General features: G+C 45.8%; 5 protein-coding genes and 1 long non-coding RNA gene across 13 annotated transcripts in view; 2 read left to right on the top strand and 4 right to left on the bottom strand.

Annotated features, from left to right (window-relative positions):
* Nucleotides 1-24,052: 24,052 nt before the first annotated feature.
* LOC144106493 (uncharacterized) lies at nt 24,053-28,317 on the bottom strand. Its single transcript, XR_013309027.1, has 2 exons — nt 27,765-28,317; nt 24,053-26,994 (listed from the first exon to the last, which is right to left on the bottom strand). It is a non-coding gene; the product is annotated as an uncharacterized LOC144106493 (long non-coding RNA).
* Nucleotides 28,318-42,158: 13,841 nt separating this feature from the next.
* Nucleotides 42,159-59,880, bottom strand: LOC144108355 (uncharacterized). Its single transcript, XM_077641610.1, has 5 exons — nt 59,786-59,880; nt 58,777-58,908; nt 52,608-52,733; nt 50,199-50,732; nt 42,159-43,008 (listed from the first exon to the last, which is right to left on the bottom strand). The coding sequence occupies exons 4-5, from the start codon at nt 50,591-50,593 to the stop codon at nt 42,519-42,521; spliced, it is 885 nt and encodes a 294-aa protein (XP_077497736.1). The 5' UTR covers nt 50,594-50,732; nt 52,608-52,733; nt 58,777-58,908; nt 59,786-59,880; the 3' UTR covers nt 42,159-42,518.
* A 5,759-nt stretch (nt 59,881-65,639) lies between these two features.
* LOC144107211 (E3 ubiquitin-protein ligase makorin-1-like) lies at nt 65,640-103,415 on the top strand. 2 transcript variants are annotated; one of them, XM_077640218.1, is made up of 9 exons: nt 65,640-65,940; nt 71,353-71,481; nt 72,971-73,155; nt 79,875-79,991; nt 85,575-85,807; nt 89,687-89,901; nt 91,323-91,433; nt 100,457-100,616; nt 101,899-103,415. In XM_077640218.1, exons 1-9 carry the CDS (start codon nt 65,906-65,908, stop codon nt 102,037-102,039), a joined length of 1,326 nt encoding a protein of 441 aa, XP_077496344.1. In that variant the 5' UTR covers nt 65,640-65,905; the 3' UTR covers nt 102,040-103,415. The 2 variants fall into 2 exon arrangements, with proteins under 2 accessions (XP_077496344.1, XP_077496345.1); XM_077640219.1 differs by lacking the exon at nt 79,875-79,991 and having other exon boundaries at nt 65,773-65,940.
* On the bottom strand, nt 103,409-105,006 carry LOC144107213 (CCA tRNA nucleotidyltransferase 1, mitochondrial). The gene has a single exon (XM_077640220.1). The coding sequence runs from the start codon at nt 104,833-104,835 to the stop codon at nt 103,465-103,467; it is 1,371 nt and encodes a 456-aa protein (XP_077496346.1). The 5' UTR covers nt 104,836-105,006; the 3' UTR covers nt 103,409-103,464.
* A 198-nt stretch (nt 105,007-105,204) lies between these two features.
* Nucleotides 105,205-116,066, top strand: Dcps (Decapping enzyme, scavenger). Its single transcript, XM_077639111.1, has 4 exons — nt 105,205-105,580; nt 105,684-105,829; nt 114,202-114,426; nt 115,706-116,066. Exons 1-4 carry the CDS (start codon nt 105,232-105,234, stop codon nt 115,973-115,975), a joined length of 990 nt encoding a protein of 329 aa, XP_077495237.1. The 5' UTR covers nt 105,205-105,231; the 3' UTR covers nt 115,976-116,066.
* Nucleotides 116,067-117,319: 1,253 nt separating this feature from the next.
* Nucleotides 117,320-134,757, bottom strand: part of LOC144107866 (CMP-sialic acid transporter-like) — a 112,146-nt gene continuing 94,708 nt past the window's right edge. For 4 of the 7 annotated variants that reach the window (XM_077641085.1, XM_077641083.1, XM_077641081.1 and 1 more), the window contains exons 2-6: nt 129,137-129,284; nt 127,754-128,000; nt 124,480-124,663; nt 122,780-122,897; nt 117,734-119,313 (exon numbers count right to left, since the gene is read on the bottom strand). In XM_077641085.1, the coding sequence (XP_077497211.1) occupies nt 118,925-119,313; nt 122,780-122,897; nt 124,480-124,663; nt 127,754-128,000; nt 129,137-129,284 (1,086 nt within the window). In that variant the 3' untranslated portion in view covers nt 117,734-118,924. Of the gene's footprint in view, nt 119,314-122,779; nt 122,898-124,479; nt 124,664-127,753; nt 128,001-129,136; nt 129,285-134,236; nt 134,353-134,757 lie in introns of those variants that run through there. The other 3 variants (XM_077641084.1, XM_077641080.1, XM_077641079.1) reach the window with 2 other exon arrangements.

Below are 134,757 nucleotides of genomic sequence, written 5' to 3'. Positions count from 1 at the left end.
GGTACGCGCCCTTATGTAATCGCGTCATTCGACCATGGCACTAAGCCGCAGAAACATGACTAAATATCATGCCACCTTGGACACACTGCGTATGGGCGTATAGCAATAGACACGATCAAAGAACTGAAAATGGGCACTGGATCTCAGTGGAAGTCATTGCAAGCAGTAGTCCTAATTGCAACAACGGCTGTCCTTCGCCTTCAAGAAGTGCTTCTTGGCAGTTAAAGGTATGAATTCCTTCTGACAAGCATACTGTTGCAAGAATGCCTAGACAACCTTTTTTCTGTGGTGCAGCTCATGAAGCCAGTGCCCACTGCGTGCGACTTAAAAGAGCACTTGCTCATCAGCGTCAGCCACTTTCTTCATACTCCCACGTCGACAAGTTATGAACTTGATGACCGTGAATACCTTGTCGATCTGCTTGCACATGCCAAGAAGGAAGGTACAGAAAACAAAGTAGATGAAATCAATTATTCGGAAATCTTGTTCATTGAAGAGTTCACATCAACCGAGTGCTGTATCTTGTTTTACCTTGGCGGTTTTATTTTGAAAGGAACTCTCAAATTCATTACTTGTGTGCAGTGCAAGGCTGCTCTCCTTGGCAACCCTGATGATGAGTATGCTTCCCTCACTGCACTCAAGGAATAAGACAATACCTCATATATTCCAGGAGGTATATACTGAAAACACTGAAAAACTACGAAGAGCATTTTACAGCCTTCAATTCATTGTGTACTGGCACATTTTTCATCATGAAGTCGCCACTTCGTTCTTTGGTAGTATATCTTGAAGGGATAGACAAGCCCTCTGTTAAGACTTGCATGGCTCGCAAAGAGCGAATAAGAAAAATGTTGACTGCTGCGTATGCCAGAGTGAGGCTCTGAATTCATCTTCGCCAAATTCTGAGCCCTCATTCTAGTGGCCACGGAAGCAAAACTTGTGCTGTCAGCCTTGTGCAACCGAGCCAGAATATGAAGTTCCATAAAAGTTTAGCTTCGAAGCCTGAATTTTGCATCTGTATATATGCAGGCACAACTGTTTTGTCAATTACAGTCATCTATTTAACACAGATGTCTAGTTTGAAAAAGGCCAATAATGTTCACGTTCCCATTAACAGAAATATTGGTAACTTTAATGTGTTTTCATAACCACTGATTAAATGATTTCATGTTTGCTTGGGTAACAGTTTGTGTTCATCTAGATATACCGAGATGAACAGGCAAGTGCTTATATTTTATTACCGTTGCTGATAATCGTTGTGTCTTCAAAACGTGCGAAACCGAGGCGCTGTGTCATTGACCGTGTCTGCTCAGTTTCTTACCCATCCATTGCACTCACTTGTATTGGGACATGAATAGCTAAAATTTTAAAAAAGAATGCCACACAAGCTTGGACAGAACTCACCCGTTGCATTTCAGCAATCTATTAAACTTGTTAGTTTGAAATTAACTACGAAAGAAGTTAGCAGAAATAAATAATTTTAATTGAGAGAGGTGTGCTCTAAGATAAATTTTCAAACTCCCCTCCACGCAGCGGTTTGTGTCATTTTTCGAGTGTTCTGTTCGCCCGGAGATTAAACATGCGTAGGAAGAACAGCACCAATGGGTCTGCCAATACCCGCGGTGGTATGCAGAATATGCCTTGACATAACCGTCATCGAAATTTAACTCATCTCAAAAGTGGCTCAGCATGCTCCTCTTTTTAGTAACGGTTCCCTTCATCCTAATCTATCGCACAACTCTGGAAATAAAAGTTTTCAGGAATTTTTCCTCTCGTTTTCTAGGAGGATGGTAGCTTGACGCGAGTAAGCTAGCTGACAACGCAAATTTATGTTGGTTTTGAGTGCTGTTTAGATGCACCAGCATGGTCAGTGCATGATTAGAGATAGGTTTTGAACTATAGCGATAGATTCGAGAGAAGCTTCACTGGCAAAATTGGCGCATATCTTGCATACCCACTTTTCTTGTTACCGTCGACGCCTTGATGTTGGCTGCTTGTCCCATTTTTAAAAGCAGAAGGCTCTCCAACAAAATTTGGTATTTTATTCTCATGTAAAACAGAAGCGCACTGCAAGATTCCTTATTTTTCTTATTTTAAGCGCCCGTGGCAAGCGAGAAGCGAGCAGCCCTGCCCCCACGAGAACGAAACCTGCATGCCGTGGGAGCGAGAATAGGGGCCGCAGTAGCAGACGACGCAGATGTCACCCTGAGTGGGGGCGCTTGCAACTAGGCACCCTATTTTAAGTAATTCCTTGTTTCAGCAATAATATAGTGCTTAGTTGTTGCAATATGAGACAAGGTCTTTTCATTTCCACCCTACTTTCATCACATGTCTTGCTCGATTGTCGGTGCCGTTAAAGTAGCTGTTTTGTTATTGTGTTCACAGACATTCTTGGACGCACTTAGAAACCGCTTTGTAGCACAATTTTCATGCTTTATCGGTTCGGTGTGATGCTGTATTGGTGGGCGATTACTTAGTGCACTCTTACTGTATTGGATTGGTCTTGAATATCCCGCAATATTGCACCGACTGCAAAGCATATCTGTTCGTGCACTGCAATGACCTTTCACTGGTAGTGCTTCCACAATTGTTGTCATGGCATGAAGAACATAATTTTATGAGAGTTGAGCAGGCACATTTTCTTGGGAAAGAAGCAGTGATTGGTGATATATATAATAACAGTGAAAACTGGCTTGTTGCTTTACATTGGTGATTAGAATATAGCGAGAATATAGTCATACTTGGTGACCCCTGCAAAGGGTGATCCACGGCAGGCGACAGGAAGATGGGATTCTTGACAATACAAAAGAAAATCAGGGTTGAGGAGGAACCTCAGGTTCAAGGCTCAAAGACAAATCGTCATGTTGAAATGTTGGATAGCAGGCTGTGAGTCCTTTTTGAGCCTTTTCATATTTTTGTGTTTCCACGTGTGATAGGTTGGGAGGAGGAGTTCTGTCACATACTTGACGTCTCTTGTGACTGCAGGGTGTACATAGCAGAAAATAAAATGCAGGGTTAATTTCAATGTTTAAGCAGTCCTCAGTGTTTTAAATTTTGAAAGGAATTATTTCCAGCATGTAAGCTGTCTTATAGCATTCCAAATTTGATTAGTATTCCTGAAAACAGTGGTTTTGGTAAACTAATTAATGTTGCAGAATTAATTTACTGCTAGAAGAAATTTTATGTCATGACAGGTTGTGTAGGTATATCTGATGGTCTCTTTTATGAGTGATGCCGATTTCAGATTGTCATTCATTGATGTTTCTGCTCATGCTTTTGGTTTCAAAATGTGGATAATAAAAAATGTTATGAAAAAAGATTTTTGTCAGATCACATTGTCAGTGCCCCTTCATAATGGTTTGAAATCATTATAGTCATATTTTTTTTCTGGAGAAGTCGGAACTGTGATGCCATATTACAATATTATCTCCTCCTAATCAGAGCTTCACAAAAAATACTGCTGTGGTCTCATAGAAGTTTCACAATCTAGCGAAAAGCTACGGTCACTGCCTTGCATATAAGTGTAGATCTACTGGAATGAAAAATATGTTTGACATGATCATGTTTTGGCAAATTGGTGGTAGTGAACTGTTTGCTCCTTGGTGTAGTTTTGTACATTGTTTATACCAAGCTGGTTGCTGTACTCCATGCTACCCAAGTTCATGGGAACTTTGCACTGGGTGGATGCTGATATACACTCTTCCAAAATGCCTTATCTTTGTTGCTGCCAACAAATTAATGGCTGTTGAACTTGGACTCTTTTTCTCTGATGCATAGACCAAGTCTCTGCCATGCAAATTAATTATATTGGATGAGAACTTTGTAAACTATATGCTTTTACTGTAGGAAGGAGAGGTAAATTATTTTTAATTCAAGATGTTTTATTGCAGAAACATTGAGAACTAGCAACAAAATTCTTGTATGTTTGACGAAAGTGGTGCCAAAAAAAAATATTTCTGTGCTTATAGGGTAACCTTTTTCTGCAGCTAGCTCAGTGTGTGTGAACATGCAATAAATGCATGCTTCTTTTCTGGAAACAGTTCATGCAAGACACTGATAAGTCATGCGGTGGCTCCTAACATTTCTAATATTTTGTTGAGCTGCAATGTCAGGGCTATTTTTTTTATGCCTTGTGGCCTTGCAAGTGATCACCTTGTGATAGACCATCCGCCTTGCATTCGGGAGGTGCTGGGTTCAATCCCCAGTGCTGCAGGGTACCCACCGGTTTTTTAATGGGTACACGATTTACCCACCTGGTCCTCGGATCTTCTGCACTGAGATGCTTGCGGAAAGGGTCTTGGACCAAACCGTTGTGTTGACAGACCAATGATTTAATCCACCATCTGCCAACCCTAAATCCACCTCATGTGGTATAAGCTCACAAAAAGAACACCATAAATTTTTGGACTGCATTATCTTAAAATTGTTTAGTTTATTGTGACATATATCAACCTGAGCAAGAACAACCTTGCCATTCATTTACTTATCTTGAGATCTGGGCCACTTATTATTAATGTATACACGTTCCATATTTAAAAGGTACGTGCTTTATTGCAGCCATGGATGCAGCTCATAACAGCTGCGGTGCATCGCCTCAACTAAACAGGCAGGCAGGAATTAAGGCAGCACAAGCTGTGCCGCATGTGTTGCTGTGCCATAACTTTTCCCAGAAACTTGAGGAACCACCCGAGGTCAGACACTGGAGAGCGTCCCTTAAATTTAGGTGCAACTATTGCAGTAAATTCTTCGCACAGAGCACCAACCTTGCAAAACACATTCGCATGCACACAGGTGAGAAGCAATACCAGTGCAACCATTGAAGCAAAACCTTCACGGAGAAGAGCACCCCGACACGCCAGATTCGTATCCACAAGGGAGGGAAGCGAATTCATCCCTAGATCATCATGTACAAGTTCACATCAGGGCAACACTTTATAACTCTTATAACAAGAGTTATAACTTTAAGATATCATAAAATTGAAGCATGAATGAAACTAAACAGACTTGGTTTCCTGAAAGTGAACAGTGAGCAACAGCATCCAAGAAGCCCTTTGGCCATGAATACACGTGTTTTCTATGTATAAACTTAAAGGCTTTGTTTTCTTTCAGAATATCTTTTAGAAGGACGCTGTATAAGTCTTGTATACTGGTGTGAGCATAAGTGTTGAAAAAGTCTGCTTTGGAAAATCAGACAGGCCATACATAAGACATGCTCTGATTACTTACTTCTTGCACAAGTTGTTTACTTTCTTGAAATCAGATGGGAGTATTCTTCCTACAAGAAATGTAGATCTTGCACGTTTTTCTGTACTGGTGCCACATGAATGAGAAGTGTGGTCTCTCCATTCAAATAATGCTACATATTTTTTAGTCATTGAAAAATGAATCCATTGTTTGTTGGGTTCATTTTGTCTGCTTTGCTTCATGCCTTGTTATATGCATGAAATGTCCTGTTTGTCATGGTTGCTTGTGTTCGCTGCTTGTCTTTTTCTGGTTAATGTGAATTAGATACGTGTTTAATTGGCGCACTTCCACTTGATGGCCGTGGCCGGAGTTTAATAACTTCATTTTCAAATTTGGTACAGAAATAGCTACACAGTTCTAAACTGGGTGTTCCTTTTTACACTGCCTCTTCCTGTGCATGAATCACATTATTGAACAAGTGGTCAGAGGAACAAAATACAAAAAGTGGACACAGTAACTCCTAACTTATATAACTTATTCATCAATAAATCAGTTAGTAGACATCAGTATCATTTAAATGACACAAAATTGGATTTTCTAGTATGTCTCGAGTTTTTTTATTTAAAGCGGACAACTAGGCTAGTTGGTGATCTTTAGAGTCAATGCACATGGTAACTAGCACTAAAAACAAGGACAAAAGAAAGACGGACACAATGAACGCTAGACATCAACTGGTTTTGTTCCAGGCAGACACATTCACTATATAGGCAAACATGTACAAGGAATCACACCCTAAAGCGCATGTGCAATGGCACCTTCTAGTTCAGGAAATGTAATTCTTTAGATGACAAAGATAACGTTGGGTTGCTTATGTATGACTGTCGTTCCAAGTGAATGAGGATTGCTTCCAGTATTTTGTGCTCCTTCTGGTCTAAACTTGCAAAATTGACCCTACTCTGATTATAAATCGGAGCACATTTATCCTTGCAGCGTTTGCAATGTGCTGCCAAGTGTCACGGACCTGATAATGCCTCGACAGCCAGCTTGTGCTCACTGAGCCAAACATTGATACAACCGCCAGTTTGCTGATATAGCAATTCCAGCATGACAAGGGAATTCTGTACACCACATTAATCCTGCAAGCCACATACAGCATATGATAATTTATCGGCCACTGGGGATTCTTCTTTTTTGAGGCAACATCAACAGCTTTACACATTTTTCTGACACCAATAGCGTTCGTGGTGTCCGTATTTCTTTCTTCTGTCCTTCTCTTTAGCGCTAGTTACCATGTGCATTGAATCGAGTGATTTCACGTGGTAATAGCCATAAAGAAAGTGAAAGAAGGTGCTGACTTTTTTTTTCTGAGACAGAGGCAAACTCTGCTTTGTCAAATTATGTTTGAACCTGTTCGTTCAGAATCAGCCTTGTATCTGCTTGTCTTGGATGTTGCTTCATCCACAGTAGATGCAAAATTTTTTATGCACGCGCCAGTAGTGGGATAAATAAAAGTAGGCAATAAGATGTGCCATATTGTGTTGATGCTCTTGATAAACTGTCATCTGGGTTCATAACTCGCATTAACCACTCTCATTAACCATGGAGAGAGGTAGGTGGAGAGCCTTCATTTCTCCAACTGACAGCTCGCTCCCATTTGCATGTGTCCCTCCGAGAATGCACAAGGTCCGGCATGAATCAGAGACTTGCCCCAGCCACCAGTCTTGTTTGGATGTGTCTTTTCACTAGACAGAGTTTGTTTATTTTTGGGTTGATTTTGTACACTATTTTCATGTTGTACAAGCTTTTCTTAATTGCATGCCACAATGCTTTTACAGTCGAGTTTTGCTTCGTGTTTTACAGTCGAGTTTTGAAGTCACGTGTGCCCAGTGCATTTTTTTGTTTCAATATGCCTCTAAGTGCAGCAGTGTTCTTCACTAACCAGCTTTTTATGAAAGCCTTGCATCCTTTTTAAGCCTGGAAATTTGTCTGCCTGGCACACTCACCCATCACAGATGCAGGGCTTTCTTCTTCCTTAATGCTGGCCTGTTCATGCAGCAGCAGATGTAAAATGCCTTCAAATGCCTTTTGTTCTTGGGAACAAGAATAAACGATGATAAATGACTCATTCCACACATACAGTCTGCTACTGGCATACGTTCCGCATCTGTCATGTTAGAAGAAAAATCGCAGGCAACATGGGAGGTCATGTGAACCTTGTTAAGTGACCTTTTGCAAACAGCTCTGTACTGTGTTCAAGTGCCTAAAGTGCAGAGCTACAATACATGCAATATTGCTACTAACTTCTAGACAATAGTGGTTCCTAATTTCATACCGTATGATTGAAGCCAGCTGGTAGCACTCATAACGACTGTGGTAGCTCTTTTTTCTGACAATGTCTGAAATGAAATAGCTGAAGAGGAATGTATGCTGGCCGTAAGTGACATATGAATTAGGATCTGAATAAACTGTACCTCAAACCATAAATTAGTCATTACAATCAGGATGCGCTGAAGAAGTGAGGAAAATCTCTCTTGCACATCTCTAGAGGACATGCACCTGTTGTCCAGAGAAAGATATATGAAAAACAAGGTATGGCTAAAAGGGAATTTTAGGAAATACAATATGGTGTAATTATCAGGCTCGATGTATATTCGTCTTCAATAAAAAATTAGCCGCAGTTTAACCAGTGCTGAACCTGGTTAGAGAGGGAAAGTTGTGGTGTATCGGGGCAAGTAGACACGGCTTGGCGTCTGCAACATTGAGTGCATTCCGCACACTGGATAGGCAGCGTGCCCACTCTGCCACCCTGGCAGGTAGAAGTTAATTGTTGATTGGGAGAGGTTGGTCACCAAATGAACGCTGCGGCCAAAGGTCAAGTAGTGTGACATCATGGTGGACCACATATGGTAATGCCTATAGCCACACCTTACCTCTGGCTCACTTGAAGGTCAACATGCAACACACGGCAAGATCAGCTTTACCTAGCGTAATGAAGTTTTCGCTTCAAAATGCGTGCCTAGAAAACTAGAAAATTGGTTATTTGAGAGAGTGCATTGAATTTTGGAGCAATATGCTAACAAAGTAGTGTGTTTGAATTTGCAATGCTGTGCACCAGCCTTATCAATAAAATGATAGGCTGTTTCTACCTAACTCACCTATTTACCCTTTCACACTGAATTCCTTGCCACACAAAGCTGGACTGCTGACAGAGGAATGGTGAAAGTGTTGTGACTGGTGCATTTTTAAACCTTGCAATATGCCTCAGCAGGAAGACAACCTTTTCTGAATCTCAAAGTGTGTGACGGATTGTCTGCTGGATGTGGTGGCAGTTAGTGTGCGAGAGTTCTTTTGCAATCAACGACACCCATTGGGTACCTGTGGCATGCAGGCCACTGTACATGTTCATGGTTTTGAGCACAAAAGCTAACTGTGGAGCATATGCCAGTTCACTCAGTTCTGCACATATCTGTTGGTGTTATTTGAGGCTGTAACCATATAGCCACACAAGTAATTCACTAAGGTGGCAGTGTTCCTTGTGTCCTTGTCTGTATTTGCGCTGTACATTTCCATTATGAATCACCAACATGCTCAGTCTGCCACCTTAGCACACAAGTAAATTGGTACATATAGATTGAAGGCACAAACAAGATAACTTACATATTGCATTATAACCACAGCAACTTTATTAGGTGGAACAAAATAAGCTGGGCTGCTTTCGACTAGCATCAGATGCTAACACCGGGTTACTAATGCAAGGTACTAACACTGACATCAAGACATGTCATAGAGGGGAAAAAAAAATTTCATATCGAAGAGCTCGCATTCCCGATAGCCTGGAATAGCATGCGATAGTTTTTGAGACACGTGCAGACATTGGGGAGAAGGAATGCTGTACGATCATGCTTGCGACTAAGTGTGGCGATTCCAGCATTCTGAGTGGAGCGCCAGTAAAGCAGCAGTCGAGAAATCCGTTCCGTGAACATTGTTTAGCACCAAGATTTGCTGTGGTGGCCATGGATCTCGGCGTGGCTGACCCTGACATCTGAGAATGAATTCACTACAAACTCTGCAACACCTCAGATGAATTTTAACATCTGAAACAGCATTGTAGAAAACGATAAACATCGCAACACGATTGCTTACAATCTCCCATTCGGTTGCTAGTAATCACCCAGAAGATACCCATATAGGTAACTCTCTCATTGCGTCAGGAATTTATTCATCAGAGAAGCAACCATCCAGCAGGCCGAAACATGATAGAACGTGACATCCGAATGCTGGAGGTCGTGGACAGGTTGCACAAAATATGCGCATTAGGTGATAGATGCGGTGGTAGAAACAGATTGTAACGCGTGCGCCACTTTACAGACCTCAGCCGGTTGTGATCGCGGACAGCTATAGCTGGTAGTGAAATTGGTGATGTCACAATGTGCTCCACCTAAAGGTCATGGCGTCACGATCCATGGGGTTGCATAGCTCAATCACTAACTGAAACCAAAACATGCACTCCAAAAAAGATAACTATTCTTGTGAGTGAAAGAATGTATCACTTAATTCTTTTCAGAGAGTCGGGGAATTTGTCAACACCGCAGGAAATGTAAAAAAAATTTTCCCGTTGCGTCCCGACTGAGGCACCAGTCATGGTGGCACAGTAGCAGCAGTCAACGCAGCAGGATGCGTAGGCTTAGAGAGGCCTCTGAGTGTGTGCATGTGACCATATGCACAGTCCCAGAAGTCCAGAGGCAGGCTAGGGAAACGAAAATGAGGGTCGTTGAGGCTAACCGTGTAACTAAGGTTAATGAGTCGACGACTAAGATACGGGGTAATAGAAGTTAACAGGGAAAGGTACGAGGTCAGGCCCCACCCTTTTGCACAGAATGGCATTCACTACGGTGGTGCCATGGGCAAGAGGGTGGTTAGTAGGATAGGTCGCCAGGCAACAGCTTTTTTGGGGGGGACCCAGAGCTCTGAGGGAACCAGTGTGGAGAAGGAAGAACCAAGATCAAAGGGACGATGGAACCATAGAAGAAATAGACACAAGTGCCAGGGCCAAGTTAATTCAGATATAGGTTTCATTAACATGCAAGGTGGCAGGAATAAACTGAAATGAGACAAAAATAGAAGAACAGTGAAGCCAGGAGGAATTAACGGTACATGGTTTAGTGGAAACGCATCTTAGAGACATATGGAGCAACCACCCTGTAAACCCAGACTACACATAGGAATATTGCAATAGAACAGTGGGCAGCAGAAAGGAGGGGGGTGAAATTGGGGCATTCATTCATAAAAGTATGAATTTTCAAAGGGTTAAACTGGGATGCAGGGAAAATTTATGGCTAAAAGGAAAAGTGGCAGGGAAGCAAACACTCCTTGGCTTTGTATACCTATGGACAGGAGCTAATGTCAAAGAGGAAAACATTAAAATGTTAGAATGTATTGCAAGCGACATTGATGAGGTAGGAGGACAGGGCGAAATAATTATATTAGGCTACATGAACGCACATGTAGAAGACCTGGATGGGTACACAGATACAACAGGAAGCATGCTGCAGGAAATGTGTGGCAGGCATGATTTAGTTGTATGCAACACTACCACAAAGTGCGAAGGGCTTATAACATGGGAGGCAGGGAGTCTGCACTCGATGATAGATTATGCACTAATGTCACAGAGGGTATTTTTAATAGATTAGGGGTAATGAGCATATATGAACATGCAGAGACTCCGGAACTTTTTTGGGAGTGGGGGGGCAAGCCTGGTCGTGTTTCTATGTCGTATTTACTTATGTATTTATTTTTGTGTCAATATTTTATAATTATAATATTCTATTGTTATTTATTTATTTATGTTACATTTCATTAATGATAATGTTAATATTAACATTAATTAATAATATTATTAATTTAATGAGTAATTTCAACGGTATTAGATTTTAGATATTTGCATTCTTGCTTATTCTGCATTATCATGCACTTTAAAAATGGTTTGAAATTTCTGAAGTTCCCAAACCATGCGCAGACTAAGCAAATGACGCGTTCGAAACGAAAAACGAACGGGTGCGAAAGCTGAAAAAAGTCTTTTATTTGTTTCTGCATTCGCTCCCACAGTAAGGTAAAGCTTAGGCACTAGGTACAAGAATATTCCCACGTATTGATGAGCTTCGTGGCTGGTATGACAAGGGGGTGTCGGGCAGGAGAGGATATCAAAGGAGGCCAAAAGTTGCTGTTCGTTCTGCCGTTCTGGACACGAACTCTTTCATAATGACATCCAGTTGCAGGTCCGCAGCTCTCCTCTTGTGCACGTGCAGCAGGAGAAGCTGCGTCAGCCTCCTCTGCGTCATTCGATTGCGCAAAAATGTTTTTACTCGCCTCAGGGCACTAAAAGAGCGCTCTCCTGAAGCAGCTGACGCAGGTACAGAGAACACGAGTTGCAGGTACCGTACAACTTGATCCATCATTTCACGCATGTCTGCAGACTTCCCCTGTAGAATTTGCAAAATGCGTTCGCTTGCGGCCGGGCCCTGGTCACGCAGGAGCGTTGGGAGAAGCACGAGTTGCGCTGAAAGTCTACTGGTGTCAAAATCTGCAGCGTGTGCTCCTAAAAGCTCATTTAAGTCGTGTGCCGCGAAGTTTCGACCTCCAGCAGCGTCAGTCAGAATGCGCTCCAGACTAATCAGCTGCTCCATGCCAGGCTGTTCGAATCGCCTTCGGATCTCGCTGGTAATCCGATCGATAGCGGCAAAAAACTCTTTTCTATGTAATGACTTGCAGTCAAGCGCTGCAGGCTCCTGAGGCTTGTCTGTGGATTGAATCCTTCTCGGCGGCTGCGAGAATGGTTCCTTGCTGGACTAGTGAGGCCAGATTGCAAACAATATTGAGGGCTAAAGATTGTAGGATATGTAACAGCTGTCCAAATGGCTTCCAGAGATTGTGTTTACCATGTATTTTTCCTGCTTATTAAGGTGCTCATCCAGAATTATCTCTGTAATAACTCCATTTCCTTGAGAAGCTGAATAGTGATCATGTTCAAAAGTGAGCATAGAAACCTTGTGAGGGAAAGTTTGTTGCTTGTCCAATGTATATTGCGGAAACCTCCAAGATGAGATAAATTGTAATTCAATGACAAATTACTCGCCAAATAAAGAGATTAAAAGGGTTTTTGAATTCGAGCTTATATGGGTCGAATGTGTTGAACTTACAGATGAAGCATGAGAAGTCTTTCTGTGCTAGCATTTGAAATAGTGGCGTAATCACCAAATAATGCCGCTTGAGCATTGAGGCTTCTCCGCAGTGTAAAACGCCAGCCAGGGGCTGCACTGATGACGTCATGTACGGCGGCGCTACATTTCCAGTGAAGCTTGAAGGAAGAACACTGAACATCACTGAAGTTAAAGCTCATGGCGTGTTGTATGATGACAGACATCGTACAACACACCGCAGTATGTGGGCAGAGGCAGCGAAAATCTGAAATGTTGGTGACAACGACATCACGAGTTTCTCTGCATTTCTTTTATGCAGTGAGGAGAAGCCTGAACATAACTGCTACTTTACGGGTGATTACATCACCATTTTAATTGGTACACAAAAACTGATTGGCATGTTTTAAATGAGAAGCTTTATACATTTGAATCCTTGAATTTTGAGTTCAAACAATTTCATCTTCTCTTTATTTTGTTGCCACATCCTGCTGGGCCCCACCTGTGTGTATTTGGTTACACTTAACTCCCATTGGCAACACAATATTCCACAATGCTCCCAATAATATTAACATCACCAGATTCGAGCAGATATGAACAAAAGTGCTTTAGTAAGGCTTTGCTGCGGGGCAGATTGGCTAGCAGACACTTTCATGTGTTGTAGCTGTCGTAGCATAGAACAATGGATTTACACACAGCTGCTTAGAATTTTGGCATCGTGAAATACATAGTTTTTAGTCGTGTCAAAAATGCCAATATTTAAAAATACATCTTGCACCTATGAAATTTTTTTTCTCTGATATTTTTCACTGTTTTTCAGCATTGGTGAGAAGGTGATGTGACAGATAATATAAAGTATGCTCCTAACTGCATATTTTTCCTGAACAGCATGGATGAAAACTTGTGCAGTTGCCTTGAATATTTGTAGCTTCTTTTACTTGCTGCTAAGTCTGTTTTTTTCTCTGCTCCCCTCGGTGCAGTGCAGCTGGTTGAAACGTGTGTCAGCTGTTACTGCCATGTACGCTTCATATTCATTGATTGTTGCAACAGACTGTGGTCTTGTATTTTATGAAATCATCCTTTATAATTTGCCTTGTTAATATGGCTATATGTCATGTGTTAATCACTCCTGTTGAAAGAGGCACTTTAAACTGGCATGCTGTACCGTTTGTGTGAAAATCAAACTGCACCTCGATGTTTTCCTGCGGTGCAATGGTAGGCATTTTATTGAAGCTGTCTATTTTTTTCTTTGATAAGGAAAAAGGTGTTCCTAATAAGTTTCGTGCGTGTGACCCCAGATTGTGGAGTGTGTGACATTTGGCCAAATTACACTAAAGCATCACCGAGTGGCTGCATACATTGCTGTATTGAGACCACTTTTGGCACCTATATTTCGTGCCTGTGAGGGTACTCTTCCAACACTGTTTGCATGATTGACTCTATTTACATGGCATGTGGTAAAGTGACAGTCAGAATCAATTCAAGAACCCTCACAACTTGTGCCCGTGTCCAGTCACTGCTCATGGGTGAATGCAAAATTACTGTTCTGCATATGAAAAGAAAGTGGTGGCAGTCCTAACAGCCGTGTGCCTCGAGTGGTGAAGCATCGGTGCACTTTCAACTGTTCATTCATATTTTGCAGCCTTTTGTCACTCATAGTATGTACACACTATAAAACTGATCATAGTTGCTGCATTTATGGTTTTTAAGCACTTGCAGTCATATTTAAAACATGAGTAGAATGCATTGTCATGCTGCTTGGTACATTCATTTTCCTGGCTTGTGTTTATTTCATTTGTGAAACCTTTTTCATTGTCTTCTTTATTCACGCTTCCTTCTACAGTCCTAGAATAGTTAGTTTGATCAGTTGTGAATTGGAGTCGCGCGCACATTGAACCCATATATGCATAAACTTCAGAAATATGAAAAAGTTTGAAAGATCTTTCGATATGAAATATTTATTGCACTTCACATTTCATAATCAACCTTTTATTTGTGGATATATTTTTCCCAACACAAAATTTTGAGCCGTAATACAATGTAGGGTACTAAGCAAGTTTGCTACCTGATACATGTGGTAAAACTTCAAAGATCTGTCAATGTTAAAATCACATTTCTAATCACATATGATGACTTTCTGATGACAATGTGCAAAATTATTTGTTCTTGCACAGTTAGTTACTGTGTAAGTTTGACTGTGCAAAAAAGTGGTGCCCTACATGTTGGACGCTAGGCATATATGGATTAAAATGAACGGATAAAGTGCAGTTATAACAGAGGCAGAATGTTTGTCATCTTCTGTAACCTTCCACAGTGCACAGAAGAGCAGCAAGCGAGGTTGATTACATTGTACTGTCAGTCTCCATCTGGCATATGTAGAAACAAAACTTTTTCTTGATAAGGCAGTAGTTGCTCCCTTACTACAAATCTAATCCAACTTGCGGGATTCACCCTAAACATTTGGCCAGTACTTTTCCCACTTCGATTTATTGATCACTTCACTCTCGCACTGCCACAAGCTTGCCATCCTGGTTAGCTCAGTTAGTACAGTGACTACTGCGGTGAAGCCTTGGTCTTCGGTTCGAACCCCGGACTGGGACGAATTTTTCTTTAACTGCAAAGTTTCTGAGAAAGCTGCATAGTTTTTCTTTGCTGCCTTTCAGCTGTACTTGGGTAAATGCCATTGAGTAATTACTGCCTTATTACAAATCTACTTCATTGTGGAGGATTCCTCTAAAACATTTGACCAGCTTCTTTATTTCCTTCCATTTCCATGTTTTTCAATGTTGCACACATGGTGTCATGTGCATTGTTCTGCTTTTGAGTTTTATGCAAAAATGGCATAAAGAAACTTGCATGCGAAGAATGATCATTAGTGCCATATTAGGTGTCCTTGTTAAAGTTCTTATTTACTCCTATGGCTTTACCTGATATTTTTCTGTAAAACTGAACGCATTATAGTTACTCAAGTGTGACTGCTAAGCTGCTTATTCTTTAAACATCCATTTGTGGCTACCTCACATTGTTCCAAAAGATGTGGTGAAGCATATATGTAAATTTTAGCTGAGTCTTTGTTTTGTAGAAAATAACTATTCTTTTATGGCTCAGTCTGCTCCTAGGTTGATCGCCATTTTTAGACATGGCTACTGGAAATACAAGTAACACAGAATAAGTGTGATGCACTAAGAATGGCTCAAAAAGTTGGGTTGCAAGTTCATGTCTGTGATTAATTTTGTTACACGTTTTTGGTTTGGTTCTTTTTTTTACAAATCTGGTAAGATAACGAAAATGTGACAGGCTGTACGGAATATATACTGCTTCATGTGCCCTTTTTTTGCTAACACTTATCAGAAGTTATATTGGGACCATGTATATTTGGTGATTTTAGTTCAATAGGAGTTTAAGCTGTCTTTCAAAAATAGGTTGTCTGTAGCCTGTCATGATTGTGTACAATGCATGCAAACACAAAAAATAGAATTGATTTTAGCTCCAGCTTGAGTTTTCTTTAATACTTACTCTCCATGACACCATTCGTGCCACCAGCATAACAAGACCGACCCCAGTAAGAGTATCCTTAGCATCGATTCACTGTTCTTGAAAGGTCGGCTAGCTCTGATAATTGCATTAAGATAACTGTGCACCTGACTTATACTTTGCTTCATTTTGCAGGCCCAATTGGAGTTAACAGCAGCTGTAGCTCATCTGAACAACAATTGCAAGCAGGAGAGAAGGGACACCTGTGCCTTGAGTGTGGCTATGCCACAGATGTACACGAAGCCTACATGGACCACCAGAGAGGACACATAAGAAAGCGCCCCTTTCGGTGCAGCCATTGCAGCAAGGACTTCAGATTGCCCGCCAATTTAAAAAAACTCCTTTTTTTTTCATACGGGCAAGAGGCTGCACCAATGAATTCGTTGCAGGAAAAAAAAAAGAGAGAGAGAATGAAAAGGAAACGCAGGGAGGTTAACCAGATTCATTGCAGGAAGAGTTTCATGGAGGGGAGCAATCTAAACTTGCAAGACTCTCTTGCACCTACAAGAGTGAGAGGCTACACCAGTGCTGTCATTGCACCAAGACCACATTCGCATCCACACATCCGAGAGGCCGTACCATTGCCATCCGTGTTCCATGGCTTTTGCAGCGAAGTCATACCTGGATTGTCATTTGCAATCCCACATTAAGGGAACACTGTCCCTGCATAAAAGTATTTTACATGGTGCAGTGGTATTACAGTGATCATGTTTACTTTGTGTGTTGCATGGCATAATATTTTTAAAGAGGTAAAAGATGCCATATATTTGATGGGTGATTCTATACTGTACTTGTTTCCAAAAATGAACTGTGAGAAGTGGCATCCAAGGCACCTGCTGTACTTGAATGGATGTGTTTTCTGTGTATTAAGGCTTTATTTTATCTTAAAATATTTTTTGCAAGCATGCTGACATGAGCATCAGTGTTGAAGAAATCTGTTTCGGAAAATCAGACAGACCACGCAGGGGATATGCTTTGAATACCTATTTCTGGCATGAGGTGCTTATCTTTTTATAATGAAATAGGAGAAAGATTTCTTTTACAGGAAATGCAGCTCTTGAATAAGTTCTTTGTTCGCACCATGAGAATGGGATATGTGGCCTGTGCATTGAAACAATGCACATATTTTTTAGATATTGCGAAATGAACCCAGTCTTTGCTGGCTTCTTTTAATTGTTTTCTCTGCTTCATGCCTGGCTACATGAAGTGTCTGTTTTGTTGGGATTGTTCGTGTTTGCTGCCCATCGTTTTGTGTTTACTATGAAATAAATGCATGTTTTGCTGACGCACTTCCACTCAATGGTTGCGGCATGAGTTTAATAAACTTAATTTTCAATTTCAGTGCAGAAATATCACCCATGTGTGATATGTTCTGTAAATGTACATAATGCACTAGGGTCTTCAAAGCTTCTATGGTACCTGAAACACACTGCACAATACAACTCCAGATGTATGGTGCTTCACATATAAAATGCTTATTAGAGTGTAATTGAATATGCCAAAATAGTATAAGATCCTTACACCACAACCAATTGTTCCAAACTTGATAGGATACAGCTGCTTGCTGCAGGGTTTATAATTTCGCCACAAATGTTCAAGTAGCGACGCTAGAAGCCAGAGCCATGGCTGAAAGATTGAAAGCCCTTTACATTATTATTAGCAACTTTCTCAAAATATGCAAATCAAATTGCTTTGAAATCAAAACCAATAAAACATCATAGTATCGCCATAGTAAGTTCATTCCATTACCAACCATACAAAAAGATTTTTTTAAGTTTGGTTACTTTTCGCCAAGCTGCAGACGAACTCTTTTCCAGACTTGTTTTGTCCACATCATGAAATGAATACCTACATCATTTAGATAAGTTTGCATATGGCACTAACTTAAATTTTGTGGTTATCGAAGCGATCTGCTGTCCTGGTTCCTGATGTGATGCATTTTGATTGTTTATGTGTGCATTTAGAGGCTATTTTCTGTTAGCTGTTGTATAGCTATGTTTTTGAACACATCTGTTCTTGCAGTGCCAATTTTACTGTTGATATTTGATTCTGCTTATCCACTCTTGTTAAGCCCCATTTGGGGATGCCAGTATTATAAATGAAAAAAAAAATGGACAGAGTAGCAAGCATTGGTGGTCACATTCTTCTCGCAATGTCCTTTAAAAATGGGGCTTGAAACCGGAGAAAATATGATTCTGTTTCTTGCTTGTGAATGCCTGGCTCTATGCTAGTTTACAGTGTTGTTTTATTCTTAAAACTCCGAAAAAGTGCTATGTCCTTAGACATTACATTTTCACCAACCAATCAGCAGGTGTGTTCTGTGTTCATGCAGATTCCTCAGGTGTCAAGGTGTTGAATGTTTTTGTGCCTAATGCTGTTTCACACAGTACTAGGTTTCATAAGAACTGCCTTTTCATTAAAAATCAATGTGCAGTGTTCATGTATAGGAAGTGTTCTTCATTTTGGTTGCTGTACTTGTTCTGGGTGTGGTGAAATGAAGCTACACTTGCATTTTTCTCGTTTACGTCTTAACAGGAGTTTTTTCTTATATCATTTCACATTATACCGAATTCTGTGTGATATTCTTTCATCAGTTTTATCATCTGCCCTTTGATCCACGCAGTAATTTCTTGCAAGATACTGTGTGAGAGCACTGTGATGGTTAGAAGAATAATGACAGTTTTTACTCGACGTGAATACTAAAGAAACATGCTCGTCGATTACATGCTTTTACTTTTGGACAACCCATTAGTTAGGGCAGGTATTGACCACAGATCTAGATCATTAGTGAATTAACTAGAATAAGAGGAAATAGAGTTCAGAGCATTTGGCAGGTTCTCTCAGATCATGAACGTCAGTTTACCAATATCTTTCAAGAGAAAAATAGATGGCAGCTGTATCTTGCCAGTTTTTCTTTATTGGGCAGAAACGTGAAGGCTATCTAGGCAGCAAGCTGTGGAAAGAAAAATGATAGCTGTAACTTTAAGAGACAGGAAGGCTGAGTGGGTCAGCTAACCAAACACAGGTTAATGACATCCTAGTCGAAATCAAGAACAAATGGGTTCGGCCAGGGCATGCAATGTGAAGGCAAGCTAATTGATGGAAATTATAGGTAACAATCTGGATTTCATGGAAAGGAAAGCATAGCTGGAACAGATGAGATTAAATTAGGTGGTGAAAAGTTAGATGGCAGATGAGATTAAGTTTGAGGGGATAGAGTGGCTGCAGCTGGCAAAGTACAGGTTTAGTTGGAAAGATGTGGGAGAGGCCTTTTTCTTGCAGTAGCCATAGTTAAGCTGGCGGTGATGATGAACCTGTGCTCAGTGCTCTGATTATGCCTCACAGCTATTTTACAACTTTTTTGATGTTTAGGAAAGCTTCAATACTGTGTGCCATTAACAACTGGTTTCAAGCCTGATGCTTCTCAAATTCATGTTTGTTTTGTGTTTGAAGGGAAGTGATACAAAAAAGAGCTCTGTGCTTGTAAAGCGTTAGCTTACACTTGCTCATGGCATAGTGCCTGCTAATTCTCCACTATAAGAACATGCCCTTTTTCTAATAAGCACTGGAAGGCATTAAAAATTTTCATGCATCATCATCAGCCGGACTACATCCATTGCAGGGCAAAGCCTCTGCCATGTCTCTCCAATTAACCCTCTCCTTTGCCAGCTGCACCCAACCTATGCCTGCAAATTTCTTAATCTCATCTGCCCACCTTACCTTCTGCCACGCTTGCCTTCTGTTGGATGCACTCCGTTACCCTTAAGGACCAGCGGTTATCTTGCCTTCGTATTACTTGCCCTGCCCAAGCCCATTACTTTTTCTTGATTTTGACTAGGATGTCATTAACCCCCATTTGTTCCCTCATCCACTCTGCCTGCTTCCGATCTCTTAACGTTACACCTATAATTTTTCTTTCCATGGCTCGCTGCATTGTCTTAAACTTGAGCTGAACCCTTTTCATTAGCTTCACATTTCTGACTCGTAGGTGAGCACTGGTAAGATACAGCTGTTGTACACTTTTTTCTTGAGGGATATTGGTAAACTGCCAGACATGATCTGAGAGAAGCTGCCATATGCGTTGCACATACGCAGTCACTCTTAACATATTTAGATACAATTTCCATGATGTTTTTGCTGTAATATGCTGTTATTTGCTTCTGTGCTGACCAAGAATAGGTGTCATGTTGGGAATACCTTTTATTTAAACACTGTGTTGTCTAAATTGCTCTTTAGTTTGTTAATTTTGATACCACTGTGCTATCTTAAGAGAGCGTCTGAACACTTATCTCTTCTTGAGAGGGTGTCAGATACTAGCAGTGCAGTGAAGCATACCTCTCACATTTTGCTAAATACTGTACATGCATTGTTTTATCATGCAGGCTCCGTCAACACACCTGGTGGCTGCAGCTCGTCTCCTCAACAAATATCACAAGCAGGAAGGAAGGGGTATCTGTGCCCTGAGTGTGACTACTCCACACTGAAACACTCAAACTTCAAGAGCCACCAGAGGACACATACTGGAGAGCGCCCCTTTCGGTGCAGCTATTGCAACAAGGGATTCAAACAGGCACCTGCCCTGACGCATCACCTTCGCATGCACACAGGCGAGAAGCCATACCAGTGCAAGCATTGTGGCAAAGGCTTTGCAAGGAGTGACAGCCTTACTGTGCACCTTCGCTTGCACACAGGAGAAAAGCCGTACCAGTGCCATTTGTGTCCCATGGTGTTTGCTACAAATTCACACCGAAGATATCATGTGTGATCCCACAAGAAGAAGTAGGTTTGCTTGCTGGTGGCATCTTGTGTACCTTCAGAATATTTGCCCTTAAAGCCTTCTGCTGTTTATTAATTATGGTGAGCATCCTGTCGGAATTTTGTGATGCAGTGTTAAGCAGCCACTCTGCATTTTAGGAATCTACCAGTTTGGCTAACAGGTCTTTGTTAAAGGGATACAGGCAGATTATTTCACAAGCACCATCTTGGCAATACCTCTTACTGTTCCGATATTTCGGCAAAGTTGTGAGATGTAATAAACTTGGGTTATTGCCCAAATTGATTAATTCCGACTCAGGCATTAAAGGGTAAATGACTATGAACAGTATAGTGTCCCACAAATTAAATGTGAGCAATGGAGTCAAAGCACATTAGCCATAGACATGTTGGCTGTGTATGACTGTTTCTTAGCTTTTACTTTAAAGTACAACAGTTTGTACAGGAAATGTCGCTGTGACATTTTTTTTGTGTTAGCATCAAGTATATGAGAATGGTAATTCCATTTTTGAAATGATGCATCACAGTTTTATTTTCTAGAACGTGTGGGGAAATTCAGCGTTGTTTTTAGTCCATTATTGTGCGAATGTATCACTTGTTTTAAAAATCTGCTGGGCCTTGTGGTGTTTCTGCAAGCAGATGTTTGCATTGTAGGAATTTTCCATTATTTCTGTGAAGGCCTTATTATTATTTCTTGTATCTAAAGGGTAGCAGATGGATTTTCTGGCAAAAATTATGTTGCAATAATGATTGTTCTGCCATATTCCCAAGGAAGAGCTGTGAGGTGCGGCAAAGTTTTACGGTGAATGATGGTGAAAGATGTTGATTTTCCAGCATGAACTGTGGAGGACACCATGACGGCAGCTGACTGGCAGCAATCAATATGCTTACTGTACTCTAGGAAAGATGAAATAAAAATTGGTTTTAGACTGAAGGGAATGGGTGAGTAGCTGTCTCACATATCTCGGCGAACACCCAAATTGTTCTGCAAGGAAGAGATAAAGGAGGAAGTGAAACAAGAAAGGAAGATGTGTTAGTGGAGGGCTTCTGAATAATTTTGACCACCTGGGGGCCTATTCTCGACAATTCGCCATTTTGTTCAAATTGTGACGTAGGCGTGACGTAACCATCAAGGCGGTGCCAGGTTACGTACCCACAGAATCTGATTACGTGAAGAGAAAAAAAGAAGTAAAAACTGATCTAGAAATAAATACCGTCGTCTGCTACTATTGGCGCCGAGTACGGAACAGAACGCCGCTCCGGGAGCTTGCGCTGAGCCTCTGCGTTACAATCTTGGGTGCATACGCGTCGAGGGGCAGTGCGAAGAAGTGAAATATGTTGCGGCCTCTTGCGTATCTTGTCGGATGTCCGGCAGCAGCTAAGGGCAGACCGACTTAGGCTACTCAGTGCGAAAGACTCGCACGTCGGTTGTCAAAGGATTCATCGAGTTCGATGCGGCAGTGCAAGCGAGGGCGCAGCCTAGACGACTTTTCAGTCGAGGTGAGCTGATGGCGTACCCGCGAGTCACGAGCGACGTCACACGCGTGCGTACTGTTGCGCAGAGAAGCTGGCGAACATCAGGAATGGGGCCAAAGTATTTGTAATGGCGTACGTGCGTGCCGAATGGGAGCGGAAAGTGAAAGCTGTGGCCGGCATGATGCCTCTGTGGCATCGCTCCTCATAACGATCGACGACAGCTTCGCACATTCGCTTACCAGCCGCAGTTGAATGCAGGAACTGAGACTAAGGCAGTTTTCTGAGGGAAAGGTCATCTTGTCCGGGACAGGAAAGGAAGCAACGAGAGCTATATTTTTAGAGTGGTGCCGCCACTGCTGAAAACGCGCCTAAATCCGCACAGGCCAGCAGTCCCTGCCCGAGGACAACGCTCACATACTTCTTAGCATTGTAAACTCTGCGGAAACCCACTGTTTCCTAGGTGCCGCGTCAGCTACTGTCAGGTCAGCAAGGATGCTAAAGGTTATAATCGCTACGTATCGGCTTTAAGAGAGAGCGGTGTGCAGCGGAGTTGTATCTGTGTGCGCTTGGAAGGCCTCCAAGATGTGTTTAGTGCTGAAATGCATGCTTGGCAAGGCAAGCCGATGTGCACATTTTAGGTAACGCATTGCACCAGACTCTGTTGTAAATCATGTTTGCATGCACCCGTGCACGAAACGAAACTGCAAAGCGCGGAATATCGGAGTAAATCTCGTCAAGGAGAACGCACGGAGTGCGCATCCCTTATTATCAACTTAAATGTGCAAAGCCGGGGGAGAAAAAAAAATTCTTTTCTGGCATTAATAAAAAAACAAAAAGCGAAAACTCCACCCCCCCAAACACACACAACATAATTTGAATAGAGCGTACCCTCACAAAATTCAGTGATGTACTCGTATTTTGCTTCGTAAGCCTGCACACATGTACTTTTGTGGTGTAAGTGGCACATATATTACTTCATAAAAATTAAGTGCTGTCAGCAATTTTGCTTGTTTTTCCCTTCCTAGAAAGGCAAAAATTTTTTCAGCTTGTTCAAGTGAATGCGTAACACTTACGACCACCACACAGAAGCAGCTACACTATATGTGCGATGCAAGTAAGCACAACATTCTGTGAGGTGGGGAAAAATTATTTTCTTGAGCACTTGCAGGCCGCCTCACCTCCATTGCTGTCCACACAAGCAACATGAGTCAGGCAGCATCTTGAAGTTTCTTCGTTGTAGAATAACAGTTATACACCTACCATAAAATCAAGCAGCTCCTTTAGATGGATGATCAAGTACAGTACAGCAAGCACCTGTGTAAGAGAGAAAGATATATGCCAGAAAAGGTGGAGAGGTTGGATAAGGAAAAGTTCCTTCACCTGTTATTCCACAAAGGGGCAGGGGAGGAACATATAGTAAATATCTGTGGTGACACCATATTACAGTAAGACACATGCAATGTGCAAGATACTTGCTTTATTTGCTTTGTTTTATGGGGTTTATGATCCCAAAGCGAGTCAAGCTATGAGAGATGCTGTAGTAGAGAGCTCTCGATAATTTCGACTCCCTCGGATTGTTTGCCGTGAACTGGCATCGCACAGTGCACGGGCCTTTTACCGCTGCGGCTAGGACTGAACCTGCGTCTTTTGGGTGAGCAGGAAACCACAATAACCAGTGACCCAACGCGGAAGCCTTATTTGTGTGATACAAAAAACTTTTAATGTTCATGTCTGCAAACTCATTACCTAGTACATGTCACACAAAACCTAACGTGTTTTGGGGCCAAGCATTCCAGCTGGTCTTGCACGCAGTGTTTGAAGAGACAACAAAGTGGCACCATGAGCCACAGAGCTGAAAACAAAAACATGACAATATATTTACGGGCACTACAGACAAGGAGGAAATTAATTTATTTCCATACTCAATGCCTGGAGGCATACAAAGGAAGTGGGGGATCATATGAAATTGATAACTGCCTTTTCGAATTTAATACAGCCAGATATTTCAGCAATTGAGGCAAATCATAGCAGGAAAAGCACAAGCATAAGATTAGACGGCAATTAGGCAAGACATTCAAGGTTGATGTGGCCCACAGGACAATATATGGGAGGCACCAATCCATTCTGGTTAGGAATGTGTTCTGGTTAGGATACTATTAAGATAAAAGTCTCCAGGATGCACAAAAAGCAATTTAGCCAGCGAGAGTAGCCACTGGCTTTCAACGCTTTCGGTAGATTTTTAATGTATCCACCTCCTAGGATGTATTCAGGATAACTAAAAAAGCGAAAGAGAATGTTCCTAATGTAATAAAATATCCTCACAGCACCATACAATACACAGCTAAAAGGACAGACCAGCAGTAGAAATTGCAACGATACAGTGCATATACACCCCGACGTGAAGACTTCATGCCACAGGGTTCACTTTTCAGCTGTGTAGTGCATTCAAGGCACCCATCATGCTGTAAACTTCTGCAAGGTGAGGAAAACCCTTGTATTAGCCTTTCAAACCACTTTAAACTTCAAAGACACTGAGTGCTGCACTTCGGGGATCAAAAGCACAAAATGAGGCCTTAAGACTTTTGACTACAACCCTAAAATTTATTAAAATTGAGGTCAGCTGGCTCAACATTAAAAACCAAGAAATAGGTGCCAAATGCAAAGCAAGCATTCCAATTTTTATATAGGTAATGCTTACAAACATACATACTAGAGCAGTTGCTATGCTGTTGTATTCTGTCAGAGAAGAGTGTGCTGCAACTAAAAAAAGCACCCTATATAGAGGTCGATGGATGCTAAATTGGACTGAAATGAATAAATCAGTGACAACTAAAGCAAACTCTGAGACAAATGAGTTCGCAATGTATGCAGTTGTGTACAAAGTGCCCTAATGGGTTGAATGCATATTTCACGTGCATTTAGTGGTTTGCATCGCTTTTTGCCGAACATCACTATAGCCACGCATCCACGGATAATTTCACCTGGAGGTGGAATTAAAGATTGGTGATACTGACACTGTTAATCGCAAGGGAAGGTTCGAGTACTGAGTAAAGTAGAGGATAAACTAGTGATCAGGATAGATGTAAGTGAAACTGGTGTGTTTTATTGACTAAACAAATCAGCTGTAATGCAGCAGCAGAGACAACTGCAATATGTTAGTGGAAATTAAGTGCACTGGAAGTTATATCTCACAAATATTAAGCCCTCTGAAATATTAGCTTGTTCTAAAAAAATATTTGCTTTGCTGCCAATTTTCTTTTCAAGCTGAAGCAAAATTTCGGAGCAAGTCAGCTGTAGAACAAACTTCCTTTCTGCAAAGTATCACAGCAAACATTTTGTTTTTGATACACAAGAAAATTTCATGACTGCTGCAGGACATGTGATGGCAATGACAGTAAAGAGCCGATTGCTGCTGCCACACAGCAAAAGTGGTAAAATCCCGCACACACCAGGGTCACAGAGGCAGATTTCTCCGGTAACAAGACAAGTTGCAATGTGTGAAAGAAGTGTGATGCGGTATATGTGCGCATTGATAATGCCTATTTCACGAAGTGCCAAGTCCAGTAGATTCCTGTGTTAAATCAAAAAACAGCAATGCGTCCATTGATGCCCCAGTGATACCAAAGAAACATAGGTTGAACAGATTGTCTGGAATTTTTGTCAAATTCGCCTAACGGCATTAGCAGCAGCCAAGAAGCGAAGTGCCAGCAACAAGGTTGGTAAAAGCAGGGCCTTACACAGCGAAACTGGTCGAACTAGCAGACAGCTGCCTTGTCTTTCATTCATAGAAGCTTGGCAGATGACAAACATGAAAGAGTTGCCTCACTTTTTGCTCAGAGGAAAACTAGTGGATTGCTGTATCACTACACATAGCATACAAAAGAAACAGTAGAAAACAGGCACAGAGGCAAAGAAATGTCAGGGGACAAAGCTTGCTTTGCTCTGTGAGCACACACAGATGACACATTAGGGACCTCCTATCGGACGAACAGTTGCCTACAAAATCAGACTGCGCCCTGAGCAAGATGTGATAAATGACTGCATACACATCCCTATGTTTTGTGCATGTCAAGAAATTTCAGTGAAGCAGTAATCACGTCATGGAGCACAAACTTTTAACAGAAATCAAAGAGAAGTACTGGTTCAAAGCTCTGCTGGCAGGAGAAAAACATTTTGGTGACTTCCTCTGTTTCACTGCACTAAAGCACTAACATGCACATTCTGCATAAAGAGAGCACACAGCATTACAGTACATTAAGAATTAGCAACTGTTCAGTAGCGTTAAAGCATGTGTTTAAGCACACAACCGGCCAATTTGCAGATGGTAGGTGAAAAATTTCTTCTATGCTTCCTGTCACGTGAAGAACTGCAGCATTAGAGAAAAGTCTACACATCAAACACACCTGTCATTACACACTCTAGTGACAAACTGAAAGTAAAATTTGGTCCTGTTTAAAGAGCAGCACAAAAATCACAGACTTGAACAGCTTTCTTGCTGTGTGCAATGAAACTTGAAACATAAAAAATGTTTACATAGACTGATCACAGCATGACTACAGGTGAAAACTATGGCAGTGAGTCCTGCAGCTAAGTGCGGATGCATGCAATGTGTCGCACAGTGCAAGTTGTGATCGCTTTTGAAAATAATCCTGTTCCATATGTACAGCACTTGACACCTGTGAAGACATCCAATGCAACCCTTCCAAGGAATGATTCTTTGCTTGAGAAGCACTCTAGATGAGAGGTGAACGATGTTGAACCTTGCAGCAGCATTCCTCAGCACGACTTCCTAGGATAGCAGTGATGCATCGAAGAGGCACAATATACACGTCACCTGGAAGGCAATCAACACTGTCTTTAGTGCGTGAGCTTGAGGCAATGCAAGTTTCATACACACAAGAGAAAAGACTTTCAAATACGAGACATCACAGGGCTGTAATTATCAAACTAAAGTTTCACGTATGACTGTAACTACTCAAATAAACCACTTTTGTAACAGTTATATTTTACTGGTCATCTCTATCAAAATGATGGAGGAAGTAAAACAGAACTGTGAAAACAGCTTGACTACAGCCAGACTGATGGGTATAAAAAATTATTACATATTTATTTTTATTGTGCTGCAGTGAAGGCAACTGCTACAAGGCACATTGTAGAGGAAGTCCAAGGTTAACTTTACCTCAGAATATTTAACTGCACTAAAATCTTACTACACGAATGCTTTTGCAACTGCATTTATCAAAATGCAGATGCCAAGCCATTGTGTTTGGTTGCAACGAAAGAAAACCATAAACATGCAGACGCCCTACGAATCACCCACATCTGTTATATTGTAGTAATCTGAAAACTCGTTGTGTGTTTTACTTTACAGACAAGACTATTTTGAAATGTTGCTTTTATTTGCACAAGGCTTCCTCGCTTAATAGGCTACAAATAAATGTGCCATGAGATTCATAGCTGTTTGCATGTGACCAAAAAAGGGTAGGAACATAAGGGACTTGTTATTACACACCCGAAGAAAGCCACCAGCCATCAATATGAATAACCTTGCATGCAGCCATCTGAAGAAAGTCAATAGCAATTTTTCGTTGCTGTTTCCCTTACCTCATCGATGCTCGAGACGATGTACCCGGCACATGTACGCTGCCTTGCTGACACCGCTGTCTTCAGAAACTGCCCTTATGCACACAGACACTGATGCACACAAATTAAGCACACAGATGATGCACTGATGAGCACAGTCCCGCCGACAAGCCGAACACATTCTGGAAGCATGTTGCTCAGCCGGCAGACAACCTTTTGTGCCACCCTCTCATCACTCACGCAGTTGAATATCAGGTCAGCGACAGCGTGTAAATAGAGGCAAACACTGAACTAATTGGTGTCCAGACGTTCACAGCTACCGATCGCGCCTTGAAACACAGGATCAGAGGAACGGCCGGAGCACCTACAATCCCATGTTTAAGGCAGACCAAGGTGCTCACGCGCTGCCTCTTGCCGCAAAGCTTCTCGCACAGCCACCACAATATCACTGGCCAGGCCGTCAAACTCACGAACCGTGCAGTCCTTCGAAAACACTGAGGCGCACTCACGAATGCCTCGCTTCTCGCAGCCCGTGACAACAAACGGCAGCTAGGGACGCCGCCATATCCGCGCTGTAGCAACCACGACCGCGCGGACCGATAATTCCTTAGCATGAGAGAAGCGTTTGAAACGGGAGCGCGGCTAGTGTCCTCACGCGGGTGTAAAATTACGCTCTGATAATTATGGCTCTAAAAGGCTGCTTAATTAAGAAGTACCATTATAACGCCGTTTCAATGCTTCTACATTCAAAACAACCATGTTTCTGAACAGTTAATTACTTGAAATAAGCGCCTACCAAACTACGGTGAGCTAACAGCCGTATAAATCAGTGTGGTCATAATTCGACTATGTCCACCATAATTCGACCATCTTGCGGCCGTCTCAAATTACGGCGGCCAAATGGGGCATTTTTCAGCAATGGCAGCATTTCATTTGCGTCACGAAACGTCATTTTGACTTCACTGAATTACGTTTGCGTATCACGTGATTCACGTGACATTCCCCCAGCCAGTCACATTCTAGGAAGCAACCCTTCACAGTACGAACTTTTTTTCTCAAAATTGCTAAAACGAGCCAAGTTCTTTCTTTCCTGAAAGCTGTAGCTTCGTTTCCCCTCCACAGACACTTAAATTTACCAACCTGGCACCGAGTATAACTGTGCTAAAAATCAGTTTTCAAGGACAGAGAGACGACCCGCCGCGGTGGCTCAGTGGTTAGGCGCTCGACTACTGATCCGGAGTTCCCGGGTTCGAACCCGACCAAGGCGGCTGCGTTTTTATGGAGGAAAAACGCTAAGGCGCCCGTGTGCTGTGCGATGTCAGTGCACGTTAAAGATCCCCAGGTGGTCGAAATTATTCCGGAGCCCTCCACTACGGCACCTCTCTTCCTTTCTTCTTTCACTCCCTCCTTTACCCTTCCCTTACGGCGCGGTTCAGGTGTCCAACGATATACGAGACAGATACTGCGCCATTTCCTAGCTTTCCCTCCAAAAGCAATTATTCAAGGACAGAGAGACAGACAGAAAACTTTCTTGAGCAAGTGAGTTTTAGGCCCAGCTGGGTCCCTGGGCCACTGTGCGGTCCCTCACTGCATCAAGTAGGTCATGCTTGGACATGACGTCGGCAGCCCGAGTCACCGCAGCAAGCTGCGATGTCAGGTCTGCAGACATAAGCAGGACCTCCCAGTCCTCCCAGCTCGAGATGGCGTGCTGTCCCTGCAGGGGAGGGTCAGCAGGGCAGCCGAAAAGGATATGGGAGAGTGTGGCGTGGGTGTCACCGCATAGGGAGCATGCAGGGGATGTGCCGCAATAGTGGGATAAAAGCTGAGGGGATGGCAGAGAGCGGGTCTGGAGGCGTCTGAAGAGGATCTGTTGGGAGTGCGTAAGAGAGGGGTGGGGAGGAGGGTAAGCCCGACGGTCCAAACGGGGTATTTGCGCGAGCTCCGCAAAGGTGTGCGCCCGCTCCCTCGAGAATGCTGGATCGAGACTGTCGTGAGTCCGGCAAATCAAACCTCGGGCCAATTTATCGGCAGCCTCTTTTCCAGGGTTCCCAGAGTGAGCCGGCACCCACTGAAGCTCTACCCTGCGCGGTAAATTTTATGTAGGGGTGTTCAACAATTGCCAGGCAGGGGCGTGAATCCTGCCCCTGGCAAAGTTGGACAGAGCCGTTTTGGAGTCACTGAAGATGTATTGGGCGTCCGAATGTGCAAGGGCTAGGGCGATGGCGGTCTCCTCTGCCTCCTCAGGCATAGAGCCCGAGGGAAGACGGTGAGTTAGGGGCTGAGGTAGGGTTGGATTGTAGGCAACTGCTACCGCTTCATGCGCTGTACATGCGGTGTCTACCTAATCGGCATCGTGGGCTTGCCCATAATACTTATGGAGGGCATTAGAGCGAGCTACGCGGCGAGGGATGTGATATTGGGGATGGACGTTTCGAGGAAGGGGTTTCACAACGAGAGGTGTATGGATGTGTCGAGGGATGGCTATAAGGGTTGGCTGGTTAGCGGGTATGTTGATGCGAAGGGAGGAGAGTATATGGCGGCCAGTGGCGCTCGTGGCAAGTATAAAGTACTGTGTCTGAAGGTGCGCGTCAACTAGTTCCTGAATCACCGTGTTATGCATGCCTAGTGCAAGAAGTTTGGCTGTGCTAGTGCTACGAGGTAGGTTTAGGGCTGCCTTAGTCGCAAGGCGGATCATTGCGTTCACGCGTTCGGTTTCCGTGCGGTTCAATTTGAGATATGGGGTTGCGTATAGAATGCGGCTAAGCGTAAATGCGTGCACTACTTTCATGTTGTCCGCTTCGTCTAAACCCTTGTTAAGGGAGGACACTCGGCGTAGCAGGTGCAACATGGATTGCGTGGAGGCCTTGAGTCTTCTAAGGGTGTGTTCATTTCGTCCAGAATCCTGCAAGTGGAGGCCAAGAATGCGGAGGGCGGGTGTGATGGGGATAGGGGATCCTTTTAAATTGATTTGGATGGGCGAGTTAGCGCCAGATTTTGGCCTAATTAGGAATAGCGCGGACTTAGATGGGGAACATTCGAGCCCGATGGATGACGCGTGAGAGGAGATAGTGTCTGCTGCTAACTGAAGATTTTCTTCAATTTCCCCGTCAGAGCCATGAGTGGTCCATGTGGTAATATCATCAGCGTACAGGGTATGCTTTAGGTGTGGGATTAGAGCCAGTTTGAGAGCTAGGGGGATGAGAGCAACGTTAAAGAAAAGGGGAGAAAGGACCGCCCCTTGAGGGGTTCCGAGCTCTCCGAATGTATAAGGGGGTGTGGTAATCTGATCTATGTGCAGGGAGGCAGTGCGGCCCGAGAGAAACGCGCGAGCGTAGTTGTAGGTTTTAGAGCCTACCTGTAGAGCCTGCAGTTCCCGTAAGATGGCATCGTGTCGAATTCTGTCAAATGCCTTGGTGAGGTCAACTGCCAGGATAGCTTTAGTGCGGTGGGGGATGGTATCATCAAGCACGTCATGCGTAATTTGAAGTAGGGCGTCCTGCGCAGATAGATGCGCACGAAAGCCGAGCATACTGTGGGGGGAAAAGTGGTTGTCTTCCATGTAGGTTGTTAGCCGAGCAAGAATTATGTGCTCGAAGACCTTGCCTAGACAGGATGTAAGAGAAATGGGGCGGATGTTATCTATGGTGATAGGCTTGTGGGGTTTTGGAATAAAAATAATTTTTCCATGCTTCCACAAGGCAGGGAGAGTACCTGCCTCCCGACATTCTTTAATGTAGTTGACTAAGTCGGAGATGGAAGCATCAAGATTTCTGATAGCTGCCTTGGTAATTTGATCATCTCCTGGAGCGGTATTCCGTAATTTCAATAGGGCGGCGCGAAATTCTGATTCTGTAATAAGGGCGTCAAGCTCGGGCAGGGGTGGGCCTGCATAATCAGGATACTTGCAAGGGAGACCGGGAGTTGTATAGGTGCATTTCACCTGGGCACCAAGCGTAAGGTCTGGGCTAGTATCGGCAGTAATTAACACTGTTACCAATCCGCGTAGGTAAGCTGAAATCATTAAAGATGGTCAGGTGGAGCGCCAGCGTCTCATTGTATAAAACTGTGCCTCTGTGGTTGGTGCGCCGATAGCCCCAGTCCACGTGAGCGCAATTCAAATCTCCGGACACGTTCCCGGGTTCGAATCCGACCTCGGCGGCTGCGTTTTTATGGAGGAAAAACGCTAAGGCGCCCGTGTGCTGTGCGATGTCAGTGCACGTTAAAGATCCCCAGGTGGTCGAAATTATTCCGGAGCCCTCCACTACGGCACCTCTTCTTCCTTTCTTCTTTCACTCCCTCCTTTATCCCTTCCCTTACGGTGCGGTTCAGGTGTCCAACGATATATGAGGCAGATACTGCGCCATTTCCTTTCCCCCAAAAAACCAATTATTATTATTATTATTATTATTATTATTATTATTATTATTATTATTCGCGCCACAAATTTTAAACTCGTGACTTGCACGTGATCGCCCTATGAGCCAATCAGAGAGACAATATGGCGCCGAACGGCGGCCATGCGTGTCGAGAATAGGCCCCCTGGAGATGTTTAACGTGCTCTGACATTGTACAGCACATGGGTGCCTTTTGCGTTTCGTCTTCACCGAAACGCGGCCGCAGCAGTCGTGTTCGAACCCGGGTGCTCCGGCTGAGTAGTCGAGTGCCCTCACCACTCAGCCACCGTGGCAGGTATGTGTTGTAAGGTCAGTAACGCATTCTCACTCGAGAATTCACTGGAAAGCATTCTGCTTGCATCCATCCCCAGCTATACTGCCCCAGTCGATATTGCACAACAGGTTTTCTCTGTATACTTCATCATTGCAGGTTGACAACTATACTGGCCCAGCATGGCATGGGTCTCACAGCAGTGTTAATGTGATATCATATTAGCGGTCCTATTCATGAGAAAAGCCAGCGTCTGTCCATTAATCTATCTGTGCCGCGGAAAGGCAGGTAACCCACCTGTTACAACGGTCTAGAGGCTTGTGTAAATTGGGCTGGTAAAAAGTCGCGATGGGCATCAATAATTTTCGCAAACGATGTACTCGCCGGTTAGCAGGACGACTGTCAAGATGGTGTGCGGGAATCTGATCGAGAGAGGTGACGAATGTGTGCTCTCAAGGCTTCGATTGTTACATAGGCATTCATTGGAATCTCCTGAGCGATGAGTACCGTTGCGGCTGTAGACGCGCATTTTGGTAGTCCTAGGCACGTTCGGAGAGCTTGAACACTTCGTACACACCGCATGTTCGTTTTCCTCAAGTTTCCAAGTGCAGGGATACTGTACCGAAAGAATCCCATGAATAATGCGGTGTACAGCTGAAGCATCCACTACACTGATGCTCCCCGCGACTTCCCTCCGAGAAAAGAGAGGACGTGAACGATCGATGTCAGTCACCTTTTCATGTACGAGACATGAGGGCTCCATGTTAGATTGCGATCGATGATTACTCCAAGAAAGCGATATAGCTTGTTTCGTAGGGCATTGTTGAGCCATTTATGCGTACGAGGTAATGGGACATGCTCTTGCATGTAAAGGCAACAAGGAAAAATTTTCTGTTGAAATCTCCTGGCCTTCCAGGTGGAGGTAGGCCGTAAAAATGCTTGCCACCTTTTGAAGCCTTGCTTGAACTTATGGTACCTTCGGCTGGTCCACGAACGTCTCCTACAAACCACGAACGTATCCCTACCGTCGACAGCTTCCCAGTATGGACACCCCGACGACCGCTGCGCAGCAGCTGTTATTTTCTCTTTACGACGGTAAGTTTGCAATACGAAGAGTGTGCACAGTGCGTTGTGGCGTTGAAGCCCACAACTGGCTCTTTCCCGCGCTCAGGCTTTGTGTCGCTTGGTCAGCTTGGTGTCGTGTGTGCGCCTCACTTTCGAAGTACACATTATTAAAGCAGTTTCACATGCTATGACAGCGAATTCTACAAGTGGCGCGACGTAGTGAAAAATTCTCTACTTTTCCGTTGGAACCTTGTCGCTCTGGCCGCGCGAAACGTGCGTGCACCGCGGCAGTAGAAATTGCGAGCTTTGCCGTTTCGCATCTGAAACAACCTTTATTTGTTAGGTGCATTTACGAATTGCGTTGTGGCCTGTCCTGGACTTGTGCGCTTGATAGCGAATGAATGCGCCTGTGCTCAGCACCAAGTATGCGGGCACGCTGCTCGTCAGGTGTGTAGTAGACTTGCAGTACGTTCAGGACTTAGCAGCAGTGCCGGGCTCTCTTTGCCCCGTAGCATGTGCTCGATACCATCTGATACCTGTTGCAAGTCGTACTGCGTGCGATGGTACATATGTGTCAGAGGAAGTAACGACGGCTAGTGGCGGCTTTTGCGTGCACAACTAGGCATGGGCACCGAGGCTGCACGGCGGTTTGAGCCGCCAAAATTGATCGTTGCACGATTACGCGGAGTGTCGACCAGTATAAAACGTACGCTTCAGCCCGATTCAACAATGGCCCAGGTGGTTTTTTTGGGCAGCGTGGAGCGGTATGTGTACATAGCGAAACTTCATAATATAATATGCAGTGGAATCGTCAGCAAGAGCGAAACACCGAAATGTAATGTGTTCCCACATGAAATTTAGTACCGGGTTCATAATAAACTGCGGCCTCCGCGGTGGCTCAGTGGCTATGGCACGTGCTGTCCCGAAAGACGCGGGTTCGATCTCGGCCGCGGTGGTAGAATTTTGATGGAGGCGAAATTCTAGAGGCCCGTGTACTGTGCGATGTCAGCGCTCGTTAAAGAACCCCAGGTGGTTGAAATTTCCGGAGCCCTCCACTACAGCGTCCCTCACAGCCCGAGTCGCTTTGGATGTTAAACTACCATAAACCAGAAACAAAACCATAATAAACTGCATCGGTTATGTCAGCTCATCAGGAAAGTATATGCATTGAAAAGTTGTTTACAGGGCTGAGGACGTGGGTTATTTTGTTCTTGATAGCTATTGGATTTAACACGCTTTACATACTGTGAATATTTTTTTGTCGGTTTCTGTGGCAGACTCAGCAGGTATAAATTACCTTCTGTCCATCATCCATGCGTGAGGAATTAATTTAAATGTTTCCCAATTTTTGTTCCTGAACAGAGCCAAGGAAGCAAAAATCAAGTATAGCTGCACACAGTGCCTGAAAATGAGCAGTCGAGCAGCAGCATGACCTCGCCATATGGTATGTATACATACCGGCAGGTGCAATCTCACGTCTTCGATTTGAAATCATTTACCTTCTTGCAAAGCCTTGCATGTCTGTAATAGCATTTATCATGCAGTAGTATTAGTGCATGTGTATTTTGCATCTATAGTAGAGCACGCTAACTGCAAGCATCAAATGTTACGAATGCGCTAATTTTTTTAATTCATATCGTGTGACAGGACCGTGGACTACAGGTGAAACAAAGCTGCTTCTGAACTGTTATGTACGCTACACACCACAGGTGGGGCCTCAAAGGAGGTTCCGCAGCAAGAAGATGATGTATGAGCAGATTGCTCAAGACATACAGAGAGTTCTTGGAGTCATTCGCACAGGAGTCCAGTGTGAGACAAGGTTCAAGACGCTGGCCAAACGAAAATGCAATGAGGATAGAAATAAAGAAACTTCTGGACAGTCTCGCTGTGTAGTGTCGTATGAAGAAGAATTTGCAGCTATCAGAGCAATTGATGACACCATTGAGCCTGAAGTTCTGCGAGGTGTGGGAAAAGTTTCATACAAAAAGATCATCTCAAACACTGCTAGTGCAGCTCCTTCGAGTGTCAGCTGCTCTGATGGCATCAAGGAAAGCGTCAATGATATATCATCTCATGACCCTACGGTAGATTCTGGTTCATCATTTGAGGAGAAAGAAAATAAAAGGTACCGCACACACAGAAAGATGCGCCCGAGCACTTTTAGGATGCAGGAAATGGCATTATTTTTTGAGGAAATGCGAAAGATCAACAATGAAATAGAAGCTCGGCGCGAAGAAAGAGAACAGAGAAAAGTAGACAGGCACCAGGCACTACTCAAAGGTCATGCGGAGCAAATGACAGTGCTGAAAGATATTTTGAACTCAAAATAAGAAACTGTTCTTGATTGAAAGAGCATATTTATTCAAGAATATTCCTTGTCAAACAGCACTGCAGTCAAGAATTCTTTGTTCATACAGGTTGAAAGTAACAACATGTGTTCATAAAAGTGCAATAAAAGTTTGAGCAATTAATAGTGCGATAGAAGTTTGAGCAATGCAATCGTTTGTTCTCAACATCATTGCAGCTTCAAAAGAGCTGTGCCAGAGCTTCCCTTTTCAGTTCTCCAAGCCTCCAAAGGGCACTTTCACGAGCAGTTTGCTGTGTCTGCTGGTCTGTTGCCGAGTCTCCTTGCTTGTGCCTGCAATGCCTTCCATCCATATCGTCATCACTTGGCACATCACAGTCGCCGGCGTCCAAGCAAATGTTATGAAGGACACAGCAACTGAGGATGAGCTGGGTTATCTTGTCCACAGTGTGAAACTCCACAAACCGCAGCTGCCGAAATCGTTGCTTTAGCATTCCAAATGCATTTTCAATTTTCACTCGTGTTGCAGCATGGCGGTAGTTGAACGAAATCATTGCCCGAGTCATGGTGCCATAATTCCTGAAAGGTGTGATCATATATTCCCTTATTGGATATGCTGCATCGCCTAAGATGTGGTACTTGTTATTTTCGCAAACCACTGGCAATTCTTCCTGCAGTGTAGACAGCCTGAGGACTCTGGCATCGTGTATTTTGCTGGGTGTTCCAGTGAAAACGTCCAGAAATCTGCACCTTGAGTCGCAAATTCCTTGCATTGTCAGTGACACCTGATCATGTCTGTTTACATAGGTAGACTTTACCTTGTTGTCCGGACATCGCATACAAACATAGGTGCCGTCAATGCAGCCAACCACATTTGGAAAGCCAGCAATCTGAAACGCATTAGATGCATAAGATGACATTTCTGTGTAGCATTATACGCATGCTACTTCCATGCTTTTTTTCTTCTCTACTGTATAAATGCTGAGAGTTTGATTTTCAACCTAATAAGCAATTGTGTCAGCTACCTGCCCACAACTGTTAGGCAGACCTAGAAAAAAGAATCCCTAGAAAGCTTGTAACATCATCAGGAAGAACAGTGCGAATTAGACAAGGACTAAAGGAAGAAACACATAGACGGGCACTTGTTCCTTCAGTCCTTGTCTAATTGGCATACCAACTCCAAATGGCGTACCAACTCACCCAAGCATCAGTCCTAACGAGTTGTAACATCGTACAAGGGGCTTACCTTCTCAAATTCTTGAGCCACAGCTTCTTTGTCGCTTCCAAAGTAAATAATTTCTGGGGCAATGTCACACAGAAATTCCATCACTCTTGTGATTATCACTTGCCCTGTTGATTCGGCCATGTCGAAAAGGGTGGCTACTTGCCGCATTGACGCCTTGTTGCCAGCGTACCTGGAAATTATCATCACATAAGAATAGTGTACATTCCTAGAGCATCAGCGTAAAGATATGTGTGCGGAGATGCGCTGTGTTTCGTCCCTGCAGAGCACTTTGAAGTGCCTGGCTGCACTCCGGACACTGAAGCACTTCATAAAGCACGATCGAAGAGGTGGATAAAGAGATGTAAGGAAATCCTTATTTTTCCCACTGCCGCCTTCTAGGAAACCTGTGCAAGTTTTCAATAGGCATGGTTGACAAGCCGTATTATCAGCTGCAACAATCGCCTGCCTGCTACAAGAATGAGGAGAAAGGATATATGACGGAAAGGTGATGGCGGCAGCAAAAACTCTTTAGTTCCATCAGAAATCGCATATTTGTCAGGCAATGAATGAGATTATGTTTATCTCGGTGCAAAAGAGTGGTTATATACAGTGAAGCTTCTTTGGCATCTTTTTTTATTATTTGCTAGTGATACCCTTGACTGCAATATAGTTCGCGAATAGTCAGTAGACATCAGTCGTGGAGTTTAAATAATTATTAATGTGAAAGCATTTTATGGTTATGTTGCGTCAGCAAAAATTGTGCGCAAATTTTGTCCGCACGATTATGTCATTCTGTGGAGATAAATGTGCAAAACTTTGATTGTGTTAGGCAGTGCGTAAGTAGTCCCTGAAAATGAGAAAAGTTCGGTTGTTGAATTGCAATTAATTAAATTTAATTTATGAAAATAAATGCTGTTTGGAGCAGGTTTAGTGACTAATTCAATGAAAAACGATGTAAATGCATAGATGGCTTACTTATTATAAGAAAAATAAAATAAACTAGAAACAGAATAAAATAAGAAACAATTTTTAAAAGAAATTTTTAAATAAACAGAATTAAAAACAAAATTTCAAGTGATAAATAGAGGACACACTTAAGTGCAATCCTTTCATTTTTCAAAAAAAGAATGACTGCAAAATACGACAGTATATTTTTATCGCTTTAATGAATAGTAATGCGGCCGATCGACTTGGTATGTACAAAACAGCACGAGAAACGCACCCCAAGAACTAATTTTTTCTCGAATCAGTATACAGAATAAACAAGACTGCTCACCAAAGAAAGGAGAGAATGTGCTCTTCTGCAGTTTTCACCGCAGAGCCACCGTGAGTTCTGTCCGAGGGGTAAAACCGAGACCCCGCGAATCTCTCGATTAGCTCACGGCATGTCTTCTCAGGGAGAGGAAAATTCCTGCGAAACTGGTTCAGAACAGACATTTATAGACAGCCGCTTTCATAATGTTGACTTATCTTTTTCTTACCTCTTCCTCGGAGTAAAGCCGCACTACTGTCTCCATGTAGTTTGTTACCTTCGGTATTTTTTTCGGAACACCGAAGAGTTTGACGAACATCAGCTCGTAAGCGCCACAGTCTTCGTCTGAACTAGTGGAGCCACTGCTGTCTCCTAAGTCCGGAAGAAGCTTTGACGGGGCGCCAAATGTCGCAATCTGCTTCCGCTTTGCCATGATATATTACGGCACAAAAATCGCGTAGGAAGGACCAACCTTCAGAACGAAACGAAACTATTGGCGCCTTCGCATTTGTCGATGCAGAATAACCGGTGGCCGTCGAAATAGGGCGAAGATCTGTCACGTGACCACAACTCTGCGGGAGCGCTCCGAGAAAAAGCCGGAGCGTCTCGAGCAGCTCTGAGCGAGAGCCAGCCGAACATGGTCAGAGCGCCAGATTGCGACCAGCCGAATGTGCGTTCGCCTCTCAGAGCGCTACAGAGCGCTCTGAAGCGACCAGTCGAAGGTACCATGAGACTCGTGCCGACTGTGGTAGTACATCAATAAGGCCAACAAGCGCAAGATTGAAAAACGTTGTGCTAAGTACTCCAGAGTACCCTGTGGGACCCCGCGGGAAGTGAAGTGTGAAGATGTTGGTCCGTCCTCAGTCTGCATAAATTGTGATCTGCTGGATAGATAACAGTGTATCTAGCAGAAAATGCAACCACCAAGTTCTGCAGCTTTCAGAGAGTCCAAAATAGTTTGCTTAGTGACGTTATATCATACGCCCCTTTATCACCTAAAAACAACGCCACGGTCAAGTGCTTCAGATGCCTCTGATGTTGAACTAATGACACCAGGTCAATCACGCATATATCAATGCCGCTATCATGCCGAAACCCTGACATTACATCTAGGAATATTTGGTAGCACTCCAGATACCACTCGTGTATCTGGTACCAGGTACCAATTCGTGTAAGTACCATCCTTTTCTATGAGTTAGCCCACACAGCTGGCCAATGCAATTGGACGGTACAATGCTAAGTCAAGCGGCGATTTTCCGGGTTTAAGGACTGGAACCAGACGACTTGATTTCCACGCGTCCGGAACTGTACCCGCACACCATGACGAGTTGAAGTGGTCTAAAAGAACGCGCCGAGCCTCCTGACCAACGTTTGCAAGTGCAGAGTATGTTACTCCATCGGGCCCCGGCGATGAAGACCGTCTGCAACCGGCCATGGCAACGCTGTCAAACTAGTGCTCTTGTTTGCGCTACCTGCATCCGCGACCAAAAAGTAGTGCGCTCTGTGTGGTGAGTGAAACGTAGTAAATCCTTTGCTTGCAGGCTTGCTGCATGACACATTTGTCATCAGCTTGATTAAATGCATTCATATTGCTGACGACAGGCTGTCACTTTCTTGTGCCTTAGGCCACTCGACCACAGAACAAGCGCGAAAGAACACGCCTCCCTTTATTTTCCCGTGCGAACTATTTACGTACCTTTCGCAGCATTGCACCATGTATGAAACAAAGTATAGCTCTTCCATGGAGAAAAGAAGGTTCATTTGCGAATTCCTAGATCTAGGCACTTTTTAGAAATTCAGAGTTGTGGATGGGTTCCTGGGACCTGCTGTTCTTGCGCAATAGTTTTCACCAATCTTCGCTTCACTACGTCCTTGGTGAAGTGCAAGAGACTTGAATGGCTGGAGCTGCTGAGTAGATGTTCACAGACCACGCACCACACTCCAGATGTGTGAGAGAGGCTTTCGAAGATCTAGTGATTCACAAAATGCCTTCCAACAGTCAGCCTGCAAGATTTGAGTTCTGTGCTGGATTTCCTTCTGCATGTGCCTTGCATCCCTTAAGTCGAGCAGCAACTTTGTGAGCTTGTATCTTCTCTCTGCTCTTCATCAAAGTGATCAGAACTGCTGCAGCTCCGCATCAAAGTCTGTGAACTTTGGCATTGGAGCGAAGAAGCATCTCGTGTTTTCCATAGCCTCCTTGATGCACTCTTCAATGCCTGTTGCAGTCTTCTCTGCAGACATATTCCATAAGGATTTTAAACATAGACCAGTCTATGCATTGCAAATGTTTGGCAGATCTGCATCCAGCGAGACCAGGAACAATAATATATGTGGGGATGTGGTCACTTCCATGCGTTTCTACATCGGCAAACCACAGGAGGCATCTCGCAAGGAACCAACGCAGATGCCAGGTCCAGACAGCTGCTGTAAGACAGCCTGCGAATGTATGTTGGTGAACTGTCGTTAAGGCATTGTAGGTCGTGGTCAGAGGCGAAACAGACAAGACTTCTTCCCTTCGAATTCATCTCGATGCCTCCCCACATGGCGTGATGTGCATTAAAGTCACCAGTGATGATCCAAGGCTCATGTCCCTTAGTCCCTTAGTCTGTCGGCATCAAACCGTGTTGTTGGAGATAAGTATGCACCCACAAGAGATGCTGTGGGAAATGTTGGCAAACTAATTACTCAGGTAAAGTTTCAACGAAAAATGAAACGAATTTGTATTAACAAAGCCATGTCAGATGGCAAAACATGATTTAAAATGCAATATAAAATGGACATAGTTCTTTACTGCAATAGTGTTAAAAGGCCCCATTAACCAGAAAATTCGGCGTTTTGAGCAAAAAATCATGAGCATGGCTCTGGCAGGTGGTCGCCAGAGAGCAACCTTGGAAGCAGGTGGGCCACCTAGGTCACGTGACGTTGCAGCACCACAACATGCCTACCGAATAATGAGCATATTAAACTCACCACAGAAGAAGCCACATTTTGGAGGCGAATACAAACGAATACCTTCCCTAACCTGTACTTGTACAGCTCCATTCACCCTTCCAAATACCGCCCCTTCTGTCCATGGTGCGGCGATAAGCCTACGCTGTTTCACATTTCCTGGAATTGTCCCCAAAAACCACCTCATCTAAAAACATTACAGACATACGAGCAGCGGGAGGCAGCCCTGACCAGCAATGGTCTGGAGGACCAGTGTCGCATCATCAGACTGGTCCAGGCATCCGCCCAAGCCACCAGAGTCCTGAACTGAGGAGTCCGCCTTCCTGACTCGTAGAACACTTCAATGAAATAATAAATGTTTTATCTCTCTCTGCCCACCTTGGCACGTGGCAGTTAAGTTATTGGTCACTTCGGAAAAGCAACCTGGGCCCCATAAAACCCACTGCTGGAAGCACCTGCCATCGCAGGGAAGTGGTGCATCACTTAACTGCTGCACTATTGTGGTAGGAGGGGTACAAGGACTCCCAGGGAGCTATGAATGTCAGAGAATTAATCCATCATGCTATTGCGTCATTCCCTTCATGTGGAGCTTGAGTGTCTCCTCCAATTTTTTTATACAATGCTCTGCAAATATGCTATAATGCAAGCACTAAGACATTCTTCAATGAACCACAATACAGTGAGGAAAGGAGACAAAAATGACCTGGCTGCAAGTGATCCGTAGAATGGTGCAGTGAAGTCACATTTCTTGTATGAATCGTATGCAACAGTGGACAAATAAAAATCTTCCAACTACTGAATAGAAAAAGGTACCATCTTTTACAATGTACAAGCATTCAAATCATGCAGCACGAGCTGCCTATCAGTTCTTCAAAGCAGGTTTCCTAGGCACTTTTGTAGTCTTAAGTATGCATGAGCTAAACACCATACCACTGAAGAATATTTCATGCCAAAATGAAACTTTATTAATAGCACACATTACTGTGCATGGTCAGTGTGCTTCACTAGTTGAAAACCTATAAACATATAATGCTCAGCCATTCAGTTAAAAATTTTATCACAAACTTTTCAAAATTATCACATCATGTAATACACTTCATCAACATGGCACTTGTCAAGATATCTCGCTGGATCCCTTCGATGAAGTCCTCGAAGCCACACTAATGTCCAGGTTCCAAGTAAAATGGCTGCTTCCATTACACACAGCTAGGAGGCCACCTGATTTTACTCAACAGTGAATGTCTTTAGGGTAATACACTTTGCTCATGGTACTTGAGGTCCATCTTGCACACAAATCTGCTTCAGCAAATGTCACTACAACATTTCTGGACCCTTGTGGACCCGCACATGACTTCTCAGTTCCGACAAACTTGCGAAGGCCTTGGGACACACGTGGCACTTACACGGCTTCTCAACAGTGTGGGTGCGAAGGTGGCTGGTTAGGCTGTTGCTCTGCGTGAAGCTCTTGCTGCAGTGAATGCACTGGTATGGCTTCTCACCAGTGTGAATGCGAAAATGTCTTACAAGGTTACTTCTGTCTCTGAAATTCTTCATGCAAACACTGCACTGAAAGTAACGCTCTCCACTGTGTGTCGTATAGAGTCTCCCTATGCTGGTGTGCGATGCTTTGGCATAGCCACGCGCGGGGCACAGGAACTGCTCGATTTCTTCTTGCATCTTCTGTGCAGGCAATGCGTGGCATGTGCTACGAGCTGTGACTGAACCTGCACAAATGAGAAAAGCATGTTTGTTAAAATGTGATGGGAATGCCTCAATGTACAGAAAACAGCTGACCCGCCAGTAAGATCAATTGAAAGACAGTGACCATCTTTTTACTTAGGTATTCCTACAATGCTGGCATAAAATAAGTCATAGTTCAGGAATAAGTGGTCTTCAAATAAATGCTTTTCTAATCTGCAGTTAGCATCTATGTATCAGCATGGCAGGTGACTAAGAGCCTATGATAAAATAACACCACTGAACTTGTAACAATCTAAAGCAACAAATACTGCAACCCACTGTGATTTATCATAACGAGCATGCTTTTATATTAGCTGAGAGAATGATACGAAGCAGCCTGATGTGCAAGCTTACAGTGTGAGCACTCAAAATCTTATATCTGCAGCACTTCCACTCAAATAAATTCAACAAATTGTATGATGCAGTATGTGAGTTTTTACGTTTAAGAGCTGTATATGAGCTGTGAGAGATACTGCAGTTGAAGACTTAGAATTACTCTTGACCTCCCAAGGTTCTTTAACGTGCAGTGAAACCGCACAGCACTCGGGTGTTTTTGCATTCATCAAAATGTGGAAGCAGTAGCAAGCATTTGATCCTGCAACCTTGAATTCAGCAGCAGAATCCCATTCAGACACCACATTCAACAGGCACCAATCTGTTTAGGATTCCATGAATAAAACCGCGAGTGTATCATGCACTGCTAGTAGTTCACTGCAACAGCTACCTACATGCCCAGCCGCAACGCGTTTCCTGTTTTTTGCAATGTGCACAGTGTCCGCAACAAACGTGACAATTTGTCTTTAGTTATTGACGCGTGTTCAGCCTACATTGTTATTTTAACCGAAACATGGCCCTCAAGTGATATTGCAGATCATGAAATCTTTGAATGTGAAAGTGCTGTGAAATTTTTCGTAGTGACCGTATTTTGCATACTGGCAGCGAGGTACTGATCGCCGTACGTGAAGTTTGAGATCTTGCATTTTAGATAGCGCTTCATCATTAGAAATTGTGTCACTCTCGGGTATCGTGGTTTTATTATCTGCGTGTGTTATCGCACACCCCTTCGTCGATTTCATTAATTTCTGATCTACATGATGTATTAAATGAGTTAATTGTCCGCTTCCCTTCAAGCAGAATCTTTCTTCCTGGCGATTTTAATTTTCCAGCAATTAGCTGGCATGAATCTCCTACATCTGATGGTTCTTCCGAGTGCTCTCTCTTCAACTTTTGCATGGATTTAAATTTTAAGCAGCGTTCTTCAGCCTACGCGATCTACAGCACATTCTGCTGACATCCTTGATCTGATCATTACTACCGCACCTCAGCTTGTCTCCTGTTTAAAATACATGCCTGGTTTAAGTGATCACTGCCTCATTTATTTCGAACTGCGAATTTCTGTTCCCACTATACCGAAATGGCAAGTTATTTTGACTACAAAAATGCTGACTGTGACTCCATAAACCATGAACTAATGAATTTCATTGCTGACTACATTTAAAGTTTCAGACTCGTGCTGAAGAAAATTGGGCCTTGTACAAAGAAATTGTCAAATTTGTAACTGATAAATTCATTCCTTGGAAACGCATTACATCTAGCTCCCATGCTCTGTGGTTTAGCGCATGCTTGCGACACCTGCTGAACAAGAAAAGGCTACTTCAGCGGGCTAAGGCAACACAAACAGCCGAACGCTGGCACGCTTTTTCTACCGCTAATGCTGAATACAAAAATGTTGCAGGTGAAACAAAAAACAAATTCTATCAGGACACCCTCCCATCTCTTCTGGAAGACATTCCTAAGAAATTTTGGAGTGTGGTCAGTGGGAATAAGCCGAATACATCAGATCTTTCCAATGATAGCAATGCGCCAATACCTGAGAGTGACTGCTGAAAATTGTTGAATGGATATTTTGCCTCGTGTTTCTCATCTACATTTCTGAACTGTTACCCTGATTTTTGTACATCTGACTACGTATATACTCATGGATCCCATAATCACTGATTCTGTTGCTGTATGATATTTAATTGAATAGCAGAAAATTTCAGCTTCCTCGTGTCGACGACATAACAAAATTCCTGAAAAGCACAGCTACTGCATGTTCATCTCTGATTCTAAGCGAGGTCTTTATGCAGTCATTGCACCATGCCAAATGACTGGAAGGTGGTCCCTTTATATAAATCGGGTAACAGTGTTTCAGCACTTAGATATAGGCCCTTTTCATTCACCAGCATACCCTGCAAACTTCTTGAGCACATTATTTACTCTCACCTTGATTCATTCCTTGAATCTAACAACTTTTTCAATTCTTGTCAACACGGTTTTCAAAGATTTTTTTCGTGCGGAACGCGTCTCTTTCACTAATGATTTATTTCGAGCTCTGGATGCTGACCTTGTCGTGGACTGTATTTTTTTTAGATTTTGCCAAGGCATTTGAGTTTCGCATGACTTACTACTAATTAAACTTAATGCTCTAAATATTGACGATCAGATATAGGCTGGGTCAAATGTTTTCTTTCAAACCGAAGCCAATATGTCTTAGTTAACGGTTACGACTCTCCTATTTCTGTAATTTCTGGAGTACCTCAAGGTTCTGTATTAGGTCGTCTTGTTTCTAATTTATATTAATGACCTTCCTAACAATGTTTCTTCCCACATTAAACTTTTTGCAGATGATTGTGTGCTGTATCGTATAATTAATAATCCCTGTGATGAGGCATGTTTGCAGACCGACCTGGATACAATTTCTTCAAGGTGCAGTCACTGGCTTATAAAACTTAACATAACTAAGTGCAAACACATGCATATTTCTAGCCGAACTAATGATAACACCACTATCTTCTTAACACATCGTTATCACGTTTCATCATACAAATACCTGTGTTCACATAACTCACGATCTCTCCTAGAAATGCATGTGAACTCTGTATCTAACCAGGCTAACCGCACTCAGTTTCTTACGCCGCCATTTCACAGCTGCAGACAGTTCTGTTAAGCTTCATTTGTACAGGACGTTAAGACCGAAACTAAAATACGCATGCTCTATTTGGGATCCTAATCAACTCTCTAATTAACAACTGAGAGTCCGTTCAGAACCGCACCGCCCACTTTGTTTCAAATTACTCACGACAGCAAGCGTATCTGCAATGAAGTCAATCCTTGGTCTGCCAGTTCTCTTTGCGCCGTAAATATTTTCGCTTATGTCTTTTCCAGCGGATTTATTATACCAACCCTATTCTCAAAAGTAAGTGACTGCTTCCTCCATCTTACATATCCTCACTCACAGATCATAGATTTAAGGTAAGAATCCCGCACTTCAGAACCACCCTTTGCTTGAATTCATATATACCTCGAACTGCGAATGACTGGAACCACCTCCCTGCCTTCACCGCTGCCGAACATTTCAAGAAAACTAGTTATGATTTTGCATGCCCCTCTTCTCTGTAATGCCTCCGGCCCTTGAGAGTATTGAAAATAAATAAATAACCAAGCCACTGTGGCAAATTCAGATCTAATAATTACCAAGCCTGAAGACACAGCTGTTTAAATCAAATAGATGCACACAGTGGTGTGAACTTAGTTCCTAATTGTGTCATTATCTAATTCAAACGAAAGAAAAATGGTGTGAAATATTTTGCAGTCTAAGTAATGCACATTGCAAGTATGCTTTTGTTTTTTACAAATGTGATGAAGGAAAACTGGCTGCCAGTTTTACTCTGAAAATCCATAGTGGTGGGAGTATTTGTTATTGTGGAGCCAGGTTTTGATTAGGATACTTAGCTGGAAGTCCAGCAGCAAGAATCTTTGCATGTTTAATCTTTTTTGGTTCCCAATATAAAATATGACAGTATCAGGAAGCCTACTTAAACTGAAACACGGTTCTTCAAATACAAAAAATAAATATTAAACGAGAAAAACAATACAACTGTCAACTTCTAACCGCTTTGTGTGGGAAGAAGCCACACAAAGCATATGAAAAGCACAAAAGGGAAAGGCAAGATGCATGGTCACAGCTAAAGATGAGTTATATAGAACATGTAAAATAAAAAGTGCTTCATGTCTCATTTGCAGGGTGTTGGATTTTCAGATATTTTACCTCTTCATCTAGAACACATGGTAATGATGGCAGAATATATAAATTCAGTTCAATAACCACCAGACAAATAAGGTTTAAAGGGACTGGATTATTCCTCACAATGAGTTGTTATATTCCACAATCATTTTGTTGTCATGATTTGAAACAAGATACCTAAAAACTACATGTTCATTAACAAAATGCAGGACAGATCGAGGCTTGAACTAAACACAACTGTACTGTTGATGCACTAACTGTGCAAAGCTACACGGAGCAGCAAACCACACACCATACTGCAAAAACTGGGAAAAATGTGATTGCATAGATCATGTTTTTCAGTGGCCATCATTATTGGTTGAAGCAAGTGGCAGTTCTGAGGCGAGCAAGGTACTTCCTGAAAGCTTTGTTTAAAAGGAAAACGATGTTCCTAGTTTGACGCGAAGTAATGCACAAAAAAGGCACTACACGGACCTAAAGTTGTTATCTTTTTCTTCATAAGTTCACAGCATTGCTTTATATGAAACATCTAATCCGGTAGGTGCATCCAAGAAATAAAAGCTGATGCCACAAGAACAATTATGAGTTGCTGGCAAAATGTGCAGAAGCATTATGAAACAGCATGTTTCCATTTGTGATTATTCTTTCCCGATATTCCAGTTGCAGTCTGCAAATGAGAAATCCCCAGATAAGGTCAGTTGAGACTTGCAAATGTCAGAAGACAGTGCTGCAACCTGAAAAACAAAGAAAAGTACATCATCTTTCAGCATAACTTTGCATCTTTCTTTCTTGTGCTTTGTTTCATCAGTTTTTTCACACACAAAAAAAGAAGTGAATGCAGGAAGTCTCAGCTGTTCCGTACAATTGTACAATGCAGGATCATAACAAGAGGGGTTAGTAAACCCTAAAATATTTTGGGGTATGAAATGAAATATTACACAAAAAGAAAAAGACGAGGCTTGTTTTCCACTGCCACTGAAGTAAAAGAATGTTTTCTTTGTCACACCCACGGTTGTTGAGGAGAAGTACTCTTAACATGAAGCATATATAGAAAAAATGATGAAACCAGTAAGCAGAGAAGTAGTAGAAAAAAGCTAAAACTTGCACCTTACTGCATTTTCAACAAAACATCAAGGATATCACAACACTATCAACCACCAGAATGCAAAAGAATTCAACTGCTTGCAGTTCCAAACACAACTGAAACTAAGAACTTGACATGGTCAAAATAACCAAGCTTTTCACTTCCTACTTGTGTGTACCACGTAGAACTGCAAAAAATTTCAAGCATGAGGGGAGAATCATCAACCTTCCAGAGCCAACATCATTGATTGCATAGGTTTTCAAAGAATGCTTCATCTTCGCCTTGTGCCCATCACCCAAGTGAAATGTCAAATCAAACCTTTTGTGGCCAATGCTTTCTACACAAACTTTTGGCTTTTACCCAGAAAAATGTCTTCGTGTTAAACCATTCGTGCGATCAAGCTTTGCGCAACATCCTAATTGCTGCAAGAAACATCACTCATCACTCGATAAAGCACAGCACAAAAATGTCTACATATTATAGTTGTGCAGGCGAATCCTGAAAATGGGTCATTTAACACAGGTTACATATAGTAAGAGTATACTAGGCAGTAACTCTTCACCGAAATGTCACATAATGCACATAAGAATGAACGCCAACTGTACCGACAAGGAGGCTTCTATAGCACTGACTTCACCTCTAAAAATAACCAAACAAAATTCACCTCAAACACTTTGTGATTTCAAATACCAACATGAAATTAATGTGTGCATTTTCAGAGAGCAAAGAACAAAAATGGCTAGAGTCCGCCTGAAACTCACATGACAAAGCTGCAGAATGAATGCCGCTCACAAACTAGTACACTATGAAATGGAAGTGCATTAGTTCCTCTTATGGCCACATTAGGAAAAAATAAATCTGCACTCTAAACGCCATTTTAAACATCAAAGAACAAACAGCCAGGATGATAAAAACATGCGTCAAGCAGGATAAAAAATTAAAAGATGGTTTGGATGACTAACCCTGCATTTTCTAAATTTGTAATGCTCAAAACAAGAATTGTGATCTTGAGACATGAGTTAGCTTTCCCAACACACCACACTCAATGCAGAACAAAATTAGCTAAACTCACATTTTCTAAATTAACTGCTGGATGCAAAAGAAAAGAAAAATATTTTGAGCTTAAAAAAAAGCAAGGAGTGCACGCCTGAAATACATTCGAAGCACGCACTATGCACTGTACACCAGAATATTTACAACAGGTAGGTTCCATAAATATTACTGCCATTTTTAAGAAAGAAGTCCAACAGCATGCAAGAAAGAAATATTATAAATCAAAATTAAACCTTTCTACAAAATAAAAACACTCAGTCATGAACACTAAACATCCTCCATGACATTGTTCACAGTTCAACTAGTAGTCAAACTCGATACTGTTCCCATTCGCTTATCCTGAAATTTGTTCAAAGCTCGACATGTCTGGTGGAAAACCCAGTCAGAAAAAAGCATCGGAACCAATTAGACTTCCAAATGGTTCCAATTGGACGTGTTCATTTTCCAGTTGGCTTTCCAACTGGTTCCAATTGGAATGCTGTTCCAAATGAATACTCCAAATGGACTAACCCGTTAGACCAAGTGGGATTCCAATTGGTGAGCCCAATTGGTCTTACCCATTGCATCCAATTGTTCTGCCCAGCTGCACCCACTGTATCCATATGATTGTTTGGATATTTGGTTCTTATAATAAGAGCTATCAGCAGCGTAACCTACTAAAGTCATCATCTCCATCACCACTGCGGTCAAAATTAAATTAAATAACTGCGCTCAGTGGGCAAGCGCCACTGTCCCCAGCATGAGAGCCTCATAAATGGGGTACATAAGTTGGAGCAGAAGTGTGTTCTCAGAATCTATATATTGAGCTAATATATGCTACTACAGTCTGAATTTGTAGCGTTTCTCATGTGTGACGTATGCATGCCTGAAGGCCTTGAATTCCATAAAAGTATGCTAATTGCAATTTCACAGAAAAAATGTTGATTCGCACCAGACACAGTGTCTCCCTGCAGTCCTCACCAATCAGTTTTCGTTTAGCACAAAACTAATATGTTAAACTGCAGAAAGATTTCTCACTCTACGTGAGTTGCGAAACTTAATTGTGAGTTATATTTTGTGAATATTATGTGGGTGCAGTAATTGCCTAGTCAAATGGGTCCAACTGGTTGGTCCAATTGGTAGGGTGGCTAAACACACATCTGGAACCAATTGATTCCAATTAGAAAGACCAGTTGGAATCAATTGGAAGGTCCAATTGGAACCAGTTGGAATGCACAATTGGTTCCAATGGTTTTTTTTTTTGACCGGGCACAGGTAGCAATGGTATGGCCGATCGTCCGTTTGAGTGGGGAGGCGTGCCATCAAGAAGAACAGTTGTGTAAAGCTCTGGCTGCAATGACTGCACTGGTAAGGCTTCTTGCCTGTGTGGATGAGGAGATGTACAGTCAAGTTTGAGTCTCTTGTGAAGCATTTGTTGCAATAGCTACATTGGAAGGAATGTTCCATGGTGCATTTCCTCAGGTGGCCTTGAAGTAGGTGAGACCAGCTGCAACACAAGCACACCCATGGCACCAGAACTGCTGCGCTTGTACTTGCACTTCCTGTGGAGGCAATAAGCTGCAGCTTCTAAAACCTGCCCGTGGGCCTGCACAATAAAAGAAAGCACATTCCAAAATGTGAAGGGTATGATTTGGTGCATATGCTAGAGCCAATCCATCACTTTAGAACTATCAAGTGGTGAAGAATCTCTTAGAACAGAAGCAGTTTATGAGAACTCAGCCTTGAAATAACCCTTCAGGTGCAACTTATATCTTGAGAGGGAAAATGAAATTTTCAGATGTTTTTAAAAAGTAAGTCCAGATTGCACAGAAAAAACTTCCATTCTCCCAGATGCGAATTATGCAGTTTCTGACAAAACTACATTTCTCCAGATAGTGACACAATACCAGTTTCAGAACCTTAATTATACTCACTATTATGTCTTTATGTAAACAAAGCAGCACATTTTTGGCACTTAAGGCACTCATCCATTTAAAGCACTCATCCATGACAAATGAATGAAAGAGAATGCATGCTAACCGAAGCGGCATCAGAGCTACCTTAATACACAGGCATCAATCCTAAACATTTTTTTGCGTTCATTTTGCATGCCTGGTTTGAAATTGTTTAGTAGACTATTTTGCACACAATTTTGCAAACACGTTTCTGAATCAGTCTTCTAGCGTAGTCAAGAAACTTCTATAACTGGTCCATAGGATACCTCTTTTAAACGTTATAAAAGAACGTCGAGAAATGAGCAACAGGAAGACATTTTCTATACGAATGCAGGTAGTTAGAAGATGTTTGCAACACGATTTGTGGCCCCCATTTTGTTCCCGCGAAATTGTGCGTTTTGTTCAGCAAAAGACGAGCCACAGCACAACAACCGTGCTGCACACTGCAAGCTTGATGCTGGCGTCAACAGCTGCTATTACGGGTAAATGAAGAGCAAAATATCAAAACAATGCTGCTTATTACGATAAATAAAGGATCTTATATAAAACAAATGGCACAAGCAGCATCTGAGCAGACTGAACTAAATGGTAGGTAGCGGAGAAAAAAGAGCGTACCTGGAATAGGCATACCACTAGATGTGATGCAGACAAATGGCACATCAGAAAAAAAAAACAGCATTACGACAGAAGGAGCTAAGAATCCATTCAAAATCTTCTGAGATGTGCTACTTTTACTTAGTCGCGGTGACACACACATGTATGACTGCGCTTGTTATGTCTCGAAACATTTGTTAGATGGAGGGCAGACCACGAAAAAAATAAAAATGGCCCTGACAGCATCATCCATTCTACAGCGACCTAAACCGATTTAAAATTAAAATTTAAAATAAATAATGAGGCACAAGCAGATCATGAACTTTCGTGCCTCCTTGCACAGACTGCATGGCATATCGATTGCTCTCTCATCCCACAATAGTTTCTATAAGCCGCAAATTTATTGATCAATAAGCTGCAACTCAGAAACAGGCCAGTTAAGCGAAGCGTACACGAGGAAATGCGTCGATATTGTTTTGTCTCAGATGTTGAATGCACAATCTGCTTGGCGTGTACATAGCGGCTTCGACCCTGAGAAAAAAAAAGTAATGGTGCTTTTAGTACAGCTCCAGCCTAGAGTAAATAATATGTGCCCGAATTCTTCACCTGTCCAGATATTGATTCACCGTGCTTATGCAGTCTCCTCACCTTCAAAGGCAAGGGTAGTACACAAGCACGGTGAATCAATTATCTTATCAAAAGCAAAAGCAGACTCTGTACACTAACTTGATAAAAGAAGGGAATCAAACCATACCCATCCATGCGAAACAAAATAAGAGGAGTACACCCACAAGAGAAGAGGGATCTCGAGGGACACATCCGGTGGTGTGTGCGGCAGTTGGCTGGCCACCTCACCTGCTGCAGCGACACCAGCCCTCGAAGATATTATAGAGTTGCTGCAGCCAATCCAGGAAGCACGATCCACCACTCACCACTATCATCTTTGCCCGGGTAGCAGCAGAGCACAGAAACACCCTAAGCCCAGATGAGACGCTGCAGCTGCAGCAGTTGCAGAGGAGACGTGGGCGATGAAGCGTACGTAGGAGGTGGCCAGTTCCCTGAAGTCGGATGGAAGCACAATAAATGGTATATGGAGCTTGCATGAACGCTCGTGAAGCTATGAATTCTAGGTAGTCTGCCATCTTGCCGTCCTAGGCAGCAATCGACACAGTCACCGCATATGCAACACAGCCAAGTTTACACGGTTGCGTAGTGCGTGCGAACGGTGTTGGCGTGATGGTATATTGCTGTGTTGGGACCTGTAACAACCAAGCACCAAAGCAAAGGGCAAAAACTAGAGAGAGGACAGTACGACTGCTGGCTCTTCAGGATACGAGAGGGCAGACGAGTTCTCGGTGCGACGCCTATGCGAATAGCTGGCACGAATTATTACATGCGAGATCGACGCCGTTCTGGACAAGTACTATTTCTGTTCATGCCACCTCGTGTCAGGTGTGTAAACGATCTGTGACGTGGTGTGATAGTCTATTTATTTACTGCAGCCCCAGCATTCTCGGCTTCACAATGCAAGTACCTGGCGACGCATCTATATAGTTTTTTTCGCCACTTGCACCTTGAATGCACAGAAGTTCAGAATTGTTGCAGACACTGACCACCCTTGATTATGCGCGTACATTTCCCCAGTCAACCGTCGAAACTTATTGGCGACTGTAACCCGGCTGGGTGCCATCACTGCACCTTTAAATCATCGTTGCAAAGCACAATTGCATTGGTGGCTGGCAGACAGGTGTTAGGGCTGTCAATGAACAACTTTTTTTGATGTGCACACATATCATACTCTATACATAAAACTGCAGGGCAGCAAAATGCGAGCAGACTTCCCCGTTGCCGGCCTTGCAAATGCAGTGTGCTGAGAGACGTCGCTGTCACTTTTCACAAGGACCCACATCCACGTGTTGCATGTTGACTTTGCGAGTGGTTCACCGGGGCATAAATCATGACATCAAAAAACAAAGGAATTTGCACCTCAGTATTAGTATCCCAATTGCCTGTGTTTTGAGGATCACTGTGTCGGCTGTGACAGTTTTCACGCATGGCTTGCGTAAGCATCCATTTGTGAGCATGCTATGGGCTTCCAAAGCTTCTCGTGGTTGCTGCCGAGTGAAAAACTAGTTCTCCAAGCAATAAATTAATGTATGCTGACGACGTCGACGGCTGGCCACATGTCCAAATCCATAGTGCAGCCATCCGCGCCGCACTGCTTCGCCTTTTTCTCACAGCGCGCCCGATTGTTCCGGCAGAGCGTTGACGCACACGTTCACGAACTGTTGACATCTTCCACACACGTTAGGGTGGCGCATCAGCAACCCCGTGTTTGCTTGGCTGACTGTCTAAGATGATGCGGCGCTCGGCCAGTTCACTGAAACCTGGCTGCGCGGCGACCGTTTGCGACTGTAGCTTTTCGACCAAAACAGTCGCGCTACCTCTCGACTCAAGTGTGAATGAGCCCTAACGGCGAACTACCCAGAATGCATAGCATTGCCGGCGTTCGACTCAAAAGCGCAGACGCAACACGGTGGAAACGCCGCGCGAGCAAGGGAGGATCATCAAGGAACCACTACACACCGGTAGTGCGAAGAGGTATGCGCGCTCGATGGTCGCTGCACGCCGGGAGGTCGAACAGCGGCAAAGAGTCCGTTAGACACCACCGCGCAGCAGTGGCGCGAAAGGAAGAACGTGCGATATCCGCGATATCCACCATGCAGCGAGGAAACTGCACGGCGGACAAAGGAACAACCGGTGTATATTTATAGGCAGCGACGAGGATAGGACTGCATACACGCAATGGTTCGCGCGAAGAACGCTGCAGGGCGAGTACCGGGCGACGATGAGATGAGGGTACTCACTCATAGCGGTGGCACAACAACGGCCACCGTGCAGCGGAGAAGCCGGACAGCGACGAGGGATCCGCTGTTGAAAAGCGGCAGAGTAGCGCGCGGAAGGGTTACGTGCCAACACAGGTGCCCCGAAAGTTAGCACCACGATGAGGAAACTTCACATCATATAAACCAGGCTTGGTGCAGGAATTCCGAAGAGAGCGCGCGCCGTTTCAGGCATGCACCGTGTAGGCCGCAAAGATGGCGGGGCCGCCTCCGCCTGCCAGCGTCGAGACGAGCAACTTATAATGCCCACTGAGAAAAACACCGAGCCGAAACAACCCGCCAGGATTAGATGCGCCTTTCTGCACAAACGTCTGTCGTCTATTATCTGTCTTAAAGAGGGCAGTAATTGAACCCGTCTTCAACCCCGTGCACCACAAGCCCGTAAAGCCCGCCAAAACTGCGGCCAGCGGCGGAAAGTGGTCCATGTGGAGGTCATGAAAACTGACAGCGCTGCAGTCGAGTCTTGCTTCAGGTCGAGCGCTGTCGTCTGCTACTGCCACAGCAAAACAGGAGAGGCGAAGTAACCATGCGTTTTATTTTCTAGTTTTTCCTCTGGCTCACCTCTATTCAACATTGAAGCGAAGTGCTTAAATTGTATTTTATCTCAGTTCTGGCTGTGAGCATAACGTCTGTTTTTATTGCTTATCACTCAGGGTCAACGACGTGTTCCTTGGGCTGTTTGAAACAGGCGCAAAAGCCTGCGATGGTCGTACCAGTGTTGCCGAATCGTGGGAATCCCCAGGTTGTCGAAATTATCCTGGAGCCCTCCACTATTGCACCTCTTCTTCCTTCTTTCACTCCCTCCTTTATCCCTTCCCTTACGGCGCGGTTCAGGTGTCCAACAATATATGAGACAGATACTGCACCATTTCCTTTCCCCCAAAACCAATTAATAATAATAATAAAAACCAAGCCGCTGAGGGAAAAAGAATTTTTTTAATAACCCATTGAAAACACGGAAAATTTTGGTTTCGCTAAAGACCGGTGTTCTATCTCTCCGCCGTAGTAGTATAGTGCCTAGAATATTCTAGGAACTATAGTAGTAGATTACGTAATGGGGGAGGATGGGGCCCAGGAATGTTAGCACTGCCATGCGAGACTGTTAGAAGTTCTATTAGTGAAATTCAGTTTGCGTCTGTCTTCTGCGGTTGTTCTAATGGCGCTTCTATGCTTGGACATACAAATGAGAATGTTTGCTCTGCCGTTCAAAATTTTATTCTAGAAACAAAACGCCCGCCATCATGCTTTCGTATTACCCTTTAACCCTTATTTGAGTATTTCCTTTTGCTATTCCTACATGTTTTTTTTTCCTCCTAACCCCCCTAACCACACTGAACCACCTCTGCCCCGGAAACTGAGTTGCCCAATCTTCTTAGGTCATCCTGTTTGCCGCACGCAATTTGCAATACAAGTAGTCACCTCCTGGTTATGGCCAATCGCCATTGTGGGGATGTAACAACAGCAAGGCGCATTCGGCTTGGCCCTAAAACCTGACTACGACTGCAGGGATACAAATTTTCGCAAACTATATGTTGCAAGGAAGCGTTTTTTTGCAATCATTATGTCCCGCATTAATACATGACAACTGTACATCGCAATAAATGAGCAGAAAAGCACCAAATTTGCCCATGGCGAGAGAGGACTTTGCCGGGCTATGCCGCCAAACATCGCCAACCGTGGAAAATGATATTTTTGCATTTAACAGGCACGCTTTTTACAGCGAATATTCTTCTAAATAATTGTTAATTTTTAAAGTACTACAGTTTAGAAGCTTCCCAGACAATGCTGAGGCATCCTGGAAATGTCCCCAGGATGCCACCACTGCGATGTTTGGTTGTTCTCAGGATGTCCTTCAATGATCCCCAAAAAGGTCTGAACAAGTCATTTTGTCCGGCCTCAGTATGTTTTGAGAACATCCTCAAAAGGGCACCCCAGGCCTTTTATAGTGCATTTTCAGGACATTTGTATGACCTCAGGACATCCTGACAAGTGCAAAAGCGACTTTTTTAGTACATTTTTAGGGCACTATATTGCTGATCTTAATTGCTTCATTCGATGCTCAGTGGTGGGTGTAGTTCATATCTGTAAGCCCTATGAGGTGTACCAAACTGCACGTGCTGCTGGAAGTCCTCGATGTCGCTTAAAGGGGCTCTGAAGGGGGCTCTAATAAAGTTGCGGCATGCCTGGGATATTGAAGCACGCCGCTTCACAAATAGTGTCAAGCAAGGATTTTTTAAATGCACTTTGTAGAAGCTGAGTTATCTGTAATTAAAATTTGAATTTCAGCGTCTTAACGCCTTTCCCTCTCCTCTCGTCACTTTTTGCACGCTGGAAGGATGGCGCTCCTTTGGCGACCCACCCTCTGGGAGCGGAGCTTCCCGACCCGCCGGAGCTGAGCGGCTTATTGGCCGCGGCCACAGTAGCTGCCTGACGTCTGAAAGAATCTAACCAATGGCCACCTCTCACCTTCTCTACGCAGATGCGGGGGACGGAGGAGGGGGCGAGCATGAAAAAGTCGCCGGGAAGAGCTCGCCAACTTTGACGCGCGATTGTGGGTCGCCTGCTGCGTGTAGAAGAGTATTATTTGGCTCTGGTTTTCATGGCAACACAGTGCAGTGATTAAGTAAGTTAATGTGCTCTCCTCGAAAGGCGTTTCAGAGCCCCTTTAACAGCTGTTATACTCGAGGACAAGACTGTGCAACGCTTCAGTGGAAACTGCACCCAAGGGGCACAAGCAGTTAAAAATTTAGCTCACGTTTCCACGTCAGTGCCAGAAAGTTGTCCTCAAGTACAGCAGCTCTGAGAAACAGTCTGGTGTAATGTACACCAGTTCAGCATGAGCATAAAAACAGGAAGGAAGAAGAGCAAACAAGAGTACAGAGCTGAAATAATTTATTGCCACACTCTTTACACTCGTTCAGTGCAGTCGGAGACTCCTTTTCTTGAGAGTATTCAGAGAAGTCAAACTATTGGACTGGGCCTCAAAAAATAAATTCCGGTAAAAACAGTGCACCTTCAAACCAACATAAGTACACACTGGAACCTTATGCTTTATTGGGACAATTTGGGTGCTTTCATGCAAGCAGTTATTTTTGCTAACAAGAACTATATCGTGCTCTGAATAGCGCTGCATGTGGAACAATAGGTTAGGTCAAAGTGCTGGAAATTCTCTCCAGTAGTCAATGCTTTCATTTGAAATGCATCACATTGCATTTGAGCTTCCATTGTACTGCACAGTGGAAGCTCAAATGCAAACTATAGCTAGAAGAATAAAAACGAGGTGGAGCGCATTTGGCCGGTTCTCTCAGATCATGAATAGCAGTTTACCAATATCCCTCAAGCTGTATCTTACCAGTGCTCACCTATGGGGCAGAAATGTGGTGCTAATGAAAAAGGGTTCAGCTTAAGTTAATGTGGTGCTAATGAAAAAGGGTTCAGCTTAAGTTAAGGACAACACAGCTAGCTGTGAAAACGAAAATGATGAGTGTAATGTTAAGGGACGCACAGGAAGAGGGTGAATGGGTCGGGAAGCAAACACGGTTAATGACATCCCAGTAGAAATCAGACAAAATGGGCTTGGGCAGGGCATGTAAATCAAAGGCAAGTGATGGTGGTTGAGGGTAATGCACTGGATAAGAAGAGAAGGCAATTGTGGCAGGGAATTGCAGAAAATTAGGTGGGTGGATGAGTTTAAGTTTGCTGGGATAAGGTGGCCGCAGCTGTCACAGGGCAGGGTTAATTGGAGAGACATGGGAGAGGCCTTTGTGCTGATGATGTCCAGCAGAAATACCTTGTATGAAGGAAATAAGCCTGTACATGGAAAGAGTCCCTCCCACTTGTGCCCTGAAGTAGGGCACATATGAAGGAAGCCAACAATCACCAAGAGCAAGGGCAGCATGGGGGATCTTTATTTTTTGGTATTAATGAAAAATTAGCAGCACAATCATTTTTTACACTCAAGATAATTGATTAAAAAGTGACTAATAGAAGGTGACTGGATTAGATGACTAATAGCAATTGTGGTGAACGCAGACAAACAGGCGATGGCAGCAATATCATATTAGAACGAATAGTGTATCTCTAAAGGCTACAAAGAAATATCTTTGATGCCTGCACAATCCTTTCCAGCACACTTGTGCACTGCAACAGTTAACACACATAACGCTTCTGCTTCTACAATAATTGAAGTACAACCTACCATCAACTGCATATGCTGCACAGCTGTCAAATGTAGCTTCCGTATCTTCTCTGCTGAATGCCACAACCAAACCTTATCGATACTTTCGATGTCATTTTTTTTTCGTTTCTAGAAAGCTTTGCTTCACAGCCTCTGAAAAAGAAAAGCACTCATGACAGCATGCATTTGCAATACTCAAAATAGAATTTACGCATGCTCAAAGGTGCATGCAGAGCATATAAAGATAAATTACTATGCAAAAAAACTAACTGCCACCCTCATCAAGATGCTGCCGGACAAATGAACAAATTAGAAACCTGACAGACACACGCCAATGATCTGGATTTTTTTCCCCAAAGAGCTACATGCACAGGGTGGAAAATTTGTCCAATTCGCATATCCAACCGCTGCTCTTGATGACGGTGCCTAATAAAGTTCAAGCCCAGCATGCTGAAGGATGTTTTGCACCACAGAGTGCAAGCCCACCTCACTGTGCGCGCCAGGAATACCTGTCGCATCGTCACTGTCCGATGCCCATCCGTAAGTCAGTTCCCCACTTTCTGCTCCAAAACCGCTTAAGAAGCGCCTGTTTGTCGACCCCGGTGCCCACTCACGCGATGTAGGGTCCGAGGTGGTGACGAACAACGCTATTTGCGACGGGTTCCATTCATGCGAAGTAGACGGTTCCACGGCCAATTCACTTCGAGCACAGTTTACCAGCTGGAGGCATGCGTCAACAATTAACCCGTTTTCTTTCCCGGCGGAACTGCCGCTCGTTCGTCCTCACCATGTTCAACGGTGAACGGCACTAAAATCGTAAAATCTTTTGCCCGGATCACTAATTCAGATGAGTTGAAAATGGCGCGAACGTATCTAGTGGTAAAGAAAAACAAAGATTCTACAGAAACAAGTGACGAGCGGCATTGCTCATCGTTCTTGCTTATTTCATATGATGTTTATATTAGCCTTTTAACTTTGTTTTTCGTGACAACAAACATTAATCTGTCGCTGAACGTAAAAAAAATCTCACCTTTCCTTCCATGGAAGCTCTACTTTCGTTCCTTCGTCCACAACCTCTGGTGTGGCTTGGCTTGATCTGACTTGACTAGAAAGCGTACGTACAAGTACAGTGGTGCCAATCATGAAAACGGCCACGCCGAAGATCTCTTGTGAAAAAAGAAAATACCTTTAAACTTACAGAAAATGCAAAAAGTCAACACCCGTGCGCTACGCTGCAGAAAGCATACGCACCTCAGAGTCCAGAACAAAAATATTTCTAAGGAAGTGCTCCCTATTTACCTCTTAAGAAGAGGGAGAGGAGTAATGAAAGGAAGAGCGGAAATAGTAAGAAACTCTTGAGAGTGGACAATGCGCCAACTGCCGAGGTGATACTCCCCCCTCCCCACATCCCCTTTCTCCATCCCCGCTCCAAGCTGTGCCCCCGCGATATGGGTGGCAGAAATCGAGCACATTCCCCCCACGTAGCCACAAGAAGAAGATATGGTGCGGTGGTGTTGCGCGCGTCGCGGGCTGGCAGGGCACGGCGCGCCGCCCGACGTGTTGTGGTTGTTCTTTAGCTTCAAGCAGAAAAGTGATAAGACCCACTTTCTCAAACGGGTACCCGCCGCGCCGGAGATACGAGCAAGCGTTACGTTCTGGAAATCTACCAACGCGTAGCTTTTCTTTTCTTTCTGACCTGGAATTTGTGCAGTGTTCCGCTTTTTAACATCATGAGAAAACAAACAACACATAGAATTTGTTTCTAAAAACTGCGTTCTTATTAGGTCCTCGAGTTGACATTTCTAGGGCCACCAAACCCCCAGCGTCTTTGGGACGTCCTGAGGACACTGCCAGAGCTCATGGGGACGTTTGTATCTTTTGAGGACGTCCTCGGGACGAGTGATGCTGTCTGGGTTCTTTTTCAGCATTTTGAAAAATAGAAACGTTTCATTGGTGTAGTCTGCTATTGCGGGATGCGCCCTATGTCCGTACCACGACCGGCTTTATTACTTAGTCCGTACCATTGCGATGCCCGTACATATATGTTCGTGCCGCGAGAAAAACCGATCCCCCGCTTTTCTACAAGAAACTAGTTTGCGCGCACTAAGTGCCGGCTCTTAGCATGTCCTGGCGGTGCGTTTACAAGTTTTGCCAAGAAAAACATGAATTAGGAAGCGAAACCTCTCCTACCACAAGTGGCGGTCGTGTTCATATGCTGACAAGTGCAACATGTGGGTATTTGTGTGAATTAATTCATGAAGTGGAAGTCGTTCCTGCATGCAATGCGCGCGCGCCACCGCCAGTCTTCGAAATGGACCAAACGCAATCCTCGGCGAGTACGGTTAACATATAAGTTGCGCTTAATTGTCAAATTACTTAATTTTGCGCTTTTGAAGTGTCTCCGAGACACCTACGAGAAATGTGCGGAGTGGTCACAGCAGCGGACTGTTGCGTTCTCAGTTCACACACACACACAAAAACTTGTACCCTCTTTTCACATTTCAATGCACATGCAGGTACCACAGGTTACCGGTGAGCAAAATTCAGCTTGCTGCATTAGTGGCTCGCAGTGAGGGGGCAAACGGAATTTCAGCCTAGCAGGCACCACACACTGTGCTCAGTTCTCTTCGAGTCACGCGTCTTCGAATCTCAAATGAACTGCTGCGTAGCTGCAGTACACAACCACAAAGCCCAGAAAACATCAGCAAAACCTACGATAATGAAAACAAAACTGAACAACTAAAAATTCAATCCGTAGCACAGTCAACAAGCCACTAGATGTCAATTCGGTTTGCTAGCATGCCTCGGACGCACATGGTGGAGAAAGTGAAAAGCCTTCAGCTTTCCCTCTAGTACCCCTTGTGAAAATCTTCAATGGGGAATACAACTGGGATCAACTGGTTTCAATGGGGATTAGTTGGTCCCCATTGAAAACCAACTGGTATCAACTGGCCCCATTGAGCAAGCAAATGGTACGTGTACAGTATGAAACTCGATGACAACCATAGGGAAAGCTGGCGGCACTGCACCTGTACCTCCATGGGCGCGCAAAGCATCATGGGGCGATGAGCTACTTGGTGCAGGAGAGTAGGTTTTCTTCGGGAACACAGAGTGGCGTTACAGAGATGTCCCATTCCGTATCCCGGCGCGCTCCGCGCGCAGACGACTTCGGCGTAAAAGTAGTGTGAAAAAGCCATAGTAGCGAGAACACAACAGCACACAACGCCAATAAAAGGTTTTTGTTTTTCAAAAAGCTGTGGAAAAACCTTTAAAATTGTTGAAGCGACAATTTTTTTTTCAAAAAAAATATTTCTTTTTAAAAGTGCGATTGTTAAGCACGAAATATTGGCTTTTGTGGTATGCAATGCTTGGCTAATAGGAGAGCAAGCCATCGCTTATTTTGGGCAAACTTTGCATTTACATGCTTTTCTGCTCGTTTGTTGCAATTTATAGACAGGATATTGAATGTTCGGACATTCTTGATTATCGGACAACGTTTGTTTTGTCATTATTTTTTGGCAAAAAAGATGTAGTTCTGCAGTCAGTAGCTCTCCGCCCCATGATGCTTAGAGCGCCCATGGTGGGCAGGTGGTCTCGAGGAAGCTCCATGCAAACTCCCATAGGCAGGGCGCCAGCTTTCCCTCTAGTTAATAGTAAGAAACTGTATGATGACAACGTTACTATAACAAGCCAGTTTCGCAGCTCACTCAACGTTTTTAGATAAGGACAGTTGGAAAACTTGCCCCCGGGATGCGGCCACCCTTCCGTTGCCGCTTTCATCTCGAATATACAGGAACAATAATCTCAAAGAGACGCCAGCGCCATCTCTAGGGTTTTGACAGTACCAAGTTAGCTTCTTGGTTTTCTCTTCGCCGCCGCTACGGCCATTGGCTGCGCTTGGTCACGTGGACAGTTTGCTGCGGCGCGCGCCTTGCATCGTCTGCGCCGGGCACGGCTGCTTCAAGCCGCGCTCGTCTGCGTATTGCAAAGTTCGGGTGCGCTCTGCGCCTGCGGTAGGAGAGGCCAGGATGCTCGGGGTTGAGCTTTTGTCTGTAGATCTCGGCCGAAACTTAAAGGCCTTTCCGCGGTCCCACACGGGTAAAATCAGAGAAACACGACGTGCCGCTTCCTCCTCGTAGTTTGGGTTCCTCGCGTGTGAAATATGCCGTTGTGCAAAGTAGACTGTAAACGTTCCTCTATTGATTAGATCACTAAAAGTTGAGTGTCTGTAAATAAAACCTGGCAGAAGCTTACAAATACACTAAATGCTTTTTCTTTCTTTTTTTTTCGGCATACGCACTTTAATTTATCTTCAGCCACTTTGTTTTAATGCGACGAGATGAAAATATAATCGTCATGGTGGTTGATGCATTTTCTATAAGTGATCGATACTGGGAGCACGGTAGCTTTACTTCTTGAATGCGTATCTTATACGCATGTGATAAGCTGTTTGCCAACACGTCTTGAACGTGCACGGCTAAGGTTATGGTTATAAATGCTACTAAGCCTTGTTGTTTCATTAATACAAAAAAGAGACGATGGCGCAACTTACGTTTGTATTAATTATCAATACGTTTCTGTACGCACGCGATGTCACCGTCTGCTGACGCTCCTCAGGCTGGAAGAAGCAGACGACGCGCCACCGCCTAGGCGGCACCCGTTTTGGGTTCGCTCTGCTCCCAGCCACGTTATCTAAAAACGCTGAGCAACGTTTTCAGATGACGTTGGATAAAGCATAAAATCTAACGTGGCACTGTCAAAACCCTAGAGATGGCGCTCGCGTCTCTTTGAGATGAAAGCGGCAACGGAAGTGGGACTGATTCTCGGGGCAAGTTATAGGCAAGTTTTTCAACTCTCCTTATCTAAAAGCGTTGGCTCCACTAAAAACGTGGCCCCAGTGGTGGTCACGCGAACAAACGGCGCTGCAGTCGAGTCTTGCTTTCGGCCCAGCGCATCGTCTGCTACACGCGGAGCGCAGAGGCTGTGCGCATATATACAGTATTGTGCGTTTTTATCGTGAAGACTCAAAAGTTGCCCCGCCTCAACCGCTGGCTCATTTGCGATGAAACTGCATACAGAGCTTGCGTGTTATGGTAACTTTTGTATCATAGCAAGTTTGACAACGGTACTTGCTTAGTTGAGTCGTGCATGATGCGAAAACGTAATCGTCTGTGTAGAGATCGGCGAACCAAAACCCGCAGACGACGTTTTTTCGCTGAATGGCGGTAGTGGCGTCATCTGTTTTCGTCAGTCGAAAGCGTCACAAGGCCGCCGAGGCTAGCGTTGCAAGAAGCGCGGGTCCTTCAAATATGCCGTTTCGTCTGCTTCAACTGAAGCGCTTACAACATTTTCGGCTAATTGAGCGAAAAAAAAATACCAGAACAACTGATTTAACGAGGCTTTACCTTTCAAAGAATATTGTTTGCAACACTCGTCTCGGCGGCCTTGTCGTGACGCTTTATACTGCCGAAAACAGATGGCGCCACTACCGCCATTCAGCGAAAAAGCGTCGTCTGCGGGCTTTGGTTCGCCGATCTCTACGTAGACGATTACGTTTTCGCATCATGCACGGCTCAACTCAATAAGTACCGTTGTCAAACTTGCTACGATACAAAAGTTACCATAATACGCAAGCTCTGTCTGCAGTTTCACAGTATTGTGCGTTTTTATCGTGAAGACTCAATAATTTCCCCGCCTCAACCGCTGGCTCATTTGCGGTGAAACTGCAGACAGAGCTTGCGTATTATGGTAACTTTTGTATCGTAGCAAGTTTGACAACAGTACTTACTTAGTTGAGCCGTGCATGATGCGAAAACGTAATCATCTACGTAGAGATCGGCGAACCAATGCCCGTAGACGACGTTTGTTCGCTGAAAAGCAGCAGTGGCGCCATCTGTTTTTGCAGTGGAAAACGTCACGACCAGGCCACCGAGGCGAGCATTGCAAACAATATTTTTTGAAAGGTGAAATCAGTCGTTCTAATATTTTTGTCCCGCTCAATTAGCCGAAAATGCTGTAAGCGCTTCAGTTGAAGGAGACGAAATGGCCGGAACGGCACAGTCAAACGACCCGCGCTTCTAGTAATGTTCGCCTTGGTGGCCAGGTGACATTTTCCATTGCAAAAACAGATGGCGCCACTGCCGCTTTTCAGCGAAAAAACGTCGTCTGCAGGTTTTGGTTCGCCGATCTCTACGTATACGATTACGTTTTCGGATTATGCACGGCTCAACTAAGTAAGTACCGTTGTCAAACTTGCTACGATACAAAAGTTACCATAACACGCAAGCTCTTTGTGCAGTTTCACCGCAAGTGAGCCAGTGATTGAGGCAGCGCTGCAACACGCTGTCGCGTCTCGCTCACGAAGCTTTTTTTTTTTTTCGTTTGTAGCGGCACGTGCCGTGTTCTGCCTAGCACGGATTGTGGGCTGTTTGCTAAAAGTAAGTCGTTTAATAATAGCATTGTTCAGTATAACTCACCGTGACGAACACTGCTCGTAGTAATTAAGGCTGATGACTTCGCCATGCAGTCTTTCTAACTAGCTCAGTTTCCCAGGAATTGAGAGTTAGCTAACCGTGTCCATCCTGCAAAAAAGGCATACAATTGAGTTTCGATGCACTGACACAGCCAGCTCGAGGTCCATTCTACCTTTGATCGCTGCAGAAGAAATTAACCCAGCAGGTGCTCACAGGCCCTTTTGCCCCTTGGACAGCGATATGCACGGTAGTCGGACTTTGCAAGAAGTAGAAACTAAACAGAAGCAGATGAAAATCGGACGATCGCACGCGTGTATGCACGCACGGGAGCACGAGCACCACGAATCCTTTACGTCGGTGCACGAGCACCAATCAAGTAATCGCGAAAACAGCGCGTTCACCACCGGGGTTATCACGTGATCGCAATAAATAGGTGTCGGGATATCGCCACCGTTCCATTTATTCATTGCAAGCTGGCAATACCATCGCGGCGTTTAGGTGCTCCGAATTTAGTCCACGTCGGCACCGGCAAGATCTTCGCGCACATTTTCAGGGGGACCACGAAGACCGTTTGATTTTCCTGAGCGCACCTTGGATTGCGTAACTTGCAACGGACGTCGTTGGCTGACTCACAGATCTCAGCGCCCCCACCAAAATTGTCCATTAAGGGAAGCAAGATGGCGGAGGGCGGTTCGGAAGGTGTCTTATGTAGGCAAGTAAACATTCTGTTTCTACCTTTCGAATACTGTTGCCCCGCTTCGAAACGACTTCTTAGCGCTGCTACCGCAAAGGCTTCTCAGAGTGCTGCCGTGAGCTCGACCACAGTGAGGACTGCCAAGGGAGCCCGTCGCGCTCGCGGACTGTGCATCGAACGCCGTAACCTACGGCAAGAAAAGAGCGTTTCATAATCCGCTTAATCGAATTGAGCACTTCGATAACGCTTCTCGGGAGGCCTTTGTGTCGTAGTCTGCTGCAGCTGGCCGCTAGCTTATCGGGCTGAATCGTGGTCGCGTCTGTTCGAATCTGAATCCGTGGACTTCGTGCTGAATGGCTCTGCCACGGTTCTAATGCCACTAGGCGGAAGGAAGAAAAAGTGTAGGCCGACGTGTGTATTTTGTGCTTGCAGTCGCTGTCGCTATGATGTCTCAAATATCGAAGGCGCTGCTACGCGCAAAGGATGGTCTGTTCTCGGCGACGAATGTGTCGATGCTCTGAAAGATTTGCTTTCGTCGACAACCTGTGCTGTCGTGACCGCGTTTCAGTCACCTGCGTCTCTCATTCATATAAGCGCTCGGCGCTTACCTGGCTTCGCGCGCTGCTGTTTCGCGTATTTAAATTAAGTGTTTAACAAACCTGCGAAGAACAGAACAGAACGCGCTCGGGATGTGTTCCAAACCGCAGTGTTTGTGTGTAGCGGTGAGAACAGTACCCGCGCGGTGTTAGTTGAGCAAAACGCGTTCGCACCAATATGCAAACCGATATTTGCTGTCTTCCGTTATCTGTTGCGGTATTTAACGTAGCTATTGGTGGAAGTGTTGGCGAGATTCTCACTTTTACTTGGACAGCGTTTTTTTTCCCCCTAATAGTAGTTTCTTATCTGTCGTACCGAGTCGCACCGCCGCGTCTGCTTTCCGGAGCGCGATTTTTTTTTAACCGTTCCTCAGCTGTCGAGCAGTTGCCTTGAGACAATTTTCCGTCCGGCATCAGCGCTGATAACGTGTATACCTTTCTTGAACGGTCGGTTTTGGTGCAGCTTCTGTGTCGGTGACTAAGAATAGAAAGAATTGTGCTCATTTTGACCATAGCCTCCTCTAAATACAGGAGGCCATGTTTTGACACACTAAAAAAAAATAGCGTCAAGTATCTAGCGCCGTGAGATTTTTCTGCCATTTGGCCAGTGCTACACAGGAATTTACTACCCTTAGCAACCACACCTGATTTGCCTGTGAAATGCTTTTTTTTTCACCCCTACCACTTGCATGAAACGGCATGCAGTGGAGACATTTCGTGAAGCAACTAGTAATTTGCCCATGTTGTTTGAGGTGCCGTCACATAATCTGATGCAACAAGTGCTATTTTTTTTTCCTACACCTCAAGTGAACCCTTGCGTTTGAGCTGATTTGGGATAATTTTTTCAACTTACAAGCAGTAATGATGGAATTTTCTGGTTAATTTTATTAATACATGACAACAATACTGGGCACATTTTATGCTTTTAAAAGGAGTCATTTTTTAAGGTTAAACCATGTGCTTCTCAATGCTATCATGACACTTGGGGGTGCAAGATCTGAACCTGTGGTGGTGACTTGAAGAATAATGGCAGTGTTGAATTAGAAGCATTAGGCATATGATGGGATTTCATGTGTGTTTTTGTGTGTATTGCTGAGCGTTGGGGATTCTGTGAGTACATGTTAGTGACAGATTACTTAGGGAAGTGCTTTAAAATCTTTCAGTTTGCTGCTTTTAAAGGTGAATTCCGTGAGCTTTTTTTTAGTGCCACAGTAAAACCTTCATCTATATTTGCTGTGTACCGTGTGAGTTGCTGTAAATGCAGGGTGAGAACAGGCAAAGACGTGCGAATGTGTGTGCCGTCTACCGTGTGTAGCAAGAAGGAATGTTTATAAATGAACGTAGGTGAATTGTGGTATTGACGTGCCTCGCATTTGTTGGTGATGCTTTTTGCACCCATTGGCTTGCCTTTGTAATGTGTGCAGACCCTGTTTGACCGCTAGTAGAAATTTAGCATTTTTCTGATAGTTTATTGAAATGCAAGTATTTATCACCTGTGATAGGCAATGGCTAGATTGTTATATATTCATACCCTCCTTGCCTATTTATATTTCATTGCTTTCATGACTGGCGCCTTTTGAATAATTGCACTGAATGTTGTGCAAGGACTTCATCATTGGCACACATTTTTATGCTTTGCTCACCTCTTTTACAGTTGTTACTTTGGGAAAAGGAAAAGTTAATGATTTTACTACTTGAAGGTCCCTCGGATACTTATTGAATATGGCAAATACACTGTGCTGGTCAATTTGAAGAAGCATGCACACATTTTTGCTTCATGTTCAGTTCAGATCATTTGAGCCACATAAAACCAATATGGTCACTTCTTCATTGTTTTAGTTCATTGCAGTTCTTTTACCAGCCTGCTCCTAGAGCCGGATTGGCAATGAATGAACATGCAGGTATAATAGTGTTGTTTTTGTATGCCTCCTGCGACCTAAGCTTCACTTCAATGTCATTGTCACCATTAAGGTTCACTAACTGAAATATCAGAAGGAATTCAGGTATAGATTAAATGCCAGTGTAGGTGAATGCTGTGTGCAGATTTATGTTTACTGATGTCATTTCGCGCCATTGCAAAGGAAGAACCTACTGCAAAAATTTGGTGCCTGTATTTCTTCAGGGGCTGTTGATGACAACTCATTCGTGGTTTTATTTCTTGTAAACCCAACAGCTGGGCCTCTTGTGACCATTGATATCAGAGAGTCAAAAATGCTAAGTGTATTCCTTGTTTTTTTATTTGAACTTCTTGTGTTGGTGGTAATGGTCATGGTTTTCTCATTTAATTTCCCACATTTAGTTTTTCTTGTCATCTTGTGTGATAAAAGCACTCTTAACAGTTCAGAAATAAAAGTTGCCTTTGCAATCAAGCATGTAATTGTCTAGAATTTCGATGGAGGCGATATTCTGGAGCCCTTTACTACGGCGTCCCTCATAGCCTGAGTCTCTTTGGGATGTTAAACCCCCACAAACCAAACCTTTTTCTCTTCTGTTCAACCAAAAAGTTTTTGTGACATTACCGCAGTTAACTTGTTGAAACAGTCTATGGTGGTAGTACTTATCTTTCATATTTTACCATCTTCCACTCTTTGAGAGCTTTGGTTCCAGTACGAGCGGCCTGTTTGTCATTAGAAGGTTGATAGTCCAGTAGTCCGGCTTAATTTGCTCCCAGTGCTTTTCAAACCACATGATAAATGTGTGAGGAAGACGTAGGTGCAGTCTTAGAACCCGCAGTTCAAGATTGACTTCGTTTGGACTGTCAAAAATCCCCACCAGCTTCCTTACTCGTTGAGCATTTTTTTGGGTTACCAACCCTTGCCGTGGTGGCCGGGCTGGTTCCTTGAATTTCACAAATAGGAGGTGCTACCAGGAGCATAGCTTCATAAAAAAAATTGACATTATCAGTATTGGCACCAGCTTGATATTCAGCACGAGACAGAGGCCTCTTCCAGTCATCTCCATTTTAACCTATCTTTTGTCTGTCTTGGCTGCCATGGCTACTCGTTCATAGGGAATCTTATCAGTCAACTCTTTACTGCTCCTGGCTGTATTCTCCTTTCCTTGAATCCATTCTGTTACTAACCGCTGGTCATTTGTTTTCCACATTACATGTGTTGAAGTCCGTTTTCACCTCTTTATGTCTGCTCATTAACTTGAGTTCGTTCTCTAATCCACTTGGCTCTTTTTTTCTGTCTGAACGTTAAACCTATAATTTTCCCCTGCTCAGCTCACTATGTTGCCCTTTTTGTTTTCAGTTCTTTTCATTAGCTTCCTTGTTGCAGCATAAAAATATCGGCCAAGCTTCACACCTAGAATGGCAGCTGCCTGCAAATTAGGAGAAAAAAAAATAAAAATGAAAGGCTTGCCGTTGGCACCTGTCACTGGCTGGAGCATTGCACTGCTGGCGCTGACCAGTAGCTCTGAGTGCAGTACGGTGCTGAGAGGGAGACTCTTGGTGACCTGAGTTCAAAAAAGAAAGCTTTAAAAAAAAAATAAATGCTTGTGTAAGGTTAATCCCGTGACAGCTGCCACTTTGAGCGGGCGGAGCATAGAAGTTGCCGAGGAAATTGCGCAAGCTAATGGAACAGGAGCGTAGTTTGTCATCAGTGGCAGCAAAACTGCCAAAACTACTCTCCCTTGGGACGCACAATATAGACAGTAGAGACACCTGGGAGAGACCCTGCTGTGCAGCTCGGACACTGAGCTCCAGCTCCTGCTCGTCCAACTGGCTGAGAGGCTGCTGGGACCAAAGACCTCCCAGCCTGCATCTGAGGCGGCGGAACCTGCCCCTGACCCGCGTGTCGGGGTGTGGGTAGATCACCTTATTCGTTGCACATAAAAATTTATTCCATCCATCTATCCATCCACAACTGGGAGCCCTCCTTCATGCTTGGCAGGTTTCGTAACTTGTTAACGTGTTTCATAGTCCCTTTCATGCAGTGTTGGTGCTATGCTCTGTTATTGTTTATTTCTCTTTGCTCTCAAGCTGCTAGATTCACCTCGCGTTCAGTAATTTGCTGTGGAGAGAAAAAACATTGAAATTATGTTTTATATAAGGGTGTATCATTTAAACTGGGTCTGACAGCTGCTTGTAGTTTTTTTTTTCCTGGTGTAAGAAATTGCACCAGTTCTGCTGCGCTTCACATACTGCTGTAGTTTTTTTTGGTGCATTGACTTTTGGCTTCTTTTTGTACGAAATAATGAGCATAGCGAAATAAGTTTTTGTGCCAGTGGAAAGGTAGTGCTTTACGTGCTGTTCATATGAATGGCCTGCTCTTCCAAATGTGCCTGAAAACACCAGATTTTTGTATGAATCGGTGCACATTGAGTGCACAGGATCAGCCTTGCATTCCACGTAAGCTACGATAGCTGGTGTCGTGAAGTGTTGGCCTGTACAGTTCCTCATTCTGCACATTGGGGCGCATATTTTGGCTTTTCTACAAGCCGAGTGCCAGGCTAGGGGGAAGCTTTTACCCATTGGAAAACTGGTTGGCGCTTGGCAGTATCAGGATCTGAACTGTGCACCTTTTGCAGCATACGAGGCTGATGCTGAAACCACTAGGCCACCGCTGTAGTCTAAAGAGCTGAGCAAGGTCTAAGGTGTTCTGCGTTAAATTCTCTCTGTTTGTGGGTCCTAGGTATTAACAAGCTGGTGGCACATACAGTTTTTTATCATTGTTTGTTAGAAAGATCAATCTTGTTTTGAAGAATCACGGAAGCTCAGTGCTGGTGTGAGCTTGTATTGCCAAAAACCTCGATAGGAGCTTGTGAGAGAGTCTTGTGTTTTTCCATGGTTATCTTATTGGCGCGTGTTTTTGCGTCTCACTTCCCGCAGGTATTTTCTGAGTGGTGTGTGCAGGGACGGGCACCGGTGCCTCTTTTCACACGACCGTTCGATGGGCCAGGTCGACAATGTGTGTCGCTACTACCTGAAAGGAGAGTGCATCTATGGTAGCCGTTGCAGGTGAGACCCATGTGGTGCCCCCGTGTTGTGTATGCTTAGCTCATTTTGTGTTGCATCTTTATTTTGGTCGATTGTTGTTAGGGAAAGCATGGTTAAGGTAATGCTTTGCAAGCTGTTGCTATTTGTAGTGAGTGCATGCACACCAACCTTTTGTTTGTTTTGAAGTTAGAGGCGATGCAAGTCTTTTGGGTGTGGTTTTGATTACGCTGCCCCTGTAGGAATGTTATGGTGGATGCTTTAGGTGTCCGTCTTTGCACCGGTCTGGAAGAGGAGGTGAAGTTCAAAAAGCATTTTCTGGGAAACTACATAACATTAATCAGGAATAAATAGCAGGATGAAAAGGGCTTAATCTGGTGTTTCATAGTGCGCACTGTGACTTCCTAATTGGAAGCTTTGCCCTGAATTCAGCTTATAGGGCTTGATTTGAGCACCAGCTGTAGCTACAAGGTTGCAACAACCAGGTGTAGCTTTAAACAAACTGTTTTGTGCACCAGATCTAACACTATAGGGCCCCAGGGGAATCCCATATTTCACATGTGCTGGATGTACATGGAAGCTGGAGGCCCAGGAATGCTTTGCAGAGCTTGTTGTGTGGCACTTGCAGACTGATGCTCTATAGAGCTTGAGTGCGCCTGACAATACTGGCCAGAGAGTGTAGTGCAGTAGGAGCTTTCATGGCAGATGCCTTTGTCTGTTGTTGCGGGAGCAATGTGCTGTGGAATAGAGGGCTCAGTGTACGGCTGGAGTATCTGGTGTTGAGGTACAGTTCGTGTGTTTTCCTGGCTAGGAAATTTTTTTAGGTAGAATTCTGAAGTCTCGAGACATGGCAACTTGACCAGGGATTCCCAATCTTCTCAGCCTTGGGGAGAGGGACCCCACTGGCTTCCAGTAGGTGCTGAGGAGAACTCTGCATGTCTTCGCTTCCATCCCTTCCTGCCTCAGGTTACAGTATGATTAGTCTGAAAATAAACTGAGTAAAAGCATGCATGTGTTTAGTTGTTTGGGAACCCCAGAAAGCAATCCAAGGAACCCAAGGGTTTTGAGGACCCTTGCTTGCTACATGATTGAAGTCACAATATTACAGAACAGATGAGTCAGGGGCTCTTTAGAAACAGACTAGCCAACATTACAGATGAGGCACCCATCTTGGCTATCTGAAATCTGGCAGCTGCTGTCGGAGGTCGGTTTTCATGCCCTCCTGTGCTGGATTGCCCCTGTGTCATAGCCATTTCTTGCATTTCTTGGGTACCAACAGGGATCGGAAAAAGTGTTTTGCGCTGTGATTTGGAGATACAAAGTGTGCACTGTTGCAAGTTCTGAAGGTGCAAATTGTTGTTTCTCTGTCAGTGCACGTTAAAGAACCCTAGGTGGTCGAAATTCCCAAAGCCCTCCACTGCGGCGTCCCTTATAGCCTGAGTTGCCTTGGGACGTTAAACCCCATAAAAAAAAAAATTGTTGTTTCTCCTTGAAACCGTGTCGTCTCGTCCAGGTATGACCACATTCGGACGAAGCCTCGGACTGACGGTGGTGGGCGCTCATCGAGGGGCGGCCGGGGTCCGGGCCAGAACCACCGGTCGCAGAATCACTCAGGTTCGGCCGAGGGCGGCAACCACAGCGGGAACCACGTCGCTGCGTCGGGCAGTTCGTCCACCCCCAGCCGTACACTACTCACAGGTGGGTCTATTTAGGTTGGGGATGGAGGGGGTTGCCGGCGACACTGCAGAAGAGTGGAAAAGCATTGCTGCGATCTCTCTCTCTCTGCCTTATGGCACTGTCAACAGCTAAGGGGTCACTTGCGCAGTTTGTGCAGTTTTTTGTTTGTTTGCTTGTTTTTGGGGCGCACCGTGTGGCAGCTGCGTTTGGGCGCATTTGGTTTGACAATTGCTGGGTTCGTGCTACAGGCTTTTGTGCTCTGCATGTCGGGAACAGAAAAGTATGCGCATGATTCTCCGTTCTGGATGCGATGCTGAGAATGTGGATAGCACTAATAAAGCCGCTGGTTTGGCTGAGTGTGCACGCTCTAGTCTTGGAGTGCCTTGCACCAAAGTGCGGCAGTGAATTGATAGGAGCTGCCAGCATTATGGCTCCTGCAGAAGTCGAGAGCGTGCAGTGAGTGTGACATCACTGTGTGAGCGAGTGGCATCAGTGGCACATTCTTTTCCTTTTGGACTCACTGCAGACAATCTCAGTTATTTTAGTTTAACAATTAAATTCGTTTTCATCACCTGAGGATTCTTTAATGTGTGCTGTTTTTTGTTCATGCACATTAAAAGCACATATAAAGCAAGGGGTTCTCAAGGAACCCCAGCAGCCTTCCTTCAACATGTGCCAAGGAACCCCCCCCCCCCCCCCCCCCCCCCACCTCCTCTCCTCCCTCATGCTTTGTGTCAGTGCTCGCACAGGCAAAGCGTCACAAATTGGTCGGTGTTGGTTCTCAATGGACCCTTTGTGCTTTGTAGTGTGCTAGTGCCAAGGTTTGTAATCTTGAAAAAACTCGTGTTTGAGTGACTGAACCCAGCTAGACCTGCAGAAGTAAAATGGCCACGACTCTGCCGCGCCTGGATTTTGAACCGGCGGCGGCGGGAATAGATTAGCTTAACTGGCAGTGCTTGAGAGCACCATGCTATCGCCGCAACCAATCACCCCTCGTGCTTAACTGCCACTCTCTCTTGCTGTGCATTGCATGTCGTCTTCTTCAACTTCCATCCATGCGCAATGGCTGTGGTGGTGGTTTATGGTGGTTTAACGGCCCAAAGCTACTGAGGTTATGAGGTACGTCTTAGTAAAGGTCTGCAGATAATATCGACCACCTGGGGTTCTTTAACAAGCACTGACATCGCACAGTACACAGGTCTCCATAATTTCGCCTCCGTCGGAATGCAACTGCCGCAGCCGAGATTGAACCCACGTCTTTTGGGTCAGTAGTCACGCAGCGGCTCGTGCGCAATGGTTAATGGATATAGAACACACCATTATTGCAATGTCCTCTTCAGGTGCATTCAGCGGTCCCAAAATTTTACTCTGCTGCAAAGAAGTCCCCAATCACAGATTTCGCTGGTCTTTGCCTGAAGCGTGGCTTTGAAAGCCTAGATTTGAACCGAAAGTGAAATGAAACGCGACATGCTTGCTCACAAACTTCACATTTGGCCAGGTAAGGTAAATATTCTAGAGTTTTTAGTTTCGCTCACTTTTGTAAACATTGATATCTTTTTCTGCTTTCAGCAATCTAGTTATTAAATGTCTGTCTCTCTCTCTCATGCTCATACCTCTTGACACCAAGATGTGAATGCCAGTTAGTCTCAAAACAAACATTCCACTGCATTTGTGCACTCGACAGACTGGGCTGCGCACAGAATCGAGTGATGACTCGCCGGGCTTTCATTGGCTGTCTGCCGCTTTGATGGCAGCCCCGCGTTGGCACTTTTTTTCTATTTCGGCAGTGACTGGCTTTCCGGCGCAAATGGGCTCACCAGTGGCAAAACTTTACCCTAGTGCCACTGAAGCCGTGGAATCTCCTGGAAAAGTACTGCCATGCGGGGCATGCTTAAGCACTGTTGGAGACGTGCGCCTTTTTTTCGCCTCAGTTGGGAAACATCTGGTGTAATGCTACCGAAGCTTGGCCCTACCCCACTGGCTCAATATGCAAAATAATTTAGCGTCTCAAAGTCGAGGAATGTGCGCTCCTGTCAAAACATAAACATGCCTCGCTGTTACTGGCACACAGCATCATGCCGTGCTGCCAAGGTCTATGCTGTGGAGGCCACCGACACTGGTGGCATGAAACTGAGGGACAAGCTGACAAGAAAAGAATTAATGCTCTAAAATGAGGTTTAACAGACCAGGTACTATATGTGGCACGTATGCGCCCAGAAGAAGCATACTGGAAAGGGAGGACTAGCCAGTGTTGGTGCTCGCAGAACCCACAAAAACAGCCCGCGGAACCCACTTTGAGAACACCTGCGTTACACCCTAGGTAGTCTAAATTAATATGGAGGCCTTCACTATGCCATCCGTCATAGCCAATGTGTTGCTGCAGGATGTTAATTCTCACAATTTTTTTGTTTACAATTTACAGACTGTTTTTGAGGGAGTGTGTGTACAGTGACATCTGTAGATCTCACTGCCTTGTTGTGCTTATGCCCTTCGTGGCCTTGAAACAGGCGCTTAGTGTAACCAGTTGTACTTCGTTTAAAGCCCATAGAGCATTTTTTGTTTGGTGTCCTTTGTAGGCAGGTGTAGGCATTTATGTCCATCTTTAAAACAATGTGCAAGGTTTTAAAAGTTTGAAAATTCGCTTGGTGTCGTTGAATGAGAGAAAAAAGCTCTGGCAAGAAATTTTTTTTTATTGAGCTTTCAAGGTCATCAGTGTTGCGTTCATGTCCGTGAATGTCTTTGTTCTTTGAATGAATTGCATCATTGACACGTGTGCCTGTAACTACAGTTGCCACTAGGCATCTTTGTTGGAATGCGCGATGGGTAGCACGCTCTTGGCAGTGGGGCCTTAGAGAAACTTTGGCTGGGCTGCTTATTGAGTGAACACTGGGAGCGCATTGCTATGTCGTTGGCCCCCCCCCCTTTCCCCTCCGTTTTTGCCCTCCTACCTCTTACTTCCTAATTTGTGTAATTTTCCAGTCTTTCTCAGCTAGGCATGTGCGAATAGTATTTTTTTTTGTTTGAAGCAAGTTCGAAGTGAACGGTATGTTTGTTCAAATAATTTCAAAGTGAATATTTTGAATACTTGTCACACGCAAAAAAGGTTGAGTGACACAACAGGCATTTTCAAAATCTTGTTTTTCTAACATGCAAGGCCATTACGTGAAAAAAAAAAGAGAGAATACATTGAAACTTTGTCACACACATTGAAGCCGTGTCAAGTTTCTGCAAAAGTGGTCATTGGAAATTGGGGGAGCCGACCTGCATGCGGTGCCAGCGTATCTATGGGGTGTGAGAGCTATATGTGGGGCCTCGAACTGCTGCTGTTAATTGCAACTACGCAATTGCACAGCTGTTGCTCTTAAGCGGTCACCACACGTCAGGCATCTAAAAGGGCACCCGTTTCCTTTGTGTCTGGTGCTAACTGCCTACTTGCTAGCGAATTTTACGCAGAGCAGAGCGGCAGCTGCAGTCAGTTCAGACTCTTTCCACGGAAGTCAAGGGAGTCGCGTGTCCTCCAGTTCGAGGTATTTAGCATAGCGCAATCCGCTTCCGCGGGAAGCCTCTACGTGTACGCAGATCGCCCTGAGAACGCCACAAGGCGCCAGGTGCCAGCTAGCATTTCAGACGCCTGCCCTGTCAGGACCAATCAGCGTGTGTACATTGGTGGCGCGTGGAAGTGAATCGCACTATGCATTAATCTCGTCTATATATGCACACCGCATTACGGCACATGTGCACAGCAGGTAGCGCAGCTGCACCTGCCGCAGGTACAGATCTAGGCGCTGCACTTCCGCCTGCGTGCGTCTGTTGCGCGAACATAAGTATAGGCTCTGACATATCGTATTTACGCGATTGTGTGTCGACTCGAATGTAAGGCGACCCCCCCAAATCACATTTCCGAAAAATAAAAAAAAAACTTCCGAGGTTGTTTAAGCTTGGCCTTGAATAGCTGAACGCGATAGCATTATCCTGCGGCCGCCGTTTATTGCCAGCCGCTATTGGCTGCCGCACGCGGGCGTGCCAGTGGGAACATTCCAAAATGAAAATGTATTAGTCACTGGACTACTCGTCCACACTTGCGCCATTGTCCTCACTAGTGCTGCTGTCGTGATCGCTGCTGCGGTCCCATAGCACGTCGTTCTAATGTCGTTGTCCAGCGAAATCCCGCACTTTGCAAACAGCCACATCTCGGCGTCGCGTGGAACAGCTGAAAATTTTCCTCGCTGCAGCTGCCACACCTGTATCACCCGTTGCGAACGTCGAACTTGCGGCTCGGTGCGCGACTGTTCGTTTCTTCGGCGTAAAAAAAGGCAGCTATCTTGAATGTAGCCGTGAATGAGCGCCGGTCACTTGCTGGATCTGGAGCACAAATGATGACTGACGAAGCACTACATTAAAAACTTGTGAAACGTGGCCGGCAGTAGACAAATGCGTCAGAGCCAAAGAGAAACTACGCGTGAATGTCGTCGGCTCTTCTGTCTGCTACAGACACTCCCCGGCACTGCTGCCGTTCTGAGTGGGGGTGCCGCCTTGATGGGAACGGCGGCCCTTCCATCAACTATCAACGCTCCCTTGAGCGTCGAGCGCGCATTTGAAAGTGAAAAGAAAACTTGTTGGACGCTTGAGCTTCCCTTAGAATGCGATTGCGTTATCGGGCTACCGCCGCTTATTAGCAACCGCAGTCAGCAGCCACGTGTGGGGAGTGTAGGGTGGCAGTTTGCTGTTTATCGATAGCCGCCATTGGCCGCCGCCCGCTCGTTCGGGGAGGGGGTGCCAGGTTTGTGAGTTGACATAGCAGCTGCTCAAGGCCAGCACCAAGAGCGATGCAACAAAGCCACACAGCAAAAACAAAAATGCAACCACGCTGTAGCATGCCTGATATCTCGTTTGTCTTGCCTTTACTTATAGTTCCATGTTTTCATTTCAATTGTAAGTCGACCCCCCCCCCCCCCCCACTTCGGATTTTCAAATAAAATAAATAGGTCTATTTACAATCGTGTAAATATGGTACGTGCAGGCACCCCGGAGGATGTCATCCCGGAGGAGGTACGCTGAACTGAAACCACACGCAGCTAGAGTTCCAGAACAGTTACTCGCTCTAGACGAATATTTCGAGATTTCGAATACGAGATACTCGGATCGAACCGAATAGAGAATAATCTGCTTTTCGACCGATTATTGGAAATTATCGACCATTCGCACATGCCTACATTTAACCCATCGCAAGCTTTGAGTTGCACATGCCTGGGTGTCGGTGGCACGTGCATGGGTGTCGGTGGCACGTGCCTGGGTGTCACTGGTACCTGCCGTCCCTGCTCTTTTCGTGTCTAGCCTGTGCACCTGCACTGCCGTATTCACTGGTGTTTGTGCTGCTTGCAAACTACAGTCTGGTGCACAGAGACTTATTCATCGCTTATTCAGATGGGTTTAATGCGGCTTTTTTTTTATTCGAGCTGCACCTTTCCAAAGTTTGCTCAAGGTGTTCTTTGAGGTGACCATAGCTGGCCTGTTCTTTTTGTTTCATGTTTGGCTGTACCTGCCCATTCGAAAGCATAACTAAAGTGTGCTACCATTTGCAGCGATTGTAGAAGGAAAGATGAGTTTTTCAGTTTGAAGAGGCATGCCTTTCTAAGCAGCCTGTTACCAGGAAGGCAAGAAATTCTGAATGCTTTTGCTGCGGTCATTGCCTTCGGCAGGTCGTTTCGCTATCAAAACCATATGAAGTCTAGAAGGGTACACATTCGGGGCTAGTTGGTTGTTCGTGGCTAAAGCCTCATGTGTACTACAGAATTTGGTGCTTTTGGTTTGGCATAGCTGTAAACAGAGGTATGCATTGATTTGTTTCATTACTGAAGTTGGCAGGCGCAACATCCATTCATGGCATATGAAAGGGGCACGTGAAGGTGAACTCCATCCAGTTTCTGTTCTTAGTTGAATTCATTCGTTTGTCCTTTTGTGGCTCCGTCGGCGTTTGTTTGCCACCAGAAGACGAATTTTATTGCCTAGTCAAGTTTTGTCATTGAATGCATTTAGTGTGAAAGCACTTCCAGCCGCACCGCACTCCAGATATCAGTGGTCTGTGTCTGTGAAGCCTCTGAGTAGCAAGTCCAACTGGCTCACGGGGTCAGTGGACACCTCAAGTCACGCTGCAAGGCACGAGGCGGTGGTGTCCATCAGCAAAAAAAACTGTGCTTTTGCAGAACATATCACAGTTAGCAATGCTGAGCCTCCAGCAATTTTTTTCCCACCACTTGGTTCATAATCCACGGATTATGGTCTGCATAATCACCTACTGGAAGTGGATAGCGGTGTAGTACAGCCTCGGAGATCTGCAACTATGCAAAAGTATTGACGTCATCACAGTTTGGTTGTGAAAACGAACTGTAATGGCGACGCCTCAAGTCCATTTTTTTGGACTTTCTTAGCATGTTCGGAGAAAGTAAAGAATCCTTAGAATGTGGTACTCAGTAGCTGTGGGCCAACTTGAATTTTTTTCCTGGTGTCCTTTTAATAAAGTAGAGTGCCCCCCACCACCAAAGCCGTCTTCAGCTGTGTGAATATTTTATATTTTATTGAGAAATGTGCGACGTGTAGACCTATCGGCACAAGCACTGCAGTGGATGGCATAACATTCTCTTTTTGTGGCAGTGCCGTAGTGGTGCTCGCAGTTGTGGGAGGTGATGGGTGTGACCAACTGTGTTTCCTTCCCGTCTCTCCCCCTTTTTGTCCCCAACAAGGGCCATTGACAGTTCTTAAAAAGAATGGCAGTGCGTCGTCCTCCTGGAGCGGCGATCCAACTTGCAAGACAGCGCGTGCTTCGAGTTGGGCCGATGCGCCAGAGTTTGTCCCCAAAAGTACGTGGAACGTTTCCCTTCCATTCTCTGCACCATTCCGCACGCTCCCATGATTTCAGCTGCCTGCTGATATGTCTGCCGCTGTTGATCACACATTTTTTTCCCCCGACATTACAGAGCAGAGTGGTGTTAATACGAATCCAGCTGTTTTGAGTTTCCGCTCGAGTCAGTCCCATCTGAAGGGCTTCCTGGCTGGTGGCTGTACATTTCTGCAGACCGCATCTTTCGTAATTTTCATCTCAAAATACGTACTCTTCGGATAGTTTGACTTGAGGCAGTCAGTGAACACTGATCGTTGACTGCAGACTCCTGAAGGCACTGCCTCATCATCAAGGCACTGACAAGACTTCACTGAATTTAAAATTCACTTCTTTTGGAGTCAGAATGGCCAGTACGGTAGAAGGACAAAATAAGATGTGACTTAAAGGGACACTAAATGGGAATACTAAGTCAGGCTAGACCGATAGCAATTATGTTATTTTTACTGAAAACAACTCTTTTATAAGCCAGAAAATTGCATAAAAGTGAGGTACACATGGCGCCGCAATTGGAAGACTGCGGCGAGTGACGTATTCATGAACAAATCTTATTTCGGCTACCCGGGGGGGCAATTACCATCAAAATATGAGGAAAGCAGTGCAGCGGGCATAGCCGACAGTGTGAAGGGACTTGTAATTAAAACAATGTAAAACAGACGACCAATGGAAAGATTAGTTGCAAACGCGAGTGCTGAAGCTTGCGCCTTGCCTTCTGTGCACTCAGGCTGCATGTAGCCATTGTACGCAGCAAGTTCAGAACTGCATGGCATTCAATGGCATTCATGCTGTGTATGCGTGCTGTGCGGCTGGCAAAGCAGTCTCGTCCTCATTTCAGCTGTCGAATTGGCTACTTTGTGCAGGCTGTGGGTGCTATGAACTAGCAATGTGTTTATTTCTTCATTTTTAATACACGCTCGTGCAGACATGCACATGAGTGCACGTCATCAGCCTGTGATGTGCTAAGCAAGTGCATGCTCTTGCATGTTTTCTGCACAGTGGAAGGGTGAATATGCTATTAAATGTGCTGTAAAGTAGCTGAGAAGTTCCACATGTATGCAACACCGCCTCTCATTTCGCTCATTGAAGAAAAGGGTCACCATGCACACATTACATCAGACGTCGGCATGCAAGCAACCAGCTCAACCGGCTGATGTGTGTTCGTCAAGATTATGCGTGCATCCCCTGCCGACAGCTATAGCCGGCAGACTGCTTCTGGCTGCAACCAGAGTCCTTCAGGGCTTTCTGGTCACGAAACCTCTCCTTGACAGCATGGGAGAGCTTCATATGCTGCTCGCGGCTGCCGTGATACGGTGCCACTGTCTGCAGAAGTGCATTGGCTGAGGAGCTCGACGCTATTGCGACCGAGAAGGAAGCCCCTCCGCTGTTAGTTTTGTGGTGATATTCGATTTTTACTGTGATTTTCTGCGTTCAGGTAACGTAACTGGTGTGTCGAGCACTTGTTACATGTCGGTGTGCAGTTTCACTTAAGAGGCACGACGAGAAAGACTAGTTCGTTGGTTCCCTGCCTTGGTGACATGGAGCTGCCGAGGAAGATGAAGTGGGCAGTAGTGGCACATCAAGTAGCAGGTTTCATCTTTGCCTCGAAATACGTGCATGCTTCTGAAATGCATTTCATGCTCTTGCACTTCAAAATAGTCGACACCCGCCTCCTTCCACAACGAGAGGAGGCTTGCACTTCCACTTCGTCGCGGTGCCCACTGATTTGTTCACTTTTGATTTTCGATTTCCAGCCGAGTTTCTGGTCTTTGGGAGGGCACGCCTCTGATTGGTTGCGTTGCAAAGACATCACATGGACTTTATTTTTCACAGGCTGTAGTCTTTTTATTTAATAAGAATTTCGGGACTTTCATTTGCGGTTTTTGTCAGCAACACAGCCACTTCTTCATGTAGAAAAGGCGGTGGTGTTCCCACGGAATAATCTATGCTTTTTGCCTAGTTTGATATTGCCCTTAAATGTCTCTTTTAACCTGATAGGCTGCTTGATCCCTTGTGTAATCCTGACACGCGTGCGCATAAAGGGAGAGAGAGACATTGGTGAATGCGCATGCTGTGTGAAAAAAAAGTGCCAAACAAGGTATGCGCTAAGGGAAAGCAAGGAAAAAGGAAGTGAGGAGGTGGCAGTTTTGTCGCATGGTTTCTGGATGCTGCTGCCGTGGTGCCGTGGTCTTGTTGTTTGGTCCACTTTTGTGGCGTGCGTTTGGCGTGTGGCTTACCAGATGTAACCGGCCCGAGTGCAGATGGGGCGGAAATGGCAGCCAGTGGAATGCGGTGCGGCAGGGAGGCATTGGTGATGCGAATTTGGCGCCATATGGCGTCACCTTTGAAGGGTTTGCCCACATTGACAGAGCAATTGAAGAAAACTGTGGGCTCCCCGACAGGTTTTTACAGTGCACACTGTTACCAGCAGTGCTGTTAGCAATGCCAGCAGCATGCATTGTGCTGAGGATATATGCCTGCCGTGTATCCAAGCGTTGTGATCATCGAGGCTAGGACTGAGAAGGGTCACGTGTTTAAGTACTTCGGCGCTGTGCATAGCGCGCTATCCCAGGTTTGTTTTGAGAGCTTCATTTGCTGAACAAAGCAGTTTTGATTTGATGCGTGTATATATTTCTGTCTTTCGCTCATTCTTTTCACGAGCCCCGACAGGGAAATGGCTATGGGGACTGCTCCGAAGCAGTTTTCTCAGTGTCTTAGCAGAGCGTAGCCTCACGGTATTTCCTGGTGCCCGAAGGATTGCAAATTATGGGAACTTGGTTATTGGAAAGTCTGCATGAAATTCTTGAGGACAAGCGCTGTTCTCTGTAGTAGTTGCTTAGTTCATCCTCTGTAAGCAGCTTAGGCACAGAAAAGAACTGCAGCCCAGTGTATTTCTGTGGACACAGAGTGTAGGAAGGGTTGCACGATGCGGGCACATTCTGATACCTGACAACAGCTGATTGACACTGCTGTCAAACATTACTTGTTCAAAAATGAACTTTTTTTTTTATTTGCTGTATATTGCCATACACAAGATGACTCCAAATATAAGTCGAGCCCCCAATTTGCAGCTGTCTCTGACCAAAAATACAAGTTTACTCCAAATATGTCTGTGGAAATACCCCCCCCCCCCCCCCCCCCTTCCTTCCTTGTCCCATCCCCTCTCTGTGGGAAGGCATCGCAGCGCTCGAAGCCAGAAACTTGTAATGATGTGATTGCAAGGCAAGCAGTTTGCGACAAATTATGATCAAAGATGATGAAATGGCGGCCCATCCTGCCTTTTATGTTTGCGTGCAACCAGCTGAGTAGTGGCATGCAGCACTGCCAACAGTTTTGTAGTTTAATGGAGGTGACTGGAAGTTTGCTGTCGCGCTGTCTGCTGCTCATCAGGGAAAGCAGCTGCCAGCATGAGCAAGCTGGGTAAAGAGTGCGCATTTCAAATCTTCATAGTGCAGCTGATTTGCACACCATTAACGATGGAAGAAAATGTCTTTTTACACATGGAGCTCCATAGATCTGGCCGGGAACAGGCACCGGCACAAAGCATGTACTCCCCGCGGCTCTGCTGAAGATCCCTCAAGTAAATCTGCTGCTCCTCGAGCTGCCAATTTCAAATGGTCATTTCTGGAGAAAAAAATTTCAGCCGATATGTGAAATATGTGTGTTAGCAAGTCTCGTTTCTTTTCGTTTTGGGCTTTAGCCTAGCATTTCAAGGTCAGGCTTTAGGCAAGTATTAACGAAATCGGCAATTGTGAACCTTAGTGGTAGCGCACTATAAGATTTTGGAACCTCTTAATGCACCTGCGGTGTGTTCTGGATCCATTGCGCACAGATGGAAGTCGATGAAGACAACGACATTGCAATGCGCAGCGTGAGGGGTGATTGGTTGCGGCAATAGCATAGTGCGCTTGTGCGGTGGCCAGCGAAGCTGATTTGTTTACAGTGCCGTAGGTTGGAAACCCAGGCACGGCTATATTTATATTATTACTATGGGTCCAGCTGGCTTCAGACAAGCAGACAATGTGTTTTTTTCGAGATTGGAAGCTCTAGTGCTGGTGCACTAAAAGAGTCTTCGACTTATGCGCAGTAATATGTGGTAGTTCTTTGCCATAACGTAGTTGTCTTTTTAAAGAGCGTCGGGATACATGAACACTTAGCCTCTTTGCACACTGGGAGTAACACACTTTGCTGCTTCGGATAATCTTGGCTTGCAGGATGGGCAAACCAACCCAGAGTTTGATTTAAGGAGCTCGGCAGTATGGAGGAAGGGAAAAGAAAAAAAAAATGAAGGAAAAAGTCTCGCATTATGTTTTGAAACATGTTTATATAAAAATTCGCCCCACATGTAACATCATCATGTGGGAACCTTTGCGCATGTGCGCGCAGATGGATAAATGCGTAGCTGCTAAAATGTGCAGCAAATCGGGCCTGTGGGGAAAGTCGGTGAGGTCACATATTGGTGTGAGCTTCAGGGTAGTGAGTAATGCAGTGAAAAGGATTCAAGGACGGGTGGCGGACAAAGCCTGGATAGTAAGACTAGCTGTCTAATGTCATGTTCCCTCATGGGACAGTATTCTCAGGTGTTTGCAGATGAGGCTGTCGCTTCTTGTAAGAGTGGCAGAACTGAACAAGGCCGAAAAAAACTGTAGCTACCTGTATTGCATTCGGCAGGCAGTTGATGTTGCTGGGATCTTTGTTCTTGTTACTACGTCTTCTAAATTTTAGAACATGGCCTCTCAAACTGGGTTTTACAGAATTATTGTGTCTACTGCAGTTGTTTTTGGGTTCCCCGAGCATCGCACCTAAATCCATGCATGCCTCAACCTTCCATCTTTCTATTGCTCGCATTTTTTTTCTGACTAATCATACTGTAATAGCTCTCAGCACGTTTTGCAGCCAGTCATTATTAATGGAATTTGAGCATTTTTTTAAGGGACAAAGCATCGGCGTGCACTTAATTGGTGCATTAGCACTAAGGCTTGCAATCATGAAAAAACCTGTTTTCTGTTTGTCTGAAGCAAGCTAGACGTACAGAAAAAGAAAGTATGGCCGCGACTACGCCACACCAGAGTTTCGAACCCGCGGCAGCGTAAACAAATCAGATTTGCAGGCCATTGCATGAGAGCACTATGCTATCACTGCAACCTATCCCCCGTCATGTTTAACTACCACTCTTGTGCTGTGCATTGCATCTTGTCGTCGTCTTCACCAACTTTCATCTGTGTGCAGTGGATCCAGAACACACTGTTACCGCAGTGCCATCTTAAAGGTGCATTTAGCAGTCCCAAAACTTCATAGTACACTACCACTAAGGTCCCCAATCACCGAGCTTCGCATGAAGCCCGACATTGAGACCATAGCCTTGAACCGAAAGCGAAATGAAACGTGACGTTCTAGTGCATATACTTCGCATTTGACCTAATAAGCTAAATCGACTAATTTTTTTTGCATGCTTGTCAGGCAGAAAGGATGTAAGCCAAGACTCGCTGCGCTCCTTCCCTATGGCTAGAAATCTAGATCGCGCTCACCTCCCGTCTTGTTGATCCAGGTGGAGCACCGCGAGCGCAGAAGTCGTACGCGTCAATGTTGAGGCCCGAGGGCGGCAGTGAGAAGGCTCCGCCGAGCAAGGACGCCTCGCTGCCACTCTGTCCGTACGAGCTGGCCAATGGCGGCTGCCCCGTTGGCGAGCGTTGCTCCTACGTGCACGGACAGCTTTGCGACCTCTGCCAGAAGCCCTGTCTGCACCCGTTCAATGAAGACCAGCGCATGCAACACAGGGAGGTGGGTCCGAGTGTGCAACGTGCGTTGTTGCTGTTTGACTTGTGCTGTGCACTGGGAAAACTGCGCAACAAGTCGAGGGGACACTGAAGGGGAATGCTAAGCAAGGCTAGACTGACAGGTTGGCATCTCGCAGTCGCAAGTATGTCATTTTTACCAAAAACAGAGCTTTAATCAGCCATAAAATTGTGTAAAAGTGAAGTACACATGGTGTCATGATGAGGACTTTTACAACTGCCTCTGGTGCTGTATTTATGCACTTTCTCAAATGCAGTTCCACCGTCAGTGGCCAGTTATGGTTGAAAAATGAGCAAAGTAGTACGGCGAGCTCAGCCAAGAATGCAAAGAGTATTCAGCTAATACTGCGCAAAACAGACAACGGAGGGGAAGGCTAGATGCAAACAAGAGCTCTGAATCTTTCTTCTCGCATTGTGTGCACTCGAGCTGCGTTTCACCGTTTTGCAGCAAGTTCAGAACCGTAAGCATTCGCACATTCATGCTCTGTTGGGCTTGCCAGGCGGCCGGCGAAGCAGTTTTGTTCTCATTTCAGCTGTCTAATTGGCTACTTTGTGCAAGCTGCAGATGTTCTGGAATTGCAAAACGCGTGTTTTTTTTTTAGTTGCGCTCACACAGGCAGATATATGCAGGCACGTCAATGCAAGTGCATGATCTTCCATGCTTTCTGGAAAGGCAGATATGCTTTCCGGTATGCTGAAAAATACCAGAGAAGTACGACATGCGTGTATCATCACCCCTCATTTGGCTCATTAAAGAAGAAAGTTTTCTTGCGCAGGTCATGATGCACGCAGTACATGAGGCGCTGGTGCGCAAGGCTGGATTTTTGCGTTTTTCATCCGAGTGCTCGCTCACTCTATGGCGAATTTGTAGCATACAGGTGCGATCTGCAACTGGTATGAACAGTACATGCGCTTCCACGAGAGAAACGTTCACCCAGCTGGTGCAAGTTTGTCAAGATTATGCGTGCATTCCCTGTTGACAGCTGTAGCCCACAGGTGGCAGGCTACAGTTGGGCGGAACATACCGTGATTCTTTTCTGCTTACAACTCTCGGGAAGCTATTCACGATCGTAGAAATCGCAGCGACTACAGCCGAGTCGATCACAAGGGTTATCTGCGACCATACTTGCCTAGTTAACAAATGGGCTATAGTCGACCGTACAGCACGCCATTTGATGAGCGATGCGTGTGCAGTGTTTCACTCGGATGTGGTGTTTAATGAAATACGTTGCAGCAAGACTGCTGTTTGCATGCTTCTGAGGATTCCTGGAAGCTTAGGTGTTCATTTCAAGACAGCATACGACACACTGAAGGCCACATGCTCGCATTGTCATCGCTGATGTGTATATGTGTGAGAGCAATCAGCAGTTTGTTTTGCAGTCTACGGGTGCCCTTCTATTTATACCGTACGCTTGTGTCACAGCAAGATGCAGTTGCATGTGATGTAAATTTCAAGGTGCAGGCTGCCTGAGCCGGCTTGCACTTTGGCTAGCTTGTTCCGGTTTCTGGCAGTGTTTGAGATCTTTGGATGTGGCACCTCTGATTGGTTGGAAAGCTCTGTTGCAGATGCATCATTAATGTTAGTGTACTCGTTTTTTGCGGGCAGTTTGAATTTGGAAGGCTTTCATGGCTTTCATTTACGATTTTCTCAGCAATCGCAGCCACCTTTCCGCACAGAAAAAACATGAGTACTGTTCGTGAAGGATAATCCATCTTGCTTACTAGTTTTATATTTCCCTTTAATGTCCTTTGAAGAGGGTACGCATATTTCAAATCGCTGAAAGTGGCCAAAAATAGTTTTCCAAAAGTGAAAGCACCTGCCAGTATGATCCATTTTCTGTTCTTTCCCTTAGTTTCTTGGCTGAAATCTCCTGGGAATGGCTCGATAAAAAAATTTTTCACCGCGGTTATGCTGTATATCTGGAAATGGTCTAATAATTGCCATTTTTCGAACCCCAATATCTTTGCCATGCCGCGAGTGAGCGGTGCTATATTGGACTTGATGGAAAGCTTGTTTCGACTTCAGAGCTGATGCCTCAACTCTGTTCTACAAGCAGATGCAAATACACAAAAAGCAAAAACCTCACTTCGAGACGTCAGCGTTGGTCTCCTCTGTGGTTGCCCCTATGAGCAGGCGGAGTTTAAGCAGGAGGTGATGAAGCACTGCCTGCTCTTGGGCGCAGCGTTTTGGTTTCAGGCTTCAGTGATCATGGGTCGACACTCCTGTAAGGGGTCCTGTGGTACAGATCAAGCATGCTGCAATGGCCAAGCAGATCACTGAAATCGGGGTATTTATAATTTTAATCTGTTTCTGAAATGCTTGTTTCGTGCCAGTGGTATCTTAATGTAGCGGAAATCTTTGGCAGCAGATATGAGGTGGCGACCAGTTTGGGCACTACTTTTTTGATTGGCGGGTGTCCGCTTTGAACCAGGTTCCTATATACTCGGTATGATGCCACTTAATGTCGTAAGCTTTTTGCTTGCAAAAAAAAGAACGATATAGAGCAGTCTATTTATGATATTTACAAAACCTGAAAATCTGATCATAACTAATTATCGTTATATCTGGACCAGTAAAAAAAAAGCAAAAAGAGCTCGCCCATGTATTCCCCCATGCAAGTAGGCATTGCCCCATGCATGAAGCCACTGCCACGAGTGCTTCTGTCAAGGGCTCGCAGCGTCTTGGCGCTCTGCCAAATTCGCCAAGCTAACCACCCCCATCCTGAGCTCCTGTCAGAAGATAAACAGGCCGGGATGTTATCGGCGTAGAGCATCTTGGTGCGCTGCCAAGGTCTGCGCTGCGGACAGTGCGAATGCGCAAGAAAAGCGAACACTTAAAAAAAAAAGTAAAATCTCATCCATCCCGGGCGGAAACTATGCGTCAGGCTGCGTTGCGCGGTAGCCGCCAAGCAAGCTCCTCCCTCCAGCGATTGCGACAACGATAGCACTTGGTTCCCAAGGCCGTAGGCAGCGCTCCCGCACCGATTTCGCCACACTGATCCGTTCGTGGAGTTTTTACCACATTCACTTCAAAGTGTTTTATTTCAGATAAATTTTTGTGGTAAAAACTATCCGGGTGGCCAGAATCCTATCGTTGTATCCGTTATTTCGCCGATAATTGTATCATTATATATGGTTTATTTTTATATAGGGGCAATGGGAGAATTGATTAATATAAAGAATTTGATCGTTATAAGGGGTATATCATTATATCTGGTGTCGATATAAGTGGATTGCACTGTAGAAGCAAGCGAGATTTAAGGAGACTAATGCTCCTGTCATGCGGGTGGCTTCAAAGGCCCTCAAACTGATGTCTCATCAGCTCAGAGGCCAGTTTAGCGCTGCTGCATGGGTGGCTCTGATGGCTTGTCGAGTCGGTGGTCTATCGAGTAAACGAAGCAGCTCGAAACTCAAGGGGCTTCAAGCGATGGCTCTGTGCACTCTCAGATGCGGAGCGCTGCAGCAATGCGCTGGCTAATAAAGTGTGTGAAAAATCATCTTTGAAAAATATGGAACTTCAAAGTGTACAGCTCTATTGTGCCAAAAAAAAAAAAAGGGGCAGCCTGGGAAACGAAACACTGCATTAAGCATTATATCCTGACGACATGGCTTAGTGGCTATGGTGTTCACTGCTGAGACTGAGGATGCTGGATTGCATCCTAGCCACAGCGGCTGAATAACTTTGTGTTGTGCAATGTTGGTGCCCATCTAAGTGCTGAAGGTGGTTGAAATTAACCCCAAGCCCTCCACTGTGGTGTCTCATGCAGCACAGTTTTTTTGTCTCTCATAGCTTTGGGACCTCACATCCTTGCATACCTTATAATCATTCTGCCTGTCCTCTTCCTTGATCGTTTCGGCCTTGCAGGAGTGTGTGCAGCGGCACGAGCAGGACATGGAGCTGTCGTTTGCGGTGCAGCGGAGCGCGGGCAAGAGTTGTGGCATCTGCATGGACATCGTGATGGACAAGGAGCCGGCCTCAGAGCGCCGTTTTGGGATCCTTGAGAAATGCAGCCATGTGTTCTGCCTCAACTGCATCCGCAAGTGGCGCGGCTCCAAGCAGTTCGACAGCAAGACCGTTCGGTGAGCAGGCGGCACTTCGGGGCGACAATGCGGGAAAGAGAATGGGTCATCCCCCTCCTGCCCCCTTGTTCCGTCTCGTTTCTCGTGTAGTAACACAGTAACACAATGACACTTGTCTTTCCAGCACACACAAAACACATGGACAGAGGAAAAGTAGACACTATGGACTCTGGCTTCAACTAGATTTTATTTTGTGTGGGTTTTTTTGGGGAGAGTTAAATACGTTCTCCCCACTTAATTGCGGCTGACAGAGTTCAAAACCGCCAGTCCCCACCCCGTGATCGCGTACGCTACCGAGCGCACGCCAACCATGGCAGGCCTTGCTCTGATTGAACTAAGGAACGACACATTGGCTGACACAAACAGGCATTTATTGCTACAGCAACAATAACGCCAGCTAGCAACAAGATATGCTAATGAATCGAGGTCGTCCGACTCACCAGCAAGGTTCTGAGTGAATGTTCGCCCGCGCTAGGGCAAGGGATATACTCCGAGGCCGGACGGGACGAGATACGGGAGCCAGTCATCCCGCCGCTTCCTTACCCGTTGGCGAAGAGTGGAACCGCAAGTGACACGTCTGCTCGCGCTGACGATCCCAGCCGAACAGCCTTCTGCCCTCTCCCGCGTGCGAGCAGGCTCTCACGCTGCGACGTTGGCGCCCTCTCTTGTTAGTTAAGGTAACTAACAAGGGAATGTGCTCCTCCTCGAGGCGAGGCTGCTGCTGCACGGTGCATCGCGGGAAAGTCTACACAGGGGACTGCAGGGCAGATCCCCACATCTGCAAAAAGTAGCCATTTATATACAACACGCAACGCTGGTTACCCCTAGCGTACAAATACATTTCACGAACAGAATGATAATCAACGATCAAGAACGAATCTTTACATTGCCGACAACTCCTGTTCATTCTTTCACAGCGTCCGTGGTGTCTACTCTCCCTCTGTCTGTGTGTTTTATGTGCACGGAAAGATGACTGTGTTACAAACCACCAACTAGCCCAGCTTTCTACGCTTAGTTCTCGCATAGTCACTGTTGCAGAGAGTTTGTCCCTGAAAGCCACAGCTTGGCGTTGAGATGAAGGCTGCCGTTTTTAAACTAGGCAATTTGTGCTTCTATGCATGTCTTATCTTAAACCTAGTACGATTTGCAGCTCTCATACCCATCATCCTGTTTCAAACTGTGGGTCGGTACATATGAGAAAACTTGCTTTGAGTGTGCTTTGAAACTTGGCACAATCAGACCTTGGTTTGAAACTTCTCTCTGTGTACTAAGCCAGTTTTTTTGTTCTTTTAAATCCTTGGAAAATCTTTTTCATGTAATTAAGCTCTGTCAGTGACACCCAATTTTTATGGGGGTTAATGAGTAAGTGCACCTTTCCTTGAAATGTCCATAATTTTTCTTTTCTTTTTTTTTATTGTCAGAGCCTGTCCAGAGTGTCGAACCCCATCGGATTTTGTGACGCCCAGCAGCTTTTGGGTGGACATGGGTGCCGAAAAGGACAAGTTAATAGCCGACTACAAATCTGCAATGAGGTGAGCTAATGCTACCTGCTTGTTGTACCGGTGATACTGTTGATACTGGATGCCGTGGTACAACAATACAGCGTGCAACCAGTATAACCAGCAGATCTGTTGAATTTCTGGCAAAATAATGCAAGGGACCACTTTTGAATTGCTGTACTTTGACCTAAGCACCTTTGCTACTCTTACATTGGCATGAGATCTCAGTGTGGGCTGTGGCAACTTTGTAGGAGCTTATTGGTTTCCTTTGGGCTGTCTCCTCTGTTTTGCACTGAGTGTGCTCTTGGTGTGGGCACACAGTTTTGACACCTCAGTATGTCATGGGTCTTTATGTTGTCATAAAAGGTTGTTAACTTTTAGTAAGCTAGGTTACACTGTATCTGTTCGTTGGCTTGCTGTTCATCACAAAACCATTTCAAGGCCCTGCAGCCTCATCAACATAGGCATTGAAGTCAAGTTGGTGTCTCATTCACGTTGCACAGGGGCATGAGGCAGCATGGTTGGCAACTTTTTGATGTGTAGAACGTGCTGTTTGCAAACTCGTGATAGAGCATTGTGCTTTTGATGGCTTTGCTTCGCACCAGTCCGACGAGGCAGTGAGGCTGGTTAAAAGCTATGCGCTGAATTTGTTAATCAGGCTTTCATTATTTCAGTGTGTTACCGCTAACCATGACATGGGACTGTGACAAAACGTGTCTTGTAAAACGTGCAACCATGTGGCTGAAAAACAATTCTGCAGGCCTTGTGCCAGTGAAAGGGCATAATCTTCTGCGAATGTTGTAGGGCCAATGCTAAATATAGTTAGGACACGATTTGCGATAAGCCCAATGAGAATCTTTTGCAAAGCCATGGCTGGAATCTGGCTGTGGCAGCGCACGCATCCTTACGTCTGCACACTGGCAGCGAACACGATGGGGGATTCTTTAGGCGAGTCTCACTCTCTGCTGGTGCTAGGGGCTATTCTGTAGTGGCGGGTGCTGTGCGCTTGGTTTAGTGCCTTTGTGCGAACATTTGAGAGAGGCGGCGTTACCTAATAATAGAAGAAAACCAAAGGCATAGGAGTTTCTGTATTTTATTATGAAAGAGGAGGCAAATATTTTCTTCGAAATTTGAGTGTTGAAAACAACATGGAGAAGAGAAATCGCCCTCCACTTCTGCACATTTCCACATCTATAGCGCAGAATAACCTCCCCTTCAAGCGCCGATTAAATCTGTCGAAAGGAAAATTTTTTTTGTATAAATCGCAATCAGTAGACCAAGTAGAAGTGATACACAAAAAATTACGTAAAAGTGCTCTTATTTGAGCATATTTTATTCTCGTGCACATATGTGGACTAGCGCCTCAGAGCTGCTGCATGAACGTAAACACTGCAACATTTGCTTGCCTTTTCTAACTCATTGTTAGACATGAATAAATGTTAAGCTGTGAGAATATACGCTTCAGAGAATTATTCTCTAGCCGCCGCGGTGGCTCAGTGGTTATGGCGCTCGGCTGCTGGCCCGAAAGACGCTGGTTCGATCCCGGTCGCGGCGGTCGAATTTCTATGGAGGCGGAATTCTAGAGGCCCGTGTACTGTGCGATGTCAGTGCACGTTAAAGAACCCCAGGTGGTCGAAATTTCCAGAGTCCTTCACTACGGCGTCCCTCATAGCCTGAGTTGCTTTGGGACATTAAACACCCATAAACCAAACCTAAACCAAACGAATTATTCTCGAGCTCACGACCTATGAAACAGATAAAACGAGGCATTCTGTGACAACAGGCAGAGGAAAATTTGGCATTTCCAGCACCGAACACAGCTTTTAGATGTGCAGCCTTCACTTTGGCACCGCTGTGCAATTAACGTGTTCAGAAGTTTGCGCCAGTGGTTGCTTCCATCATAGGCAGTGCTTAAAGTCTGGCTCCATCAAGGGGTCTTGACTGATCTGAGCACAGGTGGAGAGGGAGGGAGAGAAAGCAGCTTGCGGCCTGTTTTACACATGGTTTCTGCAAAGAGGGGAAATCATTTTTAAAGGTCGTTGTTTGCTCAATTAACGTTGGAGACCTGAAACAAACTATCCCCATGCTCCACCAGCGTGCTGATTGTTGTTTTGTAGCCTTGGAGCTCAGTGGCCAGCTCTGAACTGACTCGTGGTGTAAGGGTGCAGGTTACCCTTTCCATCCCCCATTGTGTAGTTCTGCCATTTTGTATTTTTCTCTGTCTCGGTTTTATGCAAAATGTTACTGATTGTTGCTAACTACTGCAGTGAAATTTTCAAAATGATAGAAAAGAAATGTTGAGACTACCACTGAAAAGAAGCATAAAAATGGTTTCTTGCTTCGAATTTATGCAGTCTACAGACTGCATTTATGCAGTCTTAGATTTATACAGTCTATGTGGGGTTCTAGGATCCCTTTTCAGTACTGATGGGGGGTTTAGGATCCTCTTGGCTTTAAGCACTGATCATAGCACGCTGTGTTTGTCGGTCGCGCTTTGGAGGCACTTCTTTATCGGCTATTTTCATGAACAATGCTTCAGCGCTTGAGTTGTCCAACTTTCTCCTTGTAGAAGCATAGTTTTCAACCCCTATGAGCAATAAGCCCATTTCGTACCGCACTTGCCCGGAAACATGGCACATAGTAGGCTGAAAACACTGCTTTGATATTTTCCGCATTAAGGCTCCATGTCCACATTTGCGGACACGCCACTCTGAATGTCCACTGCAGACTATGACAATGAAATTTGATGTGCCGTAACTGTTTCTACATTAATCTGACATATTGCGAACAGTAAATTGCAAAATTCACGACCGTGAGCATTGCAAAAATATAAGCGGCTCACTCGTGCTGCCAAACACACCAGGATTCCCTTCTTTTCTTATTTACAAATACATTTCGCCGTAGCTGCAATAGGTGACATCACAAACTTGACAGGGAGGGTCAAAATGGTAAGAGCACAGCATTCAAAAGTGGAAATTCGCCTTATGTACGAAAATGCATGCAGGCTTATGTTGCATCCACATATGAGGTCACAGCACCTGAAGGGGATATTAACGACGAATTTCTTGACAATAAATTGAAGTTAGGTGTGCTGGCACATATACACAGCTGGGGAGATTATTCTTTTTTTTAAATTAATTTTTTATTTGGGCAGACTATTCCAAACATCAGGAACTGCAGTATGTGCCTGGATATGAATGACTAATTTCTTGACAATAAACTGAAGTCAGGTGTGCTGGCACAGATACGTAGCTGGGGAGATTTTTTTTTTATTTGCGGAGATTATTCCAGACATCAGGAACTGCAGTACGTGTCTGGAGAGGTGGGCCGACAATGATTTAAAGAATTTTGAAAAGCATTTTTTTTTGTGCTCTTTGTATAATAAGTTTATGGCATATGCAAATTCCCCGTCTAATGACGGTATTCCTCTAATATATACATGGAAAAGAGATTCGGACCATTACCATGCAACAGTTCTCTTGTATGTTCTCCTCTTTTGTTAAACTGCGGCTTGTGTTACTATATAATTACTGCAGTGCCTCATTTTCCAATTGTGCACATCGTAAGCTTAGCCATGTGGTAGCATGTCTATAAGATAGACTGTAGCTGGTTTAGAGTGCATGGAAGCTTTTTCTTTTTGCGGCCAAGTTTTTCTTTTCCGACATTATATTAGCAGTGAATTCTGTTAGAACAATTTGTCTAAAATGGTAATGACAAGGCTGCATAATGGCAGAGCAGTGTGACTTGCAAGCAGGTTTTGTTTTCTTGAAAACTGTGCTTAACTTTGAGCTGGCTGCGGCAAAGGGCAGACGGAGATGCTACCATATTTACACGATTGCAAGCCGGCCTATATTTTTTAAATTTGAAAATCCAATGAGGTGGCATTTACAATAGAAACCAAAGCATGACACCATAAAGGTGAGCCATATGAGATATCGGAAACGTTACAGCATGGTAGCAGTTTTATGTTTGCTGTGCGGCTCTACCCAGTAGCATACGGCTATTCTGCGCACTTGTTTGGAAGGATTTTTTTTTTTACTTTTAACTGCACACTTGGCGCTCATGGGAGTATCCACAGTTGACGGAAGGGCCGCTGTTCCAATCGCGGCAGCACCACCACTCAGAACTGCAGTGTTTCCGGAGAGTGTCGGTAGCTAATGGAAGAGCCGACACTGTACACAGTTTCTCTTTTACTCTGTTTGATGCATTTGACTTAACTGCCTGTCACTTTTTGCCAGTTTTAATGTAAAGCTTCGCCAGTCGTCATTTGTGCTCTGGGGCCGGTAAGCACTTGGCGCTTGTTCACGGCTATGTTCAAGATGGCTGTCGGAAGAAACGAACAACTGAGCACCACGCCGCAAGTTTGACGTCTCGGAATGGGTTATACAGGAGTGGTGGCTGCAGTGAGGCAGAATTTTCAGCTGTTCCAGCCTATGGCATGGTGCGGTTGTTTGTGAAGCAGGAGATCGCGGGACTTCGGCATTAGAATGACATCCTGTGGGACCGCACTAGTAAGGTAATTAGCGCACGTGTGGACGAGTAGTCTAGTGACTAATACATTTTCTTTCTGGAATATGCCTGTGGGGCACGCCCTTCTTTTTTTGAGAGCGAAAGCCTTACTACTGCCTTCTGTAGCTTGTTTGGCGTGTGTTTCATATGGCCTTCTCTTTGCATATAGCTTGCATGTTTTAGTTGAGTTGGAGGCTAACTTGCGACAGGGGTTCGGATCAGTGACATATGCACCTTCAATTGCATGCTTTCTGAGACTTGCGAGAGGGGTTCAAACCAATGACATATGTGCCTTCAGTTGCGTGAGGTGTCCATGGAGGTCTGAGCTACTGCGTCCTTTCCTTTTCTCAAAAACTTTTCCTTTCCTTAAAACTAGGGCGGTGCGAATATTCGAAATTTCGAATACGAATCGAATATGTTTCATATTCGGTTCATATTCGTATTCGAGAAATGATATTCGTGAATTTCTGAATATTCGAAAATTTCCGAATACTCAGCAGCGATCTTATACCGTGCCGACTTTCGTAAATTTGATTGTGGCAAAAGCGTAATATCTGGGCAGATAATCTGAATATAGAGTTTAAAGCTCCAGGAAAACAATATAAAGGCACTTTTCTCTTTCTTCTCCATCGTTTATTGCGTGGACCGATCGCATTCCGATGCCGCTAGGCTTGACCTTGTGCACAATTCCGCAAGTGGGCTTTCCCACATACCACACGTGCTGCGAACAAAATGGGGACGACCCACTTCTAACAATTGCAACGCAAAAGCGCGAACAACGCAGAAATCTTCAACCCCTATTGATCATATCTACTGTGACAACGAAATGACCGTGTGCATTGGCGTTTGTGAAATAACTATTGCTGATCACTGTCCAACTTTCATGTTTTTACCACACAGTTGCATGCATCCATATTGCAAAATGTACTCTCGAGATATAAGAACTGGAGTGATATTTTTTTTATCCTTCTGTAATACGTTACCTAATTAATGCCCACACCCATGGCATTCGTTCTTTCATCTCAACTCTCCGAGTGTGACCACCGCCATTTTGTTTTGGTCAACTACGCTATGCGGGAAAGCCTACTTTCGGAATTTCGCGTGAGGCTCCCGAAGGAGCGAGTCGAGGTCTCACAACAGGGCAAGCGATCCTGTAAAAATCCCGCCTATTGCATGGTGCACTGTAACCCATGCACCTCTTAAGGGGGCGTAACGGCAGGCGTGACAACGTTCGGAGGGCCCCTGTCACTAGGTCAAAAAAATAACCTGGTCGCATAGTTTTGGTTTCTGAGCTTCGCCACTCGCCCGTGGCAATGGCAACTGTCGGCCCGCGCATTCGCCAGTAGTCTAATCTCAGCACTGTGCCGCTTTGAGACACTGACTGACGCGTCGCTGGCCATTCTTTTTTCCTTTTTAGAAGTAGTCTCGCCATTCCTACGTCAATGTGCGTTCTCATCTCGCTTACGTTTGCAATGTCTTGCAGCGCGCCGAAACTCGGTGCTCGTCATGGGACTACAGGTGTTTGCACGATAGAGCCGTCTCACAAGACTACCGCTTTTTCTGTAGTTTTTTATTGCGAAAGCAATACTACGCCAGGTCTAACCGCCCGTCGTGCATGCCGTACTCCCCCCAGAGCCGGCTTTGCGCTTGGCAGGTAGTGTGACGTCAGCCCTCTCTGTTGCTATGATGACACGTGACGTCAGCCTGCTCGCCGCCGCAGCTAGAAGAGAGCCGCTCACCGCGTGTGCCGTCGCCCCCGAGCCGGCGCCGTGCCTAACAGGTGGTCTCTCCATTGATATGACGACCTCTTCGCCTTGCGCTTGCTCCGTGGTGGCTTCACTGGGATATATAGTGGTGCGCTACGTGTTGGTTGATCAGCCTCGCCATGGAAGTTACCGACGAAGAGTCTGTATCTGAATCTAGTTGCTCTACTGCTTCGGAACAGTTTAATACTAAGGTGAAAACTAAGCAAGCTTTTGCAATTCAACCAGGTTAAACCAGAGCTAAACCACAGCCAATTTTTTTGGGGGGCCGCGGGACATTTTATAAATCGACCTTCGAATAACCCGGGCATTTCTGTTGGTTCTTTGAACTCCGAATTAATTAGGTTTTACTAGCAATCATGTTATTTTTGGTTCCAGTTTTGTCATGTTATGGATTTCATTTTGCCTGACCACATTACAGGTTGGATACTGTTTAGTAGTATGCATTTCTGCACATATCATGTTTCTTTATATGGTGCTCGGACAGTTTAGTTTTGTTTATTTCAGTTTCAAAGGCCACACAGTTTTGGAAAAAAAAAACATGAGCAACAATGCTTGCGTGTTTATCTTTTCTGAATTTATTTTTTGTGCTGACCAGATATTCGGTATTCGATTTGATATTCGAAGCAATTTTTTCTTCATTCGATTCGTATTCGATTTGTATTTGAAGATTTCAATATTCGCACACCGCTACTTAAAACACATGCTTTCGCATTCCTCCACATAACCAGACTTAAGTATACTTAAGTGCCCTCAGAATTTTTTTTTGTAGCGATAGCTACATTACGGTAGCATTTTGAGCCTTCAGCGTGGCGGCGACGCAACGGTGTCACTTGGTTGGTCACGTGGTGCGGAGCAGCTGCCGGCGGCGCGGTGCCGTGGCTGATCACGTGGTTCGTCATGTGACCAAGTTCCACTCGACCAGCTGTAGCTATCGCGTCACTCCAGGTTTAACCAGAGCTAAACTACCGCCAATTTTTTTTTCCTTCCTGACGTGCAGTAGGGGAGGGCAGGGTCGACTTATATTCGAGTCAACTTAAAATCTTATAAATACGGTAATAATAATAAATACGAAGCAATCGCAGAATATTAAATGGGGGCAAGTACAGTAAAGTGCATAGGCTACTGCCTCAAATAGTGTGCACATACTGTAAAAAAAAAAGGCTGGTGGTTGAGCATTGGTGGGTATGAAATATTGTGCGAAAGCACAATTTTTTGTAGGTTGACACCACCGCCACATACCTCAAAGCCGGACTGAGGTGTGCATTGACCCGTGGGCACCACTTATGCACCTTTCCTTTCCTCAAAAATGAACGGATTGTGCGTTTTCAACGCAAACGCCAGTTAACCCAGTGAACACCAGCAGCCAATTACTCCAGCGCCATGTTTCTGCCACAGCGTTAATGCCAGCGCATGCAGCGCATTTATCTGTCACCACTACCACGTACCTCAAAGCGGGATTGAGTTATCCACTGAACCAGGGAGCCAGTTATATGCCTCTCCTTTCCTTAAAATCAGTGGAGTCTACATTGTTGTCAATGCCATCACCAGTGAACGCCTGCGGCCTATTGCTCCAGTGCCACGTTTCTGCCACGTGACCCGCGGCATTCACCCAGTGTGCTGCTAGAAGTGCTTTCGCACTGAAAAAGTTTCCTACGATTAATGTCTGCAGATTTATTTTCCTTGACAGCGTGGAGCATGGTTTGCTTGCTTGTTGGCGTGCAAAAAAGGTTTAGGTTCAGGGTCCACTTACTGGTACTCAGTATCCAGTTCCAAAAGCCTGTCATGTGCGGTGTTCCTCAGAGAAATGACTTTGTGCCGGAGTCTTTCGCCTGTTTTCGACTGTTTAATGTGAAACAACAAAGGCTGACGCTCATGGTATGCCCATTTTGTCTCATGGGACCCTAATATAAGTGTAGCAGCTGAAGTGATCATTGCCTTTTCTTGAACTCCTTCTCGAACGCCTTTTTTTTTAACTCAATGCTGAAGGTAGAAGGAGTCGGCCAACGCGTGTAGTGCCTTTCAATCCAGTCCCGTAGCAGCTTCGCTTTTGCTTATATTGTTTGTTAGATTTCCACGAATAAACATTTTCAGTCGCAGACGAAATATCTGCAAATCAGGCCCATGGAAATAAAAGTACGCGTGGACTATTTAATTTATGTATCGCTACACCAATGGCAGAGCGGCATGCCGCCTCGGGACTGACTGAAAGGCACTGCATGCGTTGGTCGACTCCTCCTGCATTCAGCTTTGAGTTAAAAAAAGAAAAATCGTTTAGTCCGATTTAAATTAGGGAAATTGGCTGCACGGGACGGTAATTCGGAGTTTCTAAGATTGCTCGGAACCTGTAGATAGAGCTCGTGCAGTAAAAAGAAGAGTTCAGATACCCCTTTAGTGCACATTTAAGAGCAAAGGAGGAGCTTTCTTGTGATGCACAATGTAGATCATGGCTGCTTTACGAGATACTGCTTCAGCCTCATACATGAGGATAGATACGTGCTTTCTGAGGCTTCTGCTGTAATCCACTTTACCATAATTGGCCCCCTAGGCATGAGGTTTAACGAAAGCAGTCAGAAATTTTCGTAGAACTGCGTCCCAAGTGTGGCGCGACTGTGCGCTGCCGCCTAAGCAAGTATGCCTTAACAATGGTTTTACTGTACTGCGTTAGTTGTGCAGTGTTCTGATTTGTTAGTGATGAATGTTGGCTACATTGGATGAGAAGAATTTTTTCAAGGACAGTTGTCTTGATGCAGTCTTTCATTTTGCTCTTCCGCCCCCATGCAGTGAGAAGCCATGCCGCTACTTCCAGGAGGGTCGGGGAGAATGCCCATTTGCGGGTGCTTGCTTTTACAAGCACACATATCCGGATGGAAGCAAGGCCGTCATGCCACCCCCGCGGCCGCGCCGTAGGCAGAACCACAATGGCGAGCTTGAGATCATGGAGGTATGTGCAGTTTTGAGCTGGTGGAGCATGCACCTGTAAAAATGGTTTGCTTGATGGTGTCTCGTATTCACTCATGCATCGGTCGATATGTTGCGCAAGTCAGGCCTGCAACTTTGGGAATTGTACAGGTACGGGCTGACCAGTGAAAGTGCATAAGATGACTAAGGAGTAGAGTCGCCCATTTTCGGTGGAGGTTGTCACATTGCAGAAATGCTGGCATTTGTCTGCAGCAGACTCTGCTCTTTTGTGACTATGCGGTAGCACCGTCTGGATTGAGAGCTACTCATTGCCAGCTGATATGTGCTTGAATTAGAGAAAACCTAGTGCCAAAACCATGCAGACCACAAGGACGAACGACGACGAGGCACAGGCGCTATAGTCACAACTGAATTTTTATTGAAGCCAGGATGGCGCTTATACAGGGTGAAGCTTCAAGGGGAGAGAAAGGTGACAAGGAGAAGGCAACATTGCTTTGCAGAAACGGGCAGGGAGCCAAAAATCACCAAGAAAAAGAAAAAATTACATGATAACTGAGGCAAAAAGAGATAAAGGAGTTCTTGTGTGATTTTTGGCTCCCTGCCCGTTTCTGCGAAGCGATGTTGCCTTTGTTCGCCTTCTCCTCCTTGTCACCTTTCTCTCCCCTTGAAGCTTCACCCTGGCTTCAATAAAAATTCAGTTGTGAGTATAGTGCCTGTGCCTCGTCGTCGTTCGTTCTTGTGGTTTGCATGGTTTTGGCGCTAGGTTTTCTCTAATTCAAGCATGCACCAACTAGCCCAAAAAGAGGTGTTAATGATATGTGCTGTAATAGTGGTGTTCTAGCACTAACTGGAACTAGATGGCAGTGTTGGCTTTTCTAGAAAATTTTGTTTTGTCTGGATTTGACAAAGTGTAGACGTTTACCACTGTTTCTTTAGATAGGTTCTTTTTAATTGCTTTACCATATATCTGGCCGTAGAGGCGATCTCGGACTGCCGTGGAAATTTATGGGAGAACAAGGTACTAAACAGGGGTGTTAGGCATATTCTTGTCAATTCACATTCAAAACCCCACAACACTGGCCACCATGAATAATAACTGTACGTTCTTGCTTGAGTGAGTCAGTGCTGCGCATCAACATATTTTTTTCTCTGTTGCATTAACTTGCCGGTGTGTAGCAGAGTTTTACAAGGCTCACTCTAATAATTGTTCGGGGAGACCGTGCTCCTGTGGCAGGCATGTTTAAGGTTTTCCTGTCTACTGTGTGGTTTGTAACATGTTATTGCGTCTTTCCTACAAATTGCAGCGCCTGTACCTGTGGGATTTTCTGGATGTTGCTGACAGTCACATGTTTGCACCTTTCAACCTGGAGGATGTGTTCGAGATCCTGTCGGAGACTGAGGAGTCGGACTCGGACTGGAGCGACATCGACATCCTCCTGAACTGAAGGCGGAAAGAGAAGCCCAACGCGCCTCGCCTTCCCTCTCCCCCCACCCTTTGGCATCTTCTTTACCTTCCTTGGACGCCGTGGTTTGAGAGTGCCCCCTTCCTTCTTCCCGGTTGTTTAGAATGGAATGCACCCAACGCATTTCTCTTCCCCCTCCCCTCAAGTCTTGGCCACCTTGTAGCTCTTCCAAACCACCGGAAATTGGGGCGACAACCTTCTTTGAGTAGAAAAAGGCAGCCACCAAAAAAAAAAAAAATTATCTTGCACACACTTGCGTGCACATGCGCTTTCTTCAGAACTCTTCTTGCTGTGATTTTTTTGCTTTGTCACCGGCCAGGTGCTAGGCAACTTTTGGAGCAGTCTCATCAGTCAGAAATGTAATCCTGTGGTGTGTCTTCCTTGCCTACTCTTTTTTCTTTTTGCACAGGAACAACAAGAGCAGAAAGGCGTTGAGTTTTGGGTTGATTTTTCATGTTTGCATTTCTTTTGTAAAGAGTTTGTTGAGAAAGCTTCCTTAATGAAATGGAAAAAGTGCTTTTGTATAACTTGTCAGCTTTTTTTTGTTTTGCCTTGAAGTCATACATCACAGGGCTTTCCATTGCATCATCTGTAGCTAGCAAGATGTCCTCCGCTTGTGTTGTACCCCCCCCCCCCCCCCCTTCTCCACCCAATCTCCTTGCTGCGCCAAAGGCAGGAGACTGCTTACTAGAGTAAGATAAACTAGATTTTGAAGAGATTTATAACACCACAGAGAGAGAGATAAGTCAGATGCACAATAAACATTCATAAACTATGCCTTGTTCCTACACCACCTTGTGTGCGTGTGTTTGTGCATCCCACGCAGTATTCTCCGCTGCGCACCTCTTTTCCCAAAGTGCGGGCATGCTGAACTAATCGTCTCCGTTTTGTGATTGTCATTATCTCGAGGTGTGGTGTGTGTGTGTGCACGTGCGTGCTTGCGAACCGCTCTCCCCCATCTTGAAGTACAATGCATAGCGTGCCTATCTTTATGAGAAAGAGAGTTGTTGCAGTGTTTTAAAGATGATGCTTGCTTATTTATTGCCACGTTCGCAAATGTTCAAACACTCAAACACATGGCGGTGACTGCAGCTGCGAGGAGATGGAGGCGCAGCTTGTGAAGTGTACAGATTAGAGCAGCCACTGAAGGAGATACGGCTTGTGGGAGTGCGTACAGAGTTTATTGAAGTGAATTGTCCGTGGTACTCGGAGGTGAGCTGCGTCTCTCGGGGAGCAAAAAAATCGCCAGAACGGCAAGCCGTGATGCATGTTGGCACCCCTCTGTACACATGGCTGCTTTCAAATGAGTGTCCGGTGAGCGTGAACTGGCATCAAATAAAGCTAGTGTCTCTCAAACATCTCTCTTGCTGTGTTTTGTGATGACCTTGCCTACAAAACGCTATGACGTCAAGCTTTCTTCGGTTTGCTTGTTTTGACTTCAGCCAGAATGTCTGGAAGGCTCTTGAGGAGTTCTTCAGAGGTCATGGTAAAGTCACTCTCGAACCAAATCTCTTTCAGCTTGCTGAGGATTGTTGCAAACCGGGGTCCACTTCTCAAACCTCGTTCAAGAAGCATGTTGCCATTCACTGGAAACTTGGGGACATCCCAGCACCTGAAACGATCAAGCAACTCTGCTTCAGCGCGGTACTTGAGCACTTCACAGATCCACTCCTGGACGTCACCTATTTTGCCTTTGGTTGTAAACAGAAGCGCCTGGTACGGCTTCAATTTGTCTTCAAACGACTTGTGGTCTTCCCTGTGTTGCACAACAAAGAGCGCCAAGTCGCGCTCGTACGCGGACAGCTTTAGCCTGGCGTGCATTTTCGTCACTTCCGCGTCGTTCTGCAACAACGCTGCTAGAAGGGTGGTCGGCTGCGGCGCGAGCTGCTTCGACGCGTCGCACACTTTGCTGAACTCGTCCAGGTCCGGTGAGTCGGGCAGGCCCAGGAACGGCGCCGCACCGACGTCGACGATCCGGCACACCAGCTCCTTGTTGAAGTTTCCGACGAGAATCTTCTTCAGCTCCGTCCATATGCGCTCGCCCGAGATGCGTGCGAGGCCACCCACGTTCTCTCGGATCGCGGTGAGTATCTCCGGCTCGTGGTTGTCCGGTTCGACAGCTATGCGTCCGTAGAAACGGAAATAACGCAGTATCCGGAGGTAGTCCTCTTGGATTCGCTGCACCGGGTCGCCGACGAAGACGACCCTCCGCTTCTCCAAGTCTTCGACGCCGTGGAAGTAGTCGTACACTGTCCCGTCCAGGCCCAGGAACAACGCGTTAACCGTCAGGTCGCGACGGTTCGCGTCCGTCTGCCAATCCGTGGTGAACTCTACCTCGGCGTGCCGACCGTCCGTCACCACATCCACGCGCAAAGTGGTCACTTCGAAGTTGGTCTTGTCGTTGATGCGCGCAGTGATGGTGCCGTGCTTCTCGCCCTTGCTGTTGATCATGCGCACTCCCTCGTTCTCGAACATCTCCTTCATCTCAGTTGGCGTCGCGGTCGTCGCGAAGTCCAGGTCGTGCGGCTGTTTGTGCATCAGCAGGTCCCGAACCGCACCGCCGGCGATGCGGAGCTCGTGACCGTGTCGCTTGAAAATATCGACGAGCTCTTTCACCTCGGGCGTGAACAGCGCGCGGAACTGAGGGCTGTCGAGCTTCATGGTTCGCAGCAACGGCCGATTGCCGCAGGACGCTGCCGAGCCGCGGAAGTCCACGCGACGGTAGCAGCACCGGCGCACGACTGCACTGACGATTTTGCGGCGCCAGGCCTGAAACATGAGACAACGCTATTCGTCAGCCTTCCGGACCGCCCTCCTTACGGTTTTTAAAAATGCATGCTTCCTTTGGGGGCAGATTAGACTAATTGCACTACGGCACATCAAAAACGGACACCAAAACACGGCAACAGCAGACCAAACTCACGCGGCCGCGGTTGCACTTCTCTCCGAAGCGGCAACGGCTTCGCAACCGTGGATTGGCTTCATGCGTTCATTGTAGTCGCGTGTTCATTTGCATTTTTAAAACAAAAATGCTTGATTGAAGCTTATCTTGCCACTAAAGAAATAAAAGTTTGTTTCAAATAGCAGTTAATTCTTGCGCTACTTTACAAAATTTCTTGAAATAAGTTATCCTAAGTCAGGCCAGTTTCGACTTTCGGAGCCAGTTACTTCAAAATGGCGGCGGCAACAGTTGAAACGGCGAAAAGAGCTGCTAGCGACCAAGAAATCGGAGATGAAGCGAAAAAGGCGAAGCTGGACAGCGATGCGTGTGCTTTCCAGCACCTGTCGTCTTTCAAAGATTTCAAGCCGCGCCGCGTGCTGAGCGAGGACGCGCGAGCCAAGTTTATGGCCGTGGAAGGCACATTCGGCGATTCGTCCGACACTGCCGTCGTAGTCGTCGAGAAGACCCCCTTCAGCAAAGAAAATTACGAGCTTTTCCTCACAGCCGACACGAAGCTTGAAGAAACGTTCCACAACGACATCTACACTTCCTACGGAGGCCGAGTGACCACAGCACTGAACGGTAATCACAAGGCGCTGCTGACGCTGCCGACTGCGTGTTCTTGTCACTTTCTGTCGAGACGCTCTCATAGCTTTCGTTTATTTTATTTCTCAATTTTCTGTAGCACTCACCGCCACCGTGATATGTCCCGCGACTCAAAAGCACGTCGACAAGTACCTCTTCAAGGCGCAGCACATGATCACCGAAACGCCAGAACTCTACAAGAAAGTGACCGAGCCTTACATCGTGTCTCAGCAGCTGTCGTTGCAGGTGCGCCGCATTTTTTCGTTTTGTTCCGTACATCCGCTCGCCGCTTCATTCAGTTGCGGTTTTTTAAATGTGTCGGCACATTACCATTACTTCTGAATTTCGTTTCCGTCTGAAGTGTTTCGCTTCAGCACTTATCATCGTTGTTGTTACATGCATTAGTAACAATTCGCCGGCAGCATTTAATCTTGACTAACCTACATGAAGCAAACCGCCTGCTGATTGAAGATTTGTTTGCTGACTTGCTTTGAATGATGCTAATGATGCGTGCTTGAACAGTAGTGTGATACAGATGAAGTGTGGCAAGTGCGCTGCACGCACTCGCGCGCATGGGGGAGAGAGAAGACGACGGAGTAGGAGAATACAGATCGGCTCGACCGTATGCTACGTGTACTGTTTCATTGCTAATTATCATTACTACGATACAACATATTTTGGCGACGAGGATGCTGTTTTGATTCGGGACCTTCACGTGGCCTGCTCACCATCCGTCATGAGCTTTTCTGGGCTTCAGCCACCACCACTCTTTCTTCCGACTCCTGGTCGTCCTGCCCTTCCATGGGAGCAATGGCAGCTGGCGTTCCGGAATTACATGCTGGCCTCTGGTGCCTCTACTCTGGGCGCGGACAGGCGGAAGGCCATCCTGCTGAATTGCCTCGGACTGGAAGGTCAGCGCATTTTTTATACATATACATTGACGTCGCCGTCGTCCACTCCAGCGCCTACAGCTGCGGCTTCGCACTCCGGTGACGAGGCGCCCCGCCTTGACGAATTTGATGCGGCGATATCCATCCTGTCGGAGCATTACAAATCGTCCGTGAATGTAATCGCCGCACGTCATCGCTTTCGCCGTCGAGTTCAGGCTCCAGGAGAGACAACCGATGAGTACGTCGCTGTCCTTTGCAGCCTTGTCGGCGACTGCGGGTTTGGGACCATGGCGGACGATATGATCAGGGACCAGCTGGTGGAGAAGACCTCGAGTTGCCATCTGCGTGAGCGCCTACTCATGGAAGGCTCCTCCTTGACTCTGTCGCGCGCCATGCTCCTTGCTCGACAGTGTGAGCAAGCTTCCCGGGAAGCCAGGGCTGAGGAGGACGCTCCAGTACATCGTGTGAGATGCGAGCGCGGATCGAGACAAACACCACCTCAGGCCATTGCTGCAAGTGCCAAAGTCAACCATCACAACCTGCTGCTGCAATACCAGAGCGCATGTGCTACCGCTGCGGTTCTACAACTCACCTAGCGAACAACCCTGCATGCCGAGCCCGCAACCGCAAGTGTCGTTGGTGCGGCAAGGTGGGCCATTTCGACTCTCTCTGCAAGTCGTCCGACCGTCCTGTTCAAGTTCAGCAAGTTGCAGATACTGCTGACACATCGTCGATGCCGGATGGCTCCAGCAGTGCGTCTATTCTCAATGTTGGAAGTCAAAAAAACGGAATTTTCGCCTCAGTCCTAATTGAAGGCAAGTTCATCCGCTTCCTGATTGACACCGGCTCATCTGTGTCAATTATTTCTGAAGATCTATACCACCGATTCTTCGCTAAATGTTTCCCGCTTAAATCAACTGCAGTTTAACTATTGGACTATTCTAAGTCTCGGATTATAGTCCAAGGGTGTTTTGTTGCCACAGCAAAGTTCCACGACCATACCGCCTGCATCCTGTTGTACGTTGTCTCGGGAGGCACAACGCTGCTGGGCCTGGATTCCATTGCCGCTCTACAAATGAAGATCAAAGGTGCATCGTTGGAATGTCTTTCCATGACACCTGATATGCCTCTGTTACCTCCTGAGCTACGTCCACACTTCGAACATCTCTTCTCCAAGGAACTCGGAGTTGCTCGTGGCTACGTGCACAAAGTCAGAGTGCAGGATTCCATTTCTCCTGTTGCTTGCAAGCTCCGACGGCTGCCGTTTGCCATTCGTCAGAAGGTGTCCGAGGAACTCCAGAAGCTTGAAGCTCAAGACATCATTGAACGGGTCGACGCTTCCAAGTGGATTTCACCCATAGTCGTGGCTCGGAAAAAAGATGGCTCCATCCGAATGTGCGTCGATTTGCGTGAGCCGAACAAGGCTATTGTGGTCGACAGTTTTCCTTTGCCTCAAACGGAAGAACTTCTACATAGCTTGGCCGGGTCACAGCGTTTTTCGAAGTTGGACCTTGCCTCGGCTTACCATCAAGTACCACTTAGCCCTGAGAGTCGGGAATTGACCACATTCATTACCCATGATGGCCTCTTCCGCTTCAAACGAGTGTGTTTCGGCCTTGCTTCGGCGCCTTCGGCTTTTCAGATGATGATGCACTTAATTTTAAAAGGGTTCAAAGGTGTCCTCTTCTACATCGACGACATCATAGTCCATGGCACCTCCCGACAGGAGCACCTGACCAACCTTCGTGCTGTTCTCGAGCGCCTGTCCCAAGCCGGACTCAAGCTCAACCACAAATGTGTCTTCGATGTTCCGAGGCTCACTTTATTGGGGCATGTTGTCAGCGGTGAAGGACTGTTTCCGCTTTCTTCTGCCATCGAGGCGATTACGAAGGCTCCGACTCCATCTAACATCAGCGATCTTCGCTCCCTCCTTGGACTTGCGGGTTTCTACTCCAAGTTTATCCCGCATTACTCCGACGTCGTTGAGCCTATGCGCGCCCTACTTCGAGGCAGCGACTCCGCCTTCACTTGGACTGCTACTGCGGATTCAAGCTTCAAACTACTGAAGTCCATGTTGACGTCATGTGACGTGTTGCATTTTTTTGATCCTGCCCTTCCCGTGGTCGTAACGACTGACGCTTCCGGATATGGCCTTGGGGCAGTGCTTCAGCAAGACAACGGCCATTCCCTGCAAACTGTTGCGTTTGCCTCCCGTACCTTGACACCCCAAGAAAGAAAGTACTCTGTTGGTGAACGTGAGGCCCTAGCTTGCGTTTGGGCGTGCGAACGGTGGCACATGTATTTGTGGGGCCGGCCTTTTGTTCTACGCACCGACCACAGTGCACTTGTCATTTTGCTGTCGACGAAAGGAACGGGCCATCGGCCGTTGCGAATTTCACGTTGGTCGGCTCGCCTGTTGTGCTACAACTACACTGTAGAGTACCGCAAAGGCAATGACAACTCTGTTGCGGATGCTCTGTCTCGCCTTCCCTTACCGACCACATCGTGCAGTGAGCCCAGTGAGTTCGACGCCAGTGACAACGACTTCGTCTGCCTGCTATCGCCAGCCGTGACTCTACAAGAGCTTCAAGAGGCAACCATCAGCGACGCGGCAGTTGCTCAAGCCATTCAGTTTACATCGGCGTCATGGCCGGACAAGAAATCCCTACCGGAGAACCTTAGGCCATACTATCTCCTGCGCTCGGAGCTGTCCGTCGTGCAAGGCGTCTTGTACCGAGGTGACAGGCTCGTCGTTCCCGAAAGTTTGCGCCGACGCCTCATGGACATCGCGCACGAGTCACACCCCGGGATCAGCCGCACGAAAAGTCGACTGCGAGAGCTCTACTGGTGGCCGCGAATGGATGAGCACGTCGAAGAAATGGTACGGACATGCGTCGTGTGCCAGTCCTGTGACAAATCGGCTCGTCCGGTGGCAGCTCCTCTGCAACCTGTCGCCTTCTCAGAGAAACCTTGGGATAAGGTTGCCATTGATATCGTGGGGCCTTTCGACCAAGCTCTCAGTGGCTGCCGCTTCGCGATTACTCTCATGGATTATTACAGTAAGTGGCCAGAAGTTGTCTTCGCTGATGCCATCACAACTCAAACCGTTCAAGAATTCCTGCTTGGCCTCTTCGCTCGTGAGGGTTACCCTCAAGAGATTGTCTCTGACCACGGACCTCAATTTTCATCGATGGCCATGCAAACTTTCCTCCGCGAACGGGGGATACGCCATTGCTACTCTTCAGTGTACCATCCCCAAGCTAATGGACTCGTTGAACGATTCAATCGAGTGCTTAAGTCCTACATTCAGCTGGCTCTGTGCGAGCGACGCGACCTACGTACAGCGATTGTGGACTACCTCGGTGTCTACCGCTGTACGCCCCATGCCACGACAGGAATTGCACCAGCTGTCCTACTTCATGGCCGGTTGACCCGCACAAGACTTAACGTCGTAGGACTGCCGGATTAGTCCTTCTCAATGGATCCGACAAAAGCGCTTAAGCTTTTGCGGCAGAGGCTTGACGAGAAACAAGCGCAATACAAGCTTTATGCGGACCAGCGGAGTGGCGCCCAGTGTCGTGACTTTCAGATTGGCCAGTACGTGCGTGTCCGCAAACCAAATGTGCGAGGCAAACTGTCAGCTCGGTTTTCGGAGCCTCGGAAGGTTGTGGAGCAGCGTGGACCTGCATCTTATCTGCTGGATGATGGGCGAGCGTGGCACTCGTCCAAGTTTTCTGCGGTTCGCCCAGAAGTAGTTCAGCAGCAACTGTCCTCCTCAGCTCCAGCGCCCTTTTCGGTGATATTTCGCCGCCTATCGACGGCAACCGAATGCCGCCGCCCAGTCCACAGTCCGGAACCGTGGTCCAGGGTCCTTCTTCGGACGCGCCTTCAATCCATATGATGCCAGCCGTTCCGCCCGCTCCCGAATCGGCAGCCGCTCCTCAACCCTCGTGTAGTAAATCCACAGCGGCAACTGCGGCTTCACCTCCTGCGCCGCCTCGCCGAAGTACTCGCAAAAAGCGGCCCGCATGGTTCAAAGACTATGACATCCGCTAGACATTTTGTTTTTTTTAAGTGCGGCGGAAATGTGATAAAGATGAAGTGTGGCAAGTGCGCTGCACGCACTCGCGCGCATGGGGGAGAGAGAAGACGACGGAGTAGGAGAATACAGATCGGCTCGACCGTATGCTACGTGTACTGTTTCATTGCTAATTATCATTACTACGATACAACAAGTAGCTTGAGATCAAATGGGAAGACCCCGCCCGCGCCACTATTGTGTCGTAACGTTCGTTAAGGTGGGCTAAAAAAGTAATAAAAATAGTGCTCTGCCCTGTGTTGTAGTATTGTGATATATGTTGGAATTGGCAATAAAAAAGACAGTGCCCAGTAGTTGCCTGGTTCTACGATGTATGGCTTTCGCACCGAAGGCTCTCAAAGTGGCCGGCACACCTGCTTGGAGAACAGTTCGCCTCACAAAATGCTGGTTATTTCCGTGCGAGCTTTGTATGCTGTCGTTCTGTAGGAATTGCATTCAAGCCCATCTAACTTCGAACCGTGTGATGCTATACATACAATATGTGATTCGGGCGTCAGACCGGAGAGCCTGGAGAGGCAATTTTGAAGTGTTGTTTATGTACATGTAAATCATTGGGCGCGCCAAAAGGTAACTAAAAGTAATTTTTGAAGAAGGATAAAAATCTACAGTTGAAACGTGTAATAGGACAGAAACTGCATTATAGGCCAGATGTGCCTTGAAGCGTGCGTGTTTCTTTGTTATTGACTTTCTTTTTTCCCCAGTGGAGCTCCCGACGCGCGTTTATTTTTTGTAGTTTCTCAACCAACAAAACATGGCCTCTGATATCATTCTAAGGTCGGAGGTTAGAGAGAATGCTCATCATTAGAGCATTTCAATCACATTTGATTTTTAACTGTAGTCTGACGCATTAAAACTCCGTGGTTTGTCTTGTGGTCAGGAAAAATAAAAAGCATTGGAATGGTTCCCGTGTTATGATTCCAGACCTATTGCTGCTTTGAGTGGTATTTGAACAACTTCGGAACACAGTCTCTGAAGGGATAGCGAGGTGCTACCATTACTACTTAAAGCAGTTGATGACCCCAGATCCGGACCATGAGAGTGCAATATATCTAGGATAAGAATGGGGTAAGGCGCATTCTGGCAGATGTACTCTCAGATCATCATTAGCAGCAGTTCACCAGTATCCCTCAAGAGGAAAGTGTATAACAGCTATATCTTACTGATACCTATGGAGTAGAAACGTGGAGGCTAACGAAAAGGTTTCAACCTAAATTAAAGAGAGCGCACTGAGTTATGGAATGTAAAATGGTAGGTGCACTGTTAAGAGACAGGCAGGGACCCTGTAACAGGGGGCCAAGGGGGGCGCCACCCTCCCCCCCCCCCCCCCCAACATTTTTCCAGAGGTGGCAGTGCCCCCCTCCCCACCCAGTCTTAAATTGCTTGCACTTGGATCAGATTTCTGACAATTGAAACAGTTCAGTTCTAAGCACAGTGGAGCTGAGATACTTGGCTTCGTAGCCAGTTGTAAAGCGTTTCTTATATGGGTAACCTAAACCAGTCATGTCCCAACAGAAGTCGACTGTCTGACCCTTGTAAATGATCATGATTACCAGAATTTAAACAAACTATGCACAAAATTTTTTATCCAATTGATAACCCCTCGTACGCACATCTATAAAGCTGTCCATTTCAGCTCGTTTTGTATTGCCGTCAATGTTTATACCGTTTGATCGTTCGCATTCAAAACCGCCGGCACGCGGCTTTATCGTTTTGTTCTGTAATGCTAGATGCGACCAGAAGCGGCAGCGAGAGCAGTGTCAGGTATATCGAAGCAAAAGCGTAGTCAAAAGTAAAAGTTAAAGGGACCCTGAAGCAATTTTGATGGCCACATTCTAAAGAAACGAGTCTGTAGAGGTGGTTTTTTAAGCATTCAGGTCAAATTTAAAAGCTGTGCGTGTAGCCAATAATTAACACAACGTTTAGAAATTCGTGCTCGCAGGTTCTTAGCCGCCCCCTACCTCGATGACGTATAATGGGGAACCTGGGCTAGCCTCCTCATTGGGCTTGTCCAATTGACGTGAGCGCGATGGGGTGCAGTCCCTACCTGTTTTCTTTATATTTTTTTTGTGGCGCGTCAGCCTACATGAGCTTAGGTGGTGTGAGGAACAGAATCATTTTTAATCGCCGATATCTTCGGTACTAATGAAGCTAGCTTTAAGATTTTCTTCGGTGCGGTGACGAATGATGGAATACCGATCGCCTATTCGTTTTTCCTAACCTCAGTAACTATCATTTCATCGTCCCTTTAACAACGGGGGGAAAAGCGACTAAAGATAACAGGTTGGTGCTAAAGCTGAGTCAGAACTGTGGCCCATGGAACAAAGACACGCGGCAGTTTCACCCAAAACTAAAAACAGAAATTGACGCAAAAGCAGTGTCAGAACAATGTAGCAGAAGCAAGTGCCAAGATTATTATCGTTAAAAAAAAAGCAAATTCCTTGTCAGTCGGTAAAATGGAAGGTGTGCTCAAGCACTGTCTCCGGCTGTGGTAATCAGCAGTGCCTCAGTGATAACCCTTTCAAAAAGAGTACGAGCACGTGCTTTAGTCTTCATTCACGTATATAATAGCTCACACACTTTGTTGGTAGTTTCAGCGCCAGTCTCAGCCAACGCGGGAGGGGCGGGAGGCAGCACTGCCTAGCTCAGAAGGAGGACGTGAGCGTCATCTCATCGAATGAGCAAGGGTAGCAGCTTACGCCAGTGGAGTCCCAGACTTAGGACACAAACCTCCTAGAGTGATCACTCTACACCCTCCTCTTTCCCCCTTCTACCTGTACTACAATAAATACAGTGTGTTCCGCAATTAAAAGCGCGCCTTAGGCTGCACCTCACAGCTAAACTGGTGAATTGTTCGAGCTCAAATTTTGCAGAGAAGTGGCATTTGGTCGGAAAATTTGTGTTATGCCCCATTTGTTTGGAGTACATGCCTGAATCAATAAGAAGTCGTATATTCTCATCGCCTGCGGCGACGACGAATCTAACCAGGCCGCTTTCTCAGCGGCATTCGGCAAAGGAGGCGGGGGAGTGTTTTGCGGGAGGTTTGAGGATGCTGTACCACGAGTCTTCAAACTTAGTGCAGTTTTGGCCAGACTAAGCTTTTTGTGATCACTGATAAAGCAGTTACTGAGGAGTCTTCAAACCTCCTGCAAATTACCCCCCTCCTTCGCCTAATCTCCACAGTCGCCCACCGAGATGGCGCCACCAGCCTGTTTTGTTTTGTCGTCGCTGCAGACCATGCCAATATCCGTCTTTCTTATTGATTCAGGCGAGTACCCCAAACAAATGTGGTATAAAACGATTCTGCCGAGCAAATGCCATTTCTCTGCGAAATTTGAGCTCGAACAATTCGCTGGTTTAGCTGTGGGGTGCAGTCTAAGGCGCGCGTTTAAGAAATAGGAGCGCGTTTAAGTCTGTATTTTCATCATCATTTGCCTTTCGTCTGTCACCTTTGGGGCTGTCTCCCTTCTCTATGCAAAGCTACAAGCCTGCAAACGTTTTAACAGCCGCTTTTTTGCAGAACGAGACACAAGCATGTCATGAGGCCCGCATAGAATATTTAGGCGATTTCTTTATTGAATAAAAATGGCGAGTAACGTGTTAACGAAGCGGGGCGCTTTTTCGTGTTCCAGTGGGTGTACAACATCCTCGAGCACAAGAAGGAGTCCGAGCGCATCCTTTACGAGGACCCGGACCCGGAGACGGGCTTCGTCCTTCTTCCGGACATGAAGTGGGACACCAAGCAGCCCGAGAACCTGTATGTGCTCGTCATCTGCCACAAGAGGGGGATCCGGTCGCTGAGGGACCTGACGCCCGACCACCTGCCCCTCCTGCGGAACATCACCACCAAGGTCAACGTGAGTGAAGCATTATGGCCTCTATACTATCGCGCCGCACCACGTGTGAACGAGGTCTATTTTTCAGCACGGCACCCGACTACAGCGCCGTGAGCAGCAATGAAGAAATCTTCCCCTATGATGCCGTGGAGAAGAGGTGGTTTAAGGGGGAAGTGAGGGGTCCCAAAAGCCATACTGAACCATGGCTGAACCCCCATTTTACGGTGAAAAATAAGCTCCAAGAAATGCATTGTTGAAATGAGACCGGCACCTCCAAAAGTGACCCATAAATACCCCCCTGCTGTTGAGCCCTGCCATTGTAATCGTACCATTACGAAACACCGAGTGAAAATCCAGCCATGACCAGTGGCCAGTCTTCGGAGGTTGACAGATGGTGGCGCCGCCTGTGAGCAAGTTTTGTTTCTGCGCACGTGAGCGGTTCCTCTGGAAGCTACGGGTGGCGCGGTCAGAGCGGTCATTTTTCAAACATGGGCCCTGAGTTTAATGTGGGCCCTGACCTAAGAGTTTAGACATTTTTAAAAATAGGCTTTTTGAGTTAGAAGAGCACTGTTTTCGGCATAGGATTCTCAGCGGTGTAGTATATAAGAATACAGCTAAGATGTGTGAACTGAGAAGCTAGTTAACTAATATTAAATGTTAATTTTTGAACTATTACTGTTAGGCTCCTTAATTATTGAGAGGCATGCAGCCTGCCGTAAGTAATATCAGTTTTTAGATTAAAAAAATGGGGTTACCCTCGGCGCTGTGGCCAAACAAATTTTGGCTACATCGCGCCAAAATACATGCGCTTTCGAGAAGCTTGGAGGCAAAGTAATCTTTGCAGTGCACGTTATCCGTCGAAATAGCCAGTACTTGTCAGGCCACAGCGCCGAGGGAAGCCGCGTTTTTGAAATTCTAAAAACTGATATGATATTACTTACGGCAAGCCACATGCGTCTCAATAATCAAGGAGTCTAACAGTAATAGTTAAAAAGTTGACTATTGAATATTAGTTAACCAGCCTGCTAGTTAGCACATCTTAGCTGTATTTTGATGTACTAAACCGCTGACAATGCTACGCCGAAAAAAGCGCTTTTAACTCAAAAAGCCCATTTTTAAAATGTCTAAATTCTTAGGTGAAACACCTTGTATAATGTATAAATAGCTTTATTGAACGCTTCATAATGAGTGGACCCTTTCTGTGCGTAGTGTCACTGATGACATCCGGTTTTTGTAACCAGGCCTACCCTTACATCTCCATATTGTGTGCGAGTAGCCTAATATCTCGGTTTTCCGGCAGGCGGCGTTGGCGCTGCAGTTCGGCGTGCCCTCTCACCGGCTGCGCGGCTACCTGCACTACCAGCCGTCCTACTACCACCTGCACGTGCACTTCTCCGTGCTGGGCTTCGAGGCACCTGGCACGCAGGTGGAGAGGGCGCACCTGCTGACCACGGTCATCTCCAACCTGGAGACGTGCCCGGACTACTACCAGCGGGCCACGCTGGGCTTCACTGTAAAGGAAGGCGATGGGCTGCACGTCAAGTTCAAGGAGGCCAGCTACTTCGACTAGGACCACGGCAACGGGGCGACCGCAGCCTACCTTTCTGTTCCTCTTATTTCGCAATACGACCACTCGCCAGAAAGCTTTTACTACTTCTTTACGTTGTACTACTTCTTCCTGAGACCCTACGCTGATCAGCTTCACGGGCTCAGTGGTCATGGCGGTCGCCTGTTGAGCACCAGGCCTCTATATCGAATGCTGGTCGCTGTGACCGCATTTTGATACGGTGGAAATTGGTATAAACCTGGCCTTGGCAGCCACATTTCGATGAAGGCAAAACACAAAGGCGCCTGTGTGCTGTGTGATGTCAGTGCACATTAAAGATCCCCAGGTGGTTGAAATTATTCCAGAGCTCTCCACTACAGCACCTTTCTTCCTTCACTCACACTTTCCTCCCTTTCCTTATGGTGCAGTTGAGGTGTACACCGGGATGTAAGGCAGTTACTGTGCCATTTTCTTTCCTCAAAATCCAATTTTTCAATTACTCCGAAAGAAGTATTAGAAGAGTAAAATATGGTCGAAACAAGGCTCCTTTGTGCTGTGTGATTGATGTCACTGCATGTTAAAGATCCCCAGGTGGTTGAAATTACGTCAGTGCATGTTAAAGATCCCCAGGTGGTTGAAATTATCCTGGAGCTCCCCACTACAGCACCTTTCTTCCTTCATTCGCTCACACTTTCCTCCCTTCCCTTATGGTGCAGTTGAGGTGTACACCGTGATGTAAGGCAGTTACTGTGCCATTTTCTTTCCTTAAAATCCAATTTTTCAATTCCTCCAAAAGAAGTTTTAGAAGAGTAAAATATTGGGGAAACAAGGCTCCTGTGTGCTGTGTGATTGATGTCAGTGCATGTTAAAGATCCCCAGGTGGTTGAAATTATCCGGAGCCCTCCACCAGGGTGCCTCTTTCTTCCTTTTTTCTTTCACTCTGTCCTAGGGAAATTTGCAACCTGTTACATGTGTTAAAGCTTCAACTTTTTGACATCGATTTAATATCACATATCTCATCATGTGCGGTGGTTTCGTTATGACAATGCTCAAAAACTTTGTTATTCTTCCAGAATTGCAATGCAGTCAATGGGGCGAATTTAAAAAATGACGCCCAGAGAAGAGTGCCGGATCTTTTTGAACACGCAGTGCACAAAACTTAACTAGCAGAGCACAGCCGTTGTCTCAGGAAAAGTTTAGACCCTCATTAACCTATGCTAGCAGGTGAAAGTTTTTACGCAATAAACCTTTAGTGCTGCGCAAGAAAGCAATGTCCTACTGTGGGACACTAAGCATATACGGATTAACATCTCCCTCTTTGTGGACACCTGCACCATGCTGTGAGGGAACGGATGGAGGCAGTGAGTAAAGAAAAAGTTTGCTTGCACTTTAATTCTGTACAGCAAGCAGAGTTATCTGCTCATTTGGTCCTAAATTTGGGATCCCATAGGGCCTCCCCCCCCCAAAAAAAATGGCTGTGGGTCAACTCGGCTGAGTCGGGTTATACAAAGCGAAAGGCAACCGAACCAGTGGCCGATGTCGACGCGGAGACGTTGGCAGCATCCGCGGCCCTTTTCCGCTTGAGAGAGTCTTGCTGCCTGTGCCGTTGCTTCTCCAGACGTTCCTGCCGTTCCTATCGGCTTCATCAACTCGACAAGCCCGCTTTCGTGCCTTATCTAGCCAACACGGCTTCGCGACACTCTCCGTTGTAAGGATCACTAGAAGCAGCTTGGCGCCTCATATGCGCAGTCTAAGAACTTGTCCCGGTGACCGGTTCATGTCTGCGGTGTCTAGGCAGCGAGCGCTGGCCTTTATGCAGCAGGAGTGAATCGCGTGGTTAGTGACGTGACACAACTGGCGAGAGCGGCGGAACGAGGTAACAAGTCACGTGGTATGACATCACAGCCACGCCTGGGGCGACCCTCCAGTTAGAGATCAAATCCAAGCCTAATTTGACCTTTTAACTTTGCATGCGATAAGTGGAGCTTTCCGCTCCAAGAAAGAAGTCCCAGATTTTGTGCCCCTTCCCAGCTGAGAAAGTGACAGCACAGCAATAGATATGTCACCCCCGTTTCCTCTTATGCCATTTGGGCCACATTCCAAGGTGACATTTTAAATGGCCGACAGCTTAATGCGAGTGCTACGCCGGTTACTCGGGAAGGAACCCTGTTGCACTGTTTATCGTTGTAAAGCTGGTGTTATTGCAAGGCCAGTGACCTGAGTAAAATTTGAATAACTTCACAATTCCTTCGTCCAGGTCTCATGCTCTGGTACACTAAAAGAGGACACAAAAATGCATCGTATTTGGAACAAACACAATATATGCACAGTACAAGACAGTGCCATGTTCAGCCTATAATGCAACTGAAAAGCAGTTTAACGATATGCGAAAACAACGGCAAACGCACGAAAAGGACGTCACTACGACTAAGCGAATGTGAAGAACAGCAGTAATGAAGATGCCAGTGGATGTCAAGGTTCTGTAACAGACACCTGATAAGTATGAAGCATGATGCATCGCGTGTTATGCTCAAGCAAGTAGCATTGAAGGCAAAAGTAGACACGATTTTGTCGAAAACAGACTTTTCCATCTGACAGAACGGGAGCGTAAGTGCGAACAGACAGCCGCACTCGTTATCTAAAACTTGGTCCAAACCATTGACACCATTATGGGAAGATCACGAACACTAGAAACAAACACTTTAAAACGTGCCCAGTTACGTGTCTCAGTTTGTATTATTTTCATTAAATAAGAAGAATGGATGGAAGTTTTGCACACAAGGGTCCCGTCGTTCAACCCAAGCGAAGTTCACTTGTTCAAGGGCGGAGATTTCGCCCGTCGGTGCACCAAGGCATCTGTCTTTCACCGATAGTGCACACGCGCACATGGCCGTAACCTCGATGACCGCGTCTACTCGCTTCTAGATCCACCGCAGTCTTCATGTCCCATTGGTGCCGGCGCACGACGAGTGTCTAGGTCCGTACAGAACCTTTCAGCAACGCCTCCCTGTCGGCGTACTCTTGGTCGTCCTCTAAATGAAGCCGAGGACCAACGCCGGCCTTCGACTGGACGACCCCGAATGCAGCGCGAAGACACTGGGGCGCCGTGAAGGTCTTCCTCTCGTACAGGTAGATGGCCAGGAGCAGGAGACCGAGCGAGACGACGTAGGCGGGCGTGATGCTGAACTTATCCGGGAAGAGCAGAGCCGAGGCGAGGGTGTTGAGCACGCTCGAGGTGGCCGACAGGTGGTACTTGATGATGTTGTCCAGCCGAGCCATCACGAACGCCACGCAGAGCCCGTAGGCGGCGCTGAACACCATGGTGGCGACGAGGAAGTCTCGCACACTGCCCACCAGCTCTCCTGCGAGCGTGCGCGCCAATGAGGGGGCGTGCTTGTGCACTATCAGCAACGAATGACACGCAAACAAGACAACTGAGGTGGGAACACAAAAACACCAACATTATATTATAGCTCCTGGAGAGGAATTGCAAGCGAGGTTGATTAACACTTCTGAAAAGAGTGCTCGCGCCTTCGAAGCTGAAATAACCTGAGCTAGTATCGAGCTTCCTCTGGCTAAGAGTTTCGTATTTGACTGTCCATGGCTCATTAGCCTTGTTCGCGTTTCTTTTCTTGCTGACTCGTGCGGAGGCCACCTGGACCACACTCGGAGAAGAGTTGCGGGAAACGATGTCAGACAAGCACAGTCTTGACTCCGCACTACCCTTAACCTTCAGCCTTCTTTTCAACTGCAACATAGTTCTAACCGTACGCCATTACTCTCTCTCCCCCACCCTCGCGGAATCCTGGATAAGCCACTGTTGCATGCCATAGATACGCATATGTATACACTACGAGGGCGTTCAAGTCAAACTTGGCCTCTTTTTTTTGTGGTCAGCGTTGGAAGGGATCCTCCCACTTTCATTCTAAACTGCGTTAATGTGCCCTTCAGCATAAGACAGTTAAATGTAGATATGCAAGCCTGTGTCGGCTATGAATGCAAACAAGGCCCGGTGTTCGGAGCAATGTGTTCAGATTCTTGTGTGTCTGGTGGTCGGCCCCCACTTCCTGTCCGTCATTTACTCATGGAGGTCATTCCATGCCAAACGTGCCAGAGTTTGCGCACGACCCCCTTCGATCTTATCGACAAAATTTGTGGCCTTTGGTAAATCGGCTTAAGTAATTACCCTTAATAACTTTGGCGAAAAAATTTTCTGGTCATATGACAGCCCTTCGAATTTCTCCGAGTGCAAAAGTTAGTGTAAGGAAAAAATTACAAAAATCAAATATTTTACTTTTGCGCTTGAAAAAATTTATAGATAATGAATATGCATTGTGGTTCTTATTCGCACAGCAGAAAAATTTGTAGCGGAAATGTTTGTGTTGTTTTATGTAATTATTTTTTTCTGCAAAACACTTGCAATTTTTTTTAATACTCTTTCGTGATATTGGAGAGCAACATCACATGTTTCGCCGCTTCTCCATAATATGTACTATGTCATTAAATGGTTTAAAGTATGATACAACGCAGTATATTCCAGAAAAAAAAATGTCGAACTTTCAAGTGTGCTGTGCAGCATTTTCGGGTATAATTTTCGTACCGAGGCGTCCCTAGTAAAAATATAAATTGTAGCTCAATTCATAGCTAGTTGCAGTGACATTTTTCTACTACTCCTACCAGGATTTTACTGAGCTGTTTCTATGCATGGCTCATGACAGCTCCTCCACCAATAACAAAGCGAGCGCTGGCAGCATGGACCTGGTCAGCAGCTCCTTCGCTGAAACCACGCTAGAAGTAACATACTTAGCTCGCAAAATACCTACATATGAAGTTACGCAGCCGCAAAGCTTTCCGCTATTGCCTGCCATCCCACCACGTGGTGGCACAGTGCGGCGTGTCACCACGGCCGTGTTCTGCAGTGCAGTGGCGATACGGGGCAACCATGGCTCGAGGCACAGCGCTGAACTTCAAAAAATTTTTTTCTGGCTTAAAACATAAAAGGCTCTGATAAAAAACGCTGAGCAAAATTTCAATGCATTTAGCTATCAATTGAGGTACGATTTATATTTTTACTAGGAACCCCTCTGTACGAAATTTATGCCCAAAAAAGCTGCACAGAACGCTTTTTTTAAGTTAGACATTTTTTCTGAAATATACTGTGTTGTATCATACTTTAAACCACTTAATAAGATAGCACATATTATGCATAAGCGGCGAAACGTGATTTTGCTCGAAAATGTCACGAAAAAGGATAAAAATGCCAAAATGGGTGTTTTTTGGGGTAAATGACACAAAGCAACACAAAAACTTTGCGCTGCAAATTTTTGGCTGTGCAATTAAAACCCACAATGCTATTCATTATCTGCAAAAAATTTTAAAGCCCAACAGTAAAATATTTGATTTTTTGTAAATTTTTCAGTGAGACCTTTTGCACTCCTCTGAGAAATTCGAAGGGCTATAATATGACCAGGAATTTTTTTCTCCAAAGTTATTAAGGGTAATTGTTTAGCCGGTTCAATAAAGAGCCACAGATTTTATAGGAAAGGTCGGAGGGTGTAGAGTGCAAACTCTGGTACGTTTGGCATGGAATGACCCATGCGGCAAGTCGCCGTTTTCGCCGCATGGTGGCCCAGAGTCTGTCTGGAACGGAAGTCACGTGCTCAACAAGATGACGGAGCGAGCACGCACTTGGAACTGCGAGTTGCGATAAAATTTCCCGCGACTAAGGTTTAAAATCGTGTAAAAATCATGGCCACAGTTTTGCGGGACTGCACTGGGCGTGGTTAACGTGGATTTTCTGCGATTGGTGTGACGATCAACAGTGCCTGCTACTGCCAGGACCTCAGAGACGTGCAAAAGGCGCTGAAGCAAAAATTCAGGGGTGCACTTTGTTGACTTAAAGTGCGCTGAGGCGAAAGCCTTTAGCACTGTATTGCTGCTTGTGTCGCTGTTGTGCGGTGAAGATGTTGTTAAGACTACAGAACTGTTTGTGAATCTTCTACTGGCGCTTTGCGCATGCGTAGTGCATTATCGTATACTGAGTTCCCAGTTGTGACATACTAAACCAACCAATAGTATTACTAATTAACTGATTACCAATGAACCAATAACCAAATCTAATTTAACTAGTTACCAATTGCAAAAGAACTAATCACCAAATAACTAATTAAGTAATCACGAACTAATTACTGCAACTAAGCATAGTGGGCTAATATATAGCTACGACATACTACACCACTGGTGACATCATCAGTTTGACAGCTATAGTGTGAAGCTTCTGCAAACATCCCCGCTGGTGAGTGTTGAGCCTGTAAAGGCTTTCACCTTAAACACGTTTGGACTTCGTCACCGAGGCAGTCCTGTTCGTGCAGGGCAAGGCACGGCCGCATATTGCGCATCGCAGTGCATGCACATTACACGAACTGGGCTTGGAGATGCGCGTCCTTACAGTCCAGACCTCTTCTCGAGTGATTTCTATCTCTTTGAGCCAATCCTGAAAGACGTCATTTCAGCTGTGATGACGAGGCGAAGTATGCGGTACGATCATGGCTGCGCCGCACTTGCTAAGCCTTCTACGCTGCTGGCATCGCAGTGTATTATGCAGCTGTGGAATATGTCAAGGAATCAAATCAATTTCTTGCATCTTAGCATGTTTTACTGTTGCGGAAGTCCCGGTTTGACTTGAACACTCCCTCGTAGCATTTTGTCCAAACGTTGTCGTCATGGCGGCCGACAACGGCTTTCAAGAATGTCCCGACGCGGCCTTTCATAAGACTACAGCGCCATGCAGGCTGGTACAGCGCAACGACCAGGCGACAGCGTGCTTACCACTGTTGACGAATGGCCCATCGGACAGCGTGCTGGCCACGGCCGAGATGAGCGCACTGCCGAAGTATATCTGGCTCTGCTGTTCCCAGATGGAGCGGCTGTCGTTCTTGTAGTAGTACTGCGGAGGACGCAGGCAACACAGTGGCAACAGAACGCTTAAGGTCGCACTTATGGCACAACAGTTCACGCGGCAAGTTTCAGCAGAAGACCGCGTCATTTTACATCGCAAGCGGTTGATGCGAGGTTTCGGCAAAACACGGCGACCGACCAACACTGCCCACGCGTGATAAGACCGACTTTCTACACATATGCGTGAAAAAAAATTGAGGACGGTTAAGCTTCGTGTTGCAGCGCTGCCAGGGAGTCCACGGAACGCCATCGCCTTGCCTGTTGAACGACTCGCTCGGAGTTTCTAGGAGGCCTTTGAAAACAACACAGACGCTGCTCCACAAGAGCACGCGTAGACGGCTTCGGTTCCATCACACCTGGTCAGAAACGAACACTACCCGCTGCGGTGGCTGAGTGATCCGAGTACCCGGGTTCGAACCCGGCCGCGGCGGCTGCGTTTTTATGGAGGAAAAGCGCTAAGGCGCCCGTGTGGTGTGCGATGGCAGTGCACGTTATAGATCCCCAGGTGGTCGAAATTATTTCGGAGCCCTCCACTACGGCACCTCTTTCTTCCTTTCTTCGTTCACTCCCCGCTTTATCCCTTCCCTTACAGCGCGGTTCAGGTGTCCAACGATATATGAGAGAGATAATGCGCCATTTCCTTTCCTTAAAAACCAATTTTCATTTTTCCCCATGGTACTGCAAGGGTAGCCTAGGTGGCTAGCTCCACGGGCGCATTTGAAAAGCCGTTGAGCCGCCTGTTAGCTGGAAAGTATTGGTCCAATGTTTAGGGTAATCCCCAAGGTGGAGCAGATTAGTAATAAGGGAGCAACTATACTCACTGGCATCCGCCAAATCGCATCCATACGGCTACAAAGGAAATTCATGGAGTTATACAATAGTGTTTTATATTTATATACAGAAATAAATGTTATTAACGTGCATGCAGCATTTGTCTGCATATAAGTGGTTGCTACGCGTGCGTATTTATGTTTTCAAGAAGTGCTGGGGCATCTGCCATCATAATCTTTTATTGCGCTACGCTGACTTGACATGGAAGAGACGCCCGCCGCGGTGGCTCAGTGGTTAGGGCGCTCGGCTACTGATCCGGAGCTCGCGGGTTCGAACCCGACCGCGGCGGCTGCGCTTTTATGGGGGAAAAACGCTAAGGCGCCTGTGTGCTGTGCGATGTCAGTGCACGTTAAAGATCCCCAGGTGGTCGAAATTATTCCGGAGCCCTCCACTACGGCACCCCTTTCTTCCTTTCTTCTTTCACTCCCTCCCTTATCCCTTCCCTTACGGCGCGGTTCAGGTTTCCGCCGAGATGAGAGACAGATACTGCGCCATTTCCTTTCCCCAAAAACCAATTTTCCTTTTTTTTTCATGAAAGAGACGCTATATGCTGCCTTCTGGCACTTTTGCGGCACTAACTGGAGAATTCGACTTGCAGTAACACGATGACGAAAATGCGGTAACGGTATGATCATGTAATGATTGGTAAATCGTGGCAACCGTGATTAAGCTACGGCAAATAACTTCGTGCGAGCTTCGCTATGAGACATGGTGGACGTGCTAACGCGTGGGGTACACACCTCCGTGTAGACGGCCGACGCGGTGGAGAGCGTTCCGCACAACAGCGCCAGCATGATGGCCATGATGATGTCCGAGGAGCGCCCCTCGGTGACGAGGCCGTCGGCTTGGCTGCCTACCACAGCCAGCAGGATGAGGACTCCGGCCGTCCATTGCGCGGGCGTCACCGGATTCCCGAAGTGGTACCTGCGACGACCACAAGAGGGCTTTTCGCACCGGAAGCTTAAACGTTATCCCGTGTTGCGTGTTTGGCGATTCATGCAGAGAGGTTAAGCAAAAGGAATGGAAATCAGCCACGGGCTTCTCACTAGTGCCTCGCTGTATTGCAGGAGGCAACAACCTGTTAGTGTTCGAAGAAACCAAGATGAGAAAATAGGTTGAATACTTTTTGGTCGGATTTGGTTGGTTTAAAGAGTTTCCCGCCGCACCGGCCGGTTCACTTCACTTCACTTCACTTTAATACCTTAAAAACCCTCGTTAGAGGGTATTACATAAGGGGTGGGGCACACAGAAATGAAAAACAGAAAGACTAACAGATAAGTTGAAAGTTATACAAATATAAGATTATCACTAAGCAAGTACACGCGTGATTTCTTCGATGAACAATGATTGGCATGTGATAGCAGCAAGTTCACGGGGAAGGCCGTTCCAGTCGTTCGCGGTCCGGGGGAAGAATGATGAAGAAAATGTAGTGGTGCGGCCGCGAGGTCGTGACACTTGCTGCTGATGGCCGGTGCGGAGGGAGATGCGTGGTGGTGGTGCGCAGATGTAGGGTTCCTGTCGTAGCTCAGAGTAAAAAAACTTGTGAAACAAACATAAACTAGCAATGTAGCGGCGATGAGCAAGGGTAGGTAGGCTGGACTGTGATTTGAGGGATGATATGCTGATATCAAAAGAATACGATGAATGAATGAATCTAGTTGCTCGGTTTTGAACTGCTTCAATTGAATTACAGAGATATGCTTGCTTTGGAGACCAGATGGGAGATGCGTATTCTAATTTTGATCGGACTAATGATTTGTATGCGAGGAGCTTGACATGCTGAGGTGCAGAGCGTAGGTGACGCTTTAAGAATCCTAGTGTTCTGTTGGCGGATGATATGATGTTTGAAATATGCGTATTCCATGTAAGATCATGACAAATATGAACACCAAGGTATTTGTATGATTGGACAAGATCGAGAGGAACGTTAGATATGCTGTATTGGAACAGAAGAGGGTAACGGCGACGATGGAACGACATATATTTGCATTTACTTGTGTTAAGTGTCATTAGCCATTCACTGCACCAGTCTTGTACATGAGTTAAATTATTTTGTAGGGATTGTTGGTCAAAGGTGTTAGTGACTGTTCTGTAAATAACACAATCATCAGCAAACATCCGAATATGGCAATCTAATTTCTCAGGTAGGTCGTTAATATAAATTAGAAACAAGAGTGGCCCAAGGACGGGCTAAACTCAATAACGGGCTAAAAGTAAGCGGGTTTTGGGCACTGCTTAAACTTTTATTGTGAGTTGTCCAAGCGAAAGGACAGAGTGTAGATTGAGGCTGCTAGAAGGGAGCCTCTCTCGCACCAATACAGTCGGCTACAACTCAAGAACGAAGCGGAAACGAGCCCTTCCAGCCAGTCGCGTCGACCGATTTTTCCACTTGACCGATCCCCTTGGACATACCAGCGCGAAATGGCAAGGGGGTGGCCGATGAATGGGGAATATCCACAGCTTCATCGGATTAATCGAGGCGTCATGAAAAACGGTCGATGAAATTGGCTGCAGTGCTTCCTCTGAGGGGCAGCTGCCGCTTTGTTCTTGAGTTGTACCTGCCTGTTGTGTACCGCAGGACCGAGCGCAGGACAACGCCATATTAGGTCTTAGGTGCATGAGACTGGAGCTAACAAGCCGTTTTAGCTAAAGAGTTCACTCGAAGCTAGAAAATAAAGGAGTACATACTGTCGGTTTAGACATAAGAAAGAATAGAGTAGAAAATCTCCCTCAAAGGAGGCCCTCCAACCACTGGCACCAACCTACTGCCAAGTTTACCTCTTGGCAGGTATGCGTCCTCCTTTACTTTTCTAGTATAATGTCATAGGAAAGGAGGCCTCCTTTCCAATGACATTAACTTATACTGTCATGACGCCGCGCGGTCAACCGCCTTGTGGCAGGTCATGACGACCTGCCAGCAGGTAAACTTGACAGTGTGTTGGTGCCAGTGGTTGAAGGGCCTCCTGTAGCGGACATTTTTCACTACGTTCTTCAGTTGTATCCTACTGTAGTTGTGTCTTTCATTTCGAATGCCTTGAGAATGTCAATCAAGCATGCAATCGACGAATGTCTTCAAGCGAAAGTAGCGCAGTGCCACTGAAAACCTGCATTGCAGAATGAAAGCAGTCAGGCTTGAGGGACGAGCAAACCACTGATGAATAAAAGAACAGAAAGAAAGGGAGAAGGAAAAGATAGCTGTGATTCCTCACATCTTTGAAGGGTTGGTAAACGAGCTCGCGTCAGTGTGGTGTTCACTGAACAAACAAAACTGTTCAGTTTGTCTCTTATCTGCGAGGCGAGTGGGCTATGAGGCGTCTATATCACACTGGCAAGCTCTGCTTCGGTCAGACGGTCGGATGTGAAGATGTTTGGTCAAGAAAACAGACAAATTTACTTTGTGCCATGCTACTATGAACAGCGGGAACGCAAGAGCGCGTAGCCTCGGGAACTCGGCACATTCTAACGGGGCCACACGGTCCCGCGTTCCGGATAAGCGTGATAAGCACTTGACAACACACTGCAAAGCGTGTGGCTATAACTGCCACTTTTCAAAAGTGTTGGTGCGTGGTTATTTGCGCCAGCACGAGAGAAGTTGTAGAAGCTCCTGATGCTGCGCGTTCAGATGGTGGGTTCGTGAGTGCAGCGGCCAGTTTCATTATCAGCAAAAAAATAAAACTTTCGGCGTTGGCGGTACGTCACTGAGATTACATGTTAGCTGTGTGGAGTCGGGATTATTTGGTTCGTTTCGCTGTACCAAGCTAGGGCCACATAGCATGAACGCAATAAAGAAGCACGGGACAAAGGGCCTGGTACATATCCCTCTCTTGAGTTGGTCCTGTGTTGTGTTTGCTTCACACCGAGAAATTATATGCGCGTGAACCTTCCTTAGTTCTTTCTTTTTTTTCGAAATATCTGATGCATATGTCTCCTGTTCTCGCAATAAAATTTTAGTTGCACTCTGATACTGCGTGCTCTTGCTTCGACAACCGCCTCGGAAGTGAGACGCCGGCTCACTTGTAGACGAAGAGCGTGAGGAATATCCTGCACTGGACGAACACGAGCCAGACGGCGGGCGTGACGTAGTGCAGCGCGTAGAAGAAGATGTTGTTGGTGAGCATGTAGATGACCGAGGGCAGCAGGAACTTGAGCGAGGGGCGCATGCGCAGAGAGCCGCTCGTGGCCCCGTGCACGCCAGTGACGAGCAGGCACTTGAGCGCCTCGGTCAGCGCCACCACCAGCGTCTGCTTCATCGGGTACCGGCCTGCGGGCGCCGACGCGACAGGAGCTCAATTATTTGCGAAAATTTGCACACACACTGCTAACCTGATAACAGGAAGGGCATAGATTGAAAACTAATATAAGCAAAATTTAGGCTAAGTGGCATACACAAGAGCCTTAAAGTAGGCGCCCACCGTGCCTACACGCGGACCGTCGACCTGTGCGTCGAAAAGAGAAGATTAAAAATAAAACTCGGGATAACCGCACAAAGGTCGCATATTACGGTCAGTTTTGTTTTATACTGCGTTTAGGTACGACACTTAATGAACCGGTCGCCATTAAGCGTTAAATCCTCATCATCTGCAGCGACGACGCACCAAAAGAGGCTTTCGCAGCAGTGGTACCGTTAGCGCCACCTCGCCCCAATTGGAGAAATATGTATTCCACAACGGAGAATATGGAAAGAACGCTCGTTTCTCCAGTAGGCGCGATATGGCGGCTACACGGATCATCGCTGCGAAAGCAATGAACTTCAGTGCTCTAAATGAACTGCATTGGACGAATGAGCTTCATTCAAAGCAGTTAGGAGCTTGCTTTCTTTAGAAACGGTGACATAAAGTGGTGTGGGCAGATAAAAAATAAATAAAAGTAGTATTGTCCAGCCCGAATCGCCAAAGGCACAACGGGCTGGGGACGGTGACAAGACCTCACTGAGCTGGTCACATGAGTAGATGCATTTAGCATAGCGCGTACCGCCACTGCGCCGTCATTGCGCACACGCAGATTGGTCCCACCACGGCAGGTGTGCGTGCAGCTGGCCGGCACCTGGCGCCATCTGCAGGGCCCTCACAGTGATCTGCGCATGCGCAGTGGCGGTACGTGATAGCGGTAGCTGTACGCGCAATACTATACGACTCTAGTAACACGCAGCATCCGTTCAAGAGCAGCCATGCGGCTACGAGGGAAAGCTACACAGCTTTCACAGTACCTTCGCAGGTGAAGAAAAATTTGTCCTGGTCCGAGACGAATTTCGAAAATGAATCTGATGTATCTTCGAGATGCTTCCCCATAGATTTCCTACTCTTCCTGGCTGAAATAGCTTCCGCTCTCGTTCGCATGTCCTATAGTCATATTTTCCCCCTGCTGCTTTAAAGGTTAGCCTTCAGCGAGGTGACCCACCTCGGTTTCGGTAGCGGAGGGAGTAGCTGAACACCATCTTGCCGACGTCTGTGAAGGTGGCGGCGGCGGACAGCAGCAGGGCTAACCGCAGCGACGTCGCCTTGCGCTCCAAGGACGAGGGCTCGCAGGGCTGCGCGTCCGCTGGGATCTGCAGATAGAGTGGAACAAGGTGGTTGTGAGGAAAGGAACGGAACAGAAGCTTCTCTATGGTCACCTCGGGCCGTGAGGAAAAGGTGCTTTAACCTGCACTGACATTGCACAGCACGCGGGTGTCTTTTGCATGAAAATGAAAACTGGTTTCAACCCGGGTTCGATCCCGACTGCGGCGGCTGCGTTTTTATGGGGGAAAAACGCTAAGGCGACCGTGTGCTGTGCGATGTCAGTGCACGTTAAAGATCCCCAGGTGGTCGAAATTATTCCGGAGCCCTCCACTACGGCACCTATATCTCTCTTTCTTCTTTCATTCCCTCCTTTATTCCTTCCCTTACGGCGCGGTTCAGGTGTCCAACGATATATGAGACAGATACTGCGCCATTTCCTTTCCACCAAAAACCAATTATTATTATTATTATTATCAAAGGAAACGAAAGGCGCGGTAATTGTCTCATTTTCGATCGGTTATCTGGGAATCAAAGGCGCGTTAACTTTCTCATTCCTTAATGGATATCTCTACCGCGAAGTAAGGGAAGGGAGGAAGGTGGCGTTGTGGAGGGCTCCGGAATAACTTCGGCCACCTGGGGATCGTTAGTGGGCGCTGACATCGCACAGCATACGGGCGCCTTTTGCGTGTCGCCTCTATCGAAATGCGTCCGCCGCGGTTCTGGTTCGAACCTGGGAACTCCGGCTCAGTAACTGAGCGCCTCAACAACGGAGCCACTGCGGCGGGCTCACTTTTTGGTGGAAACCTCAATCCCGCCGTAAGGGAAGAGAGGAAGGTGAGAGCGGAAGAACATGTTGGTAACAGCGCTAAGACGGGACGGCAGAAAAAAAGATGCCGCCACCGTCTGGAAGACGTTGAAGTAACGACCGTTAGCTGTTTGGTTTACTAGGATTGATGTGAATGCGATTATAGTGAGGTACACCAATGGAAATACGAATTTGTATGATTATGACGTCATAGTACGTGGCGGCCTAAGTAGCCCGTCATCGTCGATTAATTAATGACGTCATCACTTAATTGGCAATATTGACAGACTTCTTGGATTTATAAGTGGCGTCACCAATCAATCACCAATTGGATATATCAATGACGTCACCAGTCAATCACCAATTCTATATATACTAATGACAGCACCAATCAATCACCAATTGGGTTCATGTATCGATTATGAATGCCGCCATCTTGAATTTCTCGGACTTGGAAAATTTCCCGCCGAAGGGACAGACAGACAGACAGAAAAACTTTATTCAGCAAGTGAGTTTTAGACCCAGCTGGGTCCCTGGGCCACTGCGCGGTCCCGCACTGCATCAAGTAGGTCATGCCGGGACATGACGTCGGCAGCCCGAGTCGCCGCAGCAAGCTGCGATGTCGGGTCTGCAGACATAAGCAGGACCTCCCAGTCCTCCCAGTAAGATGGTGGCAGATCCCAATAATAATAATAATAATAATAATTGGTTTTTGGGGAAAGGAAATGGCGCAGTATCTGTCTCACATCTCGGCCGACACCTGAACCGCGCCGTAAGGGAAGGAATAAAGGAGGGGGTGAAAGAAGAAAGAGGTGCCGTAGTGGAGGGCTCCGGAATAATTTCGACCACCCGGGGATCTTTAACGTGCTCTGACATCGCATAGCACACGGGCGCCTTAGCGTTTTGCCTCCATAAAACGCAGCCGCCTTTTTTTTTATGGAGGCAAAACGCTAAGGCGCCCGTGTGCTGTGTGATGTCAGTGCACGTTAAAGATCCCCAGGTGGTCAAAATTATTCCGGAAATCGAGAAACGTGATGAGCACGAGCTAACGCTCTTCAAACGCAACACAAGCGCTGACTGACAACTGGCGTCTTTGCGCTGTTGCCAACAGGATCGTGAACCAACAAGCCCAACTCACCACGCTTGTGAAGTGAAAGAAGACAGAGAGAAAGAGGTGCATTAGCGGTCGTCTCCGGATTAATTTCGACCAACTGGGGATCTTTGAGCTGCACTTACATATATTAGATGCCGCCGCCCGCGTCCTCTCTCACCGGGTATTCCCCTTCGACCCCGACGATCAGGAATTCGAATTCACTCCAGCTTACTCCTTCAAAGACATTGTTTTACTCTATCAATCTGGGCATGCCCTTTATCCCCGCCCGTGGAAAGGTCTCTCAAAGGCGGAGGAGCGGCTTCTGCTCCGCCTGTGCCCGGCAGCTCTCAAACACTTCGACCCTTCTTTCTCGGGCAGTTGTCCGCACTGTGTGGAGAGGTCTTTGGGCATCTACCACATCTGCCTCTTTTCGAGGCAATAAAAGTCTTTCACCACCACCACCAGAAAAAACTTACTTGCGCCCAAGTATACATCGCGATTTGTCGGTTATCGGAAAGGGCTAGGCGTCGTAACTGTGGCACTTTTCAGTGGAAACCCGGACTGTGAGGTAAGTGATGAAGAACAGATTGAAAGAAAAAGAGAAAAAGAATTTGGCTCTGGACTCGACCACTTATAATGTGCGCTGACAGCGCGCACCACAATGGCGTCTTGTGCGTTTCGCCTCCATTGAAACGGAGCCCATGGCCGGTATTGAACCTGCGTCCTCGGGATGAGCTGCCGAACGTTCTAACCACTGAACCACGATAATAATAATTGTTTTTTTTGGAAAGGAAATGACGCAGTATCTGTCTCATATATCGTTGGACACCTGAACCGCGCCTTAAGGGAATGGATAAGGGAGGGAGTGAAAGAAGAAAGGAAGAAAGAGGTGCCGTAGTGGAGGGCTCCGGAATAATTTCGACCACCTGGGGATCTTTAACGTGCACTGACATCGCACAGCACACGGGCGCCTTAGCGTTTTTCCTCCATAAAAACGCAGCCGCCGCGGTCGGGTTCGAACCCGGGAACTCCGGATCAGTAGCCGAGTGCCCTAACCACTGAGCCACCGCGGCGGGTGAACCACGATGGCGGGTTCACAATGCGGGTATTTATAGTGCCGCCTGAGATGGGAAATTTGAAAGGTTAGGGCGGTAGCGGTGAGGGTGGGACAGGGTAAAGGAGAAATCCTTTATAGGCTCATGACTCGTCAGCGGGGACATTCGTAGAAAAGCGTCACACTACAGCTGTCATTCAAACTGATGACGTCATAAAATAAAACAGAATAAAAAGCGAAAAATATTAAAAGTAAAAGAAATAAGACAAAAAGAAATGAAAAATAAAATGAAAAATGAAAACAGAAAGCTAACAAAAGGATAGAAATAAGAAAGAAAATAAAAAATAGAAAGAAAGAACATAAAAATAAAAGAACATAAAATTACAAATTTACAACGCATACTACCATCGTGGAAAGTAGCAGTAGTAATAGTGGTTTAATAAAGTGATAATAAAAAGGAAGGATAAGATATTTGCTAGCCCTGACATCTGTCATCGATACTGAAGAACCTGAGCTGGGGCAGCGGAAATAATGGATAGCAGGCAAAATGGAGAAATGAAATGAAAGAGGTGAGTGGACAGGAAGAGAGGATAGGGGGATAAGTATAACATACACAAACTATTTACACAATAAGAAATGTTTACAGGTTCCGCGTGTGATTAGTTCATGACGAAGCAACGTGGAAAAAACGCGCGTTCTAGAAACTTCCACGCTTTCGCATTGCTGCATGAAAGCAGACTTAATTTGGCCCTCAGAATTTTTTTTTGTAACCCGATATCACGAAAGCAAGTCCTTCATCCTGCACTCGAACGAACTAGACTGTGGGTGGAGTCGGTGACGCGTGACTGGCTTAGTCTATCCCCCACCACACCGTAAGCTAACGGCGGCAGAGGCGAGGGAATGGCGACAACTACAGACGAACACCTTTCCTAACCTACACAAGTACCACATCATCTTCCCCGACAGATATGACAGCAACTGCCCCTGGTGTGGCGGAATTCCAACAACATATCATGTAACATGGGGATACTCCGGTCCCAAGCCCCCCGAACTAGACAAACATCACTCCGAGGAACAGTGGGAGTCTGCCCTGCTCAGCTCTGACTTGGCGACGCAGCGAAAGCTGATATCCCAAGCAAGAGCAACTGCGGTGGACATTGGGGTCCTGAAATAAGGACTCCACCCAAAATCTGTATTTTCGCCTCTCTATCCTACCTTTTTGGAATACATGTTTTCTACTACTACTGGCTTAGAAGCACTTGTTTGTTAGCGGGGCTGCACTGGCTTGCCCCCGTAGCTCCCACAAGGCAAGCGAGACCCACGGAGATGGCGAAAGGCCCCGAGACAAAAGCACTTCACCGTAACGAATTGTGGGGAAAAAATACCACAGACCACCCAACATCCGCCAGCAAAGTGTGATGCCGGCAGCTTACATCTCGACTACATTTCCCCCATTATGTAGGTAAAAATATTTTCGGCCCGCAAGTGAACGCGTTTGTTTTCAGTTAAAACATACTACGCTGACAGCGAAGCCTTTACCCTTGAGAGATTTTCTTACAATGCTGTCGGTGCAAAATGAACCACCTCTTGACGGGAGCACGCCCAGGCACCCAAGTTTCACGGCGCGCTCTCTCGTCCGGATTCCTGCAAGTCGTGAGTTCCCGAATGGCCTCGAATAGCTAGGCTTTGTCAAAAGTTTACGGCAAAGAGGGTTTGCTTCCCTGCCGTATAGTGGGGCGCCTGTAGCATTAGTTTCAGTCCAACCCGCTGAAGGGGCCAGTGCCGAAAATCTTCTTACCTTCAGGGAGATTTATCACTAAGGATGCATTACAAGCCACACCGTGTGGATCAGAAACAAACCACTTGGGCTATAAACAAAGGGGTACGTATATATGTTCATAGGGCCTCTCCTATGTGGGCATATACAGGCACATATATCGTCCGTACGCTCGCTCTAAAAATGCATGTTCCGTCTCCTCCTATCCAACTGTACAACGTCTCGAGTAGCATGCGCTCATACTCGTGGTACCGGTCGCTCAAGACTTACATGCCCATCGCGCGAAGCCTTCCCGGAATTGGCACTTTCAACAGCGCACGCTGCGACGGCACGGCTATCCATCTTCGTCTTCTTCTTCTTCTTCACCCCAGGTATATGGCACATACCCACGCGGGAGGATTGGCCAAGGTGTAGTTGAATAAACAAAGAAGTTTCCATGGAAGATGACGACAAAATTGTAGCACCAATCGTGAATTACGAAAAATCAATGAATAAAAACAACAGAACAATATTGACAGTTAAATAACAGACAGCATTTTGGTGAAAAAAGAAGAGCTCGTAGAACTTTAAAAGAATTAGCACATGAACCTACTAGTTGCAATTATGTAATCGTGGAGAAACCCACAAACAGAACCGAATGCAAATCCCTTGGCGTTCGCACCAAACGATAATAATACTGGCAAAGATAAAGGGAGCCCTAACCTGGAGAGGGGGACCTCCAGGTAAATCTTTCTCTCAAGTGCGAACCTTGGAGAGTAGAGGAGAAAATGGTCTAAAGATTCAACTTTCCC

The sequence above is a fragment of the Amblyomma americanum genome, chromosome 10 (assembly GCF_052857255.1).
Source record: "Amblyomma americanum isolate KBUSLIRL-KWMA chromosome 10, ASM5285725v1, whole genome shotgun sequence".
NCBI classification, from domain to species: domain Eukaryota; kingdom Metazoa; phylum Arthropoda; class Arachnida; order Ixodida; family Ixodidae; genus Amblyomma; species Amblyomma americanum.
The sequence above is the reverse complement of the archived record's forward strand: the minus strand, read 5'-3'. Positions and strand labels throughout refer to the sequence as shown.

Coding starts and splice junctions, on each gene's coding strand:
- LOC144107211 (XM_077640218.1), top strand. CDS start 65,906: ATGGCGGAGGGCGGTTCGGAAGGTGTCTTATGTAG. Junction 73,156..79,874: donor CAGCCGTACACTACTCACAG/GTGGGTCTATTT, acceptor GTCCCCAACAAG/GGCCATTGACAGTTCTTAAA. Junction 91,434..100,456: donor GACTACAAATCTGCAATGAG/GTGAGCTAATGC, acceptor GCCCCCATGCAG/TGAGAAGCCATGCCGCTACT.
- LOC144107213 (XM_077640220.1), bottom strand. CDS start 104,835: ATGTTTCAGGCCTGGCGCCGCAAAATCGTCAGTGCAGTCGTGCGCCGG.
- Dcps (XM_077639111.1), top strand. CDS start 105,232: ATGGCGGCGGCAACAGTTGAAACGGCGAAAAGAGCTGCTAGCGACCAA. Junction 105,581..105,683: donor AGTGACCACAGCACTGAACG/GTAATCACAAGG, acceptor AATTTTCTGTAG/CACTCACCGCCACCGTGATA. Junction 114,427..115,705: donor ACATCACCACCAAGGTCAAC/GTGAGTGAAGCA, acceptor GTTTTCCGGCAG/GCGGCGTTGGCGCTGCAGTT.
- LOC144108355 (XM_077641610.1), bottom strand. CDS start 50,593: ATGGAACATTCCTTCCAATGTAGCTATTGCAACAAATGCTTCACAAGA. Junction 43,009..50,198: donor CCACATAATATTCACAAAAT/ATAACTCACAAT, acceptor TTTCAATTGATC/TTACTGGCGGGTCAGCTGTT.